This window comes from Orcinus orca, chromosome 4 (genome assembly GCF_937001465.1).
Source record: "Orcinus orca chromosome 4, mOrcOrc1.1, whole genome shotgun sequence".
Lineage (NCBI taxonomy): Eukaryota > Metazoa > Chordata > Mammalia > Artiodactyla > Delphinidae > Orcinus > Orcinus orca.
In genome coordinates, this window is record NC_064562.1 from 141,460,011 (window position 1) to 141,583,680 (window position 123,670).

General features: G+C 43.7%; 1 protein-coding gene and 1 pseudogene across 8 annotated transcripts; one reads left to right on the forward strand and one right to left on the reverse strand.

The window, feature by feature from the left end:
- Positions 1–44,601: 44,601 nt before the first annotated feature.
- LOC101280459 (hsc70-interacting protein-like) lies at positions 44,602–47,271 on the reverse strand (annotated as a pseudogene).
- A 5,611-nt stretch (positions 47,272–52,882) lies between these two features.
- JADE1 (jade family PHD finger 1) lies at positions 52,883–121,020 on the forward strand. 8 transcript variants are annotated; one of them, XM_033419422.2, is made up of 12 exons: positions 52,883–53,575; positions 62,467–62,552; positions 81,011–81,088; positions 90,839–90,924; positions 93,983–94,140; positions 96,101–96,288; positions 98,843–99,054; positions 102,019–102,186; positions 103,447–103,563; positions 107,540–108,061; positions 113,548–113,665; positions 117,124–121,020. In XM_033419422.2, the coding sequence occupies exons 3-12, from the start codon at positions 81,037–81,039 to the stop codon at positions 118,029–118,031; spliced, it is 2,529 nt and encodes an 842-aa protein (XP_033275313.1). In that variant the 5' UTR covers positions 52,883–53,575; positions 62,467–62,552; positions 81,011–81,036; the 3' UTR covers positions 118,032–121,020. The 8 variants fall into 8 exon arrangements, with proteins under 8 accessions (XP_033275313.1, XP_033275309.1, XP_033275312.1 ...); XM_033419418.2 differs by lacking the exons at positions 52,883–53,575; positions 62,467–62,552 and adding an exon at positions 63,313–63,500; XM_033419421.2 differs by lacking the exons at positions 52,883–53,575; positions 62,467–62,552 and adding an exon at positions 63,657–63,772.
- The last annotated feature ends 2,650 nt before the right edge of the window (positions 121,021–123,670 follow it).

Here is a 123,670-nt window from a genome sequence, read left to right on the forward strand (position 1 = left end):
TATTATTTCTAGTTTTTAATGTTTTTAGAGCTAATTCTTTTGAGCTACCAGTGATGTTGGGTCTCCTGCTCTAGATGATGCTAATGTTAAGAGTCACATAACCCTGAGTCCTGCAACACTTGGAAGACTACCTGGGTGGGCACTTTGTCAGTGTCTGTAGCTTCATGAAAAGCCTGTGATATTTTACTCTCTTGTTCTATCATCTTCACGTTATATTAATGAATGCCACCCAACAATGAAAGAGTAACATTTTCTGAACTAGAGAAAGGAAAAATAAGGTAAGATTCTAATATTGCTAGCCATTTCTTTTGGCTACATATCAACACCTGCCACATATGCCGTAGCATTCCCCATTTCATATAAATGCAGCCTGAGAAAGTGCTCGTTTTTGTCCCACGCCTACGCTGCAAAAAGATAAAAGTCAAAATTTTAGTTTAAAGTTCATTTTTTTAAGTTTATGTAACCAACTTGTAAGAGTTAGTATCATAACTAGAGATAATTCAAGTAAAAATGTCTAGTTACAGTATACTGGAAAAAAGAATAGCAGACAGATCAATGTAGAATGCAGCCTCAGTGACAAATGACTCTGAGCAGAAGTGTCAGGCAGTTCACAAAGCATAAAGCAAGCTGTAAACGGCACAGGCAGAGGGCAGTCTTAATATGCATGTTGTTGTTTGAAAGGCCTGCAGGGCATCAATCATTTCCGTTACAACACCGATACATAATATAGAAAACCTCTGTGATAACACCTAACAGAAAAGAAAACTGACATGTGTGTATAAACAGAAAGATTTCAAAGACACCCCAAAATCTACTAGTTGGGTGGTATGGTATTAGGTCTAAAAGGAAAGATCATAGGCCACAGATATCATCTATTCATTCATTCATTTAGCAAAGATCTATCGAGTATCTACTAAGTACCAGGCACTAGTATGTCCTGGGACCACAAAGATAAAGAAAGTATGGTCCCTGCACTATAAATCTCAGTTTTTATTAAAACAAATGCCATCTACATATACTCAACAGATACACGTTCACATGTGCACCAAAAGATAGCATGAGAATTTCATAACAGCTCAATTTGTAATTCCCCAAGCTGGAAATAACCCAAATGCCCATCCACAAGAGAATGGGTAAACTACGGGGTATTCATACAACGAAAAACTACTCAGCAAAGATAATAACAGCACCTGCAACAATACGGATGAATTTACAAAGAATGTTGAGCAAAAGAAGGTAGATACAAAAAAAGCTATGCTGCATGATTCCATTTATATAAACTTTAAAACAGACAAAAAATAAAATGTGGCGAAAGAGCACAGAATAGGTCTTACAGTGGGGTTACAGCAGTTGAACCTGGTGGTGAACAAGGGGGCTACTGGGTAATGTTTCGTTTTCTGATCTGGGGGGTGGGTGCAGAGGTGCAATCACTTTGTGAAAATATTTTGATCCATACACTTACATGCATATCCACACTTTTTTATTAAAACGTACAGTGAAAAATATATGCCAGATGTTTTAAAGGCTATATCTTAATATATGTCAATTGTTGGTAGGGTTTTGATTCTAGAATCTATTCTTGGCATCTCTATGACTTGCCTCAGTTTTCCCATGCTGGGCCTCTGTTCAAAAGAGAATGAGCATTTGGAGGTATATTACTGGAGATGTCATTAAAGACCTTTAAAAAATTACTGCTTTTCTTCCAGTTTTGAAAAAAATTAACCACATTTTGGTTCACTCATAGTTTAACAGCTACTCTAAAATGTTTAGAATTCTGCTGAAAATTTACCCTAAAAGCAATTTAGTGTACAAAAACTTGGCTAATATTTCTTTAAATAAAGTTCAGATCTTAAATAGTTATTTGATATCTTCCTTCTGCATATTAAAAACCTATGAAGAGGGCTTTGTCAGGATTTTAGATTCTGAAAGAGATCTGTTTTGGGCATAAGAAAGTCACACCCTGCCAACCACTGGCTAGCAGCTTTTCCTTATATGGGCAGAGGCCCTAGATGAACCCAAAATTTGTCATCGAACAAGGTTAACTTCTCATCTGGTGCTGGGGAGAGCACCGTAATTCATATCTTCCCAGGGCTAGGACCTTGAGTTGACAAGTTTTGTCCACTTTAACTAGTAAAGCTCAAAATTTCCACAGGGCCTGTTCACCTAAGTCCATGAGTGTGTTCTCGGAATGAAATGTACTTTCCTGGGCATTCTGGAGGTATAAGAACTCCTTCCATTTCATCCAAGTGGCCCAACTTGGGGACTCACACAGGGTTTAATTTATAAATGGTATTTCGTAAACCACAGAATTCAAGAGCTAGTAAAGGTTGTGTTACAAAACAGCGAAAAAGCAGGAAATAGTCCTTCAAAAATAGTTGAATTACGACAAAATAACAATGCTGAAATAAGCCTAACCTGAATCATGGCTGCACCTGTCCTTTAGGTGCTACAACATTGTTTGCTTTAAAATAGGATGAACAATTCTCAGCTGTAAATCACAAGGAACAGGTTGACTGACAGCAGCATCATATCCCCCTGCAAGTGTCCCAAAGATCCATTAAAAATATGGTTAATTATGGAAATTTTCAAACATACACAAAAGTAGACAGAAGAGCATAGCGAACCCCCATGTATTAATTACACAGTTTCAACAAAAATTAACAGTTTATCAATCCTGTTTCATCTATCCCCTCCCGACATACTTTTCTTCTTTCCCTCCTTTCTTTCTTTCCTTCCTTTTGTTGAAAAGTTTTAAATAAAGTCTCAGATATCATGTCATTTCCCTTGTAAATACTTTAATAAACAACTCTAGCAAAACGTAAAAAAAAAATAGCTACCATACCATTATCATACCTAACAAAATTATGAATAATTTCTTAATATCTAATGCTCAGGCCATCTTCAGATTTCCCCAGCTGTCTTAAAGATGTATTTCCCAGTTGGTTTGTTTGAATTAGGATCCCAAAATTGTCCACACAATGTGTTTGTTTGTTATGGTTCTTAAGTCTCTTTTATTCTACAAGGGCCTCCCCCCTTCCCATTTCCCTCACCTTTTTCTTCTTATGCATCAATATTTTATAGAAGCTGGCTCATTTTTTCTGTAGGATGTCCCCCATTCTGTTTTTGGCTGTTTCCTCTGGTTGTTTAACTTGTTCTTCTACCCCCTATAATTGGTAGTTAAGCCTAGAGGTTAACCTGATTAGATTCAGGTTCAATTTTTCTTCCTTTTTCTCTTTAGCAAGACACCCATTTTAAATCCTAATCTGCTCAATCTGCTATGGTTTATTTAATATACTCTTGGGCTCTGTATAATTTCCTTCTACATCTTACTTTGTTTTTAACTCCGATTTTATATGGTACTTTATTCTGTTAGTGGTCACTCAGCCACCTATCGGCAAAGCTGAGGATAGAACCTAAATCTTAGCAGTCCTCAGCCTGGACCCTTTCCATCACAGAATGCCCCTGGAAAGAGAAAAGCTCCCTTTCCCCATTTCTCACATCTGCGATAATCTTTCGAAACTAGAACCCTGCAGCAGTCCTGGAAGAAGTACAGTGCCACTCTTCCCAGGCAGGGTCTCACAAAACCCACAATAAAAACAATGCTTATGTTATTGTTTCAGCTGAAAATTTTCTTTACCATTCAGCAATTTCTTTTACAGTATTAAATAAAACTGAATGCTGGGCCAGAGGAAAGCAAATTTCTAGTAATTAACTACCATTCTTTTCTTTTTCCTCCTGTAAAATTTTCCAGATCAGCTTGTCTTTTCATTGTGACTGTCTTAATTATTGTAGCGCTCTCCCTAGTATTAAATTTTTTTTTTCAAAGCTGGCAAAATGTTGATAATTGCTGAAGTCAGAAAATAAGTAGTGGCGTTCACTATAACAATCTCTCTTTTAAAATAAAATAAAATAAGACTGGAGGGCCTCCCTGGTGGCACAGTGTTTAAGAATCCTCCTGCCAATGCAGGGGACACGGGTTTGATCCCTGGTCCGGGAAGATCCCACATACTGTGGAGCAACTAAGCCCGTGTGCGACAACTACTGAGCCTGTGCTCTAGAGCCCGCGAACCACAACTACTGAAGCCCACGTGCCTAGAGCCCATGCTCTGCAACAAAAGAAGCCACCACAATGAGAAGCCCGCATGCAGCAACGAAGACGCAATGCAGCCAAAAGTAAATAAATTTAAAAAAAAAAATAAGGAGACTGGAAAATTATTATTTTTTTCTCTTCTCATCATGCCTAAATTACGTGTCCAAAAGAGAGCAAAACTTTAAGCCAGGTTATTTGTCACATTGACTCAAAGGTTTTGGAAGTTGTCTTTTGACTTGATCACTAAAACAAGCTTGGGATTTTTCTGGTATAGAAAGGCCACTGCATTTGGTGCTATTTATTTCAACTGAAGTCAGTTATTGTGATTTTAGCCTTGCCTCTGTGGAAGACTATCTGTTATCAAAAGCTGCACTTTATGTTCAAAGACACCCAGTAATGGATATGAAGTCAGTGTTGTTCTAGATCGGGGGATTACTGCGTTGCTGCAGGGCCGAGGGAAGGAGATTACAAGACACCTGTCTGGGCCCTACATGGTTCTGCTGAAGTGAAGCCATAAAACTCATCAGGTGCAGTTTTTCAAATGAAAAGAAGGATGGCATTTTGCATGCAATTATGAACCTTTAAAGGCAAATAAATGAGCATTAGAGAAACATTATAACTTTTTTACTGAAACTAAAGATCCTTAAGACCACTGTAAGAAACTCTCCAACACCAGAGGGTTGGAAGAGATAAAAAGCAAGGAAATTTGTTTATATTTCAATAAACAACAGATATTTTAAGAATTAACTAAATTTTTCACTATATCTACAATTTCTGCAATATATGTTTTATTATTTCATTTGTTGCATTTAAAAAAAACACTTTAAATGAAAGGGACTCTGCAGGAGAGGAATCAAGAGAAATGGAAATATTTATTGTGTCCTGTCCTGCCTCAAAGGAGGAACTATAACAGGAAGGAAAAGTGGTTACAGCTGCAGAAAGAGGTCCTCTAGCCAAATCCCAAGGTGCTTTGGGAAGAGCAAAAGATATTAGCCTGGGATGAAAAAAGCAATGGAGAAGTGGGTAGGAAGCTTTAACCAGCCTGAGATCTGTTTCCTCAATAGGTGATGGATTTAGCTGGTGGTCCTCAATCTGGCTGCACATTAGAACCACCTGGGGACTTTTTTCCCCACATACCTGTGCTATGTGGGTATAACTAGGTTGAGCTGGGGCCTGGCATTTTAAATGCTCCCAGGTGTTTCTTGTGTGCTATCAGGGTTTAGAACCACTGAGTTAAGGTCTTTCTCACTTAGTATGTTTATTTTTGCAAGTTCAGCATCTGAAGATGTTTCTTCCTAGTTTATTATGTGCAATTACTATATCCTGCTGTTACATGAGTAATGATCCCTTAGTTCTGTGGGTCACGGTCTAGCAAGACTTCAAGTATAAGAAACTAAGAAAAAATATTAGCACACTCAAATGTTTAAAAGAAAAGATAAAGTGTACTTTTGAAAAATAGGTAAATACAATTAGAACTACTATACCCCATTTTAAGATAATATCTAAAATAAGCTTTAAAGAAATAAATACCCAGAACCAAACTAATCCCTAATTGTAACCAACTGATGTTTATCTCAGCTTGGTTATTTATAATCAGGCTTTAAAATGCTTCTTCCACTCTCTGAATCCTTATCTTAGAGATGGACCACCTTATATTGAACACTAGTGTAGTCTTGAATGACTGCTTTCATCCAAAAGAAGTTTCTACTTTTTGCAAAGAAAACTGAAATACTTGTCCTTTTCCCCATAGTTTTTATTTATTTATTTTAAATTTTATTTATTTATTTAATTTTTGGCTGTGTTGGGTCTTTGTTGCTGCACACGGGCTTTCTATTTGCCGTGAACAGGGGCTACTCTTCTTTGCGGTGCACGACTTCTCATTGTCATGGCTTCTCTTGTTGCAGAGCATGGGCTCTAGGCACACAGGCTTCAGTAGTTATGATACACAGCTCAGTAGTGGCTTGCGAGCTCTAGAGTACAGGCTCAGTAGTTGTGGCACACAGGCTTAGTTGCTCTGCGGCATGTGGGATCTTCCTGGACCAGGGCTCGAACCCGTGTTCCCTGCACTAGCAGGCGGATTCTTAACCATTGCGCCACCAGTGAAGTCCTCCCATACCTTTTTAATTTCCTTTTTAATGTCTTCTGAGAGTTAAAAACGTACTGCATTTTTTCCACCTTAACAGCCATAATACAAATTTATTTCTGATATATCTGCCATATAAAAGATTGCATTTATTTGCTATGAAACATACCATTTTAAAACAATGTTTAGTAAAAGAAATGGTAGAGTTTAAAAATTACCATTTTGCAACCATTATAGAAATAATTGATTCAGTCCAGAATCGTTAACGGATGCTAAAACCGTTGAATTCAACTTTGGCAGGGCATTTACTTAGTCTCAAAAGTACTTCCCCACAAATTACAATAACAAAAGGAAAAATGGTAACCTTGTAGTGAAGAAACATGGTGGACACTACCTTAACCAAGAGAATGCAGTAGAATGGACAAACTGATGTCACGTGTTGCCTAATGTGATGCATTGAGTAGGACACAACATCACTGTGTAGTATTCCTGCCAAAGATGTGTTGCCTAAAACTAATCATAAAAACGAATCAGACGAACTCCAATTGAGAGACTTACTATAATTGGCCTATACTCTTCAAAATTGTTCATGTCATGAAAGGCTGAACTGTCCCAGATTAAAAGTGACTACAGAACACAATATTTGAACTAAATGCATATCCTAGATTAGATTCTGGATAGAAAAGATAATTATTCTTTTCTATAAATGACAATAAGGAGACAGCTGGAGAAATTTTTATATGCATTCTATAGAACTGCATCAATGCTAAATTTTCTGAATATGATCATTGTACTGTAGCTATGAAATACAGAGTCATTGTTTTTATGAAATACATGCTAAAAATAGGGGTAGAGAATCATGATGTCTGGAGTATACTCTCTAATCTTTAATAGCTCATCCAAAGTAATAATAAAATTATAATAATTATATATACATATTTTAAGGGGGAGGGGAGAAAGACAATGTGGCAAACTTAACAATTGATGAACCCAGATGACAGATATACAGAAGCTCATTGAACCATATCTGTAAGTTTTTCATTTTTTTCAAAACAAAACATTTGGAAAACCCATATTAACAGAATACTCTATAACCTTGTAAAGAGACACAGGGCTTCCCTGGTGGCACAGTGGTTGGGAGTCCACCTGCCAATGCAGGGGACATGGGTTCGAAGGGTTCGAGCCCTGGACTCGGGGGATCCCATATGCTGCGGAGCAGCTAAGCCCGTGCACCCCAACTGCTGAGCCTGCGCTCTAGAGCCGGTGGGCCACAACTACTGAGCCCACGTGCCACAACTACTAAGGCCCGTGCGCCCAGAGCCCGTGCTCTGCAATGAGAGAAGCCACTGCAATGAGAAAAGCCACTTCAATGAGGGGCCCGCGCACCGTGATGAAGAGTGGCCCCCGCTCGCCACAGCTAGAGAGAGCCCGCATGCAGCAGCAAAGACCCAACGCTGCCAAAAATAAATAAATTAAATTTAAAAAAAAAGAGACAGACACAGCTTTGCAAAGTCTCTGGTATATTTTCTTTTTTTCTTCACCTTTTCCTTTTACCCGCTTTTGACTGCTTTAACGAATGCTTAATGGTTTGTGAAAAGGCAGTAAAGCTCTAGGTAAGTGTCTTCCTTAAAGGAAATCATTTGAAAATTGACAAATCCTTTTATAGTCCAATAACCATCTCCTAATTTATTGGTTTAATAAATTCAGGTGTTTTGGTAGTTAGGTTATTCTGTGCTTTTTATTGTAATAAAATATACATAAAATTTATCATTTTACCCATTTTTAAGAATATTCACATTGTTGTACAACCATCATCATTATCCATCTCCAGGACTCTTTCATCATCCCAAACTGATACACACATTAAACAATAGCTACTATTCACACATTTACATACCTTTATATATTCTGGATATTAATCCCTTATCAAATAGTGATTTGTAAATGTTTTTTCCCATTCTGTGGGTTCCCCTTTTATACTGTTTGATGCACAAAAGTTTTTAATTTTGATGAAGTCCAATTTATCTATCTTTCCTTTTGTTACCTGTGTGTTTGGTGTTATATCCAAGAAATCATTTCTATTCTGCTTCTTAAAGTGGTGAATAGCATAGATTTTTTTCTTTGCATTTTAGAACAGGAATGATCATCATAGTCGTTTTAATTTCTGGAATGTGAAACCCATACATTTCTGCCTCGGCAGAGTGTAACTTCAAAATGAAGTTACATTTCCTTTTTGTAACAAAATTATCACGGATCCGTTTGCTGAAATGTAGTCCTTTTAAGTCTTCCCACTGTTCTTTCTGGAAATTTCTCAGGGTATTCCCTCATCTACCCTAGAACAGTTGCTCAGTTTTGTTTTGTTTGTTCCTGTTCAAGACACTTTCTTTTGCCTGTGCTGCTAGTGACCCTTGTGAGATGTCCATTTTGCTCGGCACGGTTGTCCTCCAAGTGTATCCGCCACTGAGGTCTCCAACTTGCCCTCTGATCCAGAGAAACGAGGAACGTTTGCCTTCCCCTTTTCTTGATCCAGGTACCTTGAGCTTCTTGGCACAGATGCCTGTTTTGACTTCCCTGCCCCCAGGTGGGCACGGCATGTGGTCCTGCAGGTGGCAGAAAGGTAATGTGGTGGCCACGTGCTGAGTCTCAGGGTGGGAACCTGGAGTAGCGTTATGGGAAAAATTATTCAGACACCTACTAAAACAATAAGGAAGAGTTTAATCGGGATGGTTGCAATGGGTGTCAGGACTACGGCGAAAGGGGAGAGATATCAGGCTCAACTCTGGATACAGCAAGGACAGATTTATAGCCAAGTAGCAGAATGAGAGGGGTCGATGGATGGAAAATCACTAAAAGATAGGAAAATTACCATCAAAGTTAGGGAGATTTTGTTGAACTGACTTAAGAGCATTCTTACCGAAGGCAGGGTGATCAGCTGTTAAGGGTGGAGGTTGAGGAATCTGATCAGATATCAAGAGTGGGAGATTCTCTCTAAACTGACGTAGCAGGATTTTCCCTACAAGTGAGCTATGCAGGCCCAGGAAGGATGGGGACCAAGGCCAAGGCGAAGTCAAAAAGAGGGCTCAGAGGAGCCTGTCTAAAGTTTGGTCAAAGAGAGTTTTTGTCAGTCCCTCTTCTCATTCAAGGAAAGAAGACACATTCTTTCGTCCCTTAGACAATATAAGTCTATTGCTTATCAGTCCCTTTTTGTTCATTAAGGACTAACTGAACCATCTGTTGAGACTTGGTAGTAGGGCAGCCAGTTGAGAAGATTTCTAGATGTTGGGCTTGAAACATCCTAAGATGGTGGAATGAGGACAGAAGTGGTAATGATGAATTTCCTTGTTTGTAGTTTGAATGTCTCTGATAGACGTCCGTGTCCCAGTTGTGATTATTTCCTGAGGCAGAGCATGGAAGATGCAGGTTTTCCAGTGAAACTCCTGAGTGGCCCACACAGCAGCAGCTTCAGGCACAAAGGTTGCCCAATGTCCAGCTTGAGCTTGCAGGGCTTCTTTAGGCACAAGACAACCCAGAATCCTGGTAAGGATTAGGGCAGTCAGGTTCTAGTTCTTGGTGGCGCTAAGGCAGGAGAGTGGGAGAGAAGTTGGAAACATGAATTTGGAGAGTTGTAGCCAGATATTTGAGGAAACTAGAAAATTTTGTAAGGACTGACAAAACGTGGTGCAATACAGCAGGATCCAATTTAACTTACACATAGAGAGCAAAACCTCAGACAATGAATAGGATCAGAATCTGATAACCCACAGAGTGGGCTATAGTTTTCCTACAGTTTGTGAAGCATAACTATTTCCTATAGTTTATGAAACATGAAATTTCTCTGTATAGTCACCCTCCTTTTTGATTCTTGTTTACAAACTAAATCTGGTCTCATTAGATTTGGCCTGGTTATTTACATAAGTTTAGCAACAATGTAACTGACAACATAGGCTTTTTTAAAGTCTACTTTGCTGGAACTTTTTTTTTTTTTTTGCAGTACGCGGGCCTCTCACTGCTGTGGCCTCTCCCATTGCAGAGCACTGGCTCCAGACGCGCAGGCTCAGCGGCCATGGCTCACGGGCCCAGCCGCTCCACGGCATGTGGGATCTTCCCGGACCGGGGCACGAACCTGCATCCCCTGCATTGGCAGGCAGACTCTCAACCACTGTGCCACCAGGGAAGCCCTACTGGAACTTTGAATAAGGAATCTCAGAAGACTTTGAAAAAGCCTGTTGAAACTAGGAAGCCTAGCCAAAAACACACCGCCATATTTTACCTGCAATACCTATAGATTTGGGTGATTTCCTCTCTTCTTGAGGTCCCCAAAATATCCTAGGTTCCTGGGCCTGCAGGAAGTGACCTTCTTTACTGACCTGTAAGACCAGGAATCCTGTAAATTAGATACCAGGCTGTTTTTTTCAAGAAGGCTTTGTAAGCATTGGCTCCGTAAAGACAATCTTAGTTTTTTAAAACTATCTGGTTTTATCTGGTATCTGATATCTGATTCTAGGCATGTCATTCTTAAATATGACATTCTAGTCAAAGCTTGATTATATAACTAATTTTTCCAATTATGTTCTGTTACAAAAAGAACAGATTCTTATTGAATTTATGCAAATAATAATTTTGCCATGGATATACTCAATAAGAATTTCTTAATACTGGAGGAATCAGGCAGGTAGAAAAATATAAGTGTTCAATTTCTGTTTATAAACATATAATTACTAAATTGTTGTGGGTTATACATAGCTGAGGAGAAAAGGGAAGGGGGTACATTTTATCAGAACATAGAACATTAAAGCAGAGTTCCAAATAAAAAGCCATAATTATCCTTAATCAGATCATTCAATCCCATGTAATTAATTTTTCTTCTGCTTGATCTTGGGTTAACAGTTTTATGAACCTGTCAGCTTCTCAACTAGAGTTCTGGAAATTGTTACTCACTTCAGTGGTTTGGTCTCCGAGTTATTTAAGCAATGCCACCAAAAGCCTGTATCCCAGGGTACCTGTCGTATTCTTTTTTTTTTTTTCGGTACGCGGGCCTCTCACTGTTGTGGCCTCTCCTGTTGCGGAGCACAGGCTCCGGACGTGCAGGTCTAGCGGCCATGGCTCACAGGCCCAGCTGCTCCGCGGCATGTGGGATCTTCCCGGACCGGGGCACGAACCCGTGTCCCCTGCATCGGCAGGCGGACTCTCAACCACTGCACCACCAGGGAAGCCCCCTGTCATATTCTTTTCCATGAGTCTCTGAGTCCATATCTTTTTGTTGAAAATGAAGCACTCTGGCCCGAAGTTGATTGCAAACACTTTCAAGAAAGTGTCAGAGTAAAACAATAACTACTTGTGGATGACAAAAGACTTAAAATGACCATGGTTAAAGATCTGATGTGAGTTCATATGACTGGGGGAATTTGGTTATTTCTGTGGCATAAAAAATTAAATAATAATAACTGAAATTATGACATTATACTGGACATATCATGGACAGCAAGTGTACTGACAAATTTCTATAAACTTCACACAATTTCTAAAATATTTATATTAATGGTATTTACCCATACAAATATAATCTAGAGAAGGTTAATCACTTCTTACTTGACAATGATTTTCATGCCATTCAACATACAAAGAAATCTAATTTTTTTTGTTTTCTTGGCCACGCAGTGCAGCATGCAGTATCTTCCCTGACCAGGGCTCAAACCTGCACCCGCTGCAGTGGAAGCGCTGAGTCTTAACCACTGGACCACCAGGGAAGACCCTAACTATTTTCTAAATATTTCTCTTTTTACAAGGTAAAAGAACAAAACCTTTGAGGTTTTCCAGAAGCTCTCTGGGAAATCTCAAAGTCAGTTCAATATCAAGATTTCATCTAGAAATTGATTTGGGGAAGGCAAAATTGTCAAAAATGTCAAAAGGTTTGAATACTTGATTAAATAAGATCATAAGTTACTGTGAAACAATACTGAGCTACCTATTTAACCAAAGTGACAAAAGAATTCAAAAGTAACTATAGGAGGTAACATGATTGTAAAAACAACTTTACCTCTTTTAAAAAGTGAGAAGACTTGGCCCCCTTAAATAACCAGGGATGTGATAAAGGTTAGCATAAAGCACAGGAAATTATTCTGATAAGACACAGAATCTTGTTTTCCTAAGCATATTAAGCAAAAGGTAAATAAAAACATTTTACAATCTCTTAGTAAGAGCAGATCAATAATCAAAGAAAATCTTATCATTTTTAACAGAGAGAAAACCAAATTCTAGTTTTGTATCAGTATACTTTTGATATCAAAGTTCATTAAAAAAAAAACGTATGGCGCTTCCCTGGTGGTGCAGTGGTTGAGAGTCCGCCTGCCGATGCAGGGGACGCAGGTTCGTGCCCCGGTCCGGGAAGATCTCACATGCCGCGGAGCGGCTGGGCCCGTGAGCCATGGCCACTGAGCCTGCGCGTCCGGAGCCTGTGCTCCGCAACGGGAGAGGCCACAACAGTGAGAGGCCCGCGTACCGAAAAAAAAAAACAAAAAAACTTATGAATAAACACATCCAATCTAAGCCAGCTTGGACCATACGAGATAAGATTTCTTTTCCAAGATTCCTTTTCTTTTTTTTTTTTTGCAGGCAGGAAAACCTTTTATTTTAAACCACAAATAGTCAGCAGGTGGCCACAACTATCTTTTTCTGCAACTTTCTACAGCATTTTATATTCAATTAGTTCTTGTCCTGTACTTTTCCTTTTCTCATATTGGAAAAACCAGTCATCTAATTTAGGACAAAATTACTCTTTTTTCTCTTAACAAGACTAGATCCTACATTTCTTGTGCTCTTTTCAGGTAAAGTTGTTTCTCTTCACCTTTATTATTTGTAATAGTTTTATTTACATATACTTATTATCATTCTTAGCCATTAGTAACCGTTTTTTAACAGAGAAAATTAGGAAGTAGACAATTATGATTGTCTGTCACATACCACCATTCTGTAGACTAGCAAATTTTATGCATATGCAATCTGTATTAGGGCTCTCTAGAGAAACAGAACCAATAGGATATATATGGACATATATAAGAGATTTGTTATAGGAATTGGCTCACACAATTATGGAGGCCAAGAAGTCCCACAGTCTGCTGTCTGCAAGCTGGAGAACCCAGGAAAGGTACTGGTGAAGTCAGTCCAAGTCTGAAGGCCTGAGAATCAAGGGCCTGATGTTGTTAAGTCCCAGTCTGTGTCCCAAAGTACAAGAACCAGGAGCTCTGATGTCCAAGGGCAGGAGAAGATGGATGTTTCAGCTCAAGTAAAGAGAGAGAATTCATTTTTCCTCCACCTTTTTGTTCTCTTCAGGTCCTTGTTGGATTGGAAGATGCCCACCAGCATTAGTTAGGGTCATCTTTGCTCAGTCTACTGATTCAATGGCTAATCTCTTCCAGAGACACCCTCACAGACGCACCAAGATATGTTTTACCAGCTATCTGGATAACCCTTAGCCCAGTCAAGTAGACACATAAAATTAACCATCACTCCATCTCACAATTTTTATAGGTGTGTGCTTCCTCATAGTACAACTTTTTGAGGTGGCAAAAAGAATTGTTTATTAACAAAATCCAAATACATTTAGCTTCTCTGTACCATATAAAATAAGAAGCTAAAAGTATGTAAACTTAAACTTATGCTTAGTAATGAATGTTTCAGTAGTTTGTCTGACTTAGAAATGATTTAGATATTTAACACACATCTGTTACTTAACTTAGCATAACTCAAAGGTTACAAGTTACCAAAAAGACTTTGGAAACTGTTTTCAGGCAGACATATTATTAAACAAAGTTAATCATTATCTCAAGTTATTTCCCTGTTAACTATTTTTATAACATATGCATGTTAGACAAGTATCACAGAAGCAAAACCCGTAAAGGTTAAATACATGGATTTTTTGTCTTACTGCTGTGCTTGACGCGTATGAAGTAATGGATAATGGATATCAAAAAAATTTACTTATACTAGATCTTTACTTGTCCATTTGTTCTTATAATTTTTATAGTATTAAACATCTAGTAGGTATAATATTACCTTATTTGACTAGTAAACTCAAGTAAAATAAAAAGTATACTTAATGCTGAAACTGTGAAGACATAGTCATTTTTATTGAACTGATGATACCAGACGAGTCAAAGATTTACTCAAGTCACGTGAACTTCAAAAACATTTGGGTTAGTTTCTATATTTCTGAGAGTTTTAAGAATAGTTTGTTTATATAAGGTCTTATCTCTAAACCAATTTGAGAGCTACTTTATGAGATTTTGTAAGTTAATTTGGTAATACATCTGGAGGTAGAAAAATATCACAGATAAATGACATATATACATACATAAACATACACAAATATACAGACACCTGTGGAGACCAAATAACTTCCATTCTAAAATTTTAGCTATGAATCTGATAAACACAATAATGTAAACTCACTGGTTTACATGAAATAGTTGCTCCACTTTATATTTTTATCTGAATTGTGTTTCTGGCAAATGGGACAAGTTGAGATTACTTACTCGATAGAGAGCTAAAGGATATTACCATTATTTGTTGAGGAAATATTAGGATTTTCTTTTGCCATGATGTGTAATAGGAGGTAACATGATTGTGAAAAAAACTTACGGAGGCTGTGGAAAGAATTTTAGGTGAGAGACTGAGGGGATATTCAATCAGTTGTCTAAATGTTTCCAAGGCTCATCTGAGTGGATGAAATATCCAGTCTGTTTACAATAATAGGCTTTTTCTTTCCATTTCAGCCTCAGGCAGTTGCTTCCCAGGTTCCTGAGTCCCTTGAGAGCCCCTCATAGGGGCAAGGGGCTTAAAGTTCTAGTGACTGTAGGGAGTTGAGGGCCTAGACAGGAAAGAGAAGGTCCAACAAGCGTGGACAGAGGGATGGAGGAGGCAGGTACTTTTTTTTTTTTTGGATTTTTTTTTTTAATATCTTTATTGGAGTATAATTGCTTTACAATGGTATGTTAGTTTCTGCTTTATAACAAAGTGAATCAGTTATACATATACATATGTTCCCATATCTCTTCCCTCTTGTGTCTCCCTCCCTCCCACCCTCCCTATCCCACCCCTCTAGGTGGTCACAAAGCACCAAGCTGATCTCCCTGTGCTATGCGGCTGCTTCCCACTAGCTATCAATTTTACGTTTGGTAGTGTATATATGTCCATGCCACTCTCTCACTTCGTCCCAGCTTACCCTTCCCCCTCCCCACATCCTCAAGTCCATTCTCTAGTAGGTCTGTGTCTTTATTCCCGTCTTACACCTAAGTTCTTCATGACCTTTTTTTTTTCTTAGATTCCATATATATGTGTTAGCATACGGTATTTGTTTTTCTCTTTCTGACTTACTTCACTCTGTATGACAGACTCTAGGTCCATCCACCTCACTACAAATAACTGCATTTCGTTTCTTTTTATGGCTGAGTAATATTCCATTGTATATATGTGCCACATCTTCTTTATCCATTCATCTGTCGATGGATACTTAGGTCGCTTCCATGTCCTGGCTATTGTAAATAGAGCTGCAATGAACATTTTGGTACATGACTCTTTTTGAACTATGGTTTCCTCAGGGTATATGCCCAGTACTGGGATTGCTGGGTCATATGGTAGTTCTATTTGTAGTTTTTGAAGGAACCTCCATACTGTTCTCCATAGCGGCTGTATCAATTTACATTCCCACCAGCAGTGCAAGAGGGTTCCCTTTTCTCCACACCCTCTCCAGCATTTATTGTTTGTAGATTTTTTGATGATGGCCATTCTGACTGGTATGAGATGATATCTCATTGTAGTTTTGATTTGCATTTCTCTAATGATTAGTGATGTTGAGCATCTTTTCATGTGTTTGTTGGCAATCTGTATATCTTCTTTGGAGAAATGTCTATTTAGGTCTTCTGCCCATTTTTGGATTGCGTTTTTTGTTTTTTTGATATTGAGCTGCATGAGCTGCTTGTAAATTTTGGAGATTAATCCTTTGTCAGTTGCTTCATTTGCAAATATTTTCTCCCATTCTGAGAGTTGTCTTTTCATCTTGTTTATGGTTTCCTTTGCTGTGCAAAAGCTTTGAAGTTTCATTAGGTCCCATTTGTCTATTTTTGTTTTTATTTCCATTTCTCTAGGAGGTTGGTCAAAAAGGATCTTGCTGTGCTTTATGTCATAGAGTGTTCTGCCTATGTTTTCCTCTAAGAGTTTGGTAGTGTCTGGCCTTACATTGAGGTCTTTAATCCATTTTGAGTTTAGTTTTGTGTATGGTGTTAGGGAATGTTCTAATTTCATACTTTTACATGTCCCTGTCCAGTTTTCCCAGCACCACCTATTGAAGAGGCTGTCTTTTCTCCACTGTATCTTCTTGGAGGAGGCAGGTACTTGAACGTGGACGCATCAGAAGATTCAAGGAATGAAGGGAAAAGTGAAGGTGGTAAAAGGAAGAGAAGTGATGGAAAGACAGAGGTCTTAGATGAGCCAGTTCACAGAGATCCTTAGTTCCAAATTATCCTTTGTAAAATCATGCCAACAGGAAAAGAAGTGGACTTTTAGTAGAGTAATGGTGGAGCACGTAGTTAGCAAGAGTTTGAGAAGGGGGTTTCAGTCAACTGAGAAGTTCTTATGGGAGAAGTAGGATCAAATAGAGAGAATAAAGGGGCTTCACAAGGATCCAGGAAAGAAATTTCCAGCCCAGGGGTCAGGGAATACATCTCCATGTGAAACAAAGAGCCAGGAAGAACTTCCAGCCCAGTGGTCTGATGATGAATCTGATCCTATCTAAGTTGTAGCCCCATGACTATTAAAGAAAAAGTTATTCCAACGCTTGTTAAAACAGTAAGGAAGAGTTTATTCAGGACTCTTTTGATAGGTATCAAGACTATGGCAATAGGGGAGAGAGATTGGGCTTAACTCTAAATGCAGCAAGGATGAGTGGAGATTTGTAGCCAAGGAGCAGTGGGGCAGGGGTAGGGGTCCATGGGTAGAAAATTACTGATAAGAGACATCAAGCGTAGGGGGATTCTTGCTGAATTGACTTAACAGGATTCTTGCTAAAGGCAGGCCAAGGTGATCAGTTAGCAAAGGTGGGAGATTCTCTCTAAAATGACTTAGCAGAATTCTTGCTACAAGTGAGCTGTGCAGCAAGGCTAGGGGCCATAGTTGAGGCCAAGTCCAGAAGAGGTTCAGAGGAGTCTAAAGTTTGGTCAAGGAGAGAGTCTTTGTTAGTCCCTGTGAGAATCTTCTGTTGCCAGTGAGTATCCCGGTGCCAGAGAGAGTGTGACATTAAATAGCAAATAGAAAACACTGTGAGGGACTTCCCTGGTGGTGCAGTGGTTAAGAATTCGCCTGCAAATGCAGGGGACATGGGTTCAATCCCTGGTCCGGGAAGATCCCACATGCTGCGGAGCAACTAAGCCTGTGTGCCACAGCTGCTGAGCCTGGATGCCACAACTACTGAAGCCCATGAGCCCAGAGCCCATGTTCTGCAACAAGAGAAGCCACCGCAATGAGAAGCCCGCGCACAACAACGAAGAGTGGCCTCTGCTCGCCACAACTAGAGAAAGCCCGCGTGCAGTAATGAAGACCCTACGCAGCCAAAAAAAAATCACAGGACTAGTGTGGTCTGTTTGCCTAAAGAATTAAAACAAAAACAAAAACCAAAATGTACTGTGAGAGGTAGAGAAAGAGACAATGGAAGAAAGGGAAAGCTTTATATGTTAGAACCTTTAATGGCATTTTTTTCTTGCTTTTTGAACAAGGGGCTCCACATTTTCATTTTGCACTGGGTGTACAGGTTGTGTAGTGAGCCCCGTATATAGCCCAGGTCACATGAATACGCACTCATCCATTTCCTTGGGATTCTATTTCCTCAGGCACAAACATTATGTCTGCCACAATCTGGTTTCCTGATCTCCTTATAAACAAATGCTTGGACAAGGCCAACCGCATATCTCCCAAGAAAGAACTTATTTTTAGGCATGAGGCAGTTGAAATTCAGATTATGGGGGAAAATACTTTCTATCTCTGAAGAGGCATTATCTGTCTCTGATAATGAACTCATTTAAATGGTTAAGAGGAACGTTATCATCAGGCTTTACGTTTGTGTAACTTACTGGTTCAGGGTTTCCCTTGAGGGATGATGCTATGGTCTGAACGTGTTCCCCTCCCAAATTCATATGTGAAAATCCTAACCCAAATGTAATGGTATTGGTAGGTGGAGTTTGAGGGAGGTGCTTAAATCATGAGAGTGGAGCCCTCACGAATGGGATTAGTGCCCTTATAAAAGAGGCTCCAGAGAGATCCTTAACCTCTTCCACCACTTGAGGACACTGCAAGAAGGCACCAGCTGTGAGCAAGGACATGACCAGGACATGACAAATTGCAGGTTTCCAACTTCAAACACTTGAAGATCCAGCCTCCACCAGTTCCCTGATAGCAAAAGCTTTTGCTGCTATAATTATTATACTAAGATTCTTTGATTTTATCTTCACCAGGCTTTATATATGTACCTTATGCCACACTTTTCTGCCTTCTGAACTTGCCCTTCAACAGTTTTCTTCACTTTCTCACTTGTAAGAAAGGACAAACTTGACAGGAAAGGTGAGAATGGGGAAATTATTATTGAAAATAAAATTATTTATTGATCTCTTCATTCTGTCTACATTTTAACTATTTATAAAAATACATTATATCTTAGTCTCTGATTAGTAAAACTGGGTAAAAAATGGTTTGAAATTCTAATGTTTTCATTCTGAAAAACTACTGCTTTATGAAAACTTCATCTGCACCAGAAGACAGCAGAAGGAATGATTATTCATACTGCAGTCTAATCTTCCCCTTTTCGGGATATTTTACAGAGAACTGCTCCTTGCCACCAATTCATATCCCAACCTTTCCTTTCTTTCTTCTCTACCAAACACTTTCCCATTTTTGCAGGTCTTATTATCTGTTAATATAAACATTTGAAATTTAGAGTTTTTATGCTCGAGAATGACATTTTGTCTGACATTTCATTTAGTTTTTAAGACTTCAAAACCTTAATCTCAGAATGGCAAACAGTTTCTTCTAGAGGGCTAACACCAACAGGTGAGAGCAGCTCTCTGAGTGGCACATCTGAGTTTAGCAAAACAAAATCATGGTAGACTAGTGCTGTCTACCCTGAGCGTGAAATGGGGAGTGATGGCGTGGGTGCCACATATTTTCTAACCTTCTTTAGCCCAAAGGGAGGGTAATATGACCTTTTTCAAACACCATGGTGGAAACATCCTGTGGTAGGAATCAATAAATGAAGACCATTTGGATTGAGAAGGCCTTTCAGTGCCTCTAAAATCTCACTATGCCTCCTCAGCTTCTAACTATGTATCCTCATGATTTCGCCTCCTTCTGGTTGGTCACCTTTTGATGATTCTCCTGTTATTATGTATAACCCATGATGGAATGGGTAGTAGAACATCTTATATAAAATGTAATACAAATCTGTCAAATGTGACATTTTTTTGAAATTGGAGTATAGTTGCTTTACAATATTGTGTTAGTTTATGCTGTACAGAAAAGTGAATCAGCTATATATATATATATATATATATATATATATATATATATATATATATCCCCTCTTTTTTGGATTTCCTTCTCATTTAGGTAAATGTGACATTTCAATTGAGTCAATTTGATACATTTAATTAACCCAAGTGCCTCTTCAGGGTTTTGTATTTCTCTAGAATTTTGTACGGAGGAGAAAGAATAAACAGTGATCAAGACCAGAGGGTCGACTTAACACATGTGTTTGAGCATCCTAGACTACTTATCCTGCTCAAGCTGGTGGTGGGTGACATGGTTAAAGTGGAAGGCAGCAGGGCAAGTCAGAAGACCACAATAACCGTAACTTTGATGAAGCAACCGATAGAGGATGGGCTTAACAGTTTGGGCAAATGAAGCTTGTATTTTGTCTTGCTCTACCTATCTCTGATTACCGATAATGAGCTTCATTATATATAAAATGAAGTTACATATCAATCTTCTCAAATGTCTTGGCTTATCCTTTAGTTGTTAGTTTAATCTATCATGATAGTGATGTTTATTTGACATGAGTTTTCCTAAAATGTGGCATGAATTCTTTTGATTTGGAGAGTGCTTACCAGTCTTCAGGTGGTACAGCTGTAATACAGAGACTGAGTTCTTCAGCAGATTTCTGCTGAGTTTAAGAGGAATGGAGGAAGAAGAGGTCTAGTTTTGCTTAAAGAGACCCCAGGAGTAAAAACCTAAGTTAGATACTCTGCAAGCTGCTTTTGAATTAAAGTTCAGTTTCAAGAATTAAACTGGGTCAGATTAACTCTAGAGGACCTCAGGGTTTCTGGGATACCTCAGAATCCCAGAAAGCTACTCATCTTCAGAAGACTCAAATCAGGATAAGCCTGGAAGTTGACCAACCAAATACTATGGAGAATCCTGACTGTAGAAATCAACTCTAAAATAGCTTTTCACTCTTGAGGAGAACTCAGTCTCCTCCAGGACTAGCACGGGAGCAAGCCAAGAAGTTATTAGATATCCAATTTTGTGTTTTGTTAAGTTAACGGGCATAGGAAATCCTTTTGGTCATGTTGTCATGGCTCTTCGTTTTATATTCTTTGAGTAGGGAAGACTCCAGAAGGAAACTCCTCATAACAAATCACAGTGGCTTCCATGATGGCAGTGATTCTTGAGAAATGTCATGTTGCTTGACATGCAGGCTTTTTTAACTGTGCATCAGAATTTTGTGTAAAACAGTGCTGTGAGAATCCTTCCTGCAAAGATGTCTATAAATATTTTCACATTCTTGTAAATAATTACTGTGGTAACAAAAAAAAAAAGACCAACTAGAAAGTACAAGTTCAATGTCCTAAGTTCCTGTGCCCCATCCAAATTTGCTTTACAAAGTCTGTTTGGAAATACCAGGGATATGAACTTAATGGCCTGGGTGGATTCTTGCATTGTAAGTTTACAAAGCAGTATGTTGAGAAAGCTTAGGGCTTGGAATCACCCAATGTACTTTATACATTTATTTAGAGAAGAGTAGTTTCGTTTTAATTATTTATGCTAATGGCTCTCAGTATACTAGTAAATGTCCTTGGGTGCATATATTATAAAAGTAATGAAGTCTTTGTAATGTGAGCTTTCTCTGCAGCTCTAAGCTGCCCTGTCTTTGCTAAAGAACCAGGGCAAAAGTGTGTCTGTGTTTTTGTATAAAAGTGTGTGTAAATTACCAGGCTTGAGATTTAGCAAGGTGCTATTGAACTTGATCAAGGATTTCTAAGAACTATTCCTAGGTATACTCACTACCCTCACCCCATCACCCTCCCTCACAATCATAACATTAGCAACTTGACCAGAAAACATCACCATGAGGGAAATAAGCAGCCCGTCAGAATATTGCTGTTACTATGTTTCAGTGTTTTTCTTGTTGTTCTTCCTTTGTTGGTACTATCTTCTGGTATTGCAATAAAACACATAGCAAGAAAGAATATAAATCTACTATATTTCCCTCTGGCCTAAGTTATATATGCTGTGGTTTGTGGATAAGTCTCATTATGTCAAGGAAACTTCTTTCTTCTTCGGCTTCTTTCTTCTGCTCCTCTCACCCCAGCTTCTCTGCCTGGGATTAGCCTTTTATTTTTTCTTCACCTCTAGGGACTTCTACACACCAAAAGTGTGGGAGTGTCTACAGAGCACTCAGCATGCATATGTCACCCATTTAGCTAACAATGTGAAGGGCTAAGACCACCAAAATTACAGGTTCTGTTTTATACTTTTTTAGTAGCCGCCATAGTGTCTAGTTAGGGGTTCAACAAACCTTGATGATGATTATTATCCATGCTCACATTAGAGTCAATGCAGCAAACCCCTGGCACGCTTTGATTTAACATTTCCAGCTTTGCTATATGCAGGTGACCTAAAAGGTGCTGGTGTATTGTTGTCTGCAATCAGAAATCCTATCTCATAAGTGTTTTGTGAGAGTTAAATGAGATGATGCCTTTAAAGTACTTTGCAGGAAAGAATCAGCCAACCTCGAAAGCTGGTGGGTGAGATTCACTTAGCTAGTGAACAAACCTAGATGTGTCTTAATTACTGAATGTTGGAGATCTGGAGACGCAAGAAGTCTGTAGATGTAGCCTTTAAAATTTTACTATAAAAATATTGTTCCGGGCTTCCCTGGTGGCGCAGTGGTTGAGAGTCCGCCTGCCGATGCAGGGGACATGGGTTCGTGCTCCGGTCCGGGAAGACCCCACATGCCGCGGAGCAGCTAGGCCCGTGAGCCATGGCCCCTGAGCCTGCGCGTCCGGAGCCTGTGCTCCACAACGGGAGAGGCCACAACAGTGAGAGGCCCGCGTACCGAAAAAAAAAAAAAGTATTGTTCCATTTAGCCTCACCATCAGTCCATAGGCTCCCAGAGACTGATTATTAAGAAAGCTGTATGTAAGTGCCTCATACTCAGATGAGATTCCAAGCAAATCATTGTCATTCAGAGAGGAAAACAGTTCTAGTAATATCAAAAGTATCCTACAAATTAGACATGGCTTCTGTGTGAGTCAAAGAGACTGATCAATTTTGCTTAAAGTTCTGTCTTCAGAAAAAGAGCCTCCTGCACATTGGATTTGTAATAAATGGGTCACCAGTGAATTAGAAGCAATGGCAGAAATCAGATAACCTGGCCATGGGCAAGGGGTTGACTCTCGAGAGGCAAATGTAGTACATGATCCATGAGGCAATAAAGCCAAACCAGACATGAGGGGAACACGGACTGATCAGGCAACCTGCTACACGTGGATGGGCACAAAATGGGGAGCAATTTCTAAAACTAATGGCAATGCCACCTGCCCATCAAGGATGGAATGCTAGCTCATGGATGCAGCAGAAAGGACAATGCAAAATGCTTTAATTAACACCTCTGGGCTTCCATGGTGGCCCAGTGGTTAAGAATCCGCTTGCCAACGCAGGGGTCATGGGTTCGAGCCCTGGTCCAGGATGATCCCACATGCCGCGGAGCAACTAAGCCATGTACTTAGCCACAAGTACTGAGCCTGCACTCTAGAACCCACGAGCCACAACTACTGAGCCCACATGCTACAACTACTGAAGCCCGTGCGCCTAGAGCCCGTGCTCTGCAACAAGAGAAGCCACCGCAACAAAGCGTAGCCTCCACTCGCCACAACTAGAGAAAGCCCTCACACAGCAACAAAGACCCAACACAGCCAAAACTAAATTAATTAATTAATTTTTTAAAAAAACAGCTCTATTCACAAAGTTTTCTCTCTCTCTCTCTTTTTTTTTTTCACAAAGTTTTCTCTTTAAATGAAAGGGGACTGTTGCAGTTATGTACTGCCATGTAACAAACTACTCCAAAATTATTGGCTTAAACTACACCATTTTATTTATTTGCTTACAACTTATATTTAAATCCATTAGTTCGTGATGAGATTCCCCCCCTTCTTGCCCCAAAATACAGACTCCCAATCTTATTGATCACCTTTGGAAGAAGCTGGGAACCAATTAGCTAATTTAAAATCCGATTGATAGAATTAACTTACCTTGTCCTTCCCATATGATCTGCGTTTCACTATAACTAAATATTTGATAGAGGAAGTGTTTTTTCTACAAAAATTTTCCAGCTAATAAACAAAGAAGCAAGAAGGAAAATATATCATCATTTGTAGCCCCAACTTAACTACTGATTGTGGGCAATGACCATCAGTGTCTGATAATGTCGTAAGAAGAGACAATCGGACATTATGTGTCTCCTGATACATGCGTGCAACACCATCCACGAAGCCATCTTGCCAACAAAACCACATACATAAACAAACAAAGTCCTGAATCTGCTCAAGACTTTAGATCTAACTAAAATTTCACAGGAAACCTAAAAGAGAGTGGAACATATTTTCTTAAAAAACATTATGAGAATGCAATCAGCAAAGTCTAGACTGTGGGAAACTTAGTAGGTAAAACAAGTTTCTTCATTTAAAAAACAAATTACAGGGCTTCCCTGGTGGCGCAGTGGTTGAGAGTCCGCCTGCCGATGCACGGGACACGGGTTCGTGCCCCGGTCCGGGAAGATCCCACATGCCGCGGAGTGGCTGGGCCCGTGAGCCATGGCCGTTGAGCCTGCGCAACGGGAGAGGCCGCAACAGTGAGAGGCCCACATACCGCAAAACAAACAAACAAACAAAAAAACAAATTACAAGATAAAGCAGAGGGAGAAGGAAGGGAAACGGGGGCAGGGGGGGAGGAGAGAGAGAATTAAAATACTTATCAAAGAATTGCAATGTATGGACCTTATCTGGGTACTGACCCAAACAAATAAATTGCAAAAAAAGAAAAAAATATATAAGACAAGTGAAGATAATCAGGGAAGTGTGAACACTGACTGGATATTTGATAATATTAAGGGATTATTTTTAATGTTTTTAGGTGTGATAATAGTACTGTAATTATATATATATATATATATATATATATATATATATATTAGAAAGAGTCCTTATCTTTCAGAGATACATAGTAACATATGTGCAGGTAAATTGATGTACTTTCTAGGATTTCTTCAAAATAATCAGAGGTGGAACAAAATTGGCAATTTATACCTTATGAAGCTAGGCAATAGATACAATGGGAAATTTATACTATTCACTCTATTTATATGTGTTTGAGAAATCCCACTGTATGTTTTTTAATTAATGGAAACCACTAAAAGAAATGAAACATCATAGCTTCCAAACCAGTATAGAGGGTGAGGGGAGGACACAGAGGACCAGGGGGGAGAAAAAAAACAGGAAATATTATCCATCTAATAGAGGTAGGAAAGAAGCAAGGACCAAAGCAGTTGCCCAAACAGTAGTCTCCCAGTAAATGAAGGCTCTTTACTAAGCCTTACACAGCCATGCTTAGACTCCACAAATCTTGCCTCTGTAGTGAAAGTACATTTTGAGCTAGGACACTGGGTTCTAATCCTGACCCTCCCTGCAGTAAGCCATGAAGCTCTCCAGGCTAAATTGTGCATGAATGCTCAGGCTATAAGAACCCAGACATCATTTGGCCATTGGCAGCTTTGTGACGGCTGGGGCTAGAGGTTCAGTTTGCGCCACAAAGCAGGCAAAGCCACTGGGTCGCCTGAGGAAGTAACCTGAGCCCTTAGCTCTAACCTGGTGAGCTAACTTTCAACCTGCCCCCTGCTGCCGTGGCTATTCAGGCAGAGCCTAAAGCTGTGTGACCTAACAGCCAACCCCTAAGACACTATTCCAAGAGCGTCATCTCTTACAGACTTTTGAAATATGATTTGGCAAGTTTCTAGTAAGAGCGATTTGCAGCCTATTTGAAAGAAAATAAATGTCAAAAGAGGGGGAAATGGGGTTGGAGGCGTGAATACCACAAAGACTGCTGCTGGTGAATACCACAGAGATAGTCTATATATCTTAGAGACTGTATTTTCAGAGGGCATGGGAATCTTGAAAAAGAAGAAAACCTTTCTTCACTCTCTCAAATGTTGTTGCGAATTTAAGCTCTTCTTTGCAGGTTCATCCTTTCAGGTGCTTTCTATTTATTTCCCCACATGTTCTCTGATTTTTTTTTTTCCTTTTGATTTCACTTTAGAGTAGAATGGTACTTATTGCCATCTCCTAATCACTGCATTTATTCCCAGATTTCTCCCTGGATGTGTGGCTTCCTTATGGCATTTCTCGTCTCCATTCCTGTTCCCATTACCTCTTTGTCAAAACTTGCTCTTAAAAAAACCCCAAAATTCTCCTTTTCTTTTTCCTCTGAATCTCTGTACCTTATTCTCTCTGAAACTCTATGGCTTATTCTGTTCTCGCTCTTGTCCCCTCTAGTGCATAAGGCATCCATGAAAGCATTAAGTAGCAAAAAGCTCTCAGAGTAAGGTCAGGATGTGTTGTGATGTGGAAAAGCTTCTGTAGTAACTGTGCTTTATTGGTTGAGGTTGTTGTCCTTTTTATCCTCCTGGGGCATTCACTAGGTATAATGTCTGGATTCTTTGTTCATTTTGCTCATAAACTCTCGTGGGGCTCTAAAAGTCAGATTGCCTTTTCCTTCCTAACTCGCTTCTCAATTTGAATATCACCGTAAGAGGCATCTGGTTGTGGATGAGAAGAAAAGATTCAGAGAAAGAAAGAGGATGAGAAGAAAAGTGACCTAAGTTACCTACCAAAACTGACCTTGAACTTTGATAAAGTCATAGCTAACTTTTTCTGTAGGAAATTAGGTATACCAGCACAGGTACTGAATAATATATTTTGATGATGATGGGGATCTAGAGCTGTTCTAAAAAGGGAAAACTGTATGAAAGAAAGTAAAGAAAAAGAAATTGTTAAAAAAAAAAAAAAGTCAAACAAGTCCCAGATAGTAGACCCACAAATTACTTATTTGGGCAGAACTAATAAACTTACTACATCAACACTGTTCTAAGTAGTTTATGTATATTTGCTTATGCTCTTCTTCACAAACTTATGGGGTAGGTACCATTATTAGCCCAACTCTGCATATGAGAAAACTGAGGCACAGAGAGGTTAAATGTCTTATCTATGGTTATACAACTAGTAAGTGGTAGCTCTGGAATTTGACCCCAAGCAGCCTGGCTACATTGTCCATATAATAAACTGCAATTGCATTTTGATTTTTTTAATAGAATTTGTACTTGCCTTCATTAATAAAGATTTAAATGAAGTTTATTTCTCCAATATTTCAGTAGAAAATGAGTCTCAAGATATGGGCAACCTAAAAATTTTGTGTGGACCTGATCAGATTCCAAATCTTTGTTCATATCCATGAGTACAGTTAAGTTATAATAAGAGTGTTTAAAAATAAGGCACAAAATTTTCAACAGTAGCATTAAGGGATGTAGGACAATTGTTAAATGATAGTTTTCAGAGAAAAATATTTTATGTGAAAAATTCTAAGTAGAACCATAACAGAACATAACTCAAAATTTCAAAAAAAAAAAAAAAAGCAAGGAGAGAATCTGTTAAGGTTAAACTCAAAGCTCAGAATGTATATACTGGATGAAAATAAGTGATTTTAAAACTCAATATGCAAAATTTAATTTAGGGGAATTTTTTTTTTTTAATTTAGGGGAATTTTAACACAGAAATATACAGCTGTGACATGGATGTGCTATTTATATATATATCATAGGTAAATTGTCAAGATGATGTAAATCTACCAATGCTAGTGGTAGCAAGGATAAAACTCAGATATATAAGCCAAGTTAGGAATTATCTATCACTCAGAGAAAGAATTACCTGCAAAATATAAGATTTTGACTATGAGCTAGAAAAAGGCTTTTGAGTCTTACTGTTAGCTCTTGCCCCGTGAGGCTACAGAAATCTGTCTCTCTTGTGTTTTTTACAGTGAATTATCTGTAACCTTTTAATGGTTGGCAATGAACTTGCTGGGATAGCTGAGTGATTATCAATTCTTTTTTTTTTAAATTTATTTATTTTTGGCTCTATTTGGGTCTTCATTGCTGCGCACGGGCTTTCTGTAGTCGCAGCGAGCAGGGGCTACTCTCCTTGCGGTGTGCGGGCTTCTAATTGCGGTGGCCTCTCTTGTTGTGGAGCACGGGCTCTAGGTGCGTGGGCTCAGTAGTTGTGGCTCGCAGGCTCTAGAGCACAGGCTCAGTAGTTGTGGCGCATAGGCTTAGTTGCTCCGCGACATGTGGGATCTTCCCAGACCAGGGCCCGAACCTGTGTCCCCTGCATTGGCAGGCGGATTCTTAACCACTGCGCCACCAGGGGAATCCGATTATCAATTCTTATATTACACAGATCAATACTCCATCATTAAACTTAGGACATAGATTTCAGCTGACTGGGCGGAGGAAGAAACTGACCAAGTTGCTTTCCCAACATCCTGGTGGCAGGTGGCATAGGAGAGTAAACTGAGATTGTAGCTCATAGTTAAATATCATTTAGACTCGAAATTCAGAAGATCGCCAGGACATTGAGGGTGACTTAGACCCACCTCTTCCGTACCTGGTTCCTGGTTCTGCTCTATTCACATCGGTGGGTGTTCTGTGTGGCTTACAGGCCTTGATAACAGACTTGGATCTTCTACCATGGTCTCTTCCTTTCTTTTCTTACTAATATAAGGTTGAATTAGTGGCACCGTGGGACAAAATTCTTTTGATGTATGTGTACAAGCGGGTATGTCTGCATGCCTGCTATTCCTATTCCATATTATAAATATTCAGAAAATTTTCTTTTCTGACCCAACAACTTTAAAAAATTTTAAATAGGTAATTTACATAATTCAATTTTAAATTATATAAAAGTGTATACAGTAAGAAATCTTTCTCCCCTCTCTGTTCTCATTCCAACCAACTCATTCCCATTCCTGCAGACAACCAATGCTATTAGATTTTTTGTACCCTTCCAGAGATATTTTATGTATATAAATTGTATAGATACACTCTTTTTCTTTCCTTTTTCACACAAATGGCAGTCTATTTTATACACTTTTTAGCTTACTTTTTTCAGGCAACAATAAATCTTGATATCTTCTAACATTTTCTCTGGCCTGGCTATCTCTCCTTTCTTTTCCCACTCTCCCATTTGTCTCCCCTAGTATGCATTTACTCTGCACTTTTGTATGCTAGAGACACATTGGTCCATTCACTAATTAGTTGACTTCTTATTTTGCTAAATCTTGTTCGTTTATGCACTTGATATTGTCCATTTAAATGTAACTCCCCAAATGATATAATATGCACACTTATGTCCTTTTTTGGTACATAGTACAAAGAATAATTATGAGTTTAATGAATATCTTTTTCTGACTTTGACTTCTGATATTTTTGCCACCCACGTAGTGTTTTGAAACCAATTCTACTTTTACTGCTATTCAGTTAAATGCTAGCTTGTTAATAGACAGCATGGATTGGCCAGGTTTTGATAGAAGAGATATAGGACCATTCCTTCATTATGTCAGTATGACAGGAAAACAGATACGAAATAATTATAAACCTGTCAATTCTTTCAAATTGTATCTATAAACTGTACAACCTTAATCAAACTATTAAAATTTTTCAAAGAACTTGATAACCATACCTAAAATTTATATGGAAATGGCATATGAATAGCTAACTAAACTTTTAAAAACAAGAGTTTTTTAACTTTTAAAAACAAGAGTTTAGTTTAATATTAAATTAAACTACAAAGACTTAGTAATAAAAACAGGGTAGTATTGGCAAAAGAACAAATTAATGAATGGAACAGAATAGAATAGACAGAGATACACCAATGTGTATATGATAATTATTGCTAATTTTGAGTTACCATAAAACAGTGAAGAGAAGATAATTTAGTAGATGGTTTTGGGAAAATTTACTCATTATATAAGAAAAAAATATAACTGGATACCTGCCTAAAGCCACACCTGGATTAAAAACCTAAACATGAAAGTTGAAATTATAAAATTAATAAAAGAAGATATAGAAAACTATTTGTGACCTAGAGGGAGGAAAGAACTTCTTTTTCATTTTTTCATTCTGAAAAATTTCATATATGTCAAAAGTAGAGAGAATAGAACAAAGAGTTTCCATATAGCCATCACTCAGATTTTAAAAGTAGTAAGATTTTGTCATGTTTGCTTCTTCTATCCATTATTTCATTAATTTTTTTTTACTTTGTCAAAATATCTTAAAGCAAATCCAAGATTTCATATAATTTCATCCTACATAGTATACAGTATACTCTTAAAAATATGGACACATTTTCTATATGTATCCACAATGCCATGGTTGCACCTGTAAAAGATAACTATATATATATATATATATATATATATATTTTTTTTTTTTTTTTTTTGCCATGCTGCGAGGCTTGTCTGATCTTAGTTCCCTGACCAGGGATTGAACCCAGGCCCCGACAGTGAAAGTGCCAAGTCCTAACCACTGGACCTCCAGGGAATTCCCAAGATAACAATAATTAAATAAGGGCTTTTTAAACAATCAAAATTATTCACATTAAGTACATTAGAATAGTTTCCTGGGGTGGGGGAGGAAAGGAAAAATGGGAATGGAGTATGGAGACAAAAGAGAATAAATAAGTAGAATAAGTGCAAAAACTTGCCTATACTAGTGATGATAATATATCATGGGCTGAGGATTATAGCTAACTCTCTTCTATGCCCAGGCAGGGGCAGGGGTGGGAGGTAAAGAGCTGAGACAGTTTATATCCTTGGATGAGCCTAAAATAACAAGCACTTTCATCACAGGATTTGAGAAACTAGACACAAATATCTGAACAAATATCTCTCCCACTCCCTGAATCTCAATATTAGAGACTGACTATAAAAGGTTCTTTCGTAGACTGAAAAGGGGTCATGAAGTGCTCAAAAAACAAAACAAACCAAAACACCATATTGAGGGGGAATGTCAAAGGGTCACAGGAGCCAACGAAAGAGCTCCCAGTAGCCAAAGTTGGAACACTTCAAGTAACTAAATAATAAGGTACAGTACCTTGGATTATAGCCTGACATATAAATATCCATGAGTTCATACTAATATAAATAAATTATTGAATAAATTAATAAAAGGGAAAGAAGAGAAAAATGTCTCGTGCTCTCGTGCAGAAGAATTCCCGATAATTTATGTACATGTTCCACCCACAATAAGGGGGTACATAATGCTGCATTCCTTAAGTGTGGGCTTCACATAATGACTTCCTTCCCAAGAGGGCAGTATGGGAAAGGGAGAAAGGAGAAAAGAGTAACTTTACAGTGGAGGAACCTGATAGACGCTATCTCAGCCAGGTGATCAAAGGCAACATCAAGAGCCATAAATCATGTTGATAGTATGTACTCTGGATATGATGTGATGAAAACATCACTATACCCCAATGAACTTCTCCCCAACACCCCATAACCCCAGGCTAATCATGAGAAAAACATCAGACAAATTCCAGTAGAAGAACATCCTGCAATATACCTGACCAGTACTCCCTTTCATCACAAAGAAAGTCTGAGAAGCTCTTACGGCCAAGAGGTGGCTAAGGAGACATGACAAATAATATAATGTGGTATCCTGGAACCAAAAAAAGGCCATTAGGTAAAAACTAAGGATATCTAAATAAAATGGGCTTCAGATATTAATAATGTATTAATATTGGTTCATTAATTGTAACATGTACCATACTAACGTAAGATGTCAATAACTGGGGAAACTTGGGGGTTGGGTGGAGTGGGGATGTAATATTCAAACCCTCTGTCTCCATTCTTCTGTAAATCTAAAACGGTTCTTTAAAAAGTGGTCATGAAGTCAGTGGTTAATGGAATACATGGTAAAATTTTCCTTTTCTCCATTCCAGCTGGGAAAGATGTGTCTGTTTGTTTTATTATTCTTATTTTTTGTTTTTGCTAAACAGAGAAGAGATCTTTGCTCAGAGACATAGGAAGTGTTTTTCTTCTCCCACTTTTGGGGTTATGAGTGAGCTTGCCAATGTTGAAGGCAGATGCCTTAGAACACTTGAGTAGATAATATAACTATATAATTAGTTGGATCTTGGAGAGATTCCCAAGACAGCTGAGAAATGGCCAGTAGTGTACACTGATGGCTTCTTAACGTTAGAACAGGGGACTCATTCCTTTGCAATCCTTGAAGTTCAACCACATGCAGTTAGAATGATAGTTTCAACCAATCTGAAGTAACATAAGTGATTCTAGTCATAGGATCTCTGAGCAGAGTGTTCAGACAGGATTACCTGTTGGGGCTTTCATCTCCTACTCCTAGCATGGTGGCTGGCACTCAGTAGGTACTTAGCAAATGTTCATGAAATACATGGTAATGTGCTCCAAGCGTTCAGTGCAGTATTACAATATTTTACATATGGTTCTAATAAAGTAAAGAGCTGTATAGCCTGGCTGGCAAAATGTTATAATTATCGCCTGAAAAACATTTATTAAATATCTTCTAATTCATGGAATTTATCTTTTATTAGTTCATCTACTATCAGTTTCAAATCTCTGAATAGCAGAACTGTGTCTTTTATTATGGGAAATGTTGTACCATATGTCACTTGAAAGGGATTTTTCCCTAAATATTTATTAATGTGCTAGCTTGAACTCAAAACTGGCCTATCAGGAATGGTTAATGTTTTCCTCATGAGGACTCTTGACGCAGTTGAATGTTATAATTTTTGTGTGTATTTTTATTAGCTCAGAACCTTGCCAGTTCACTCATGCTAATCTGCAATTCCTGTAATTATCACACACACAAAAAAGTTAATGGGGCAAATTAACCCCATTTCTCAATGCAGGCTTAATAGGAAAAAGTTATTTTGAAAGCTCAGTGGTTTATAAGCACTGCTTTACAAAACACACTGTAACACGCTTCTACTTCGAGATACAGCCTTAAGTAGTTAACCAAGTTCACTGATATTAAGTGGGTATATTTCCATGCTTTATTTTTCCCTATTGACTTCATTACTTAAGATATATCTGACTAGATGCTGGCAAAGGACCTCCTGGAAGCATGCAGCCATGGTGGAGGGGAGTGGAGGGAACTCCCTATTTGGGGAGGAGAGTGGATCATTGGAGATAAGTGTGATCGAACAGCTAGCTCTTATGGAATATCGTTGAGAGAGTACTAATTGGTTTTAATCAGGGATTATGCAGTGAATCTGTGGATTGAAAGTGACTAATAACTGCTTAATATAATCTAAGACTCAGAAAGATCCATGATAAAATAACTACAAAGAAGTAGAATCAAAACACATTCCTGGATGTTTTAATCATTGAAGTTGGAACAAAAGGGATAACCATGAAATCTTATTTCTAAAATAAATCCTTCCAGGAGTCAGTGAGTGGAGACCAAAGCAGACTTTTAGAAGAACTAACTTCAAAAGACATTCTCTATATTATAAGGGTCCAATTGTTAAAATAAAATGATCAAGACCTCCCGGAGATTCTAGGTCATGACTAAACCATCACCATCGACTGGGACATTTCTAGAGACCTAGCACTCTTCCACCCTCCGCTCCACTCACGGCCCAGGCTGGGCACTGAAGTTCTCCATCATTCGGTTGGACAGTGCTACAGGACAGGCCTCCAAACACAGAGCTTCCTGGGCACTGCAGTACACTGGAAAGGCTCTAGTAAGAGCGGGTAAGTGCAGCCTGAGTGTCTGGTGAGATCAAACCTGAAGAGAGAGGGAGATAAGGAGAGAGTTGAGTCATTAGTCAATTCTTTTAACTAACTCTCTGAAGTTGGCTGGCTTCACACTAGACCTGGTGATTAATGGTAGAGAGATAGCTCTTACAATTCAACTTCTGTAAGTAGGAAGAAATTTAAAGCTTCCCTTGAGCATTCGCTTCCTCTTTAACTGCTTCAAAACAAATCTCAGTGTCTCTAGGCTAATGCCACTTCTCATTTTGCACATAGCCCTTGATGGGGAAGAGGGAGCAGGCCAGCCGTCCCCTACTAGACAGTGACCCATGGTTCTCTGCCTTTTCACAGCAATCTCCCAAAGGGAGAAACAGAGTCATGACATCAAGGGACAAAATGGCAGCCCTGAGAGGTCATTCCACTGTCAGAAAGCACACACAAGCTATTATTCTGAAGAGGGGAAAACTACTTACAGTTTTCCAAGTGGATAGTCTGGAGTTTGCTATAGAAGTCCTTTTTTTTTTTTTTTTTTTTTTTGCGGTACGCGGGCCTCTCACTGTTGTGGCCTCTCCTGCTGCGTAGCACAGGCTCCAGACGTGCAGGCTCAGCGGCCATGGTTCACAGGCCCAGCCGCTCCGCGGCATGTGGGATCGGGGCACGAACCCGTGTTCCCTGCATCGGCAGGCGGACTCCCAACCACCGCGCCACCAGGGAAGCCCCTAGAAGTGCTTTTTAGTTCAATGATCCCTTGCAGAAAAGTATGTAGATAAAAGTTAAGAAGATTCAATATGGAGAATAATTTTTTTCTGGCTTTGAAAATTTTTCTAACACATAAGCACGACTCTTAGTTGCAGAGACTCAGTTACTCAGTTATCAAAGATGATATGGATAAGGTGACCAGACCCACCATCTACCCAGCTGCACAGAAATCTAGGATTCATGCTGTTTCCTCTCTTCTCATACCCAATGTGTTAGTTTCATTAATTCTCCTTTCAAAATATTTTAATTCATCCAATTTTCTCCATTCTCATGACAACATTTTAGTTTAAATCAGTCATATCTCCCCTGAACTATTACAATAACCTCTTTAATAGAACGCACTCTTGCTTCTCTATAATCTATCTCATGGCAGCCAGAGAGATCTTTTTTAAACATTTGTGAGATCATACTATTCATGAAATCATGTCATCTTCAATGGCTTCCTTCCAGGGCTGTAGATGATCTAGCCCTTCCCTACCTTCCAACTTCATTTCCTATTACGTTCTGTCCTAATACCACTGGCCTGTTTGGGGTTCCTTGACTAAGACAACCTCTTATCTGCCTCAGAGACTTTGCCTTCATTTCCTCTGGCTGTAATGCTGACCTCCTCCTTACTGGTTCTTTCCTGTATTCTAGGTCTTAGCATAAATGTCACCTCCACAGATAAGATCTCCCCAACCTGTCCCCTTCCCTTGTTATTCTCCCTTTATTAATATCCTCTGCTTATTTTGTTCACAGCACTTATAATCTGAAATTGTCCTATTTATTTATTAATGTATATACTTACTCTTTTTTTTTAAACTTTTTAAAAAATAATTTTATTTATTTATTTTTGGCTGCATTGGGTCTTCGTTGCTGCGTGTGGGCTTTCTCTAGTTGCTTAAAGGGTGGGCTGCTCTTCATTGCGGTGCAGGGGCTTCTCATTGCGGTGGCTTCTCTTGTTGCGGAGCACGGGCTCTAGGCATGAGGGCTTCAGTAGTTGTGGCACACAGGCTCAGTAGTTGTGGCTCATGGGCTCTAGAGCACAGGCTCAGTAGTTGTGGCGCTCGGGCTTAGTTGCTCCGCGGTATGTGGGATCTTCCCAGACCAGGGCACGAACCCGTGTCCCCTGCATTGGCAGGTGGCTTCTTAACCACTGTGCCACCAGGGAAGTCCATCTGTAACTTTTAATTCATGGAAAATTTCAAGCATTGTATATACTTACTCTTGATCTCTTGTCTCCCACAATAGAATCTAAGCTTTTCCAGGGTAGGAACCATGCTTGTCTTTGTGACATCACTGTATCTACAATACTTAGAACAGTGCCTAGAACATAGTAAATATTCAGTGGATATTTGTGAAATGAATGAAGAAAGAAAGGTCATCTAGAGCAGGGGTCGGCAAAATTTTTCTGTAAAGGGCCAGAGAGTAAATATTTTAGCATTTGTCATTTACGGTCTGTGTTGCCTATTCTTCTTCACGTAAAGACCATTCTTCACTCTTACAAAAGCAGACCACAAGCTGGATGTGGCCCAAGGGCTATGGTTGCCAAGCCCTGATCTAGATCAAAAGAGAAATTTACCCATGACCCTAGTTACCTCTAATGTCTAACTTTTGTATACTTGTCTGAGTTCTAGGGTGTAGTAGATAAACTGGAGTGGTTATGTCAGCTGTTACCTCCTTGTCCAAGACCCCTTCTTAGTGAACCTGTTCCACCCACAGTTCCTGGAGAGGAATAGCTTTATATGCTACCTGATTTCCTCTACACCTCCTACTGCCTACTCATGGCTGATTGTAACTAGAGCTGAACTCTACCCTAATCAGATGATGATGTCTCTATGGAATTTGGAATTGGGCCACTAAAATTGAACCAATTAGATGCCAATGGGCTCTTGACATAAAATAGTAGGGTAGATCCGTGACAAACCAAAGCCAAATGTAAGCTCATATTTTCAGGGAATAGAGATACCACAATAAAAAGGAGGTCAGACTACTAAAGACACTGAAGGAGATATACAGGTAGAAGCACAGACCTGAAGCCCCAGGGTCCTGAGAAGAAAGGAGTAGCCTTGGGTCCTGAACATCCAGTTCCATGTCCCATGTGGTCTAGGTGTGCTTTGCTTTTGTCCTTGGATATCTGTGAAGTGGTCTGTTGTTATCTCTCCTTAACTGACCTAATTTAAGAGAGCTTCTATTCCTGACAATGAGGCTGGGTGTTTCAAGTTACTATCAAAGCTATCGATCAATACACACATATTTAACAGATGTCTGCTGTGTTTAGGATATCTGATAGACATCATGAGAGCAAACACATATGTACAAGAAATTGTTATAGCCTTCAGGGTAAATCTAGTTGAGGGATGAGACAGAGATATATGAAATAATAATTAACAGCGTAAGGCCGTGTACAGTTAAACACCTCATGACAGGATTCTATCTACGTGTCTAAGACTTTTTAAAAATCAATTTTAATGGTATTTAAAGCAAAATGAAAGCTGATGAAATAATACTGTTTCAAAAGAATTACACAACAGTGCATTCTGACAAATAAAATTGCTTTTTATCAAGAATTGTACTTTTGTCTAAGTATCTAAGGCACATTTTAGCAGAATTTCGAAACTGCTAACCCTTAGTCAAATCTATCCAGATTAACTGAGAATAAACCATTCCTGTGCTCTTTCTGAAAGAGATAACAACTATCCCCAGACTATCTAAAAAGTGTTTGGTCTTAACAACAGAGGTTAGATAAAGTCCTGGGTGTGTTCAAAGCGAACTCTTGGGTATTTTATCAATACAGGCATCGGGTTACCAATTGCTTTAAAAATGCCCTCGCTGATAATTGTCTCTATGCTGACAGAATATTCACTCAGAAAAACAGCCTCTAGAGACCTGTGTCTGATATGAGTGCATATAGGAATTATTTTTTCCTGAACCAAGATTTGTAGAAGTACCATCTTCTAGGCATGCTACCTACAAGATCTACTCAGTCCGAAGTGGAAATAAACTCTATAAAGGCAACAAGTTTATCAGGATTTTATTTTCTTCACGTCTTTATTGGAGTAGAATTGCTTTACAATGGTGTGTCAGTTTCTGCTTTATAACAAAGTGAATCTGTTATACATATACATATGTTCCCATATCTCTTCCCTCTTGCGTCTCCCTCCCTCCCTCCCTCCCTACCCCACCCCTCTAGGTGGTCACAAAGCCCCGAGCTGATCTCCCTGTGCTATGCAGCTGCTTCCCACCAGCTATCTATTTTACAGTTGGTAGTATACATAAGTCCATGCCACTCTCTCACTTCGTCTCACCTTACCCTTCCCCCTCCCCATATCCTCAAGTCCATTCTCTAGTAGGTCTATCAGGATTTTTTTTAAGTAAGTTTTTATCAAAGCCTTGTTTTAAAAGGAAATAAAGATGGGAAATGGGGAGTAATAAAATAAGTTTTCTGTCATATCAATGCATAGAAATTCAGCATAGGTACCATAATCTACTACTTAGACCCCAACCGTTTGTCTTCATCCATGGAGTATACACACTTGATACAAAACAGGGTATGAGTCAGTAATTGATTTGTGTTCATGTGCCAATGCTGATAGTACTATACCAGTTAACTAACCAGTGGTTGTCCAACTTGAGTGTGGATCAGAATCACTTGGGGGCTTGTTGAAACAGATTTACTGGGCCCCACTCTCAGAGTTTCTGATTTAGGAGGTGGGCCTGAGGATCTGCATTTCTAACAAGTTCCTAGCTGATACTGATGCTGCTGGTCTGGCGGACCACACTGAGAACCAATGAACTGACAAGAATCACATAGGCTTTGGCCCTATCACTAGCCTGGACTTCCCTGCTGGACATACCTAGAGAGTCCACTAGAACTGTATGAAGAAACAGTCTGAGGTGGTTTCCGTACGAATTCTATTGCTCAAAAGTCATACAGTGGTTTGGCGGATTCTGTCGTAATTCTGATTAATTTTTAATTCCCTCATTTTCATATAAGGCCCAATGCCAGCTGATAGTGGTGACTTAGGTCAAGAGGCACACGTAGCAGGCTCCAATGAGATTCACCAGCAAGGAACCACAACAGAAAATCTTCTCACCAAAGACACTCACACTGATGGCTCCAGTGACAGTGCTGGGCCAGTCCAGTTTTGGTGTTTAGAAAGGACTGTCCAGAGAAATGGAGTACTGACACATGCTGCAACATGGATGAACCTTGAAAACATTATGCCAAGAGAAAGAGACCAGTCCTCAAAGGCCACATAGTGTCATTCTATTCACATGAAAGTCCAGAACAGGGAAGTCTACAGAGACAGAAAGTAGATTAGTAGTTTTAGGGCTGATGGGGAAAGGGACAAGTGTGGGTGTGGGGAAGATTAGCTCAAGGGTACAAGGTGTCTTTTTGAGGTGATACAAATGTTCTAAAATTGTGGTGATGGCTGTACACACCTGTGCATATACTAAAACCCATTGAATTGTACGCTTTAAGTGGGTGGATGGTATGGTATGTGATTTATATCTCAATGAAGCTGTTAAGAAAAAAAAAGGACTGTCCGCTGAGAGTTTGTTCATCCTCATACCATGCTCACCGTCCTCCTACTGTCCAGAAAGCTTTCCTTCGTACTTGTGCGTGCACAGACTGTCTCAAAAAAATGGCAAGGCGCTAATATTAGTGGCCATTTCTAAAAGGAAAGAAGGGATTCCCAAAATATAATTAAGTCTTTGTTACCTATTATTTTTATCCAAAGTGGAAGAAAAAAGGTTATGAAAAAGAACAAAAGAGGACTTGCCTGACGGTCCAGTGGTTAAGACACCACTCTTCCATCGCAGGGGGCACGGGTTCGATCCCTAGTCAGAGAACTAAGATCCCGCATGCCGGATGGTACAGCCAAAAAAAAGAAAAAAGGAAAAGCACAAAATGTACAAGACTGACAGAACAGTTTTCTGGTTTCTTTGGAAGGTGGTTTGTAAAATTAAAGTTAAGTGTTCCAAGTGTGAGAATTAGGAGGAAACCACTGAGGCCTCCACTCCAGGAAACACAGTTTGAAGGGGACCATGAGACTTGGGCTCCAGAAAGCATCTTTATACATCCCACAGTATAGAGACGGTATTAAGAAATGAAATAACATTTCCTCTCAAGGGCTATATGAAGAAGCTTGCGTGTGAAGGAAAATGCCCTGAAAAGTCCAGGCCTTGGACACACATACACATACACACACACACACACACACACACACACACACAAAGCAAATGGTTCAGAAAATGAAACTCATCCCAGAAGCAAATTACCTAGAGTTAATTCATTAATATGTTTGCAAAACATTTTCTGAGCACATATAATAGCCCCCAACACTGTAGTCAGACATTGCCCTGCGCTCAAATGATACAAAGAAAAGAGAGGCTGTCCCAGTCCTCAAGGAGCTTATTGTCTAAGGGGAAACTCAATAAACCAGTGGTCCCAGTACTTTCTGGTGACCACTTTGATAAATCCTGCTTTGGAAGCACAGAGAGGGACACGTAAATTACACTGCGGGCTGAGAGAGCTTCCTGTCGAAAACGACCCTTGATCTGAGTTTTAAAGGAAAAGTAGAAGTTAGCTAGCTAGAGGATGAAGGGATAGGATGTGACAGTGTGGACTTAAGAGCAGATTAGGAAGCTCAGCTTTGGAAGGCACTGTTGGCAGTGGCTTGTCTCCTTCATGGTCCCAGAACATGCAGAACACGTCTACCATGGTTCTAGCTTTCCCTGGGTAACCTTGACCCTTGGGGGTCTGGTGACATCGCTTCCTCCTTTCATTCCTCCACGCCCAGAACTTGCCATTGGTGGTGGCTTGCTCACTTCTGCTTGCCTCACCATCCTGATTGACTTAGCTCTTCCATCACCTGTGTAACCAATTCACTGTAATAAATGTCTTCTGCTCCAAACACCAAAAAAAAAAAAAAAAAGGTGGGAAGGGATGTAAACAACAGGCAGTATCATTTCTGATAGGAAACTGCAATTACCTGTGAATGGCTGGGGTGAACAGATGTGTGAGAGGAGAGGAGTGGGAAGCAGCCACACAGCACAGGGAGATCGGCTCGGAGCTTTGTGACCACCTAGAGGGGTGGGATAGGGAGGGTGGGATTCAGTGAATCACTTCGTTATAAAGCAGAAACTAACACACCATTGTAAAGCAATTATACTCCAATAAAGATGTTAAAAAAAAAACCCAAGAGAAGTAGGGTGTTAGGTGCTAAACTGAGAGCAACAGGGAGCCATTGATGGATTATGTAGGAGTCTGGTTAGCATTTAGTAAGATCACCTTGGTAGCAATGCAGAGAATGGGTTTATTGGTGTTGGCCATGCTCAGCTTAGCAGTAGAAAGACTATTTAGGAAACCGTTTCAATAACCTAGCGAAAGATGATACTGGCACGGACTAGGCAGCAGTTCTCAAACATTTTGTTCTCAGGAGCCCTTTATACTCTTGAAAATTAGTAAAGGCTCCAAGATAGCTGACTTAGTTCTCCACAGCACATGCAGACACAACAAGGTGATAGAAAAGAGATTACCTGCTGATGAATATTTCTGTTTAAGAGCCAGGATAACTTCTCAAGAATCTGTCAGCTGACTCTCTTCCAGTACTTAGACTAGTCACTGAAAAGAGGGGGCAGGGTAAGCATCATGCCTGGTTTAAACCAATCATGATTCTGTCTCTGGGGCCAGGGTTGGGGCTGGATCCAGCCTCCTCTGAAGCTTACAGAGGCACCTACTAGCAAGGAAGGCAGTGGAAAGGGTAAGTGCCATTAGGGCGGCAACTATTGGTGGCAGTCATAGGATTCATCAATGTAGAAGTTGTCAGTTAAAAGTCCCATGTCTACTGATGATTAACCAGAGAGGTAATGAAGTGAGATGAGCTGAGACCTGAGGACTGGACGGTAAGGAACACTGACACTTAAAGGGATGAGCAAAGGAAAAGGAAGCTCTGAAAGAAACTCTGGGGCAGCAGGGACAGTGGTTAGAAGGGTGCGGCTCCAAGTCAGACTGCTGGAGTTGAGCGTTACGAACGCTATTAGCTGTCTGGTCTTGAGAAAATCACTTAGATGTTTTAAACCTAAGTTTCCTCATCTATAAGATGATGGAAATAATTATGCTATTTCATTAAGTGCTATTAGAGGGAGTTAAATACAGTAATTGTGTAGTTGGCACAGAACCTTAATAAATGAGCGCTATTGTCTTATTAGTGTTAGTATTAATGAGGATCTGCTTCAGAGATGGAAAGATAATCAGATGTAACAGAAGCCAGGAGAGAAGAGAAGTTTTTAAATATCTCCAGCGGTAAATACTGAAAAGAAGTCGTTTAAGGTAAGAACTGTCAAGAGATACTTAGGGGGTGTCCTCTTCACATTTTTAGCATCTACTATTGGCTTATATTAAACTAGCAGTCAACCAAATAAGATGTTTTTAGACAAACTCCAGCCAAACTAGGGCTCCTTCTTTCTGTACCTGTGTAGCTGACCGCAAGATTTAGTTTATCCACTACATTGTATCTAACCCTTGGTTTTAATCCAGTGTTCTAGCCTGACAAGACTAATTTGAATCTTTGATCTATTTGCTTACGTCAGATGGCATTTCCAATGTCAATGTCATCTGCATATTTGCTGTGTATATCTTGAATATTTTTATCTATTTTAACAGTTAAGTGGTAAGAATATTTAAAAGGGAAGTTACTTTTCTCTAAGCTTCATTCAGTTTCCTCATCAGTAAAATGAGTATATTTATTTCACATAGGGTTGTGATAAATAAGTAAATCCCTGAACGTGCCTAGTACTGTGTGTAGCGCAAAGAAGATCTTCCTGCGTTCTTCCTGGTTCCCTCCTTTCTTCTTCCCTGTATCACTTTTTCCTTTTTCTCTCCTTTCTTTTAAAATTTCTTTAAAACTTTGTTTTAACATACTGCCTTGCTTACAAAGAGAAACTACGTGTAGAATAGGACAATGTTTTGAGATCCAATTGGCTAGAATAAACTGAATTTCATGCTTTGAATTGGTGACAGCTCCCTTAAGTAAATATAAAGGCATAAATATATTTCTGTCTCCTTTTCTCATGATCCCCTAATCCCTACTTACACACTCCACCTCCCATCACCTCCTCCCACATCCCCTCTAGCCCCTCCAAGCAGATCATAGTCACTCCACTGCTAATAGAAATATATTTACTGAGTATCTACAATGTGAACAGCCTCAGGTTAGGACTGAAGTCAAGATACTAGAAGCCGAAAACAATCTTTCTGCCTTTTAGGACCTAATGAACTCTGAGTATCTGGGTTTAATCCCCTTAGAGTCTCTCCATTCTCCTGTAAATCAACCACCTCATGGTAACACCGGGGGGGAAAGGAAGAGAGAAGACCCCCTTGTGGACTTTTGCCCTCTCTCCCAGGTAATATGTACATTTTATACGCGTATTCTTTCATGCTTCCAACAGATATTTCTGAAACTTCTATTATGTGCCAGGCATGATTATAAATACTAAGGATATGTGGAGAACAAGGCAGGCAATGTCCCTGTTCTCATGGGATTTACAGTCTAGAGGGGGGAGACAGACAATAAACACAAAGAAAAATGCTTGAACAGGACAGTATTGGACATAAATGTGATATAGAACATTTGAACAAGTGACATGCTCCAGAGTGGCTCATTTAGGTTGGGTGGGCAGGAAAAGTCCCTCTAAGCAGGTGACATTTCAGCTGAGACCTGAATCACAAGAACCAGTTACACTAAGATCTAAAGAACATTCCAGACAGAAGAAACACTAGTACAAAGCCCCTGAGGTAGGGATAAAATCGCTGTGTTCACAGGGCTGAAAGGAGGCCAGCGTGGCTGGATTACAGCACCCAATGGGGAGAGTGGCATGAGATAAAGTGGGAGAGCCACAGGCCAGGTCCCCGGGCAAGGCCTTGCAAACCTGGAGGCCTGTTAGAATGTCCTGGGGAGCTTTAAAAACTATGTGGACCCTCCTCCAGAGATTCTGATTCACTTGATCTGAGGTGGAGCCCAAGCAACAAAAGTTCCCAGGGGATTCCTCTGTGCAGCCAGGGTTGAGAATCAGTGATGTCTGTGTTTCACAAGCTGTGGTAGGGAGTTTGTATTTTCTCCTAAGTGGAATGGGAAGTCACTGAAGGGTATTAAGCAGAGGAGAGATGGGATTTGAGTAATTTATTTAAAAGATCCCTCTAGCTTCTATCTGGAGAATGGATTTAGTGGATCAAGAGAGGAAGCAGGTGATTGTTGTCTTTTTGTGGACATATGCTTTCATTTCTCCTGGGTAAATACCTCGGAATGGAATTGCTGGAAATAACCCAAATGTCAATCAAAAGTTGAATGGATAAACAAACTGTGATATGTTCATACAAATAAAATACTACTCAGCAATAAAAACAATGACTGATACATGCAATAACATAGATGAATCTCAAAACCATTATGTTGAACAAAATCAGGCAGACACAAAAGCATGTATACTATACTAACCCTCTTATGAGGAATAACAATCAGAAATGGTTGCCTCTAGGGGGTAGAGACTGACTGGAAGGGGGTTAGTAGGGAATTTATTAGGGTAATGGAAGTGTACTTCATCTTGATTACATGAGTATACACGTTTATCAAAACTCATTTGAACTGTACACTTAGAATCTGTACATTTCATCGTATGTGGTTTTTACCTCAATTCAAAAAATGAAAAAGGACTACTACACACGTACTACAATGATTTTTAAAAAATTCCAAGTGCTGGAGAGGATGCAGAACAACTGGAACTCTCAGATGTTACTGGCGGGAGTGCAAGATCGAAAATAGTTCGGCAGTTTCTCATAAAATTAAACAGGCACTTACCATAGGATTCAGCAATCTCACATCTAGCTATTTACCCAAGAGAAAGAAAATATGTCCCACAAAGACCTGTACGTGAATGAGTATGTAGAAAAGCAACAGGGGTTACAGTTAGGAGGATCTTTGCAGTGTCCTGGTGAAAGATGATGGCATAGTCTAGGCTAAGGAGTTGGAGATGAAAGATTGGAGATGGTGTGGAGATAGGATATGGAGGTGAAGAGAAGTCAACAAATTCAGGATATACTCTGGAGGTAGAAGCTGAGGGAACCCCATTGTTGATCGTGTGAGAAGAAGAGAGGAATCAAGAATGACTTTTAGGTTTTTCCTATAAGCATCTGGATGGGTGATGCTGTCATTTACGGAGCTGCAGAAGCCTGGGATGAGTAGGCTAGGGGAGAGGAAAATCAGGAGCTCTTTTTTAACCATGTTAAGTCTGAGATGTTTATTAGACTTCTTGGGTATTTCAGCAGCGGATTTCTGGAAAAGATGCTTCCATCTTTTATTGTTAAAATATAAACTTTCAATCTAGTCCAGTGGAGGATGCTGTGATGATAGGTGGCAGTAGAATGTAGTTCCTTGATAGAGTCAGGAACAGGCTTATGAGAAGCAGAATTAGATATACTTCAAAGTTTCTGTATGATTGTGGACCCAACAGAGAGAGAGAATAAAAAAAAATGTTGAGGATGAGATGAAACAATAAATAGTTGAATCCAAGCAATGGTGTAGTCACCTGACTGGAGGTTTCTAAGAACTAATGAGGCTTGAGAATTAGCTAATGATATGATTTGGATTTAGGGATGTTAGTTATCTGCTGCTACATAACAAACTACCCCAAAATTTATATTAATAACAATATAAATGTTTATTATCTTACACAGTTTCTGTGGATCGGGAATTGGGGAACAGCTTAGTGGGTTTTGTTTTTCAGCAGGAAGGGCTTAATTGTTGTTGTTTTAATATTTTTCAGGTTTAAAAAGTGTTTATAAAGCTTTTAATTCCCAGTAGGAAAATGTTATCTGAATGATTGTTCTAATAGCAAACCACTGTAAATTGTTTCAGCTGCATTTGGGACAGAGGGAGAGAGATTATTTTCAAAGCACCGTAGCTTTCTTCATGAGAAGGTCAGAGGTACACTGGTTTGTATGATTGCGACATCCACTAGGTGATCTTTCCTTCATGGGCTTGATTTGTCAGAAGAGCCTTAGGCTTCACCTCCCAATTTGGCTGAAGATTTACTGATGAGATTCACAACCTTTGGGTTGCTCTGATTTTTCAACATATTTGCCAAGTTCTGGGGCACATCCTGGAAGGCCGTCATAACTTCTGGATCCTGCGTGGCCGCAAGAACCTCTGGATCACTAATCATTTCATTGAGCCCAAGCATTCCTGCCATTCCAGGCATACCCCCTCCCATTCCAGGCGTTCCTCCAGGGAAGTTACCAGGTGTCGGCCCAGGAAAGCCACGGAAAAACAGCCACACTGAGTTCCTGATGTCTCCTGACTTATTCCCCACTCTGGGCTCTCTTATGTTCTTCCCGAGCCTTCTTCAGCCTTTCTCTTTTTCCTTTGATCTCTCGCTCTTCGTGTTTTCCCTCATACTTTCTCTGATGTCCAGCAATTTTCTGGGCCCTTGGTTGAACTTCTTTCAGCATTGCACTAGCATCTTCATCATAATCCAGTTTACAGGCAAGGGCAAGATCACGGACTGCTTCTACACAATGGCCCAGAGGTATGTGCGCTTTCCCGGCCCACTTGTAAGGCTGAGCTGAATCAGGATTTATTTCAATATCTCTGTCACAGTCTCAGATGACAGCATTTGGCTTCTGTAATTTGATGAAGACACTGGCTCTCTTGGCATATGGAATGGCCAAGCAAGCATTCAGCCTGATGGTATCTGTGAACTAGTCAACGGCTTTCTGTAGTTCACCATCATTTAGGGCCTCAATGGCAGCCACATTTTTATCCTTTGCCTCATACATCATCCCCTCAGTTATCTCAACATTTGCATCTCCCATTTCTTGAGGGGGCAACCGTGTCTGGTTCAATCGCACCTTCAATTTCTAGATCACTTTCCTCACTTGATGTTTCATCTGTCTTTATGTTTTCCTCTGATTTCTCACTATCTGGTTTTTCTTTCTTGGTATGTGCTGATTTAGTTTTATGAGTAGCAGGTGGTATTTTTCCTCCAATGACCTCCACCCGCTCCCTCAGGAAGTGCATTTCTTCAGTGTTCAGGACACTGGCATCCTGCTTACACATCTTCATGAAGGTTCAAAGCTCGCTCACTTTGGGAAGGTCCATGGGCCGGCAAGGCTGAGGCTGAGGTCGGATTCCAGCCCAGGGCGCTAGCTCAGCGTGACTGTGTAGAAGGGTGAGGCTGCTTAGTTTTGAGTCCAGGTCCCTCTTAAAGTCCCAGTCAATATGTTGGCCAGGGCTACAGTTTTTGAAGGCTTGACTGGGGCTAGAGAATCCATTTCCCAGATGGGTGATTCATACACATGGCAAGTTAATGCTGGCTGTTGGTAGGAGGACTCAGTTCCTTACCACGTAGACGGCTCCCTGGGCTGCATGAGTAGCTGGCTTCCTCCACACAAAAAAAATCCAAGAGTGTGCAAGGTAGAAGAAGCAATGTCTTTTATGTCCTAGCTTCAGAAGTCACTCTCCATCATTTCCACAATATCCTATTGATTACAGGTTAGCCTCATTCAGAGTAGAAGTGTCTACACAGGGAAGTGACTGACAGGAGGAGAGCATCGTCAGAGGCCCTTTTGGAGGCTGGTGTCAGCTCCCTTTTTAAGTTTTGTAGTTTATGATATATTAGTAGTATAAAGGGACTCATCTTCGTAGTGGTGTATGGAAAAATTCCCCTAGATACTCGTGACTCCAGACCTCATATGCAATTCAACCAGCTTTAGAAATATCATCAAAACAACTTGAGAAGATAAACCTTTTTTAAAGCAATAAGCATTTTTTAAAACATTGAGAAGGCTTACAATTAAATATAGTAGTGTTCTAAAAATCACACACATGGTATTAGTATTTTTGTGTAAAGGAATCTGTATATTTAGTGTTTTAAGTTTTTATAATGTTTAGGAGAATACGACCTATTGGAATGACACATTGTGTGTGTAATGCTTATTTAAAATGTGTAACTAAGTAATTGATTTACATTTGTGATTTTAAGTGGACATCTTTCAAATGTAAATACACTATTAGACATTTTATAAACTTAAAATTAACATATTTATAAGATTAATTTATTAGATATATGTGAATTACTTAAGTACTTGGAAAGTGTTTTTTGGTTTTGGTTTGTGTTTTGGTCAGACAACTGAAGAACTTAAAAAAAAATAAATGGAATATATTAAATTTATAAATGTAGTTAAAATAGTTAAAGTAGGTTAATTAACTGTGACCAAACATTCATCAAAAGTCCCCTTAGAGGGACTTCCCTGCTGGTCCAGTGGTTAAGACTCTGTGCTCTCCATGCAGGGGGCCCTGGTTCGATCCCGCACGTCTCATCGAAGATCCTGCACGCGGCAATGAAGACCCGGTACAGCCAAGTCAAATACAAAAATAAATATATATATTTTAAAAAGCCCCTTTACAAGGGGTTGTTTAAATTTAGCTATATCTATAAAATTTTATAAATTTATAAGCTTACAGGAAAATCTCCTTGGGTTTTGATTTTGTAAAGTCAAGCATTAATTTTTCAAAACCAAAGTCACTTTTGAATACTTTTCCTTGAATGCACAAAAGTTAACCTTAAGTAAATAGATTCACTTTACTTGGATGGCAGTGGGGGAAGGGGGAGAAGAGAGATTTTGGCTGATGGGCCAAGTCTTGCCTGACTAGGCTTGGGCCTGACTCCTGTTCCTGCCTGATGGCTGAGCTGGTCCACCAGTATAAGCTCTTCCCTGCCAGGGCCAGAAGGGGTGAGGCAGAGGGCAGGGAGCCAGGCCTCCGCCTGGATTGTCTGTTCCCCCCTCCCACCTCCTTGATCTCACTGTGCTCTGTGCACGTAATAAGTGCGTCACTAGCCTTAATACCAATCCACAGCATGACTCTCGCTCTCTCCAAAGAAGCTGAGCACATGGTACAATGGTCTTTATTAACTTGCCCTTTGATTGTCCAAGGGACTTCTAACGGACCTGCAGGACTAATTGTGGCTGTATTGAGCAGAGAGTACAATAAAGAACATCAGAGGGTCCTGGACGTAAAAGCTGCAAATTCACCACATTGTAGTGATATGACTTACAGATATAAAACAAAAAAACAGCCAAATATTGATTAGTATGGGGTAGCAGTCTCACATTTAGCTTTGGGTTGTAATATTGAAGTTTTTAATTTACTATAACTGAACTATGCCTGAACACCCTACCCAGCTGGGTTGTGGGCAGGAATGCTCTTAAATTTCCTATTAACTGGGGCTTCCCTGGCGGCGCAGTGGTTGAGAGTCTGCCTGCCAATGCAGGGGACACAGGTTCGCGCCCCGGTCCGGGAAGATCCCACAGGCCGCGGAGTGGCTGGGCCCGTGAGCCATTGCCGCTGAGCCTGCGCGTCCGGAGCCTGCGCTCCGCAACGGGAGAGGCCACAACAGTGAGAGGCCCGTGTACCGCAAAAAAAAAAAAAAAAAAAAATTTCCTATTAACTGTATTTTTGTGTCTTCCATGAAAGTTCAACTCCCAGTTCCTGCTTTTTGCCTGGGATGGCGTCTAGGTGCCTGTGGAGAGCCTCAGCAGTCCTGAGCGCCAGAACAGGGGCTGCTCTTTGTCACAGGATGCCCTGCTCTTCGAAATGGCACCTGTCTAGTGCCTGACCATGCTGCCCTTCCCATGGGTTTTAGCATAGTTTCCAATTGCTGCTGTAACACGTTATCACAGACTTGGTGGCTTAAAAGAACGCTTTATTCTTTCATAGTTCTGGAAGGTGTAAGTCCACTATCAAGGTATCATCACCTCCTGCTGGTTTCCAGGAAATACTTCCTTGACTCTTCCTAGCTTCTGGTGGCTCCTGGCAGTCCTTGGCATTCCCTGGATTGTAGCTGCATCATTCTCATTTCTACCTCCATCTTCACATGGCCATCTTCCCTCTGTATGTCTCTCTGTGTCTTCATGTGGCCTTCTCATTAGGATGAGAAGTCAGTCATTGGGTTTAGGGCCCACGCTAATCCAGCAAGATCTCATCTAAACTAATGACATCTGCAAAGACCCCATTTCCTAATAAGAAAGGTCACATTCTGAGGGTCCAGGTGGACATGAATTTGGGGAGATACTAGTCAACACAGTATACCATTCAACACGCAAAGGTACTGGGGCTGCAAGTTCAGGCCATGTTTAGAGCCAGGTGCTTGAGGACGTGGAGTGTTGTGTTGAGGATGCTGAGGTTTGCTCTCTACCAAAAGAGGAGGCATCAAGTGCTCTATGCAGGAGAGTATCATGGTCAGAGTTTCATGAAGGATTGCTTTGGTCACAGTGTGTAAAATAAATTGGAGCAGGGAGGGCTAAGGAGGAAAGAAAACCAGTTTTACCATTGGATAATCAAGTGATATGTAATACAATCTTGAGTCAGGATAGATGGTATAGGAAGAAGAGGAAGGGACAAGTGGGAGACGTATCATAAATTCAGAGTTAACCAGACTTGGCAATTAATATGTGGTGGGTGGGAGGAAGCAGTGAAGAAAGGGAAGTGTGTAGGGGGCTGAACAATATGGGTGGTCCCTGAACATCGTTGAGTGGTTGCCAAATGAGAGATAGTATTACCCATAGGGCTGGGGTTAAAGAGAAAGGCAAGGCTTGAGGATCCCACAGTGGTGGACCCCAGTGACATTATGAGTGGTTAGGGAGTTGGAAGTAGGCTCTTTCAGTTGGGATTACTTCCATGAAAAGTATTCTACGTTTGTGCAAGAGGATTCCATGGCATAGGCCTCACCTGCTTTTGCTTTTGTTTTTTTTAAAAACTTTTTTTAAACAAACCCAATTTTTCTTTTATTTATTTATTTACTTTTGGCTGCATTGGGTCTTTGTTGCTGTGCGCGGGCTTTCTCTAGTTGTGGCGAGCGGGGGCTACTCTTCGTTGTGGTGCGTGGGCTTCTCATTGCGGTGGCTTGTCTTGTTGTGGAGCACGGGCTCTAGGAGCGCGGGCTTCAGTAGCTGTGGCTCACTGGCTCTAGAGCGCAGGTTCAGTAGCTGTGGTGCACGGGCTTACTTCCTCCGCGGCATGTGGGATCTTCACAGACCAGGGCTCGAACCCGTGTCCCCTGCATTGGCAGGCGGATTCTTAACCACTGCACCACCAGGGAAGTCCTGCTTTTGTTTTTTTTAATATTCTTTACCTACATCAGGTTCTTTGTCTGGATAATGTATCTTTAATGTTAATAGATATTGCCAGGTTACTTTCCTAAAAGGCTGTAACAATTCACTTTTTTACTGGCCTTGTATGAGAGTTCCCTTTCCTCCTTATTCCCACGATTAGTAGGTATTTCACTCTTTAATTTTTGCTATTTGAAAATATGACTTCTTTAAATGGCTGCAAAACATTCCGCCATATCAACATACCGTAAAATACTTAAACATTTTCCTATTTTTGGACATTAGATTGTTTCCCATTTTTTGCTGTAATGAAATTAATAACCCAGAAATGGGCATTTTTATACATAAATCTTTGTCCATCCAATGATACTTACAATGAAACTTATAATTTGAAAGAGGATGACATAGGTATAGTTTCCTCAGGCTCTTGCTTTGTTGTTTTTCTTCCTGTGTGCCTTTCTTTCTTTTCACTGATAATATTTTAGGTGGACTGAGAGAGTTATAAGAAAAGGAAAGGGTTAAAACAAATAGATTTTTAATTTTCTTTGAATTCTATTAGTATATGCTATTCCTTATTCACTAGCAAAGTCATCTGGAATTGTATTAAGCTACTATTAATTCCCTAATTTTACTATATGCATAGATGAAGTTTCTCATTTTATGGAGGGAAGAACAAATGCATTCTAGTATCCTAGCACTTGTCTGTAACCTACAAAAGCAGCTTAACTTTTTATTTTCTTAGACATCGAACTTCTGAAAAGCATCAAACTTTTCTTGCCATGATGATGAAAACAAAAGATGAGATTTAAATCTCGATACCGTGAATGGTACATATTATAATATATGACTGGAAAATAAACAGCCTTTTCTATATTCTTCTCCCTTAAATTTTAGCTATTAGAGTCAGAATGCTTCGATTGCAGAATTCTCACTTGAGCAAGGTTTTTATATAACATTATTCATATTCTTGGCCTTGGATGCCAATTAAGTCTCTAAAGTCTAAAATTGCTTTGTTTGCTTTTTAAAGAAATCTGCCCACCTTACAGACCTACAAGTTAACTAACCAGCCTGCTTTCTTTTCCCCCCAGAGGACTTTGCTGTGTTGGTTTTCTGCCAGCTCTTCCTTTCAAACTGAAATAGTTCAGTTTCTCTGTTTCTAGAACATAGAATTCATTACTCCTGGATTTTTGCCAACAATGTCCCTCTCATGTTTTTAAAACTAAGATGAATGTTACAGAGTGACCTAGTGGGCTCGACCCATGATTAGAAGTCAGTCAGTGATATATTAGATGTCTGCACGGATGCTCTGTTCTGGGTAGTGGGGCTGCGAGGGGAATGGGCCTCTGGGAGGGTGGGGAGGGCATTCAGGGCGAAGCCTCGGGACTGGAGGGGAGAAATATGTGTGAGAGATTAGGTAAGATTTGGCTGATGTGAGGCAAGACTCAGATTCTTCCCCCGCCCTCAGGGCCCTGGTGAGTCTCTACCATAGAAAGGGCATAGTCATTAATTCCTTTCGGCCATTTAGATGGAAAACAGAAAGCCAGGTGACAGAGAATATTTATAAAGGGCTCTAAGAAGAACCACTCCATTTTTTTTTTTTTTTTTTTAATTTTTCAGTTCTCCTTTTCTCTTCCTACCTCTGCAACCCTCCTTAGCCTCTTGTTTCTACTCGTAGTGAAAAGGTGGGCCTTCCTGCCACAGAGCGGAAGTCTTAGGAATGTATACATCTGCACCACCTTAGGCCAGGTGAATTTTTCATTCATGTGGCTCTGCTGAATAACATAGGGAGATTTCTTTACCTTTTAGGTTACTTTCTAAGAATATGTTAGTGTTTAAATTCTTTTCCAGTTGGCTATGTATTTTAAAATTAAGCTTTTCATGTTTAGATAATTATAGATTCACATACAGTTATAAGAAATAATGCTGGGACATCCTGTGTGCCCTTTATCCAGTATCCCAAATAGTCACATTTTGTAAAACTATAGTTCAATATTATTGTAGGATACATTCATGTATAATATCATTGGCATCGATACAATCAAGATATATAACATTTCCATCACCAAGGATCCCTCGTGTTGCCCTTTTACAGTCACATACACTTCAGTGCTTCCCTGACCCCCTCCTTATCCCTTGGTAATCACTAATCTATTCTCCATTTCTATAATTTTGTCATTTCAAGAATGTTAGGTAAATTGAATCGTACAGTATATAACCTTTCGGTATCAGCTTTCTAAACTCAGCATAAATTCTTGGAGATTTGTGTATGTATCAATAGTTTTTTTTAACTGCTGAGTAATATTTCATGGTATGGATGTAGTGCAGTTTGTTTACTGTTCACTCATTGAAAGACATCTGGGTTGTTTCCAGTTCTTGGCTACTATGAGTAAAGCCGCTATGAACATTTGTATACAGGCTTTCATGTGAACATAAGTTTTCATTTCTCTAGGCTAAATGCCCAAGAGTGCAATTGCTGGGCCTTGTGGTAGTTGCATGTTTAGTCTTATAAGAAACTGCCAAACAGTTTTCCAGAGTGGCTGGACCATTTTACATTCCCACAAGCAATGTATGAGCAATCCAGTTTCTCCACATCCTTGCCAGCATTTGGTGTTGCCACTATTTTTTTTTTTTTTTAGCTATTCTGATAGTAGTGTAGTGATATCTCATTGTGGTTTAAATCTGCATTATTTTCCTGATGGCTAATGATGTTGAACATTTTTTCATGTCCTTATTTGCCATCTGTATTTCCTCTTTGGGAAATGTGTTCATGGTTTTTGCCCATTTTCTAACTGAATTGTTTGATTTTTAAAAATTGTTGAGTTTTGAGTGTTCTCCATATAGTCTAGATACTAGTTCTTTGTTGAATATGTGGTTTGCAAATATTTTCTCCCAGTCTGTAGACTGATTTTTCATCCTCTTAACAGAGTATTTTGGAGAAAAAAATTTTAATTTTGAGAGACCCAATCTACTAAGTTTTCCTTTTATGGATTCTGCTGTTGGTGTCAAGTGTAAGAACTCTTTGTCTACCCCTAGATCCTGAAGATTTCTCCTATATATTTTTCTCAAGGCTTTATAATTTTACATTTAAGTCCATGCCACATATATATATATATATATATTGATTTTTTTGTGGTACGCGGGCCTCTCACTGTTGTGGCCTCTCCCGTTGCAGAGCACAGGCTCCGGACGTGCAGGCTCAGCGGCCATGGCTCACGGGCCCAGCCGCTCTGCGGCATGTGGGATCTTGCCGGACCGGGGCACGAACCCGTATCCCCGGCATCAGCAGGCGGACTCTCAACCACTGCGCCACCAGGGAAGCCCTCATGCCACATATTTTAAAGTAAGTTTTTAGTTCTCTGCTGTCTGAAATAAGCCTTAGCATGTGGAATCCTTTTTGCCCTCATTTTCTTTCTCAAGCATCTACTGAGTGCCAACTGACTCAAGTCACTGATACAATTCCTGACTGGGTGCATGATCCTGACTTTGTAATGAGTTAGCTGAGTGATGTCCTTAAAAGCATGAACTATGCAGGTAGACTGTTTGGGTTCAAATCCTGGTGCTGCCTCTCAAAAACTTTATGATCTTTGGCAAGTTACTTAATCGCTCTGAACATCAGTTTTTCACGTCGTTCAGATCTGGGTAAAAATAATAATACCTACTTCTCAGGTTTGCTGCGAGAAGGAAATGACATATTAGGTATAAAATGCTTAGTGCAGTGCCTGGCACGTGCACAGAAAACATTCAATAATTGTTAGTTGCTCCCCTTCCTGCTCCCTGTGCAGATTCTCTAGGCACCCTCCCCAACTCAGTCTTCCCCACAGCCTCCACTTCTTTCTTTCTACCTCTCCTGGTCTTAATCATTATACTTCTTTTATGAAACCTGTTTAACCTATTTTAGCATTTAATAGAATTTCCTATCTCCAAATTATTGTGGTATTTATATTTGTGGTCAGGTTACCTATATTGTTTCATGTACGTATTATATATCTTTCCAAATATGTATCTCTTTGAGGGCATGTTCCTAGCCCTCCATAGAGTCTAGCTCTATGCTGGGTAACTGTCAAACACTCAGCAAGTCCCCAATACAATGGTAGTGGTGAATCTAAATCACAACGTGTTTGGGACTTCCCTGGTGGTCCAGTGGTTAAGACTCCATGCTCCCAAGGCAGGGGACATGGGTTTGATCCCTGGTCTTGGGGACCAAGATCCCACATGCTAGTGCAATGCAGCCAAAAAAATAAATAAATGACAACGTGTTTCATTGAAAGCAATTTGGCAAAATTATTCCAAAGTCTTAAAATCTTTGACCTAGTAATTTACTTTTTCAAAATCTATCCTAAGAATGGTCAAATAGTTAAACAAAAATTTATGCATAGGAATATTTCTTACAGCCTTATTTGTAAAAGTATGGCTTAGAGAAAAACATAAATGTGTAACAATAAAGAATCAGGAATCATGCAAATTCCATTTATATGGTGGATTATTACACTGTCAATAAAATTGCATTTTCCTAACCATGGATTATAGAACTATAAGGATATTCACTAAAGCACTCTATATTAGTAAAAGCATAGAAATAACCTAAACCCCCAACTATAGGGATAAGTTAAATAAAATATTGTCAGAAAACAGAAATACAGTATGATCCCATTTGTCTAAAACATGTATGTCTATTTAGATACACATAAGTATACAAAAGACAGGAAAAATATACTCCAAAATTTTAGTGGTAATTGTCTTTGAGTAATAGCCTTTTGGTAATTTTAATTTTGGCTTCTCTAAAATATAGTATTTAATACTTTTAGCATAAGAAAATAAGAATAAAAGTTATCTGTTTTTTAAATGGTGTTTTGGAGACTATTTAATTACACAAATATATTGATCATTCATCCATTGCATTAAAAACATTTATTAACTGCCTACCAACAGTTAGACCTAGTACTAGAAACATAACAGAGAGAACAATTGACAAAGTCCTTGAATCACAGTCTAGTGAGGGGTACAAAAAATTACAACAGTGAGGGAATATATTGATAATACTGAGTGTCATAGAAGCCTAGAAAAAGGTGGGGTTAGGAAGTTAGGATAAGCCTGTTTGGTAGAACTTGAGTGCATTAGAGCCAAAAGAAGGGATGTAGATAGGGAAGAATGATCCAAGTTTACGGTTATGCGTTTTCAAAGGTTCTGAATGGATACTGCTGAAGAAATGTGAAAAGCCATGGAGCAGGGGGAGGGTTTGGAAGGGGAACTAGCAAAAGTAAGTAGCTGTGTTGATCACACATTCTATCCTTAAGAGTAAACACAGAAAAAATGGCAATTAATGGTGTTAAATGGGAATGCTAAGATCATATTTTCGCTTTAAAAGATCACACTGACCATTGAGTAGGGAATGAATTCGAGGAGGACGGGATTGGAGGGGGAGAGACAAGTTAGATGGTGGTTTAAGTCACTGAGAAGATGGTAGTGGCTGTAGGGATGGAGAGATGAAGCCTGATGTAGATGTGACCTGGTGATAGATTGGATTGGTGGTGGTGGTGATGATGGTGGAGGAGATGTCAAAGGAAAAGCAAGAGTCAAGGATGATGTTTTGACTCCTGGGTTTGCAAATTGTGGATGGTGGTACCACTGACTGAGATATGGAACACATGAGGAAGCACAAAGTGGGAGGGAAAATGAGTTCACTTTGGCTATACCGAGTTTGGACTGCCTGTGGGTAGTCCAATGGGGTGTTCAGAAAGTTATTGGAGATACAAGTATAGATGTATGTTTTGGGGGGCAGTCATGAGAGTAGATGAGAACACCAAGAGATACATGTAGAATGAGAAGAGAATAGGGCTTAGGACAGAACCCTAAGGAAAACCAACATTTAAGAGACTGAAAGTGAAAAAGCAAATTGACTCAAAGCTCGTCTGGGACAGAAATTTTTGTGTGATGTAATTTACAACTCCTTCTGGGAAGCAATTAGCATTCCTGATAAAGTGCGTGAACAGTTTTCTGACAGACTTTAATAAGACTGAGAACTCCTTCTGGGAAGCTAGGGTTACCCATCGAGCTGATTGACTAGCCTAATAATCTTTAACCAGATGTTCTTTTTTTTTGTATCCATTTCTAAACATGGCTGGTGAACCATTCCTTTTTTCTTATAAAATGTCTCAACCAAAATTACTCCTGCAGTTGAATTTTCTAAAAAACCTCTCATTTACTCAGAAACAATTTGTCTGAGGCATTGCTGTAACAAAAGAGAAAGAGGAGCTTGCAAGAGAATTAGAAGAGGCCAGGGAGATAGGAGAGAGACCAGAAGAGTGTTGATGTTATGTGAAAGAAGGCTTTCACCAGGTGAAAGTATTTCAAGAAACAGGGCATGAACAGACAACAGTGTTAAATGTGAGTGAAAGGTCAAGTAAAACAAGGATGAGAAATTGCCCCTGAGTTTAGCAGTAAGAATGTCAATGGTGATCTTGGCAAGGGCAGTTTCTCTGGGGTGATTGGGGGGCATAAGTCAGATTTCAGTAGGCTTGAGTGAGTACAGACCATTCTTTCAAAAAGTGTGACTACAAAGGGGAAGGCAGGGGAAGGGAGATTTGAGGCTGTTTCATTTTAGAGGGAGGCAGAAGTATATTAAATATGTTTAGGAAGGAGTCAGTAGCCAGAGAAGTAGAAGGTACCTGAAAGAGAAGGGCTAATCTTGAGTCAGAGACCAGAAAAAGGTGAAGCCAGTCTGCGGAGACTGAGCCCAGGTGAAGGGAAGGTCACATGCCTCCCATTGTGATAGAAAAGGGGGAGGGTGAGCCTGCAGGGAAGACCTTTGGCAAGTTTGGTGGTAGAAGGTCAGAGGCATTCCTCTCCAGTAGCTTCTGTTACATCTGTGATGTAGAAGGTTAGGAGCTCTGCTGAAAATGCCTAGGTAAGTGGCAGGATGGCAGACTGAGGACAGGGAGAGAGTTCTGAGCAAGATCCCAATAAGAGGGCTTCCCTGGTGGCGCAGTGGTTGGGAGTCTGCCTGCCGATGCAGGGGACACGGGTTCGTGCCCGGTCCGGGAGGATCCCACATGCCGTGGAGCGGCTGGGCCCGTGAGCCATGGCCACTGAGCCTGCGCGTCTGGAGCCTGTGATCCGCAACAGGAGAGGCCACAACAGTGAGAGGCCTGTGTACCGCAAAAAAAAAAAAAAGATCCCAATAAGAATGGGAGATTGAACTGTCTGGGGAAATAGTGAGTGATTTCAGGACGTGGTGGAGGATAATGAAAACTTCGTGGAAACAACCAGCACAGGTCTGTGATTTTTTTCCTATGGTGCTTTGAAGTCCTGATTTAGGCATGAGGACAAGTAAACTGGACTGTCGTTAACGAAACCACTGAACCTTTGCAGCTCCCTCTGGCCATCCTTTAAATATGACTCCTTAGTTTGGAGCCTAGACTCTGTTTTCTTCTTACTTTATAGACACTTCCAGTTGATCTCATCCACTCCCATGGCCTCAGTTAACCTCTCTATGCTGATGAATCCTTAACCAATGTTTGCAACCCAGCCTTCCTCTAGAGCAGCAGACTCTCAACCCCATCTGCCTTGCGGGCATCTTCAGTTGTCTCCTGAAGCTGAACTCATCATATTTCCACTCTCGCATTTCCTTTCCTCAGCAATTTCCTTCCTTTCCTTTGCTCCGGGAGCCAGGGGTTTGTCGTTTTCACCACGCAAGCCTCTCAGCGCTTAGTGAATGTCTGGTGGAATTTCAAATGAAGAAGCCACTCAGTTCTCTAAGCCAGAGACCTGGAAGTCATCTTTTAACCCAACTTCTTCACCTCTAACATCACAATCCATCACACGACACAAGTCGTGTCCACAACTAAACGTGCCTCATGGCAGGAAAAAGAAAAAAGTAAATTATCAAACAATTTTAACGAAGAAACTTAAGTGTTGGCTTTAACTCCTTTTCTTTGCTTCCTTAAAATTGGAACTAAACCAGTGTGTGTGGGGTGCCTCCCTCCCTGCTTTCTCTCCCCCTCTGCACTCTGCAGCCTTAGAGAAAGTGGGAGCGAGTTTTTCATTTGCTAATGATTTGGGCTCAGGTTATAATGGACCATTAAGGTGTTTTGTGGAAGAAAAGAGGAAAATGGAGCTTTCCGGTGAGGGATAAAAAGACTGTGGAGGGGCACCCCGCGACTCGAGGGAGGAGGGGCCTGGGATCTGACCCAGACTTTTCCGAGAAGGGGGGCCGAGAAGGACCCTGCGAGGGGCCCGAGTTCTCCTAACCGTGGCCGGCTCTTTGTCCGCCCCCGCTTTGCGTGCAGGGACAGGGCTTGGACAGCTCAACCTGTTCACTGCCCAACAGGACCTTCCTTGGGTTGCCCAGACGTTGTTCCCTCCCGGGACGCCACAGGGACCCCGTAAGCCCCAGCAACATCCCTTGGGCACCTAGATGGCTGGGGGAAGCTCTCACAGCCCTGCCCGGAGCAGGCGCTGAACGGGGCGCGCTAGAGACCTCCGGAGGACTGGGACAGCGTTAAGCATGCCTCCATCACAGGCTGCTTCGCGTACTTGTCTCCCTTCCGTGCGTGAGCAGTGGCTGTCCTCCACGCCTCCGTCTCTCACCTGGTAACTGCAGAAAGCCTCCTGCCTCGTGTCACCTTCACCATCCGTTCCTCACACAGGAGCCAGAGGTTTTGTTTAAAAACAAAACCCCAAACAACACCCCACTAGACCCCCATCCTCACCCCAACCCGAATCTGGCTAACACCTGTAATCTTTCAGGTGTATATGCTTCCCCCGCACCCTGTAGTTAATTGTCATCACCTGTTTATGTTTTTAACTACTCTACGGGCAGAGAATAGACCTATTTGCCTCTTTACTTGCAACCTTGTCTCCCGTGCTTCGAATGTGGTGGATGGAAGCAAGATCTTACTCAGGTGGTTCTGAAACTTGAGCGTGAATCCGAATTACCTGGAGGGCTCGTTAAAACACACATTGCTGGATCCCCCTTTCCAATTCAGTAGGTCTGGGGTGGGGACGGAAATAATGGATCTCTGACAGTTCTCAGGACCAGTTGCTGCTGCTGGTTGGAGATCACATTGAGTTACCACCGCTCTGCATCTAGTTAGAGAAGACTGGAGGAGTAGATTGGAGTGACTTTTCAGATAAGAAAGGTGGGTGGGAAACAAGCTTTGGAAGTCTTGGAGGTATGGCTAAAATAGAGATATTTGAATTCAATATTAAATTTGGCAAAACTTCCCAATAGTTGACAAGTTTGAGGGAGTAACTATGAGAATACATGGTTGAAGTGGCCTGTAAATGAAGTTATGATATGCGGGCTGGCAAAGACCTGGAAAAAAGTTACTTTAAAAAGTAAAATACTGAAATGATAAAGATGACAGAAGTGAAAAGGAAGATTGTAAAATGAAATATATACCATCATTCCAATTTTATTAAAAATGCCTCGGAAAAAACCTGAAAAGATATGGCAATGTTTATAATAGTTATCCCGATGGGTGAGTTTTATCACCTTTCTTCGCCTTTCTAAATTTCAAAAATTCTCTCCATCATCTTGTTTTCCCTTCATGACTGAGAAAAGCTTCTCCTGTTTTGAACCTCCTCAGTCTTGGGCATTTCCATCTGGCTGAATTAAAGTATTTCCTCTTCTGTCCCTCTGTCAGACTTATTTCTCTTTGACATCTTAAACTGTGCCAGAAGTATGAAAATCAACAAAATTAAAATAATCAAATCAAAGACAAGCAAAAGAAAACAAAGAAAAGGAAGAAAGAACCTCAAGAAGAGAAATAATTTAGTCAGTCCTGACACCAGCAAGAAAGTATCTTGGTCATTGGCCTTCCGATCATTCTATATATTGGAAGGTTGTAAGCACCCGCCTGGAGGTTGTAACCACCTGCCTGCCAGGCTGTTCATGACTGGTGACCTCATCGACTGGTCAGTCAGGGAGCTCTATTCCTAATCTCTTACCCATCACCTCCTGTTTCTTCTCATGGGGTCAGGCATGTGCTGAGGATCGTTCCCAACTTTACTCTTCCTGTACAGAGTTCTACCTACTTATCCCTCTTTGAATTAGATCCCCTCCCAGCCAAATAATATCACTCAAAAACGTTATTCTTTTCTGTAATTTATTTATTAAAATTATTAAAATAAAAAACTGCTTGACAACTTAAGCTCTCTTAATAACAAGGTTTATTTGGGGCATAAATTCAAAGTTCCAAACAGTTAAAGTACATATAAACTTTTAGAACACAACCTGTTTTATCCATGAGAGCACTTGTGCAATAAATATTGTGTATACATTATTTGTCGTAACATATACCAGTTGGCAATGGTATTTGCCAGGAAGAATTTCTTGTGCATTTCTTTAAAGGAATGAGATACACAGGACTTTGGCATATGTATCTACTTCGTTTCAAAGATGAACAATTCGGACTTTTGTGTCTAGGCCTTGTAATTCTTTACGTACAGAGTAGAAACAAATGAAATAACTAAGTAAACATTTAGAGGCTTAATCATGTATGGTTTCAAAATCAGGAATATGAATATACAAATTTTTTCTATAAAAATCTATAATTATGGAAGAAAATAATTAAACTGTATGCCTACAGCAAAATGAAAGGGATGTATAAAATTTTAATTATCACCATGCACACTGATCAGACCAGGAAAGACTAGAATCTTGATATTTCAACTACACTGACTACTCTGTACCTATTTTCTTGAATGTCCTTTTATCTCTGATAATAAAGTGTGAATTAACAGGACCATTCTAGAGACCAGGAAATGGTGATCGTGAATGATTTGGTAAATTAAGACAATAAGTGACAGAGTAGAACCAGAAACTCATTTTCCTAATTACTAGCTTAGTACTTCTTAATCTAGACTGTATTAAATGTGCTGCCACAAGGCAAACCATGTCATTGCCGGTCCCATTTTAGAAATAGGTTGTATACAAGTTTCCTTTGTGGTCAGGCAAAAGACACCAATTTAAAAAATGTCAATGGCTGATCATTAACGACAAAATGTTTTTACACGTTGTTTATTGATTCAAGTTGTCCTCCATTTCTACAAATAATCATTACCTTCTAAGTTTGGTAAGAACAATCAGAAAATTACTGAGAAAAGGGATGTTGGATATCATCTTGTCTATCATCTCAGTGGGGAAACTAAGATCCAAAGAAATTTTTCAGAGTTATAGTGTGAGTTGATGGGAGTCTCCAGACTTTTAGTCCAGGGCTATTTATGGCACATGGCACTACCTCAGCAGATCAGTATTCTGAAACAGTGTGGCGTAACTGAGAGGATGTTTCTGGGACCATCAGTCTTGATCAACGTTATCAGTGTTGGGAGTTTGTGCGCCATTTTACCTCTTTATTTTTCTCATCCATTTATTCAGTACACTTTCATTTTGTTGCCTGATGTTTTGGGAGTGGGGATAGTCAGAAAAAAATAAGTTAAAAGCTAAGTGGCAAATGTGATTTAATTTATTTTTACTTTTATTTTTTTTGCAGGGGAATGAGTGAAGTAAGGTTGGCTGGAATGTAGAAAAGTTGCAATTTTCAATGGAGAGAAGGCCAAGAAAGAGAGATGGGAGGGATGGCCCTCCTACTGCCAGGGCCTCTGCTGGGCACTTTTATGGAGTTATCTCATTCCCCTTAACACCCCTTTAGGTATAGGGCCTGTTAACCTCATTTTATTACTCATGAAGAAATTGAGGATCAGAGCAGTTTTGTAATTTACCCAACAGTCACACAGCTGATAACCTGTAGTCAGATTCAATGCAGGGTCTATATGGCTGTGAAGTAGAGTATGTGAAAGGTGAACCAATGAAAATAACAGTAATTGCAGTGCAATATTAATAACAGTAATAATGATAGCATAGTGCTTTACATATGTGCTCTTTGAACGGGATTAAGTGAGCCCATGAACAGGACTGATAGGGTGTCTTTGTACTCTTCATTAGTGAAGCAGGCAAGGGAGAAAGAGGACATATACTTAAGATTTCCGTTGGTTTACTTTGCTTTCTGAAAAATATTTGGAAGGCTCAATTAGTTTTGTTTTGCCACGTTTATCAGCTTATTATGTTCTTGATGTGGGTGGATGGGTTGGTGTGTGATTGTGTGAAATCAAACCTGATATATTCAGAACAATTCTCCCAGTGGATAAATATGCCTTTGGGTTTGATATTGAATTTTGTAATTAGCGATCTCTGTTCCTGTTTACTGAATGGGATTTTTAATCTGTATCCAGGTCTTTTCCCTTCTGAAGCTGAATGCCATATATACTCATTTCTTTTGGGGACCCACAAAAGACGTATGTTAAACTCCAATGAAAAAGTAAGTTATACCCCTAAATTAATCTCTGGTAACTAATTTTATATTAGTCTGCAGTTCCAGTTTTAGAATTAAGCCCAATTCTCATATTTGCAAGGCGATTTCCAGTTCTGTGACACTGTGTAACATAAAGGTGGTGTCAATTTATAAATAATTACTGTCTCCTAATGAATTAGTGATCATTTACAACTATCATTTCGATACAAACTTAAAGAGGGGCTCCGGCTCCAAAACTGGATTTTCTGTATTTAAAAATGTCATTCTAATTCAGAACTCCCCAAAACTGTTACTACAAAGAACTATGCCATTCAGCCTAAAAATAAAACCTCTCACCCAAACTACACTCCTTAATAGCCACATTTTAATCTACATAATTTTAAACTAAGTTGAAAGAATCCATTTCTAGTGCAGTGATGTCAGACAAGAGTTGGAACTGGGACAGTGTGAAAGGGATAATTTAAAAGCCCACCCCCCTGCTTGGAGACACCTCAAGAATTTCTAGGCTCACAAGGGAGATGAAGGAAGAGATTTTAAAAGCTGAAGAGTGCTGCTCTTGGCAAGCCCCTGCGGACCCAGGCCGAGCCGGCTGCGGCGAGGGCCGCGAAGAGTTAACAAGGGACCGAGCCCCCCTCGCCTCGGGCTCTCCGCGCGCTCCCCCCGCCCTCCTGTCCCCACCCTCTCGTTTTGGCAAGGGATTAAAGTGCTCCCCCCTGTGGCAGCAGTGACCCAGAAATGAGTTTGATTCACACAGTCCTTCCTCCATAACCAGCCAAACGCCCGTCCGAGAGTGCCTCCCTGCGCGAGCGCCGGGTGTGTGCGCGCGGGCGAGAGCAGGGGCCCGCCCGGCTCCCCGCCCGCCAGTCAGTCCGCCCGCCCGCCGCGGCCCGAACTCATGCGGCGCGGAGCGAGCGGCGAGGAGCCCAGCGCCGCGGCCGAAGCCCTCCGCAGCAGGTACGCGCGCGGGCCGCGGGGGGCGCGCGGGGAGGGTGCGCCGGGCCAGAGTCCGCGCGTGTCCGCGTGTGGCTCTGTGTGCGCGTCCCGTTCCGGCGGCGGCGGCGGCGGCGGCGGCGGCGGCGGCGGCGGCGGCGGCGGCGGCGGCGGCGGCGGCGGCGGCGGCAGGACGAGCAGAGAGGCTCAGCCATATTTGATGGTTTTGTTGCTTTGCTTGGGAGTTCTCGGGAGTAATTTAATGCCGAAGGTCGCTGCCTAGTGGAAATAATATAGTACGTCATTAATATGGCGCCAAAAGATTGGGTTCTCGATATGTAGCGAGGAGGGAGGGCACGCAGCCGCCGAGTGCAGCGTTACTATCCCACCAGTAACTTGGGCATTGCCGGGGCGGGGGCCAGAGGAGGAGGAGGAGGAGAGGAGGATGATTTTTGGATCCTGAGAATTGATCTATGTTGGATCAGTAAGTTTTATTATGATTATTTTTCAATTTTGGGGAACTGAAGACTTAGAGCTTTTTCTTCTTTTGGGTTTGTGAAGAACATGCGGTTTTCAGGCCAATCATCAATTAAAACGCGTTCAGAAGCAGAAGCCCAGTTTAGTTGGCTTTAGTTTATTAGAATTTTTTAAAAAGCCGAAGTGCATTAGGTTGCATGAAAGTGGAAAGCATAGTAGCAACTTGGTAGACAGATGGCAATGGCAGAACACAGGTCCGTGTACATATATGAATCCAGAGTGTGTGTGACCGTGGTGGTGATGGTGGTGGTGCGGGGGGAAGGGACGACGACTGTATTTGTCCAAACATAGGTGTGTGTGTATAGGTACATCTGTGTAGGGTGGCCGCAGCCTTAGCTCTTGTCACCGCGTCACCACATGTCCAAAATATTCATTGCATCAATTCAAGGGCAGTGAGGGAGGGGTGGTGGTGGGGTGGAGGAACAGTTTAGAAATTAGATTCTTCCAAATTGGGTTTCCAATGATAAGACCTTTTACTTACAGCGAGACTGCCTGTGAAGTGTAAAACCCTTTATCGGTGAAATTAGGAAGGAGTTGCACTGGTAGAGCAAACTACCGATTAACCATGAACTTAAAACGGATTGCAACTTGCAACCTTTGGCACCATCTGCAAATTGTGGAGGTGGTATCGCTAGGTCTTCGCTGCCTGAAATGAACGTGCAGTGTGCACCCCGGGACTGCAAGTTGCAAAGCCTTTCAGTGCACGTGTCTTGTGCCTGCGAGTGTGTATTTGTGAGTTGGGGGCTGTTGTTCGATAGCTAGCAGGCTTTCCGGGTTGTTGGAGCTGGCTTGCAAATGCGGGAGAGGGATGGAATGTGGAATGTTGACCGGGGAACCGAATCCTGTCGGAACGGTCCCATTTGCTGGAGAAATTCGATCCCTTCCACCTCCTTCCCGCTCCCCCCGCCCGCCTGCGGGCTGGAGGCGGGGCCGAGGACGCGGCTGCTGCTCAAAGTGGTGGAGCGCGGCGGCGGGAGGCAGGTGCACGGCACCCGCCAGTGGGGGTGCCTCAACTTCCGCGGGCGTTTAAATAGCAGCCTCTCTCCCCTCCCACCGGTAATAGGTGACCTGGCGGCCGAGGGCGGCGGGGGGAAGGGGACGGGGGATACCCGGGAGCGAGCTTCCGCGGCACGTGGGCAGGTGCTGGGTGGCCCTGGGGCCAACTTTTGTGGCCCGCCTTTGGCGTTGGAGAAGAGGTGGCTCCATGTGGAAATGGGGGCGGGGGGCGGCGGCTGAGGCGCTGCTTTCTCGGCCGCGGCTGGAGCGTCACCTAACGGTCCCAGCAGAGCTGCCGGGCCCGGGGTGGGGGGCTTCGGGGGCGGGGACGCCCGGCCCACCGCGCCCGCGCCGCGGGAACCCCGCACAAAGCCCGAGGCGCGGGGGCGGCCACCGCGCTCCCGCCTGGGGAACTGCCCGAAGCCCGTCGCCGTCCCCGCGCTGATTCCGGCGGGCGGCCGCAGGCGTTTGTTTGTTGGTTCCGCGCCGCCTTCCTCGTCGGATGGCTTCCTGTGACAGAGGTGATACACAGTTTCCAGAACTGTCTGGGGGCGGGAGCGGGCGCCGAGCCCTCTCCTAGCTGCTCGCGGCCGCCGCAGCTCCCGCTCCCGTCTCACAACCGTTTCTTGCCGGCGCGCCCGCCCCAGCCCGAAGGTGCCGCCCGGGAGGGACTCGGGGAGGGGGACGGCGCGGCCGTTTCCAGCGGCGCAAGTGGCTTCTACACGCGAGGGAGCGTTTGATTTGCAACTGGGGCCGAGCGGATTGGTGCAGCTGGCGGCGGCGGGGCGGGAGGAGCGGCGGCGGCGGCGGCGGCGGCGGGGGGTGGCCACTTTCAAATGGAGAGGGCGGCGGCGGGGACGCCGCTGCGGAGGGAGCGGGGCTTGGTTGCGCCACGAGAAGGTGTCATCACTGCACCGGGGCTAATTCCGGCGGAGGTGCCGGGAGTTACTTTCCCCTCCTCCCGCGCTGTTGTTTCTGTCGCCTTGGGAGGAGGAGGAGGAGGAGAGAGAGAGAGGGAGGGGGCAGCGTCGCCACGCGAAGCCGCGGCCTTGCGCACACCCCGGCGGGCCGCGGGAGCCGCGCGGTGCGTTCTCCGGTGCGGGGCGGCGGCTCAGTTCTCCCCTCCCCGGGATCCCCCTCCCCCTTCCTGGGGTCCTCAGCTTTCTCTCTGCGCAGCCCACCCGCACTCTCCCCCCTCCCACACGGGTTCCGCATCCACGGGTCCTTCGCCCCGGGTGCTCCCTGCCCTGTCGTACACCCTCACCCCGGCTTCCCCACCCTGGTCTCCCCCTCCCCGGCGCGCGGGGGCGGCCGTAGTCCCGGCACCCGGTGAATGCAGCGTGCAAACAAAAAAGCGGGCGATTTAAACGTGCCTTCGAAACCCGTTAGGAATGCGTCGTCACCCGGAGACCGTTTAAAAGCAGCTTGGGCTGGTTTTCTAGTAACGAGGAGGGAGGCGCCCACCTCGCTTCGGCGGCGGCGAAGGTCTGCCGCCCTCTGTTTACCACAGCCGAGGGGAATTTAAATTTTCTTTTTGTAAAGTGATAGCTGCAGTTGAATGACTTGAGACGGCTACATTTTTAGGAAATTGCGAGAGAATCTGAAGTTTCCATTAATGGCAATGCTTAGGGGCTTCTTTCCCAAAGGTTTTTATTAGGGAACTATTTTTCCTTTTTAGAAAACCCGCTGCGAAAGGCTAGCTCTCTAGTTACCTACGTGGCTCGAGGCTAATATCTTTCGAAGTTAATGAACTAGTTTTAAGATCCAGAGAAATTATTTCCCTGAAAGCTGATTTAGACAGTGATCCACCAATGGTTGGAGATTACTTTAGTAAGTGGTATTTGACCAAATCACAGCTAATCAAGATTTAATCGCTTTTAGGTGGAGGAAGGAAGCGTTCGGTGTAACTGGACCTTACTTCCACAGACAACACTGTTGATACAATAATGTGTGGTAGTAGAGTGGGCAACACACACTGGAGAGCTAACAGGATGTTCTGTGTGTGACACTCTAGCAGATACCTGGAACTGAGAATTCTTAGTGTCCTTTTGTCCCAAAGGTTTCAGTCTCATCTAATGTCACTTTTAACTCAGATGACTTTCGGATTGTTTGGTTATTTTGCTTTCTTCCTTAAGTTTGTGTATTTTTATATGTGTATTTGATGACTTGGCATTTTCAGCTACGTAAGTGTTACACATCTCCTTTCCTCCTTACACCAGCCAGAGATAAAGGCAGTAGAACTTGAACTTGATTCCATCTTAAGGTCATAGGCTGCTTTTCAAGAAGAAAAGTTGAGTGGGTTGTCACAGATTTTTAACTTTTGACAAGGGTAGGTATATGTTCATTTAGAAAGAAAAAGATCACCCCCCCCGCCCAAGTTCCTCCTCCATCACTTGACAGGTTTTCAGCCTATAAATTAGTATTTTAGTTTTATATTTCTTACGGAGGTTGAAAGAGTAGCTATAAAGGGAAAATAGTGAGAAATGATGAGTGTGCTGGAGAGACCAGGGAGAGAAACTTTTTTGGAATTTAAGGAAGTGTTGTATTTTAGAAATGAACAATTGCTTAGCCCAGACACTTTGGGGAGAAGGATTAACTAAAAACAGAAACAAAATTTGGAGGACTTGGTGAGAATACAAGCAGATCTCCATGTGTTTCACCTTCATAAATACTGATTTTGGACTTCAAGGAGCCCTTAGTGGCTTAAAGTATTATTACAGAAGTGGTGTTACGTGTACATTGTTGAAAATTAGAGAAGCAACTATAAAAACACATTCCTACCACCTAGAAATCAGCATTGTATCGTTTTCCAGATAATTGTGTATATGTTTGTATGTATGTTTTAATCGGAATGAGTCATACTGGCTCTACAGTTGTGTAGGGAGTTTTTGCTTTTTGGTGTCCCCCCCCCCCCCCCCGTTAGCAGGCTTGTCTCTTATTGGGAGATATTCAGGTTTCCTCACTCGGCCCTGAAATATAACACAGCAGCTTTGTCTAAAACGCTGTCCAGTCAGAGACCATTTATTACATCTGGTTATTTCCCGTAAGTAGGTTTTAGTCTGTGTAGTAACTTTGACAGAACCTCTGGCATTGAGGAGGCATGCCTTTGGAATCAATCATGACTGGATTTGAAAGAGTTGGAATTAAACTAGCATTTTATTGTAATTTGGAAGTCTTCAATTTGGAGATTATTTGTTTGAAAACTACTTTAAAGACATTTGCGTGATGTTTTTATCCACAGACTTGCTGGAAAAAGAATTATCACCTGTTTGTGTTCCAGTACTGAGGTGGTTAGAACAGCAAACATCAAGATATACCCTGAGAAAACCATAATTCAAAAAGAGTCACGTACCAAAATGTTCATTGCAGCTCTATTTACAATAGCCAGGACACGGAAGCAACCTAAGTGTCCATCGACAGATGAATGGATAAAGATGTGGCACATATATACATTGGAATATTACGCAGCCATAAAAAGAAGCAAAATTGAGCTATTTGTAATGAGGTGGGTAGACCTAGAGTCTGTCATACAGAGTGAAGTAAGTCAGAAAGAGAAAAACAAATACTGTATGCTAACACATATATATGGAATTTAAGAAAAAAAAAGTCATGAAGAACCTAGGGGTAAGACAGGAATAAAGACACAGACCTACTAGAGAATGGACTTGAGGATATGGGGAGGGGGAAGGGTAAGCTGTGACAAAGCGAGAGAGAGGCATGGACATATATACACTACCAAACGTAAAATAGATAGCTAGTGGGAAGCAGCTGCATAGCACAGGGAGATCAGCTTGGTGCTTTGTGACTACCTAGAGGGGTGGGATAGGGAGGGTGGGAGGGAGGGAGACGCAAGAGGGAAGAGATATGGGAACATGTATATGTATAACTGATTCACTTTGTTATAAAGCAGAAACTAACACACCATTGTAAAGCAATTATACTCCAATAAAGATGTTAAAAAAAAAGACATCAGGCACTGACCAAATACAAGTCAGGAGTTGAGGAGGAGACGTAAGAACGTCATGGTTCTGTTTGCTTTCCTTCCTTTCTGTTGGGGAAGCTCTTTCCTCATTTGGTGATGCGGGGCATCTGTTACAGTCTTAATGGTCTGTCAGAATTTGCATTATAAACCCAGTTTTCCCACATGGTTAATAACAGTAAGACATCCTCTGGAGGAAAATATGACATCTTAGCCAATATCTTGCTTTTTATTTGGATTGGAATTAAAAATTGTTCAAACAGTGGGAGTTATACCGGTTAAATTTTTTCCTCCCCTCCTTGTGCAAGCCTGTGATAGCTAGAACTGTCACCATGTTTAACGATACCTTAAAAAAAGAATTTATTTTTTTCAAATGAAGGCTGGCTTTGCTTGGAATTGTTAGTTTCTTAGGTGGTGTCAGAAGCCTGGTAGGAACCTTAATTGGGAAAGTTTTAGTTCCTGAGACAGTAAGTTGTTTCCTTGAACGTTTTAGTGTTCAGTCTATTTTGTCTCTTTTCAAGACCTGGCAGCACTTTATTTGGTTATGAATTAAAATTTGGACAGTTAATATGTTTATTATTTGTAGTATATAATATTTCAAAAAGTTGAGACTTAATTGAAACAGAGTCTTGCCATTTGCCTGGTGTACTTATACGACAGTATTGTTCTGTGATTGTGAGGGGTATATATTTTGATGTTTTCACGGTTGGTGGGCTCTGATGGAATAAGTTAACTCTGCATTCCTAACAAATGGAAGAGTGGCCTTGGAGGGCCTTTTTACCTTTGAGTTGGAAGTGGCATCTTGTCTTTAAGTTTAGCTAGGGTTAACTGTCATGGAGCAGAGAGAAAATCTAGTCTAAGAGGATATTATTGATCCTGACTCCGGCCATGTTATTGTGGCCTGGCCTTATCTAGCCTAGACCTTGAATGATTATTAAGGATGTCTTCCTCACCTGAAAGCAACAAAAATAGATTGCCAGAAATGGAATGGAAAGCCTGGTCTCTGGGGAAGAGACTGGGTATTTCCACTTTTGAGTCCTTTATTAACTCTAGAGCAGTGGTGTATTATGTGTGCCTAACAAATGTTCAAGTACCAAGCTTTTGATGAATATTCTAAAACACGTCAGATATTAACTTTTTGCTTTTGGTTCTTCAGGTAGAGTTAAGACATAATAAGGTGACTGAGGACAGTTGAAGTAAGTTCATTTTTAAAACTTCAGGTTCTTTTGGGCTTATTTGCTGAAGGAATTAATCCACAGTTTTCTCTTGGTTTGAAAGCTCTTCCAATTGGCAGTAATATATACTTTTTAATATTGAGCATTTAATGTTTGCACAGGAGGTTTTAATTTGAAAATTCATGACAGCTGCTAAGACAGTTTCTAAGCAGTTAAGTGAAGGTTTCATGGCTGAGGGTCCAAACTGAAGAATAAAAGAGCATTTTTTTTTTTCTTTTACTCCTTACTCCAGGGTAAGTAAGCAGCAAGCATTGGCAAGGTTAACAAGTTGCTGGAGTTTGAGCTACCTGGTTCGCATTTGTTTAGCACAAAGTACACATAACATGGTTTAAGGTTTTTCTTAATGACTCATGGTCATTTTTATAAGCATCAGTTATTTCAGTGTTGAAATAAAATGATGCACTTAAAGATGTGTAGGCTGAGTTCTGGTGGCTTGTAACTTTTTTAAGGTCAAGGACACTTGAGTTCCAAAACCTGTGGAATCTCTCCCACAGAAAAAGTGAGTTGCACCGAAATTTGCATGTCATTTCAGGGTTTGGATGAATACCTTTAAGTGCGTCCTGGGATTTCAGTTTAGCATTTAAATTCTGGTGACTTCTTTTTTTGATTTCTCTCTGATCCTTTTACATCCCTGTTAACCATGTATTGTAGTTAAAATGCCTGTCTAGAACAGTCATTTTTCTGCTTATTGGTCACTGGCTTGAAAATCAGATAAGCATGTTAGAAGTTTTTATAACTTAGTGTACACTGGCCCCAAGTAGGAGCCTCAGGGGTTTTCCTTTGAGAAAAATTCATGGGTTTCTTGGCCTTTATTTAAGTTGTTTAGAGCACCACCACCACCACCCCGCCCCTCCCTCTCACCCCCTTACTGCCAGTCTATTGATTTATAGCAGGAATCAGTAAACTTTTTTAGTAAAGGGCCAGATAGCAAATATTTTAGGCTCTGTGGGCCTGACGTCTCTATTACAGCTGTTCAATTCTGCCATTGTTGCGAAAGCAATCGGTGGACAAGAGGTAAATGAATGAACGTGGTGTCTCCCAATAAAACTTTATTTACAGACAGTGAAGTTTGAATTTGGTATAATTTTCAGGTGTTCTGAAATGTTCTTTTGATGCCCTCTCCCCAAACCATTTAAATATGTAAAAAACATTCTTAGCTCAGGGGCTGGACAAAAACAGGCTATGGACCCCTGATTTATAGTCATGCAGCCTTACTATACTATATGTACTTATAGTATATACCTGTAGTATAGTATAGTGATAACAGCATCACCTAGTCACCAGATTGTCTCTGCTGGGGCTGAATTCCCTTTCTGATAGGAATCTGAAATAGCAAGTTGAAATCAGAAGTTTGTTTGATAAATATGAAGGGAGTTGGCTAGTCTGAGGGCTGTGGCTCTTAACTCTTTTATTCCTAGATCCCCTTTGAGGATAGGATGTGTAATACAGGACCCTGTGTACCTAGGAAAGCACAGCTAGGGAGTCACACCCTCCAAGGGGACCAGGCCAAGAAGGGTATACATTTATAACCTGGGGATATACATTATGACCTGGGAATATATCCAGAGGGAGATACATCCAGAGGAAGATAACCTCTCTCCGAGTAGGGTGTATGTGTCACCGATCAGAAGTTAATGCCAGCTGCTCAGAGGACTCCTACCCCTGTGATAGTGTCCAGGGAACTACTGGCACACTCTCTTTCCAGCTCTACCTTTTGTAGGCTCCACCAGGCAAAATGGCATTTGCAACCATATTCACATCAGCTTCCAGGAAACCGTGTTTTCAAGTTCCAAGTTAACAGACTGTTACTTAGTACATTTTAGTTGTCGGCTCCCTGGTAACATGTAGTCCATGGCCTTAATCTTTGAGATGACCTCTTTCTAAATCGCAGGAGGTGTCCAGGAGCGGGAAGCCTGTGGTTCAGGCGCTGGGAGGAGGGTGGATGGCACAGGAGGGCCACCCATCTCGGGAACTGGTCTTTGGTTCAGCCACTGGCTTCACCCTAGACCTACCTACCTGTGTGTCCCCGCTCACGCTGCTTAACCTCGCCAGCGTTTATTTATGTACTTGTCTTTTTAAAGTCGGGCCAGGTAAATGATCTCTAAAATGTTTTCTAGTGCCGCAATTATGATTTTATGGGTTTCTTTGGGGAGGGTTTCCTGTAGACACAATCCATGAAAAGGGTGAGACTCTTCAGCTTTCGCCTCAGAGAATAATACTTTCCAGACCTTGTTGGTAGGCTCTGAGACTGTCTTATGTTTCCATGACCATAACAACGAAACTTGTACAATTGTGATGAAATGTTTGTTTTCCTACGTAATTCAGATGATGTGTAAATGCAGTTTTAAGTGTGCCGTCTTGGTCTCCTAATGTACAACACTGGGAGTCTGAGTTTTTTTTTAAAACAGTACTTTAAAAATTTTTGGTGACTTAACATTGTTAGTGGTAACTGATAGTTTCTGACAACCGGCTATAATCAGGGAACAAAGTTCCTCAAAACAGCTGCATTTCAATCTGTGCACAGTGTAATTGTCATTAACTGGTTGAGTCTGGTTTCTGCAGAAGCTGCTTTGTATATCCTGTATAAGAACATCTGGTTTGAGCATTTAAAAATCTTTTAAAATTACGCTTTATCACTTGGCATTTATTGGCTTATTCTTCCAAGGGTAGAATAAGGGGTTGTAGACTCCTTTCCATCCTTATCCTTACCTTGGTTCATTCAGAATTATCTCCTGCTAGCTAAGTTACACTTAGTTTTTTCTAAAGTGTTATTCTTCAGTGAAGTTTTAGAGTCTGATCTGAAGATGTGCTTGTGTGTGTGTTATAAATTAGAATTTGGTTCAGAGATCCCAAGAATCTATTCTGAAGAGTTTGGTCTTAGTTTTTTCTGGTAAATTGTCAAAAGAAAAGTGTGAAAAGAGGACCTATAGGGCAAATAGGCTTTGTTTTTCATTTGAATTCTGACTAATAGCAATGTGTTAAGGAGGATTCTGAAGTCATGCCTGGGTTTGCGGTGGGGGTGGGGGAGGGGGGGTGGAGAGTGACCTAATTTATTAACCATGCCTGCCTGCAATGGGTAGAGGAAATGGTGTGTTTGGTAACCATCTCTGGAATGTAGCTTTTTTTTTTTTTTTTTTACTTTTTTTTCCGAAATAGTGCTGCTCTTAAAGTGAATAGGAAGTTGAGTATTTATTCTTAAAGGTAGTTTAAACCCTAGTTTTCCTGTCTGGCTTAGTTTTTCTAATTGCATATGTTTTTAGTGACCTTCTACTGGTGCTGGATATTCTTATGTTTTGAAACCTTTACTTTTGAAGTAAATAGTGAATGAGTGATAGTAGCATTTTACGGCACTATCCTGTTACCTTTTCTATTTCTTCGTCCTGTGCTATTTTATCAGGTATTTTGAAACAAGACAAGCCTTTGATACCCCATCTCGGGAAGGAGGTGGAATGTATATAGTTTATTGATGGTTGCTCATTTTAGGCTGGTGCCTGCCAGGGGCCAAGAAGTTGTGTTCCCAGCGTCTTCTATAATGTGAGGAGCAGGGAAGAAAGGTTTGGGGTTTTAAATCTTTACTATTATAAATAGCGTAGTACAGGATCATGGTAAAAAATTAACAACATGTAAAAGGTCATAAAGGGAGGTAAAAGTTCCCAACCTATTCTGTTTGCAACACTTCAGTCACATTTCTCAGAGATAAACACTATTAACCTTAATGTTCTTCCAGAAATTTTCCCTGAGTATGCAAGTATTTGGTGTATATATTCTCTTCTCTCCTCTTTTATATGTAAATGGACTGATATTTCATTCCCCCCCCCCCCCCCACAGTTTGCTGGTGTTTCTTGATATGTCTTTGGGATCTTCCATATCTGAGCATATAGATCTAACAGGAAGGAATTTGGGGTAGATGGAAATAGGGATAGAAGCTCAGGATTGGAGGCCAACGTGCTTGATTGCTTTTATTGTTCGGGGTGAATTCATTTACTCTCATGTAAAGAGAAGTTAAAAAAGATACAAATACAAGTGATTGGAGTGTTTTGTCATAACTGCTCTTTAGGTACTGACTCTAATTGAGTCATCAATTACAGAGACCTGGGAAGGGTTTAACAGATTGTTCTAGGACTCATAAGCAGAGATTGGATTATTTATAAATTGCCAAATGGGAGCTGCCTAATTCATTCAGAACCACTCTTACTTATAAATTCCTTAAAATCTTGAAAAATTGTTTTATTAACTTTTAAAGTCTGAGTTTAAAAATAATTTATAAAGAATTTATGGTGAGCTAATGTGTTGTAGCACTTGGACTTTATTAGTAACATTCATAGGAGTAAATTTTGCAGTTAAGTTTATCTGGTCAGTTCTTAAAATCTTTTCTTTTGGGAGAGGTGGTTGATTATTGCTAATATAAACTCTTTTCTGCTGAATATTTTCAAGTATGATGTCTTTGCAAAGGCTCTGTAATAGCTTGGGCAGCATTTCTTTTTTATAAATTTATTTTTTGGCTGCGTTGGGTCTTCATTGCTGCGCGCGGGCTTTCTCTAGTTGTGGCGAACGGGGGCTACTCTTCGTTGCGGTGCGTGGGCTTCTCGTGGCGGTGGCTTCTCTTGTTGCGGAGCACGGGCTCTAGGCGCACAGGCTTCAGTAGTTGTGGCTCAAGAGCTCAGTACTTGTGGCTCGTGGGCTCTAGAGCGCAGGCTCAGTAGTTGTGGCGCACGGGCTTAGTTGCCCTGTGGCATGTGGGGTCTTCCTGGACCAGGGCTCGTACCCGTGTCCCCTGCATTGGCAGGTGGCTTCTTCACCACTGCGCCACCGGGGAAGCCCCCTTTAAACACATCTTGATGTACGACATTATAAAGGACACATTTTTAAAAGTTCCGTTTTTCTGGGTTGAAATATTTAGACAAGGTTAAAACTTTAACATTTAATATCTAAGCAGTTTGTCAGTTAAGTCAAATCTGTGACTGTCTTTTTGACCAGATATAACCCTTTGGTTAAAGTGAGAAATCTGGGTTTGAGTTACAGTCACACTAGTATTTTTACGCTCTGAGCATATGAATTAGATAGTGTTGTCAATTTGAAAACTTACTATCTAGGCGATTAATGTTTGCTTTAAAAACTGAGGTAAGAAACCAGCTGGATTTCCTTCACATTCATTTAGGGATAGGAGATTACTGTGAAGTATAGGTCATTATTATATTTGGGTATTTTGTTGCCTTTGGTACTGTATACTTCATAGAAGACAAAAAGAAAGAAGACATATTAAGGAAATGTAAATCATTTTTTATAGGGGAGGTAATAGTCTATGACCAATAACTTAGCAATAAAATTATCAGTTGCATAGTGTTTAGAAATAATATTTGAATTGTGTGAACTTAGCAAACAGAACTAGCTCATTATAAAATACCTTTATCTTTATGTAAGACTACTTGGTGTCTGAAAATACATTCTTTAAAGTACATTTTTATATTATACATTTTCTAAATACATTTTAAAATGTAGTACATTTAAGTATTAGATCATTAACTTTGACAGAGAATGGAAGGGCACCTATAAATTTGAAAATAAAGTAGTGGAACTTACTCCAGTGAAAGGTCATTTAGATATTAAAGTGAAGCATTTTAAATTCCATAAAGCTGAGTGAACATAGGATACAGTTTATGTATAGGAACTCATTCATTCATCCTATAGGTTATTTTAACACATAGCTAATCCAATACATTGCATTAGGTAATACATAGAGAAGTAGTATGTAGAGGTCTTTAATTGAACTTTAATTGAATTGAAGTTCTAGAACTTCTTGAGAGTGAAATAAATAAGAATGAAAACAGAGTGGACAAAACTGATACTTTGAAGGAAAAAAACAGCCTTTCTGCATATAAACCATAAGATAATTAAAACCACTAGGGTGTAGTCCTTATTGTAGCTGTAGAGTTTATGGCCTGATAAATGGTCCCTGTTCCACCACAGAGAGTCATTCTAGTGACTGGACAGTTTGTTTTCCTCACAGCTGTCTTCTTCCCGGGAGTAGCGTTGAACAGACATCCTCAGATTCTTAATCATCTTACTCCTTTGTAAAAGCTCTTCTCTCTTTGTCCTCCAGGCCACTTCCCGTTCTTTCTTAGCTGGAGTCGCATGCCAGTCCTGCCTCCCTGGTGCCACACCCAGGTCACTGAACTTGCTCCCTTACAAATTCCTGAACCACTTGGGGATGGGTTCCTTCAGCTGACGGCTGCTCTTAACTTAGGGCCTGCTGACTTCCCCCCCGAATTTTAGTCTGAGGAAACTTACATTTGAAGGTTTTGAGGTACCTTGCCGTCTCACATACATAGCCCATGTCCCACTATGATCCATGCATCCTGTAACCTTTATAGTAGGTATCACACTGAGGCTACTTATCTACTTGCTTACTGTGTCTCCCTGTGGGCCATTCCGTATCTTGTTCACCATATTTCTGGCATCTAACTTGATACAATTGTAATTGAATTAATATATTAGCTAATCCACTACATTTTGACCCCTGCGACAGAAGAGGCTGCAGGAGAGTGATCTGCATGTAGGATGTTACCTGTGCTTCCTGAGGAGATGGTGCTCTGAGCAGCTGCCACTCGTGCCTGGTTGTCTTGGCATGTCCCTCCGTGCTGCCAAAGGATTGTCGCTTCACTGATGCAGCCAGGGTCTTTGGCCAGTGACTTCCTCTTACTTGGTCTTTCCAGGCAATGTTCTGATTATAATCAGGCTTCCTAGGTAATCTTTCGCTTTTTGGGCAAAGTCCCAAATGCCCAATAATTAGTGTTTTGTCTGCCTAGCTGTTATGCTCCTCATGGCAAATGGACACTCCGGGCTCCTATAAATTGCATCACTTTGAGCCAGTTTTGATGAAATCAGACAGGATGTCAGGACAAGCCCTATTGAGGACTGGACCCAGAGGGCTGGGGGTATCTGTTGTAGCTGCCCTTTGAAGTCTTGTTTTGCTCAAGACCTCTCTGTGATGTCTTTATTTCACATTTAATTCGAGAGAATCTCTTTTCTGGAACTTACTATAACCTTTTAGAGACACGTATATAGAACATTTAAGTGATAATGCAAGGCAAGGCAGGAGTTGATTGGCTGTTAAAGAAAATAGTACATTAAAAAGTAGGGTGAAAAAGTTCTAAAAGAAGCAAAAATGTGAAATGAGTGGTATAGAATGTAAATGCTTTTAATTGGAATGGTTGACAGGGTACTTAGTGACTTTGAGCTGTGCCCTGGAGAAGAGGTGGGATTGGGATGGATGGGGGTGGGGGAGGAAAGGGCCAAAGGACCACCATCAGCAGAGACTGAGGATGGAAAGAAGAGGTGTTTTCAAGGATAGAAGCCAGGCAAACTGGTTACAGGGGCTTGTTAGGAGAGATGTTTGGGTAGAGCAGGGAGGGGCCAGGTGGTGGAAAACCTCTGAGTTTCTGGCTGGACCCATTTGCAGTGTGGAACGGAGGGGGAGATTGGCATAGGGAACAGCTCGATGAGGTCACCTCGTAGGATGGTTTAATTTGTTGTAACAATTGGAAGGGGTAAAAAATTGTGGGCATGGAGAACGGAAGGGTGGTGCCTAAAGTACTCTTCGGTATAGGTGGCTGAAGACCTCGTGGGGCAGTAGGGGGGCTGGAAAGGGTCATACGTTATGAAATGACAAGCCTTGGCAATTGAATAGAAAGGTAAGAAGAGATGAATATTAGTAAATAAATGAGCAAATAGCAAGATTCTGAGTGTGAAGTTGCTGCACAGAGGAATATGCTAGGTTATATGTATGTTAAGTATTACAGCGTTTTGCCCAAAATGTGCTGCTTCTTGTTACCTCCCCTTTGCTCTTCAGGACTCTGGCTCAGAATCTTTCCGACTCAGTCAAGCTGTGTTTCTGTAGAGCCTTGTGTTTACCACTGTCGAGCATTAAGCATATTGAATTCCTGTGGACTTGTCTGTCTTCTCTGCTAGACCAGGAACTCCATAAGATCAGGGATAGTCATTTTGCTTCAGCGCCTCCTAATATATTAGGTATTCAAATGTTTGTGGGATGCATTATATATGCAGTTATATTTTCTTGCTGCTTTCTCTGGAGTGTTGCAAGTAGCCCTTTTAATTGATTATTACTGATCCTACTACCACCTAGATAATAATCAGTGATTGCCCTAAATGATGCTAAGGGCCCTCTGCTTTCTCTCACTGGCTTTCTTTGGACAGATGTTTGCAGCATGCAACCGCTGTAGTGTCTGTCTTAAAGATAGTCACGTGTGTGTACTTGGATTTCTTGGTGGAGTAAGTAACCCCAGGTGAGGTACATCAGGCTGATGTCAAGGATTAAGTACGTTAGAGCCCCAGAGGAGGCGATTCTGGCGTGCGCTCACCCCGTTGCTGTACCAGGTTCCCTGGAGAAGTACAGCACAGCATTCTCAACCTTCTTCACTCAAGATCTTTTAGGGCTGGTGAAAACGGAATTTATTAGAACAAAAGTACTATTTTTACTCTTCTTGCGTAATTTTGCATGAGAGTATGTATGTGTGTTTAGGAACATCATTCTATTTTGGTCAATGCTTGCATTCTGCATACAGTGACTGAAGCGCGTGCTTTCTCTGGGAAACTGTGGAAAGCTAGCAGGAAAACATTTTGATTTTCAAAGATTCTCCGTTTTCCAAACTCTTCCCTTTAGGTAAATGTTAGCTGTCCAAGTCAATGAAGCTGTGACCAGCGTTTGTTGCCTCATTTCCAGCTGGGGACCGCTCGTGCGCTTTCTCAGCCTCTTACCTTCTCACAGTTCTTACACCCGCTCCTCAGGTGGGAACTGCATTCTTCTTGCCCTGCTGCTTCACGCTGTTACTTTTAAGGAATTCCTCTTCCGGTAGCACCTTCCTTTTCTTTTCTTCTTGTTGTAAAGCTCTCTTGTAACGTAGGCCCTAGGGAGCTGAGGCTGAAGCTGTTGCTGGGAACGAGTGGTCTTCGCCTTTCCGTCCCCTCCTTGTACGTCCTGACAGGTCCGGAGTGGGAGCAGGGGTGCCTTCCAGGAGGCTGGAGGAGGGTTCAGCTGTCAGCAGTTGGTGTTTTGGCACATGGTGACAGGGCGGGGAAGATAATCTGTTTCAAGAGGGGAGGGGGCCACGGGAGTGTGTTGTCTGCGGAAGTTTTTCCGGGGGTGGGCCTGCCCCAGGCCGAGTTGTAGGTTGCTGGGTGTCAGAGTTAGGGGTGAACGGGGCTCTGCAGCAAAGCCGGGGAGGGGCAGTGAGGGTGGACTTTAGGACTGTGACCCCGCCCATGACCTGAGTGAGGACTCACGTCCCGGGCTTCCTTGTGGAAGTTCTTTTAATGGTTTTGGAAGGATCATTTGGTAAAAACACACAAACTTTAACTGGTGAGTGTCTCAGAAAGAAAATATAAAATAGAGATTAGGAGCCTGCATATTTGAGAGAATCATACAGGTCTGTTTTGTAGGTGGGAGCAGACTGCAAAATGGGGTGCTTTCTGCCTTTTTGACTTCAGCTTTACAGTTCCACTTAGAGTGGACCTTTGGGTTTTTGATTTCCGACTTGTTGTAGAACAGTTTCTGTCTTGTTTCGAGCACGGTGGTTCCACATTGTTTTCCCACACCATTCCTGTGTGCCACACTCTTAGAAGCTCATCGCATTGTAATGCTGTGATTCCCAATGAGGGAGAGGTTGGGGTATACTTTTTTGAGGGGCTGGATGGGTAGGGAATGGATGACCAACCATACTTTTGACTTGGAAAGCCCTCCTCCCTCATTGGGAGTCACTGATCTGGCAGTAAGATCAGGGCCCTAAAGATGTCGAGGTGATCAGTAGTTTTAGTTTGGAAGAGCTTTTCGGATTTGTTTAGAAAGCTGCCCTGTGTGAATATAACCTCGAGTTCACCTGTGTAAGTTCAGTGACTGGCCGTTCAATCTCGGTGCACTGCCCTCTTTCCTAAATGCAGTCTTTCTCTCTTCTGTGGTGCTGGAGGCCTGTTACCACCTGGCAGGCGTTGGCAAGGTGGGCTGGGTGTCTGCACGAACTGCTTTCTTAGTTTGGCTGAGTTAGGTTGGACGAGGCCTGTAAGGAGTCGGGGTGAAGGGTAGTGAAATTGGATTTGCAATTAGGAGTTCCCTGCTCACAATGTGACCTTGGGTAAGTGGCCGCTTAGGCCTGAGTTTCCTAATGAGTAAAGGGGAGGGGTCTGGATCCCAGTGAATCACTGAGGGGTTGGAGGTGACTAGAGGATACCTTTGCATTCCCAGTTGTCCCGCTGGTTTTGTTCCTAGGACTCCAGGTACTCAGCTTTTAGGCTTCTTTTAGCAAAATTTGCCCGAGAAGCATCGTCACGCCCAGCGCAGCGTAAATATTCACACGTCCCGGCACAGCCCCATCCCCACGCACACGCACACGCGTAAAATACGAATCTGTCTGTGGTGAGGAAGCCCTGTGCTCATTGCCGGGGGTTTGTTCCTGCAGAGCCTGCTGCCAGTCCCCTAAAGAGACTCCTGGAGTAGTTGTAGTGATAATGTCACAGGAACGAGAGAGAAGGCCTGGCACCTTGGGGAGACCTGCTGATATGTGACTTCTCCACTCCTCCCCCTCCTTTTTGAACCTGTTCTGTTAATAATTGCACCTCATTATGTATCTTTGGTCTTTTTACTGCTTACGATTCAAATGCTACTTAAAGCCGATTGTTTGCTTTTGTGTGCTGTAAATCCTGGGCTGCCATCTGAAGCACAACTTGATGATTGTGTATTATCATCTTGGGTTAAGTGCTGTCTCATTGCCTTGCAGGCTGCCTGCTGTTTCCCGGGGAGATCATGAAACGAGGTCGCCTTCCCAGCAGCAGTGAGGATTCTGACGACAATGGCAGTAAGTCCTGCTTTGTTGTTCTTGGAACCTACCAGGGTTTGGGTCAGTGTAAAAACATGGTTCTTTAATGTAATGCTTTAAATAGCTGAGGCCCTTCGAATATCAGGGAGGTCAGCGAAGAGCTGAGGCCTGAGAAACACATCTGAGTGTGATACTGCAGGTCTGTAACCAAATCTTTCTGGGTAAGGTTGACTGCAGGCAGGCATTCCTCAGGCTTCCTGTTTGTTTTCCAGAGATGGATAATCCAGTTTCAAGAGTCACTGCTGTGTCTGTTTTTCCTAAACATCATTTACAGCACTTCACAGTTGCTCTTTATGAAAAGGGAACTTAATCGAAGCCAGTTAATTATTAACTAGTCCAACCCCCGATACAAAGGGAGATTGAGGACTGCCTAGTGTGATGTGAAAATATTAAGTACACGAGTCAGCGGTCTTCAGTTGATTTGAACATGCCTGTATTTAATAATACTACTGTATGCATCTCAGCTCTCTGGCATCCTCGTATTTTCACAGTGCAGCTGAGAACCAGAAGTTAGTTGGCTTCCAGGCAGGCAAAATAAATGGCACACAGCATCTGTGTATTGGGAAGCTAACAGACGATCCTGGGAAGAGCTCCCTTCAGATAACAAGGAAATTTTGTACCTAGCACAGTGCCTGAGCTCTGGCCCGTTATCTTATGTTTTATATTACAGATCAAATTTGGGAAATCTTGAAAGAATGCTTGCTCTGCTGAGTGATGGGAAAAGTATTGGGCCTGCTTTCAAGGAACTCTGTCTTTGGCATATATAAGATTGAGCTCCGATGGAAAGTCACCAGGACAGTCGGAGATGCCTTTTTGATGCACTGTGGAAATGTATATATGTAGACACAAACTCAGGAGGGGGAGGGCAAGGGAAACCTACAGAGGAGATAAAAGTTGGGCAGGTCCTGAAGGATGAAATCGTTTCAGGCAAACAGGGTTGTCTTTCCGCGCTCCAAGTTTTCGGCAGATTAAAAGTGGCAAATTAGAAAGCAAAGCTTTGCTGTAGGTGGCCACACTGACAGCCACCGGAAACATTAAAAACAGAAGAACTCAAACACAGCAGTTTGACTGGAGCGTTGGGTGCAGGCATGGAGCAGTGGGAAGGAGAACTGGTGGTGATGGGTGGGTGTTGGGTGTTGGGGGTACCTGCGAAGTAAGCTGAGACCGGAGGACGGTGAAGGGCTGGGAGCTCTTGGGACAGATGGTGGGAGCTAGTGTTTGGCATGAGGGAGGAGTGAGCTGGGTAAGCACTCCAGAGAGAGGGGCGTTCCTTCTGTTTCAGGGAGCGGTATTAAGGGGCTGTACCCCATCTGTGGGAGCGTTCGGGAACCCTGAACTTCTTAGTGCTTATCTATTCACGGCCCTCACTACCTGTTTTCTCTATTTACTTAGGCTTTTTACTCCTTGAGGCAAAAACATGCTTAGGTATTTCTTTTCTGCCCCCTGTGGTGCCTGTCAAAGAGTCCTCTGGAGTTATAAGCACTCAATAAACGCTTGCTGTTAGCTCGTGTACACAATTTGTCCTGCAGCAATTAAAAAAGAAAACAACTTGCTTTTTAAGTTCAGAATTAATCAGAAGAAGGGTTCATGAGTTATGTCCGTGTACTAACAGTGCCTGGTAGAAGGCTCAGAGTCCTGTTTTCCTCTGATTTTGGTTGAGGAGCCGGTCCGTGCTCACGTTGTTGACTCTCAGCACTGCCTCATATCCACTTTGGGAGAGCTGGGTTAGAAGAGGTTCTCCTGGAATGTTCTCTCAGGCTTAGACTCTTCCCCTTTCTGGACTAGAGGATGTGCATTCTTGACGTCTCTGTGTGTGTCTAAATGTCCTCCTGTAATCCAGTGACGTCGGATTAGGGCCAATCGTTTTCATTTAAACACCAATTTAAAGGCTTTATGTCCAAATACAGTCACATTCTGAGGTATTGGGGGGTTAGGCTTCAACATATGAAATTTTGGGGGACACAGTTCAGCCCATAACAGCCCTAGAAGACCAAATGCTTCATCTAAACCTATATTTCCACCCAGAACTCTAGGGGAAGAGAGTACCCAAAGTCCCCACCAAAAGTCTATCCATCAGGTCACCTTCCTGGTAATGGGCCTTTTTCGTCCTCCAGCTAATATGCCTGTGTCTGTGCTGGCCTCCCTGAAGAAGGCAGGGATGGAGGACTAAGGTGAATACCTACAGGGTACAACCTGGGTTTTGTTCTACCCTAGGCTACACGTGGAAATAGAGTGGTGGTGGTAGAGGATGAGGATGCTAGCTGCTAGTGGAAAGGAGGCAGGCTGGCTGTGTCCTGGAGTTGATTCAGTGTGAAGCGAGTGGTGACACTTGATGGCTGTGCCGTCTGTCCAGGCCTAGTGATTTGGTCATTATGGTGGATGATGGTCGTGGTAAACAGCTCTCATTAAGACCCCCAGAATGCCGAGCCGTACGAACACACGTACATTATCTGCACCATGGGACCCACTCTCCACCCTTTCTGAGGGCAGCTGCTACCCAGTGTGGGCTTCTGCCACCAGCCTGCCTGTTGGCACTGGAGCCCATCCTCTTGTGTAGGCACGTGGTGGGTGTGGGTAGCTGCCTTCTGCCCCTGCAGTCAGGTGCACAGAACTGGGCCTGCCCTTAGCTGGGTCTGAGTACTTGGCAGCCCTGCTTGTGAGATGGGCGGTCCATGCAGTGGCCTCTCCCCAGCCTTTCCAGCCTGCGGTCCCGACAGAAGCTTGGCAGCAGCTCCCGGCCCAATGCAGAGCATGTCAACGTGGAGAAGAGGCAGCTGCGGACGTCAGCTTGGGGCCCCAGCACCAGCCATGGTCACGGCTAGGCCCCACTGGCCTCCTGGGCTGGGTGGAGCCCTTTGCTTTGATTTCTGGCCTGGTCCAGGGGAACACCGGTGTGGTATTTACAGTTGGAGATGGACCGGCATTTTCTGTGCCAGTGCAAGCCCTCATCCAGCTGCAGTCATAGTTGTTGAAGCCTTTCTCCGGGTGCCCTGGACTGCCAGCCTTGGCAGTTGGATGAAGTAGCACTGGGGTGTTTGCAGGCTGTGTCTGTAATTGCTGGGCTCCTGGGACTGGGTGGCTCAGCCAGTCTCTGAAGTTATGCATTGTGCCAGGGTGTGGCCCGGGGAAACAAGCACTTTATTTCCTGCTTCCAAGTCCATGGTCCTCTGTGTTAGGGGTCTTGGCAAATGTGGCAGTGGGTCCCCCAGCTATTTTTGGTGTTTCCATCCAGCCTGCAGGGAGGAGGAAGGAGCTGGAGGTTGAATCGGTCATCATTGGCCAATAATTTTATCAATCATGTCTCGGTAATGAAGCCTCTGTAAAAACCCAAAAGGACAGAGGTCAGAGAGCTTCCAGATGGCGAGCGCGTGGTGACTGGGAGAGAACGGTGCGCGCCGAGAGGGCGTGGAAGCTCTGTGCCCTTTCCCCATGCTTTGTCCTACGTATCTCTTCGTTTGGCTGTTGACTCATATCCTTCAATATCCTCTTAGAGTTAAGTTGGTGATGTAGTCAGTAACATGTTTCTCTGAGTTCTGTGAGCCGCTCTAACAAAGTAGTTGAACCCGAGGAGAGGGGCTCATGGGAACCTCTGCCAGTCAGAAGCACAGGTAATAACCTGGGCTTGGCAACTGGCATCTGAAGTGGAAGTTGGTCTCACGGGACTGAGTCTGGAATCTGTTTCTATCTCCGAGTCAGAATTGAGTTGAATTCCTGGACACGCTGCTGGCGTCTGACAGTTGCTCGTTGGTGTGGGGAAGCTTCCACAAGCACGTGTTGGAATTGGGTCTGGGAACCATTTTCACCTGCCTAATGCCCTAAATTTCAGGGCTGTGTTGACCACCCTGTGGGAAGGCCTGGTGTGTGGCGAGGGCTCTGGGGCCAGGCACCTTGTGAGGGCCCTGCCTGGTCTCCCGGTTTTTCACACCTGCGCTGACCCTGAAACACTCCTGTCTTCTCCAGTTATCCAGCCAGCTTCTGCTCCATCACTGGTGATAACGAAGGCACAGAGAATAGCTGAGTAAAATTCAAACCTACTAATTCTGCACTTAGTAATGCAGGTCGATGAGTGGCAAACATGAAGTTTTGTGAGGACTTCTGTTTTTCTGGGCTCTCTCCAGCTTACAGATAGAAAATGAAGAAAGACCAGAATTTTTAGTGGGTGAAACGTACTTTCTGCTTTGGACCCTTTATGTTACATGTTTAATAACTTGCCGTCATGTTTTTGGTCTGGCTGTGCTTGGTTTCCTTCATGGCAAGTCTCTGGAGGCTTCTTGGAGGTTTCTCTTTTGCATAAAAGTTAACTCTGCTTCCACTTCTCTTTCTGTTTGACTGTACCTTTAATTTGCTCCTTTCCCCCCATCAGTTGCATCTTGTGATACCGCAGAGTTGTGTAGGAATTCTTGAAATGTGGAATTTTGGGCTCAAGTACTACAGAACGTGGGCTGTGCCCGTGTCTCCTCCAGGCACATGGAGATGGCTTTACCCCTTTTCAAACCCGACTTGGGGCTTGTCCTTGACATCGATGGGCAGAGCATCATCTTGGGCTTGAGGAGTAACTAGCACAGCATGATCTGGTCTGTGGACTTGGACTCAACAGAAGGGCCGGGTGACCATGAAACATTGTGTCAGTTGGTCAAAGGCCCAAGTACGTTGAAACATTCTTGGGCCAGTTCTCTTAAGGTGCCCATTAAACTTTGTTTCTTTGGAAGGTGGAAGTGAGTTGGACGGTTAGAGCTAAGCCATGCTGGGATGGAAGGGCTGGGCTGTGGGAGACGTGGGGTCAGACCCTGATAGAAACAGCAGTGGTGTGAGAGGCTTGTCTTCTATCATGCAGTTCAAGCAAGTAGAACTACATTACATTTGTTTTCTTCTTTCGGATAGGACTTTGCATAGCACCACTTCACTGGCACAGGGCTGGCCTGACCTTGCTCCCTCCAGCCTGCTCTGCTGTGGTGACACCAGCTGGCCTGCAGGGCTCCACACTTGCCGGGTCCCAAGCACCTTCCTTTGTTAAGCTGGTTTAACACTCCTGAAGACACCAGAGTAGTGTTTAGCATCTCGAGGCGGGGTCTGAGACACAGGAGATTCGCCATTTGGTCAGTGGTGAGGTTCTTTTGTAGTTTGCATTTGTGGTGATGTGAGCAACCACTCAGGCTGCCACTCCTTCTCATTTCTGAACCTTTCATGCACTGCACCACCTGGGAGGCTTAACACACACGAGCTACCGAATGTCGGAGGTGTGTGCAATATGTATTAGATTTGCTCTTGAGGTTTTCTTCCTTATTTTAGATCTAGGGCAAGACAGCATGACTATTTTTAATATTTCAAAGGAGAGTGTTCGAGATAAATGCATAATAGCACCAGAAGGCAGGGTTCATAATGCAGTGCGCGCACGGGAGCCACGCTCGCGATGCCGCGACCTGTGAGCCTTCTATGACTTTTATTATTGCCCCCACATTTCTGTTTTAAGGGAAGGTGGGGATAGTAAAACAAAGCAAGGGTTTATTTTCTGTTAATTCTTCTCAGTGTTTCATGGAGATTAATTGTTGATACTGAAACAGCGTATATGTCAAGAATTTAAAAGTCACGTACGCTTGTCACTAGAGCGGACTTAACTTTAGGTAGTAGTATCTTGTGTGTGGGCAATAAAATAATTTTAGATATTATTGCCAAATTTTTAGAGTTCCTAACTTCTCCTGAAAGCAACGAGAAAATAAAATTTTACTTGCCATATTCTTTTTTTTTTTTTTTGCGGTACGCGGGCCTCTCACCGCTGTGGCCTCTCCCGTTGCAGAGCACAGGCTCCGGGGCTCAGGGGCCATGGCTCACGGGCCCAGCCGCTCCGCGGTACGTGGGATCCTCCCGGACCGGGGCACAAACCCGTATCCCCCGCATCGGCAGGCGGACTCCCAGGGAAGCCCTATTTGCCATATTCTTAATTTAGCTTGTCATTAAATGTTAGCATTCTGAAAACAACAAAATGCAGCACCAACCCAGCATAATCTTAGCACGTGGTTTTTAAGAACTAACAAGTGGCCAGTATTTTACTATAGTGTAAATCAGAATCTCCCAGTCCTTTTGGTGTTTGAAATACTCTAATTTCTGGCTTAAAATTCTTTTTCCTCCAACATACTTTCAAAAAAAAATGTTCTGTGACATAACTTTTTAAAATTAAAATGGGTGCGAATTATTTTTGCTTGGATCGTGTTCTGGGAAGTATCCAGAGGGAACATGGGTGAGGGAGGAGAACTGGCGTAGGAACGTCAAGGCACTTGGCTTGGAGTCTCCTGTGGACTGGCCGTGGATGTCTTTGTAGATGGAGGTGTGCTCCAGTCAGGAGGCAGTGCCCCCGCCATGCTGTCTTTAAAGGCATTAGTGCTTTGTTTCCCATGGCCTCATCTTCCTCGAGATCAAAAGCATGACTTCTCATAGGTGAAACAGAGCCACCTTCGGCTCTTGAGTTACAGTCCCAAACAACGGCACTGTGTTCTGTTCACTTAAAGACGTTTTTTAAAAAATTGAGGATCTGCTGTGTGCACAGCACCGACTTAGGTATACTGTGTGTTGTAAATAGTTATGACACAGTGTTAAAGTGAATTAGAAGGAGGAAATCACCATCAGCAACTGTCTGCTGCTGGACGTGGGAGGATCCAGCTTCTCACTGTTCAGCAGCAAAGTCTAGGTTTTACACAGACCACCCGTGCAGGGTAAAACGGAGCATTTTCTTTTCCTTTACTGTTAATGGATGGTAGAAAATCATCACTTATTCTCTGCACACATTTAAATTTGTACACTTCGATACATTTTGACATGTTTACACCCATGAAATCATAAAACTCATGATAATCCTTCTCTCCCCACTTTCCCCAGTCAACCTCTGATCTACTTTCTGTCCCTATAGATTAGTTTATATTTTCCAGAGTTTTATATAAATGGAATAATACAATACATACTCTTTTTATCTTTTCACGCCACATAATTATTCCTACATTCATCCGTGCTGTGTGTATCAACAGCTCGTTCTTTTTTATTGCTGGGTAGTATTCCATGGTATGGATATGCCGCTGTTTGTTTATTCATTCACTCTGTTAGTGGATGCTTGGGTGGTTCTATAAATAAGCTAAGAACATTCCTTATGTCAGTGATAATTTAAACTTAGCTTTCCCCCCAGTCTTTCCCTTTCTGCAAAGTGAGTTTAATAAGATTAATTTTTCTCTTCCTCTTTTTGCATTAGGCAAATTAAAAGGAAGAGGAACAGACTTTCTGGGTGGACCAGAATTTCTCTTGGGTAATACAATCAGATACCAGATTTGTAGCATTTTTGAATATCTGTTTTTAAAAGCAGGCAACATTTTTCAAGAATATAGAAGCAGCCCTGGAAAAAGTTACTAAATGATTGCAATTACTTGGATGTGTCCTGTGCCAGCAAAGCTGCAAGCTTCCTGGCAACCTTGGAAACCACCCTGGAGGGATCCTGACCCAAAAGGAGGCAAAAGAGGGTCATAAAACTTAAGAATGCATGAATTTGTTGTTGCTGCTTTTAACTCTGAAAGTGTTCGACGTAAGCGCTTGTGTCCCCGGACCCCATGTTAGTTATTGAAGTACAGCAATGGAATGGCTTAAAATTTCTTGTCATTTATAACCCTGTACCTAGTGATTCACAGTAAAGGGGGCATCCCTGTCTTCCCTGCACCTCTTCGCCCTCCCTGAGCCCCGGGGCCGTCCCGTCTACAATTGTCTTGTGCTTTTCCCCGTCTCTTCTTACCGCCTGTGGGCTGGCCAGACGATGGCCTGCAAGACCGGACGGTGGAGGAGAGGCCTGTCTGGAGACATGAGCTGCTTAGCTGCCTTCCTCATCAGGTTTCTAATTTGGCTTCTGTCTTCCTTTTTCCAGTGGTGACCAGATTCAGAGCTTCCTACAAGTCAGGCTCACCCCAGTGTGCCCAGAGTATTTCTTTCAGTGTGGGTGTGAACTTTATTCTTGTTCATCTGGGAGTCTAAAGAGACATACTTAGGATTGTTTTTTAAAGAAGAATTTTCTAGACTGTTACTGAACAGTGTGGTAGGGTCACCGATAGGAAATCTAATTCTGCTGGCGTAGCAGCAGACCGTCAGTCAGTTGACCCAGTAAACAAGCCTCAGGACTGGCCATCAAGGGTTGTGCCCTTCCCTGTCAGAGGGAAGCTTGGCAGTCCCCTTCAGTCCCTGTCATTGCAAATCTGATGATAGGCTTATGGGCAGAACCTACTTCCTAATGCCCCCAGAGTCTTAAGGATGCTTTGATTCTGTGTCCCTTGTCTCTGGAATCTGTAGAGATAAGGGTTTCCTGTTTTGAGTGGCAAGTGATTTTACTGGTAGAATGGCAGTTCCCTCAGTTTTTAGCTTTTATTTGGGGCGGGGAGTTGTTAATTTCTGGGAGATGGTACAGTTTGTTCACCATGGAGGCACGTTACTGGGAAGGTAGACAGGTGGTTAGGAGGGCGGTTTCAGATCTCTGGTGTCAGTACGGCACCCACAGACAGGAGGCGGTGGCAGAGGCAGAGAAGAGGAGCTGGGCTCTGGGCTGTTGGGCCGTGGAGTGGATGCGTCCTGAGTGAAGAGAGTCTAGAATGACTCTCTGATTTCGGACTTCAGGTAGAGATGGTGGTGATATGCGTCAAAGTAGGAATAAGGAGAGCAGGTTTGAGTATAATGTCTAGCCCAGTCGCTGTTGTGCTGGGTTGACTGATCTCAGGAACGCCGTGGGCTTGACTGATGTCTGATCTGAAGGGTGAACACGGACCTGGTGCCGGGGAGGGAGGTTAGTGTGGGAACGCAGGTCTGACAGTCTCCTGGGCCTGCCAGGTAAGACCGTGGGCGTGGATGGGCGCTCCCCGGGGAGGGCACTGGAGCAAGAAGGTGAGAGAGCTCATGCGGGAGGGCAGGGACCCACAGTGGGGACACCAGGAAGGAGAATTGCCGCTGCGGCTGAGGGAGCATCTCAGGCAGGGTGGAGACAGTGCTGCAGAGGGGTCTCAGGCGCGAGAGGAGCTCAGACTCGGTGGCAGTGTTAAGAGACATAGGTGGCCTGGTAGGGCTTCCAGTTTCCGTGGCTTGGCGGGGGAAAGGCCCCACGACAGAGGATAAGAGCATCTTGTCCTCGGAGCTCAGAAGAGAGCTGACAGGCATTCTCTGGGAAAGGGGAGTAGGCAATTTTAAAGGTGATTTGGCCGGAGCACCTAGTCTACGGTGGGTCTGAGTTTCCCTTTTTTAGGGATTGCTAAGTTCTGTTGTGGAGTCAGACCTTTTGGGGCACGGCTTTAGGATTTAGCACAATGATGGTAGTGTTTAAAAGTTACTGGAAATTAAGAGAGAAGCTTCTGAATTTCTATTTACCAATGCAAGGCTTTGAACCTCTGCAGAAGTGCAGGCTCATGGGTGAAGGCTCTGCCCGCACGGTGTTCTTGAAAGGCCTCTCCCCCCGTGAGTTGTGCCTGTGACGCCGCAGCCCTGAACGCAGTGTGTGCGGAGTGGTCTTGTTGGCCTGCTGTGGGAAGGGAGCGTTTCAATGAGCCGTGGGGGTGGAGGAGCTCCAGGCGGGGAGAGGAGAGCTCTGGCAGAGCATCGGGCCGGCTCCTGGGGCGGTGCTGAGGGGCGCCTCGCTGAGTCTGGTTAAAAAAAAGAACCCTGTGAACCCTCAGTGATTGGTGTACTTGTAATTTATTCCTATTCGGATATTTGTTTCTTTAGGCCTGTCAACTACTTGGTCACAGAATTCCAGATCCCAGCACAGGAGAAGTTCATGCTCCAGACATGAAGATCGAAAGCCTTCAGAGGTATTTCTTGAATGCTGGCGTGACTGTGCGTGTCGTACGTGTGTGCGTGAGTACATATGGTTGACACACACACCTGGTTGGTTGATAGTGGTGTCAGTCTGTGCATTCTTGGGCAAGTTACTTAACCTCTCTGTGCCTCAGTTTCCAAATCTGTAAGATGGGGATAATACAGGTGTTCACCTCGTAGGAGTTTTGTGAGAATTAAGTGGGTTAACACCCAGAGGTTAATATGTAGAGGGTAAATCCTGCTCAGTAAATGTTAGCTATTATTATTATTAATTCTTTTCATTTTTTTTTTTTTCCTTCTCTGTTTCACCTTTGCTGGCTCCCAGCAACTTTTCCTATGGCCTGGAGATCAGCATGTTCAGCTGCTGCTGGTCACTGCCAGCCTCAAGTTAGTTTTAGTCGTGAATTTGTGGTTTGTTTGGCAAAACCCAGTGTAATTCTGGGATTCTGTTTAGGGGATTATGCTTAAGGCTTTCTCCCCTTCTTTTGAAATTTGTTTCTCACCTTACATTTCCCTGCTCCCTCACATTTTGTTATTATCTACCTATCTGTCATCTATCCAAAATTGTTTTTGGGTGAGTTTCTTTGTGGCTTTTGTTGGTTAGGGGCCCCTCCCACTCCTGAGATCTGTGTTCTCTGAAAACCTTGGACTGGGCTCTGAGGATCTAAGTGATGGAAGAAAAGGCATTTCAGTTTGTCACAGTGTTTAGGTGAGCAGGTTATGGGGAAGAGAGTTTTCGGTCCAGCCCCTTGGTTTTGCACTGCCTCTTAGTGGGATGACTTCAAAGACAGCCTCATCCCGTAGCGACTGAGCAGAGGCCGCCATCCATGAGGAACTTCTTCGACGGTAGCAGGGAAGCCGGGGGCGCTGTGTTGAGCGTAGGATTCTTTAGTTGTGGAATAACTTCCTCCACGAGGAAGTAGCGTATAATATACTTCAGAATTGTGCGAAACCATCCCAGGGGACACTTAAACATTAGATCAGATGCTCACGAGAAGGTGCCCGTTTTATCACCTTGATTTATTCCAGGCCTTTGTCCTTTTGAATCTGCAGCGCTGCCTTCCTTTCCTCTGGTATCGGGAGTGACTCTGCTGCTCTTTTTTCTCTCTTTAATTCCCTCCACAGCCCCCTCAATACCCTTCTGATGTCCACACCGCACTCCTGTTATTTCAGGGCAGGAATCCAGGGTGCTCCAACAGGGAGCTGATACCTGTGTGAGAGCACCGGTGCCCCAGGCGCAGCTAGAAACCCCTCCCAGAGTCGGCACTGGCAAGTGTGGACGGTGCCAGTCTTGTCCCTGACCTGTGTTTTGTTCCAGCGTTGTTTTTTTTTTTTTTTGGATGGAGTGCTAGGGTGGAGCCCAGCTGGGGACTCAGGAGCTCACGTCCATGTGAGGGCATCTGTTTCAGTCCCTGACCGTCCTCGTCCAAGTCCCTGAGCGCAGGAACGTTGGGCTGCCTTTTCTCATCTTGTTGCTTCAGTCTGATTTTCCTCCTTCTTGGGCAAAATCCCTTACTTATTACTTACCAGACTTAGCTGGAACGTGTTTTTAACTGATGTGCTTCCTGAAGGTGTAGATCTGTGACTTTGTTTGAAAGGACTTTTTGGGGGTCTGCAGGGCACGGCTGACACAGTTAATGCTCCCCGGGGCGCGGGCGGGCATCTGCCGCAGGGCTCGGTGCTGCAGGGGGGCCTGATCTTGTGCTTTTGTGTGTGGGGGTGCACAGCCAGGTTCTTGCTTGTTACTGGGACTTTAGAGATGAGGAGTGGCAAACTGGGGGCAAGTCGGGCCCCAGACGGCCGGCTGGAGACATGGCGCTCTTCCTCAGACACTGCCTCAGACTTCGTTACGGTGACGTTCATTTAAGTGATCACCAGCCCGAAAAGCCACCGGGAAAAACAAATACGGACCTATTAGCAGGCGTATAGTGTGAACTGTGCTTAGCAGCACAAGAAAGAACTCCCTGTCCCAAGAAGAGAGAGTTCAGCATTGTGACTTGTGTAAACAGGGAGTGTAGCTTACAGATGCAGGCACGCTTGGTGCCAAATACAGCTTTGGGCCGGCGCTAATGCCAGGGTCAGAGCTTCCTCGTGCGGCCCTGGGACAGGAGTGGGCTGGGCTCCGGCCGCCTCCCCCTCCCCCCCCCCCCCCGCCAGGAGGAGCGGGCACGCGGGGGCCACCCTTGTGCTGCTCCCCTTCTGGCCCCAGGTGAGGCCCGAGGGGCCCTCTTGGCCGAGGGGTGCTTTTGAGTCTTGTGCGTCTGTTTGTGGCAGGGTGAAGAGAGGGTGGTAGCTTGCTTGCTTTCTTCTTTCTTCCTCTCTTGTCTCCTCCCCTCCCTCCCTCCTCTCCTTTCCCCACAAATGCTGCTTTCCTAGTAGAAGTTATGCCGGGTGAAGGTGTGCAAACACATTCTTTACCAGCCCATTTTCTACCTTGCTTCCATTGGTGTGTCGTTGCTTCTCTCCCAGATGTTTCCATCCTGTACTCTGCCCGGCTCTAGCCAACCAGGACCCGCCCTCCCCGGACACCTTGCTGTTAAGCCCGGGTGCCTGGGCAGGCGGGAGGTGGGGAGAGGCAGTCTGAGTCGAGAAGAGGGGTCCCTGGGGGCTCTGGGTTTTGGCTTGGAGTTGTTACATGGTTAGTGGAGTTTTATTTCTTAAACATTTACAAGAAAGTCACCCTTGAGTGAAATATCTCCCTCCAGGGATTTTTTAGGCGCGTGTTTTCAGCAGCCTGCTTGGTGAATTGGGAGTTCTTAGAAGTTTTTCCGGGGACGGCAGCGAGGTTCCTGTGTTGCAGTAGCTGGTGCGGACGTCGCCATCTCTCGGAGCTGGCGAGGGAGGGAGGGCAGTGTGAGCTGCTGCCACCTCCGACCCTGAGCGAGGCCCAGGGCGTGGCAGGCCGAGGGGTTTCCTGTAATAGGTCAGACTGGTTCTCTGTTGAAACAGTGACCTTGTTACGTGGCAGCTCCATGGTTACCCTGCAGCTGCCAGCGCTCTGAGTAAGAATGCAAATATCCAATGTCAGTGACCCTTTCTTTCCCTTTCCAGGTGTTTAGGACAGACCTGATCACTGCCATGAAGTTGCATGACTCCTACCAGCTGAACCCGGATGAGTACTATGTGCTGGCAGATCCCTGGAGACAGGAGTGGGAGAAAGGGGTCCAGGTGCCGGTGAGCCCTGGGACCATCCCTCAGCCCGTGGCCAGGTAGACGTGCCCCAGGGGAGGGGCGCCGCCTCTCCCCTGACAGTTGCCTTTCTGCCCTGACAGCCGGGTGCCTGAGAGGAGCAGTGGTGTTTGGGTCAGCAGTGAGGCTTCTGGGGAAAGAGAAATGCAGTAGAAACACACCTCAGGTCCGCAGGTAGTGCTTTTAAGGGCCATGGGCCTCCGAACTTAACATTGCAGCCAATTGGGAAGGTGCCTCTCTCTTAGAGAGGAAGGTAAATTCCAAGGCTCCCTGGGAAGTGGCTGGCTGCGGGGGAGGGACATTTGGATGTTTGCACAGCTGCTTCCCCTCTCCCTCTGGAGGGCCGCTGTGCTGGAGAGAGGTGCCTGTCATCGGTTGGGTCCTGCCGTGGTCCCTCCACCTCTGGGGGAGGACAGGTGTGAGCAGTCCTGCCAGGTTCGGGTCCCGTGGGCGGGGAGCTTAGCGGAGGAGTGTGTTGAGGAGTACTCCTCGGACGGGCTTTCTCTGGATTTACTTCTAACCACTTTTCTCCTTAAGGGTCTTGAGGGTCGGCTCTTCGCTGACCGGCTTCAGCGTGAAGCTGGGCCGGTTTGGTTTTCTTGTTTCCTCTCCGGCCGGCTCCACTGGCCTTGAGGCTCCTCGCGGGGCGAGGGAGCTGAGTGCCCTCTGTGCTCAGCTGGCAGCCGGCTTCGCCGCCGCTGCGTGGTCAGTCACCTGCCTGCTTTGCGAAATGACCTCTTTCACCGTTGCCAAGTGTGGACTGAACTTACCCCTTGACCCTCACCCACGTCCTGTCCCTCAGGCGCCGGCGGTGGTTGAGTCTGGTTATTGTGTCTGGGATCTCTGTGACAAATGTCCCCATAAAGATGCAGGCTGAAACGACCGCTCCGATGCCTCCACAGGTCAGGCTGCAGCCTGTGGAGTGGACGGAGGGTTTCACTGGGCTCTGTGGGAGAAACACGGTTTGGTTGCCTCAGGGTTGCCTCTGAGGCACAGCTCCGACTAGCTGTGCAGCACTGACGATCCCAGTCCAGGGGTTACGAGCCCAGCACAAGACGAGTAAACGCTAACACGGCTCATGGAAGTGTCAGCTAAAACCCTGCCCTTAGCTGAGTGGGACGAGTAACTCCCTTAACCGTGCCTGTCTCCGTGTCCTGTAGGTAAAGCCACCCTGGTAATCACAGGGTGACGGAAACACCTCGACGGCCTCTTTGGACAGCTGGGTGTTAATGCGAGCTGCCAGCACGCTGCGACGTGCAGGTGGAGGGCCGGTGGCCGTGGGGTGCTCCCCAGGCGCCTCCCTCCCCGTCGGCAGTGGTTCGCCCTCTTCCTGCGCTTTCTTTTGCGGGCGCCGGCAGTTCTCCAGGCGTTCCCGGGGCGGGGGCGAGGGTGCAAGTGCAGGAGCGGAGGGGACTTGTGCTCCTCCCTGGGTCCCCAGCTGTGCCGGGAGCATCCCGCCCGTGGCTGGGACTCTGGTTCTCAGACTGCTTAGCGATGGACAAGGCCTGAGTTCTAGAACCAGAGGTGACGGGTTTCTCCCTTTGGCTTCCCGGCCTTCTGCTGTGTGTGCCCTGCCATGCGGCTGCTCTGGCCGCCTCCGTGTCCCTGAGAACCCAGGGCTTGGTGGCCTCCAGCAGGGGCGGGCAGGCCTGGTTAGTGGAAAGTGATGTAATCTTTAACCCTTGACACTGCTGTCACAGCTGGGGGCTGGGCACGGCAGCGTCCTGGGAGGCCACGTGGGAGAGGCTGATTTTGAAGACTTCTGCAGCGTTTTCACTTGCATCTCTTTCTATTTTAGGGGTTTTAACGACTCCTGCTTTGTTTTATCAGCGGTGGCGTTAGGGTTTTAACTCTCTGAACCCGGCAGTGACCTAAGGTTTGGGGGTTGGAGGTGGAAGCTCGCTTGGGGGCCTCCTGGCAGACTTCGTTTCTTGTGGCAGGAAGGGTGACCTGGCTGCCTTGTTTTTTCTTGTTAACCAGGGTCGTGTCTGAAGAGAAGTCCCTCATGTTCATCAGGCCCAAGAAATACATCGTCTCGTCGGGCTCCGAGCCTCCAGAGCTGGGCTACGTTGACATCCGGACGCTGGCCGACAGCGTGTGTCGTTACGATCTCAACGACATGGACGCTGCGTGGCTGGAACTGACCAACGAGGAGTTCAAGGAGATGGGTGAGAGGCGGGGGCTCTGCTGCTTGGCCGCGGACGATGAGCGGCGAGTGCGTGAGGCCCGCGGTTCAGGGGCGAGGCTCCTCACCGCTGGCGACGCCAGCTCCGTCTCGGCCTCAGTCCGGTCTCGGGATCACGGGCTCTTTGTTGGAGATGCGCGTGTCCTGCTGCGGCAGGTGTGCTGAGAGGGACTCAGTCTGTGTGCGTCTCGTGGACAGAGAGGTGGGATCGAGGAGGGGTGTCTTCCACGGGCAGGAAAGCGGGGGCTCCCAGTTCCTGCCCTGCACCCCGCAACCCTGCCGGTTACCTCAAGAGAACTGAGGCCCAGAGAAACGCAGCGCTTCCCCGAGATCGCACAAGGGTCTGGTCCACAGTTTCCTGCTCCGGTGTTCTGTTTCTTCCCCCTCCGGCGGTGCTATTCGGATTCCGCCTTCTTCAGCCGTGGCCTGCAGTTTCTCACAGGAGACGCCACTCCAGCCAAGCTCACCATTTTCCAAACACATCCCTCGTGTTCTCACCTCAGTGATTCCCCTTGGGTCCTTTTCCAAACCTGAGTGCTTTCTCCTCTCAGCCGTCGATCTGTCCTGGCTTTCCTTTGGTGAAGCCCTACCTTAGCTGGGTGCCCTGCCCATTGCGATCTTTTCTACAAGTCAACCATTCTTGTGTATGTACGGCTCAGAGGACCTCGTTTGCTTGCATCTCCTTGTGTCACGACCAGGAGGACACTTGGATCTCGGCTCACACACCACTTCAGGTTGCTAAGGGTTGCCTGAAGTGTGGTGATGGCAAGTCAGGGAGACCCAGTCTGGGCTTCCTGTGAGAGACGTGAGGATTCATTAGCATGTGCTGTATGTAGGTCAAGGTCGGGAAGTGGTGGCACAGGCTGTCTGTGTGCAGTCTAGCACATGGTGAATATCTACGGAGTGTTTCATGGTGGATTTCAAAGCCCTGAAGGGCCAAGACTTCGTTTCGTGTGGAAGCCTGAGCCTAGCACGGGGCCTGGCGTGTGACAGGTGCTGCCATGCGTGCTGCTCCCCAGCCTTTGAATGGGAACGATGGTGTGGACTGAGCTGGGAAAGCTGTTACTCCGATATTTTGATAAAGTAGATCTCCTTCCTTTTGGTCCTTGGTTTTAGGTATTAGTGGCCAGGATGTTAGCAGGCTAGGAGGTAGGAGTCTGTTCGGAAGTTTTCAGTGCTCTCTTGGAACTGAATACTATGTTTTAGCTTCATAGACTATAAAATTCTACTTTGTAAAGACAACTGTAACGCACTGGACTGACTGGGTGTCCTGTGTTAAGGCAGAGGGACAGACGGCCAGGGACCGGGGGCTTCGGTGGGTGGTCTAGGTGGTGAGTGCTGGGCTTACTCATCTTACTGCAAGGCGGTGCTGAACACTTGGGCAGGATAAGCGATGCAGTTGTATAACATGTATCGAACGCATGCGTAAAGGCGTTCGTCTTAGCTTTTATTGGTCTTTTTCATGGTAAAAATGAATTATAGGGCATAGGGCTGTATTTTCAAAGCCAGTGGTGTTTTCGGAACTGGTAGGAGGAATTGAGATGAAACCTCCTGGCCACGCAGAAACGACCTCGTCATGAAGTAAGGTTTGAGATTGTAGGTGGCTTTTTTGACTGTGTGTTTATAGGGCTTATCACAGTGTCAGCGCTAATGTGTGCTCCAAGTTTTCTAAAACTTGGAAGTCTTAATTAAATCTATGATAATGCATATAAGTTGTTGTTGGCCCTAATGACACTTCTGTTGTTTCTTGCCAGTTACATGTGTTTGAATATTTTTTACAAGCTGTTTTTTTCTTTCCTGCATGAGTATTTTCATTGTAGGAAGTTTGGGATACATCCGCAGATGGAAGAAAATAAAAGTCTCATCCCCACCACTAGCCGTAACCACACCATGATAACCGAAGTTTGTTTTTGGCCGTTCTTGCATAAGAATGCATTTTCTTTGATTCACCAGGAGCTGTTTGTCTCCTTTGCTTGAGACGTCCCTTGTGTTTCCGTCTTTCATGTGTCTGACTAACTATGCATCTCAGCTTAGTAAATTCAGAGGGTGAGGAGGGATAAACCAGGTAAAAAACATTTGAGCGTTCACAGTGAAATCTGTTCTCGGCACCATTTTAAGTAGCAAGAATGGAATGTGTTTTTGGAAAAAAATGCCCAAACCATAATAGGTGGTCATGGTTTTGAAGTCACTTACACGCTAGTTGGTATATATAATATTGTAATGAAACGACAGTCTAACGATATATGCATTTAATAGCCTGGAACCATTTTGGGAATGATCTTTTTACAGCAAGCACTCCATCTTCAGTGCCTGACCGTAAGGAACAAACTGTTGGGTGCAAGTCTCTTTCTGCCTCTGAATTTCAAGACCCTTCCTTGGAAGGGTCTGAGGGACATCCAATAGAAAATATTTGGGGGGCACTCAGGATAGATTTGTTTATAATATTATTTATTCATTGTGCATTTTTATTAGTATGAATAGTAGTATATTTATTAATACGGGTTTATTAAAATGGTTTTGTGGCATTTTCCCTCCAGGAATGCCTGAGTTAGATGAATACACCATGGAAAGGGTCCTGGAGGAATTTGAACAGCGATGCTACGATAATATGAATCATGCTATAGAGACTGAAGAAGGCCTGGGGATTGAATACGACGAAGACGTGGTCTGTGACGTCTGCCAGTCGCCCGACGGTGAGGACGGCAATGAGATGGTGTTCTGTGACAAGTGCAACATCTGTGTGCACCAGGTATGTGGGCAGCGGGGCCCGGAAGGAGGCCCCCTGGGGTGGTTCCTCCAGACAGGGTCCATGAGTCAAAGACGTGGGCCCATCTTTTTTGTTGCTGACGGGTGCTTAGCGTTTGAAGTATTTCTTGTTACTTTTACAACCAGGAGAATAGGATCCTCTGTGGACCTCATTCTTTCTTCGCATTAGTGCCTTTATTCCCATCCACAGAAGTCAGGTTTACTGAGACTGTATGAGCCCCTCTGCCCTGCTCCAACACCTGGCTTTATAGCTATTGAGAACACTGGAGGGCAGGGGGCGGGGGGACTCTTGAAAAGGCGGTTGGTTTGCTGTGTTAGTTGCCCTTGCACGAGCTGGATGGCTTAAAAGAACAGAAGTTTGTTGTCTTGCTATCTGGAAACTGGACGTCTGAAATCAGGGTGTCAGCAGGGCCACGCTCCCTCTGAAACCAGGACGGAGAACCTTCCTCGCCTCTCCTGGCGGTTTGCTGGCGGTCGTGGGCGTCCCTTGGCTTGCAGCCGCACGACGCTGGTCTCTGGCTTTGCCGTCACTTTGTGTCCTCCCCACGCATCTGTGTCTTCACACGTCGCCGTCTTCTTGTAAGGCCGCCAGTCACGCTGGATGAAGGGCCCACCCTACTCCAGTGTGACCTCATCTTAACTGACTACATCTCCTGTGGCCCTGTTTCCAAACGAAATAGGTCACATTCTGAGGTACCTGCGGTGTTAGGACTTGCTTTAACATATACTTTTCGGACACTAGTCAACACATAACATTTGCTAACATGTTAGTAGATAAACGGAGCCCTTGAACAAGCGGAAAGGGTCCCCTTTTCTTGAAAGTTATTTCCTGTCCTCCGTGATGTCGAGAGGATTTGGCGGTTGCTTCAGTAAGGTTGGGCACTGGGTGATTTTAAAAGCTTGGGAGAATCTTAGTCTGGACGCTTACCTCTTTCGTTTATTTTTTTCATGCAGTAATGAAGTCATTTGTATTTCTGTGGGGACATGTGTTCACATACACTCTTTAGGTAATAGGCTCTCCAGAGGTACTTTCTTTGAATTCACCTGTTGATGCTGAGATTTAAAACCAACTTAAAGGGACAGTGGCTTGGGTGACCTCTTGGCAAGAAGAATCCAGTTTGCTTTGTGAAGTTCCTGACTGTTGTTTTCTTTAGAATGTGTCTGCTTCCTGGGTTTCCCTTCTGCCTGAGGACTTTACCAGCGGTGGCCTTGTCCCGTCTCATCCTGATGGGGAGACCACAAGTCTCTTGCTTATGAAGTCATGTTATAGCCCATCTGCAGCTCTGGGTTTTCAAGTTATCTAGGCGCTTTCCTCGGGATAATGGAGAATTCTTAGAGAGATTTTGTTGTTTCAAGACCATGAGCGTTGTGGCTGCCATTGTTGCTTTTACGTTGTTGGTGCCATTTACTTGGATGATGTTTCAGTTCTTTTCCTGCTATTTTACTTCCCCCTTCACCCCCCCACGAGACAAATCTTGTTTGAAAAAAAGGGTTCTGCTTGAAAACTGCTCAAACCCTCTGCTTATAAATGAGTTAACTGAAGTCAGGGTGGGCTGTTCAGCGTCCCACTGCGGGTTAGTGGCAGAGCTGGAGCTGGAACTCGGGGAGCTCTGGACGACACCCACCCCCACACCCCCGCCCCGAGCCTGGTCTGCTGTTCTTTCAGCCACACCACGTTGCCTATTAGCATTTCCTGTGGTTCCTTTTGCTTTTGAGATGTTCTTCATGACTTGTCTTTCAGGCGTCCTTTATTTAATCTTCTGTTTTACTTAGACTTGCTTTTCCAGTAAAAAAAAAAAAAAAAAATTACCTCTTCAAATGAGACTTTGTCTCGAGTGCCTGATACAGACCTTTCTGATATTTGAAACTTTAATCGTGTCAGTTAGCTCTATTAAAAAAAATTTTTTTTTTTTTCCCTTCAGTAAGTCTGTGTTGACAGTGGCTCATTCATGGCACCGACACAGTGCTCCTAAGCTCCAATCTTAGTGTCACTTAACTTCCTTGAACTATCATCCTGTGGTTTTCTTTTTGCGTCCTGGATATTCAGATTGCATAGTGGCTGTGTTTTTCCTGTCTGGAGAATTGGAACTATGTTACTGTCTCTCCACTTCCTGACTTGTAGTTCATTTAAGGATAAAGTCCTGAACAGTTTGGTGTTTTTAAAAGGCTCTGAATGTGCTCCTGGTACCATCATGGTGTTGTCTCTTCACTTCTTTAACGTTTGCCTTTTCTTTCTTTGAACCGTCCCAGTGACTTCAAGTTGCCTTGATTCCTGCAGTTTTTGCTGTCTTGTGTAATTTACCATCTTATGCAAAGCAGGCTTTGTTTTAACTATCCGCCAAAGAGACCAAATTCTCTTTGTCTAGAGTGTCTCGTTTTTCTGCGCCTGTTGTGCTCACTTGTGTGTGGGAGGCGGGCGGGGTGTCGGCGCCTGGTCAGTAGGGCTTGCTCAGCCCAGGGAGCGAGGCTGGTCCTCAGTTCCCTCTCCTTTTCACTGGTGTGTCGTGTGGTAGCTCTGGGAGGCTCTCAACTGCTTTGTGTTTTTTCCCTCCCTTTATAGCCCACCTCCATCAGTAAATCAGAGAGGGATGCCTTCCGCCATCTAGCCCTGGAGAGAGTTTTGAGGATTTACTGCCCAAGTATTTAGAAACTTGATATAGATGGGTATCTGTAGCAACCCAGCAGCTCTTTTACAAACCTTTCTGTCCTCAAGTAGTTTTCAGGACCACCCTCTGGTCGGTAAGTACGTCGTACCTCGTACCCACCTCCCGACTGCTGCTGTGAGGCTGCCCGGCACTCTTCCTGAAAGGAGTGCCTCTATGTTGGGGGTGCTTCTGTTAAAATCTTTCTAGGCGTTTTAAAATTTGTAGACACACAGGGTAAAAATAACTCTTTTTTTTTTTTTCTCTTTCTCTCTTTTCCTTGGGGATGTGCTGTGGCTTTACAGGCCTGTTACGGAATTCTCAAGGTCCCAGAGGGCAGTTGGCTGTGCCGGACGTGTGCCCTGGGGGTTCAGCCCAAGTGTTTGTTGTGTCCCAAGAAAGGTGGAGCGATGAAGCCTACCCGCAGTGGGACCAAGTGGGTCCACGTCAGCTGTGCGCTGTGGATCCCCGAGGTGGGTGCCCGTGTTGGTGGTTCGCCTTGGGAGCCCGTGGCTGTTCGTCCTCACAGGGAGCCATTCATCACTGGGCCACTTTGTAGCCGAGGAGTAAAAAGACACCTTTGAATTGCTACCCATTTTTCCACCTTAAATTGAATCTCGAGCATGCTGTCCTGTGGTCAGTGGTGTGGAAATTGGTGGAAATGTTAACTGGAGGCAGCCGTGAGTTGGATTCTGGGTGGAGGTGTTCAGACTTGCCTTCTGATGCCACTGCAGCTGACCCTCCGCTGCTGTCACGCTCCCAGAAGCGGACCCGCGGCGTTCCTTCGTCCGCGCTGCGGCCTGGGTGTGGCTCTGTCCTTTCCCTGGGATGGGCCGTAAGCTCCTGGGCCTGGTGAGCCATGCATACAGCACCGTCATGGTTAAAGAACCACTGCCCTAGGTCACATTTTTGTGATTTTTTATTAAAATTCTTACTTGGCCTCAACCTTTTTAATTTCAGGTCTGGTCTAATTTATTTCAAGTCCCAGACCTTGACTGATTTAATTTGCTTGGCTCACTCTGAGACTATCATTTGTGATTCAGATTTCAGCATTTTTTTGGCATATGATTTTGGTGCATTTTCCTCCCGAGGAAAAGTATCTGGGAGTGATTTGGATTGAGGCTTCACGACTCGGGTCTTGGTAGCATGGGAATCGCACGGTTTGGTATTAACAGGGATGCAGTTCAGTGATCCAGGCTGAGAGGAGAGGGAGGGGACCTTACTTATCTTGGTAGTTTTCCGCTTTGTATGTAGTGATAGTTTCTGACTGAAGAGAATGGCTTTCTTTAGTGAGAGAGAGATTAAAAGTGGTCAATGTTTACTTCTGCTCCATCGTTCACAACTGATTGCAATATGTTTGAGACGGATTTCCAGTCCTGACCGCTTCTTAGCAGACCAGAGGTGTAGTAGATGGGTTACCTTGTCTTTGCTGTCCCTCGGGCGAGCAGTGAGCATTGGGGTGTCTGAGTGTTTTTACAAACAGGGCGTTTGTGTCAGATGACCCCTCCCGAGGAGGGCTTAGAGTTGGCCCAGAGCTGGCCCCTAGCTGGCCCCTGTGCTGTCCTGATGCTTTAAAGTGGGGTTTTACCTGCGCTCGGAGGGTGAGTGCCCCTCGGCACCCTCTGGTAGGAGGGCCGTGGGGGAGGAATGGATCTCTGAGTTGCTGCTGTCTGTGTCCGGCCCCTGTCTTGACGACCCCTGCCACCCTGTCTTGTTATTTCTTGGGCCTCCAGGTGAGCATTGGCAGCCCCGAGAAGATGGAGCCCATCACGAAGGTGTCTCACATCCCCAGCAGTCGGTGGGCGCTGGTGTGCAGCCTCTGCAATGAGAAGTTTGGGGCCTCCATACAGGTAACCAGCCTAGTCAGGATGGCATTATCACCCTTCCTTGTGTTCCAGGGAGCGGGACGGGGAAGGGCTCTGTGAGCTGACCGTCACAGGGCTTGGAGATGGGGCTAGAATCCAGGAAGCAGGATGAGGTTCTCACAGCCCTTCTGAGGTTGCTGAGGGACGTCTCCAGCCCAGTATACACACCTTCTGTTGGTGGAGAGTGTCCAGTGTGACCGGAACCCCAGCTGTAACCATCACAGGGCAACTCAGAAGTCCGCCTGAGCTGCAGGGCAGTTCCAGTTTGTATCTGGTTTCTCCCTCCCTGCCCAAAGCCTGGCATTGCAGCTCTTTCCACAGGCCGACAGTTCTGGGGAAGAACTGGAGTCTCGGCACTGGAGGCTTAGTCACCCTCCCGCCTGCCGAGCGGCAGCCCTGCCTCTGTGGCTGCCCCCGACGCCGCTGGTTTCAGAGGTGTGCGCGTGGGGTGTCTCGGTGCGGTGCGCACTGTTGGAAATCAGCTTGGCGCACCAACCCTTTTGCATTTGGCAAAATGGGGACTCCTTGGAGCACCGACCGGGTGGGTGGAGGGACACCCATGAGGTGCTACACCAGGGGTTCTGCCCAGTCTGAATATCTGATTTTTTTTATGGTACAGTGTGGGGGAGGGTGGGGCTGGGGGAGGGGAGCTCGTAGGTAAGAAGCCGGCCTGCGTTTTCTGTGTCCACGTACAGGCAGGTGTAGACAGCCATGAGGCAGATAACAGGATCACGGAGAGACTATTGATGGCGTGCTGTTTCTTGGTGTTGTCTAAAGCGCTGCCTGATAAGTTCCTCTCCGGGCCTCACGTTTTTGGCGTCTAGACAGGCGTGACCTCGGAGGCCTGAGGTGCTGTCCCACCGCGGTCTCCAGATGCTGTCTGCGGCTGCTGTTGGCCCTTTGCCTCTGTGGGGGCCGCCAGCTCAGGGACGCCGGCCCCTCCTTGGTCCCCACGTCACAGTCCGTGGGCAGAGGTGCCGGTTTGGGGCGGCTGCCCTCTTGATGCAGGACACGCAACGGCTTGGCGCACACACACACACACACACACAGAGACAGAGACACACATAGACACACACAGACACACACACACAGACACACACACTCTCTCTCTCTCTCTCTCTCTCACTCTCACTCTCTCACTCTCTCACTCTCTCTCACTCCACAAGCTCGGTCAAACTGCCGGTCGGGGCTTTTAAAGAAATGACCTCATTTGGCAAACTCAACTTGTATTTTGGCTGGTAAATATCCCTCTGTGTAAGGTATCCACTGACTGGTGTTTCTTTTTACAAGTTTTCATTTTACACGCCAAGCTGTTGTGCTTTTTCTTCCTTATCACTTCCACTGGTGTTCAAGAATCCAAAACGTAACAGAATATTCAGAGGGTGAGGCATGAGACAGCTGGTGGGATTTGGCTGTGGACCTTGAAAATAGTGCAGATTTTTGTATGTGAATGGAATCTGCTTAAAATTAAAACATGACAAAAGCCTCTGGCCTGAGCGTTGTGTTAGGAGGGAGTGAAGGAGAAATGTTTTAAAAGCCACAAAATAAAAGAAGACACAGAGGTGTGTGTGTGTGTGTGTGCGTGTGCGTGCGTGTGTGTGTGTGTGTGTGTGTGTGTGTGTGTGTGTGCAGACGGCCCGTGCGAACACTTGCAGGGAACAGGCTGGGGCAAACCAAGGAAAATGGACATCGTTTTCTTCCAAGTTACCCGGTGTTCTTCTGAGGATAGAAATTACGCCCTTTACTGAGTAGGTCCTTCACTGATGTTTCCAGGAGGCGGTCGATTGGGATCTCTGTGTCTCTTTTGAAGAGAGACGATAAAATGACTTTTTTGTTGCCGTTGACCTCTTTTTCCCAGAACATGAATTTGAAGGAGGAGAGGCCAAGGAAGTTTTTGATGATTTTTCATATCTTCACAGAATAGACTGATTTTATTAAAGAATTCCTGTCTGAAATGTCTGCAGCTGGAAAGGCTCTGGCTTACGTTTCTGTAACATCTGTTTGCTGAGTCAACCTGAATAGGAAAACCCAGAGGAAGGCCATTTGGCGTCTTTACAAAGCCCCGTATAAATGTTCTGCCGTGGCGAGTTCCTCTTTTCAGGTCGGGGCGCTGAGTTGAAGTGTCGTTTAAGCCAAACACTGGTAGTGTCTCCGTCATCTGTTCCCACTTTACTTCCCACTTGGCTGCCTGCTAGGAGGGAGGAGCACTTTGTCTTGTACTGATAGTGACCAGGTGTGTGTGTGTGTGTGTGTGTGTGTGTACTGATAGTGACCAGGTGTGTGTGTGTGTACTGATAGTGACTAGGTGTGTGTGTGTGTGTACTGATAGTGACCAGGTATGTGTGTACTGATAGTGACCAGGTGTGTGTGTGTGTGTGTGTGTGTGCTGATGGTGACCAGGTGTGTGTGTGTGTGTGTACTGATAGTGACCAGGTGTGTGTGTGTGTGTGTGCGCGCGTACTGAGTGACCAGGTGTGTGTGTACTGATAGTGACCAGGTGTGTGTGTGTGTGTACTGATAGTGACCAGGTTGTGTGTGTATGTATGTGTGTGTGTGTTCTGCCACTAAAGCTGATTTCACACATTCCTTGGAATTGAGGTTATTATTATAGATAAAATTACAGATTTATGTTAGTTCATGCGCTTTAAGTGTTTTCAGTGGGGGAATTGATTTTCTGTGAAGGGAGCTAGATTTTCTGTACTTCTGGGTGAAAGCGACTTTTTAATAAGAAATCACGACTGGCAGTGAGTCACCTCTTAAAGGCCGCAATGATTAGGGGAAGAAGCCCCGCCCACGCCGCTGCGATCTGTGGTGGTGCTGTGCAGGGCTCTACTGAATGAGTTTAATTAATTAAGCTTCTCAGCTGGCCTGGGGCCACTCAGTTCTGCTCCTGTCTGCAGCCCTGGCGTGCCCGGATCCCTTGGCCTCACACAGTACAGTGTTGCTTTTTAAGGGACTGGCTTCAGTCACCACAGGGAGCCTCCTTCCAGGAATTCGCCCAGCAAGATCAGATGGGGAGAAGTCACTTTTCTCCTGCTAGGCCTCTGGCCTGCCGTCTGGATCGGAGGCACTACGGGGTTCCCCTGGTGGGGCGGTGAGAGGGAGGGGGGAGGTGTTTGGTGAGGCCGGGGCAGAGCTGGGTGACGCCTGGCCTCTACGTTGACCTCCCTTCCACCCACAAGCAGCAGGTCCCTCACGGTTGCGCTGCCAGGCGAAGCGCACACAGATCTCAGAGCTTGTCCCCCACTGGCCTGGAAGCCTCTGCGCCTGGCGAAAGCTTCCTCGGGTGCGGAGACCAGTCCCGTCCTTCCTGTCCTGGATTGTCCTGGTCTCCTCTTCCTTTCCAGTCTTTGGGAGTTTTTAATTCACCCTCCTCAGTCTTGAGCAACCCTCGCTGCTAGAGGAGGAGTGAGCCATTTATTTTCCCACTGGTGTTGGGACTCGTCCTGGCTGTGGCTTAGGAAGGAGGATCCACGTGCCTTTCAAAACTCTGGTTGGTGGTCATTCTTCCTGAGGAGATTCTCGCCACTCAGGCTTTTTATATAAACATTAAAAAAACCCAGACCTATGAGAAGAGACAAATGAATGCCTCAGGATATACTCTGCATGTTGGGCACACGTTCTTCGGAGTATAATCGGAGCGCCAGGGCCCCCTTTGTCTACACGTGCCATCTGTGTGATCGTGTCTGCTTTAAGAGGTGGTTATTGGATGCAGTTGCTTTTCTAGGAGAGTTATGGTTCGGTTTATGAAAAGAGAGTTCCCTTAAATCCCAAGCTGTAGCTTGTTTAAAACACGACTGGATCTGCCAGGGTGAATCCGCATAAAGCTCCTCTGTCCCGGCACGAGCTCCAAGTGCAGCTCTTCCTGTGCGTGTGTAGGGAGGGGGTGCCTGGCACCCGGGGCTTCAGTCACTGTCACTCCCTAATCTCTCTCCTCTTGCTGTCTGCGTGTTCTTGCCAGTGCTCTGTGAAGAACTGCCGCACAGCCTTCCACGTGACCTGTGCTTTCGACCGGGGCCTGGAGATGAAGACCATCTTGGCCGAGAACGACGAAGTCAAGTTCAAGTCCTACTGCCCGAAGCACAGCTCACATCGCAAGCCCGACGAGAGCCTCGGTGAGGGGGCCGCTCGGGAGAACGGGGCCCCTGAGTGCCCCCCCCGGGATCCGCTGGAGCCCTTTGGCAGCCTTGAGCAGAATCAGGAGGAGGCCCACCGGGTGAGTGTCCGGAAGCAAAAGCTGCAGCAGCTGGAGGATGAGTTCTACACCTTCGTCAACCTGCTGGATGTTGCCAGGGCCCTGCGGCTGCCCGAGGAGGTCGTGGATTTCCTGTACCAGTACTGGAAGTTGAAGAGGAAGGTCAACTTCAACAAGCCCCTGATCACCCCAAAGAAGGACGAAGAGGACAATCTCGCGAAGCGGGAGCAGGATGTCTTGTTCAGGAGGCTGCAGCTGTTCACGCACCTGCGGCAGGACCTGGAGAGGGTAATGGTCGACACTGACACCTTGTGGTGACGTAGAGAAGAAGATTGCAAAGAGGCGACCGCTTGCCCAGAGCAAGGAGTGGTAGCCAGTGCATTTCCTCTCAGACCCTTGTACATACTTCAGCATGAGGTTGTGTTGGTTGAATCTATTTATGGGCTGGTAAACTCACTGTGCACACACACAAGACGGCCACAGAGCCCGGGGAGCCTCTCTGATTTAAACACTTCCTTGTTAGTTCTTACTGTTCTTCTGGAAGATCAAATGGGGTGTGTCTTCCCCTCCCCGCCCCCCTTCATTCTAGAGCTAGAGGGAACTGAGCCCCCCAGGAGGATGCCCAAGGGGTGGGCTCAGAACTGTTTACAAACTGAGTTAGAAAACCAGAGTGGATTTAATTAACGGTGAGGGGGTGGGGCGGGCCGAGGTAGGGCAGTCTCTCGTTGAACCTGGGGAAACACTTTCTAGGTGCTGGTCACGGGCTCATTGAGGAGAGGGAAGCACTGCCTCTCTGACCCAGCTCCGCCTCTTGCCTGACGGCGGGGGCCTTCCCAGTACAGTCGCCGAGCAGAGCAGGCTGTGGGTGCTGATGTGTGGGCATGAGCTGCCATGCACATGCATATCTGTTCCCCAGGTACTCCGGCAGTGAGGTGCTAAGTCATCACTCAGGCTGTGTACATGTTGTATGTGCATGTGTGTCTGTGTCCGTGTGTGTCTGTGTGCTGTGTCTAGAGTGGGCGTGGGGCAGGACTCCTGGTGCACAGGGGCCTCCGATCTGACCCGGGGAGCCCCCCGTCCCGCGCGGCGCGCTTCGAACGCCCTCACCACTGGATTGGCCCACGTGGTGGCCCGTGGCTGCCTGGAGCCTCGGCTGGTGGCACCTTCCTGCAGCCGTTGGCTGGTTGGCGTCTCACCCATTCTCCAGTACCTCTGGAGTCCCAGTCTGGACCTCCCTTCCGGCTACAGGCATAACTCTAGGAGCGGGCTGGCTTTCCCCCAGGGCCGCCGCCTCCCTGCAGGTAGTCTCTGACTGAAGCTTGCTAGTCGGCGATGTGTCTTAGAGCGCTTTCTCGCGTCAGCGCCCCCGACTGCCCCGACCGCCGACAGTGATTCAATTCATTAGTGCACAGATGGAACTGAGGCTTCGGGCCCAACGCAGCCCGTGCTGAAAGGCACCTAAGTGGCCTGAAACGGTTAACGCGTCTCCCCCAAGCGCCTGACTTATTAATGGGGCCTGTGGTTCACCTGCCTGGGAGAGAATCTGACTCAGAGGTGATTTGCAGCGGGAGTGTAGGCAAAGAATAGGGACAGGGGAGAAGTATGGAACCGCAAGACCGAGCTCTCACAGAGACCTGCACTGCCCTGGTAGAGAAGGCGTAGCAGTGAGAGTGTTTGTAAGTGTTCCTTAGAAGAGACCCTTTGAGCACCTGACAGTGCGGCTGCTTGTGACGCCCCTTCCAGGCACCAGGTTAAGATTCCGGATTCAGGCGGGTTCAGGCGGAGGCCAGGCGGGAAGAGGGTGTGTGAGGCTCTTGTGCTCCTGTGCCCCCCCACCCCCACCCCGGTGGTGAGTGTAAAGAAGACCTCGCCTCTCAACCACATGTACGTGTGGCCTTTTTGTTAGAGATGAGAAAGGGATTCAGAAGGGAGAAGCTCGAATCCTGGTGAGAAGCCTTATCCCAACCTGACAACTGCTGTACTTGGGGCGCATGAGCTTTGGAGTCAGATAGTCCTCAGGAGGGAGGACGGAAAGTCTCATGTTCGGACTGTGTTTGTCTCACAATCACCACAAAATAAAAGTGTAGAAAATGCTTGTGGTGTACTAACTCTTTTCTGTACTTAAGTTACTCAGATTAACACACACTTACGATTAAATTCTAAACATTTTTTTTTTTTTTTGGAGTCATCACTGTTGCGTTTTAAGTAGAATGATGCCAATGATGTATGAGAAACAGGGAATAAATCAGGATTTTTGTGTGTGTGGTATTACTTATATTTATTAAAGAGTCTAAGAGATTTGAGGGCATTTAGCGTCAGTCTGAAACGGGCTTATTAAAATGAAAAATGTGTTTTCCAGAATGTTCCACGAGGCCTGCGATGGTGGAGGCTTTAAAAAGTGGAAATCTTGGCCGCTGTGCCCCAGGGTGCACAGTTATTTGTGATTATAAACAAGAAGTGTATTAGGCCAAAGACTCATCAGGGCAGGGGTGACAGTAAGAATAAATCATAAGTCTGTTTTTCAAGTAACTTAAAGTCCAGCCCAGTTCACACAACAGCATTTCGTAGCAGGTTAATATGTGGGACTGTGATCAAGGCGTGTGGTCACTTCAGAACTGACAAGTGAGTACCCTTCATTAGAGAGGCAGCCAACTCTCTGAGTGATAACGGTAGTGGCTCTTTCCTGCAGATATACACTGTGGGGCATTTTGCACACCCGGGTTCCAGTTCTGGATCAGAAAGTTAGATGACAGGAATGGACTCAGGTGGGTTTGGGAACCTGAAGACACGATTGCCGATATATGGCGGGTGCCATGCCAAGTTCCCAGGGCTGCCACTTCACTCTGGTGGGATTCCTTTCCCCCAAACATTGTCTTCTAAAGGATGCAATAAACATGAGTTCAGCAAATGAGTACTTGCTCAGATTAAAAAAAAACATGCTACCTCTGCACTCCTGCCTGGGGCATCGAAAGGGGTCAGGTCCCGGGGGACCATTTTACTCAACATTTGGTGGAATGGTCACCTCTTGACAGTCTGACAGAGGCTACAGTTGTCCCCGAACAAGAGGCATGTTAAGCTTTAGTGTTGCAAGCAGTGTTTGGGATTCAGGAAAACTTGAGGTCGTTACCGAGTTCCTGAGGGCAGTGGTTCTCAGCACGTGGTCCTCAACCAGCAGCAACGTGACCTGCAGGTTTTTGGATCCCACCTCTGACTCCAGAAACGGTGGGGTTGGAGGCCAGCATTCTGTGTTTTAGGGCCCCTACATGTTTGTTTGGGAACCACTGCTTTTGGGGAAAGCCTGACTCTTGGGTGTAACGTGGTATGAGGGTGGCAGCCGAGGGCTGGTGGTTTTGCCTACCACCTCGCTGGCAATTGGGAGAAGATGAAGCGGGGGGTCGGGGGTGGGCGGGAGGTTAGGTCTAGCAGTCTAGCAGTGTACAGGAAGGGCCAAGCAGGGTGTGTGTTGAGGACAGAGCCTCAGTTCAGCTCTACATACAGGGGCTGCTTACGGAAGTTGCCCTTCAGGGTGTTCTGTGCATGAGAGAGGTAAGGTTTAGGGCAGTCACTATACTAATGTGGTCAGCCGGCCTGGTTTATTCAGGGGCTGATTTGCTCCAATTGAAAACCCCGACCTTTGCTTCTTGGGGTCACAGCTAGATGTCTCGTATCAGAAATCATGGGGAATGGAAATGGAGAATTTCCCACTTAACAGCCAGGGTGGAAATCTTTCCTGGGGGAAGTGAAGACACCAAAATTAAATTTGAGTAATAATACGAAGTTCAGGTTCTCTGGCTCTGCTCTTTCCATTGACAATTTTAAGTAAAAAACGATGTATCTCTTTTGTACCTCTGACTTGAATAGGAGAGTAACCTTGTCCACTCCTAGGATGTCAGAGAGTTTGTTTCCATTTCCTATTTCTAAAGTTGGATTCCCTGTCTTAATGTAAAAACCGTTCTGTATGTTTTCCAGTTGTTTTGAGCCTGTGATAAGGATCTAGGTTCGGCCTCTTCCTCTTTTTGAGCTTCTACTCTTAATCTCCCCTGGGTGGAGCAATATTTATCAAACAGGGTCGCCTAATTAGCTACCTCCATCCCCAAACTGTTCAGAATTCTCATAAAGGACACCTACTTCCTGGCCTGAGGGTGTGTGGCTGTCAGAGAAAGAATGTGCTTTAACCAGGGTGAATGACACTGAAATAAGATTTACTTTGAGACAGGAAGAGTGATTTTATTCTCAGTTCTTTTAAGATAATTTTTATTTTTATCAAGAAGTGTTAGGAAGATCCTAAACAAATAGTGAATAGGTTAGGATCAAGAGAAGCCTGACTTGGTGGTCCTGCTTTAGGCCAGGAAATTATACCACTTACAACGTGAGCAATGCAAATGTGAAAGCCAGCTGACCTGTCCCTCTTAATGCCTTGTGTCCTCTTGGAAAGGAGGCTGCCTTGAACACAGCTGGGGAAGAACAGCTGGAATTGTTAGGGTTCTTTAGGGGTGGCGTATCTATACATAAGCCAAAATGCAGGGCTGTGTGTGTCGCTTGTTGCCACTCTCGCTGCCAAAAGGTTAGTGACCTTGGGGGAAGGTGGCAGGAGAAGGGATAGCCCAAGCGTTAGGAGAGTGCAGTCATGCCTTTGGTGTAGGAGCTGATGGGGATACGCAGTCCCTGTTTTCAGTCTTGCCACTGAGCTTACTGGGGTGGTCTTGTCCACATCTTCCTGAAGAAAGGTTTATTAATTGTGTTATCTGCTGTGTTGCATTTGACGTTTGTGTTTTCAGGCCCATGCCATCTAATCAGGTCTTACCAGTAGGTTTTAGGACTGAGAGATGTAAGGGGGGTTTATTGATTAAGTCATTAAAATTTGATTCTGTATTGGCTGATCACAGGTGGCTTTGAAAATGGGGAACAAATTTAAGTGTTGATTGGTTACTACTGGTGAATGAGCATCTGCATGCAGTTCCCCAGTGGTCGCACATCAGATGCAAAGCGGAGCTCCTAGTGCTGGGGTCTTCTCGGTTACTGACCGATGAATCGAGAAGAGGGCAGTTTCAGTTTTTCAGGTGGTGATACAGAAAGCTGGCCTTGAGAGGCTGAGCTAGCAAGTCAATGGCAAAGCAAGAAGGATGTTCCCTAGGTGTTCACACGCTGTAGGAACACAGCGGCCTGTAAGTTCCAAGGTAATTCAGAGAGTTCAGTGTCAACAAAAGAAGTTTACTTGGATTCCTGGTGACTACTTGGCCTTCTAGTGAGCCCTGTGTGGGGACATTGTTTGTGAGGGGCTTCTCCCTCTGATGGCCCTTGACCCTAATGCTATCTAGTTCCATCTTCAGAAGATGCTTAATAAAGTGCAGCAGAGGTGGCTTCTGAACTGCTCTGAAGCCTCTGACGATAGAATTCATGGGAAGAGGATACTGAAGGGGTGATAAGCAGAGTCCTTTGGCAAGAGCTGGCATGTTTGGACTTGGACACCGATGGGCGTCTGTCTCTTCGCCAGGAGGAGCCTGTGGCCAGGTGTGGTGCAGGGGCAGGACCTCCTCTGACAGCCTCTTTTGTGCTGCTACCCACCTTGAGGGGTATACGCAGAATACTTGTTAGCACCCCCAAAGGGAGGCTTAGAGATTAGCTAAAATGTTTAAAGTACATTTGGATATCAAAAGTCACTCAAGGACCTAGTAGGACAAATTTTTCTCAGGTAAAGAGGAAAAAAACAAAAAAACACCAAAGTCCTGTTATAATGTATTGCTTACTTAGAATCTTTATTCTCTACGTTCTAGGTTCGGAACCTCACTTACATGGTGACCCGCAGGGAAAAGATTAAACGATCTGTGTGCAAAGTCCAGGAACAGATATTCAATCTTTACACTAAGCTTTTGGAGCAAGAAAGAGTTTCAGGTATGCATTAAGCCCCGGTAGGTCAAACAATAGGGCAGGGGTTTGTAAGCCCTCTGTTAAGGGAAAAAAATGCTAGTTTCTTTAATTTTCTTTTATACTGTAGAAGAATCAAAGAAGCAAAGGCTTTTGTTGTTGAAGAAAATCTTTAGGCATTCGAGGCGCCATGGTCTAGAGGAGAGGGCTATGAACTGGGCCTCATGTGTGGGTCAAATCCTATATTGGCTACTTAAAGGCTCAACACAAGCAAGTCTTAAGTTTTCCAAGTCTCCCTCGTTTCCTCACATGTAACGTGAGGATGAGATCTCCAGCTACCTCCTGGGAACAACTGTGAGACTCGAAAGAGTAACTTACATATTGCAAGGCACTTGATAAATGTAAAGTATCCTGGGGATACCTAGAAAGGTTTATAATTATCTAGCCTTTGGATCTACCTGTAACATATGGTAAATATATCTTAAGACTGTGTACTTAAGGCACACATCCATGTTGATGTAACATTCACAGTGGATTATTTTGGTGTAGTTGGAGTTTTGAATACGTTCGAGATTCAGCACAACATATTTATTTAGTGCTGCCTATGTTGCATTGCTCTGGCAAAGAGAAAACGAAAACTAAGACATGGACTTCCCCCACCTCCGGAGAACACTTGAGTGACTTTGAGATCAAGTGCATAGGAGGGCAAGTTGTTTAACCTCTCCGGGACTCTGTTGGTCTGTAAGAGGATTGGTCCAGAATCCTGCCCTCTGAAGTGCTTTTCCGCCCTAGCGTTCCGTGATCAGAAGCCCCAGAAAGCAGGCGTTATAAGGATTTCAGAGGAGGAAGAGTCTGTCGAGTGCGGATCGGGCAGAACCATGACCCACGAGCAGGCGGGTCTTAGGGGACCTCGTGTCTGCTGCCCTTTGAAGTTAGAGCAGCGGTGTCTGCACCGCTTGCCTTTTGTGCAGAGTCCACCGGCTTACTCTCCTGCTTCTGCGGCTTTTCGTCTCTGTAGATTAGGAAACACAGATACAACAAAGAAGTTGTTACAACCTATTATGTTGAAATCCACATTCTGGGTTTACCTAAAACTAACTGGATATGTGTGACTAGAGGCAAACTGGTCAGCCGAACAAAGAAGAGAGAAAAAGCTTGGGGAGTTTTAAATGATATTCTTGAAGTGTGTTGTTACATTGTTTTGATAGCATTAACGTATTAATATCATCATCCTAGGTAATACCCTTCCCAAGAGTAAATATTTCCCAGATATATCAAGTGTTATATCGTCAGCTAGACTTTAGAGCTGTCAAACTTTTAAAATAGATTTTTCTCAGGGTATCACAAGTACAAGCAGTTTGACTCAGATTCTTTAAGGTGAACTTCCGTCTCTTCATTATTCCTACTTGAATGCAGATAAAATAGGGGACCTGTTTTCTCCCTTGCCCGTGGTGTGTCCTTGTGTAAACAGCAGCCCCCCCACCCCCACCCCAAGGCTGTCTGGTGCAGATCACCCGGCCTCCAGCTGCAGAGGCCGAGCTGCTGCCGCCCAGGATCATTAGTGCAGGTTGTGTCTGTGGAGCTTTGCCAGTGGAGGGCTTTCTGTGACTCTTGTTAAAAGTCCTTACGTAATGAGTGATTACCTACGAAAATAAGCTGTAAAGAACGTTTTCATCTGATTTCACTTGAGTCGTTTTTCATGGTTATTGCAGGCAGTTTTTTTTTTTTTCCCCCTTGTATTTCGTGGCTGAGGTTTTTTGGTAAGTGGTGGAGCTTCTTAACAAGGTTAGGAAGTGTTTTGTGTAACAGATGTAATGCAGATCTACGTTCAGAAGTCCTACTGCTGTTCCAGAACAGGAAAAGGGGTCCTCGCCACCCTCTGAGGAATGACCCACACTAGGTATGACGGGTTGGAAGCAGTGGTAATCTTCCTGTGAACTGCCCCAGGGAATGAAGTGGAAACCCCTTGGGATGCCTTTTTTCTCCTTGCAGTTTGAGACTTTCAGTTGTGTCGTTCGTGCCTCACACCGATCTACCTTGTAAGAGAGATGATTCCGAGGGAGGCAGAGATGGCCCTGACTTAATGTGTGTCACTAGGATCCACGGTTTAAACTGTCCCGTGGTTCCGAAGATGGGCAGGGCCCTTCTGCTGGATGAGTGTCCTCGGTGGAGACAATACTTATGAGAGTCAGAGGCCCTTCAGAGACATGGATCCCAAGTCAGGAGAGAATCAGAGCTTGGAAAATAGCCCCTCTTACCTTCCTATTTTCCCACATTAGGTGACTGCATAAAAGAAAGAATACGTGTGGCGTGACGGTTGACCCTGAGTTTGATTATTGAGAAAGCAGCCATTTCTAAACCAGCAGACTGTAAAACACCCTCCCCTACGGTCATGATAAGTTTACGTTTAGAGTTGCTAGCTCTGTTCTGTTTACATGCAGTGTCCGTTTCCGCTCAGCAGTTAAACTCTCACAAGGGCTCCTGCCTGCTACTCTGGGGGGGAACCTTGTTTTCCTGGTGGTTCATAACTCAGGAAACATGAAAACTGCTCTTTGTAGGTGCCCTGGAGGCTCTTGCAGGAACGTGGTCCTTCGGATGAACTCTAGTATGTTACGAATTCACCCTATAGTTTTCAAACTGAGGGTTACAGTTTATTACCGGGTCGTGAGATGAATTTAGCAGGTCATCACTAGCATTAAAACAAATGAAATAGAACAGAAACTGTCACAGTGCCTATCAGGCCATGAGGCTAATATGATTGCAGGAGAAGTGAGCTTTACTGGGTTACATTGTGAAACTTAGTTCTTACTGTGATTCGCCTCAGAAATGTTTGAAAAACACCAATTTAACTTATCCTTGTGTTGGATGGCAATTCAGTTTAATTCCACAAATGGGTTTTACATATGAGAGTAAACAGATGTACGCTGTGTCAAGAATGATTTCAAACACCTTCCTTTATTCATTTCACAATTGACGTGTATTTATCCTCATCATAGCCATGTAGCCCTGTGAGGGTGTAGATAATTTGGAGAAAGAACCTTAAAAGCCCCAGTCCCCCCAGCCCCCCCAGCCTCACCCCCACCCCCCACCCCCACCCCGTCTGTAGGCGTGGCAGGTGGCAGCTCTTGGCAGGCGCTGCTCTGAGACCGGGTGGAAGCAGTGCTTGCTTCACCGCAGACGGATTCCGCAGTGAATCCCATTTGAAAATCAGATCAGTTATTTTGTTTGACGGAAAATGTATTCCTTGAAAAGACATTGTTTCATGAAAAAGTACATGAACTTAAGCTGTTTTAGAAAATAGAGGATACTGAGTATTCAGATTTCACGGCAGGTAATACCTTTACTATAAAAACCGAACTTTTACAAAGTGGGTGGCTGTGTGTTTTACTGTTGGGTGGGAAGGCCCTGCTGAGGGTCTGGAATTTTATTGTTCTGGATTTGCCTCTGCTGTAACTTTCCTTGATGTGTGGTTTTTGTGTTCGTAGGTGCGCCGCCTTCTTCTTCCTCCTCGTCACTGGAAAACATGCTTCTGTTTAACAGCCCTTCTGTGGGCCCCGATGCCCCCAAGATAGAGGACTTGAAGTGGCATTCTGCGTTCTTCAGGAAGCAAATGGGTACTTCCTTGGTTCACTCGATGAAAAAGCCCCATAAGCGAGATCCATTGCAGAACAGTGCTGGGAGTGAAGGCAAAACCCTGCTAAAGCAGCCAGACCTGGGCAGCAGAAGGGAGGGGATGGTGGTCCCAGAGAGCTTTTTGAGTTTTGAAAAGACCTTTGCAGAAGCACGTCTCATATCAGCACAACAGAAAAACGGCGTGGTGATGCCAGACCACGGGAGCAGAAGAGACCATCGTTTTCATTGTGATCTTGGTAAGGGAGACTTGAAGGACAGACCTTTCAAACAGAGTCACAAGCCTCTCAGGTCCACAGACGTGTCCCAGAGGCACGTGGACAACACAAGAGCTGCCACCTCCCCTGGAGTGGGGCAGTCAGCACCCGGCACGAGGAAAGAGATGGTGCCCAAGTGCAACGGCTCCCTAATCAAAGTAAACTATAACCAGACTGCAGTCAAAGTGCCTACAACACCTGCCAGCCCAGTGAAGAACTGGGGAGGATTCCGGATTCCAAAGAAGGGGGAACGGCAGCAGCAGGGAGAGGCCCACGAGGGGGCCTGCCACCAGCACTCAGACTACCCCTATCTGGGCTTAGGCCGAGTTCCAGCCAAGGAGAGGGCAAAGAGCAAGTTGAAATCTGACAACGAGAATGACGGGTACGTCCCTGATGTAGAGATGAGTGACTCAGAGAGCGAGGCATCAGAAAAGAAATGTATACATGCCAGCAGCACCATTAATAGGAGGACAGACATTATCAGGAGAAGCATTTTGGCCTCTTGATGAAGCAGAGATGGCTTGGGAGCACCACGGGCTTGTCACGGGGTAGGCGAGAGTTCAGACACGGGGGACGAGCAGAAACCCGTCACTCCTGAGCTGCACAAACACATTTACTTGCAATTCAGATTGAATCTTTTTTTTTGAGTCATTTATAAATCATTGTTGTGAGAAGTGTGTTATTTGCAACTTGTTGAGGAAACACAAGAGTTAGATTGTAACCGTAAGACACTGCTAAGACTAGAGGCTGAATTAAACACTAAAATAAGAATGGATGAATTAAGTTTCTAAAGAGGGCAAGGCTTTTAAATAAGCCTCATGAGCTTTTACTGCCCTCTGTATTCTTCCCAAAGCACAAACTCTTGGTTACCTGAATATACAGAATCAGATGTGGTTCTTGAGAAATGCTCACGTACCATTTAATAGCCCATAAAACTTATTTTCTAGGACTGTGGTGGATCTTGAAATCCTATTTATACTTTGGCCCACAAGGCTGTTTTTGTTGCATTATAGTATACGGGCAGTAGCTCTGAAGCTTCAGTAACTCTAGGGAATTCACGTGTAAATATAGCAGATGAGGGAAGAGAAAATTTAAAAGTCATTACTGGAAGATCTGAAGGGACAGGGTAGAGCCGCTGGAGCCTGGAGATTTAGGGTAAATGTAAGCAAGGTCCTGCTGCCGGAAGCCCTTGAATGTGTTGTGGATATAGGGCTGGTGGAGGGTGAAGCCATTACAAAGTTCCATCTGTGAGAAAGGGCAGTTGAGGTCCCGTCTTTACCAGTCCTTTTGACCTTTCTCTTCCCTAACCACTGCCTTTTGGGCCAGCTTGGGCTTTCGCTGGCCATTGGCAAAAACTGGCCATCTGGCTTCCAACAATACAATGGCTATTCAAGTTCAAGTGATGATGAACTTCCAGACTCTGGTGACTCATATTTCCCAGAGCCGACCACTAGTGCATATGTTGGGGAATCCGGCCTTCCAACATGAACAGATTCCTTTAAAAAAAAAAAAAAAAAAACAAGAAAAACAAAACAAAAAAAAAGCAAAATAGGTTATATTTAAAAAAAAAATAGAAAGGCAATAAGTTGCGATAACCTCTTACCATTGATTGACCAAGGTTATACAGGAAAGAGATTGAAGTGTAATAGGTTTTCTGGAGTCAGAGTTCTAAGCTCTAGTTCGTAACTTGGACTTTCTAATTGCAAACGGCAATAACTAGTAAGTTATCAGCAATAATAAATTTAGCATTAAATTTGAGTACAATGTTCTGTTTCTGCACTCGCTGCAGTGCATTATGTATTAAGACAGTGGATAGTGTTAAGGTCCTGTTAATTTTTTTTTGGAATTCAATGTAGTTGTGAATCAAACTTAAGGAAAGTTTAAGTAGCAATGAGATTTAGAGTTATGGGCACTTGGAACAAGCCCAACTTCCCCTAAATTATCCTTTAGTTTGTTAATATCAGTATTCAGATTCCTGATTCATTTATACATTTGTTTCCATGTGGCAGGGACATTCTGATACTTAATGAGTAATGCTTTGAGTTCTGTAGTTACCTTTCAAGTCTTCCGGACGATTGTCAACAAGGAAAAAGGCTTATTGAATTCCATCTTGCTATGCAAGTTTTATCAGATGATCAAATAGTAGATCTGATACATCCCCATTGTATGTATGACATTTTCAAACCAAGTCTTAACTTTTCGAATACATTTTAGTAGCTAATTCAGGGGAGGGGAAAGAATGACCCAGGTTTTTAGATTGACTATTTTTGAGCTATGGGGCTCATTTTTCAAAGACTGTTGTCCAGATAAACTGTTGCTACAGATACTAGAAGTTTCTTATGAATCCAAGTTGTACATTAACTCGGCATAATTTAAAAATCTTTTTTTTTTTTTTTTGCATATGAGCAAAAAACCTTTTGCTGGATACAGGAGAAGGTGGACTCGATTTACAGTTATCTTTTGACTACAGCAACAGCTCTGGGTGAGAGTAGAATATATAGAGGGATAATTTGTCAAGCCATAAAAAGAAAATCTAAATTAATTCTAGTAAGTGTATGACCTCTCACCATTATAAGAGGTACCAGATTCATTTGCACTATTAGGAATGCTAGTTTTGTGCAAAAATAATGCCTTACCTGTTTTTTCCCCACATTTAGGTTGAAAAGCTTTCAAACGTTCCAAGTTATGCTGAACCAAAAACAAAACAAAACAAAAAATAAAAATAAAAAAAAAACCCACACAAGAACTAAACACCCAAAAACAAAAAGCCCACACTTTTAATTCCTGCTTTGAAATGCAAATGGTACAGAGCTCAGTTTCTCTGGCACAGTGTAATGATAGCTCTGTGAGTGGGTGAGTTTCATGTCCTGCTGGGAACTCTGTACGTGGCCGCATGAGCAGCAACCAGCCAGCCGAACCTGCCCACCTGCACTCTGAGTACGGAACCATTTGCCTTCTTTTCTCCTTCTCCTCCTTCTTTTTCTTTTTTTTTTTTGTTTTTTAAAGCTTTATCTATCTTTCCTTGTGCATCCTGACCAAGAAATATCTTTGATTATGATCAATGTATTATGTCAAAATGTAGGCTAGTTAAACTTTTGTAAAGTTGCCTGGAATGTCATTTGTTAGGTTATAAACACAAAATCTAAATGAAGGGTTATATGTGTTGTGTACAAATCTTAATTATTTTGAAATGGACAAACTTGTCATTACATTTGTAACCTTGTACAGAGGATTTTTCACTATGTGCCTAGCTTGGTGTCCATTCAGCTAAAGTTGAAAAAAAAGGTGCATGAAGAGTTAAAAATCAGAATTAAACAAAGTATATGTAGAGATGACTATTTTATATTACATGGCCCAATCCTGTATTTATTTCTACCCCCTTTTTGAAAGTATTTATAAAACTAGTTGAGGACAGCTGTATTTTTTTGTTGAACTATTTAGTAGAATTTGTGCCTTTTTGTCTGTATGTGAATAAATGCTGTACATTTTGCAGTACATTTTAGAGTGTCTTGAAATCTGGTTTTGCTAAATATTTAGATGTATATGACTTAGCTGCATATGTATGTGATGTCTCACATGATGGTACATGTCGACAGTCTCACAGCTTAGATCAGGAACGCAAACTGCAGGGAACATGACCAAGACTGTGGAAGAGCACAGATTCACTAGGCTGCTTTCTGGCTCAACTTGGATGGTGAGACACTGATATATGATAATGGTTTGATTTTAGTGTTCCCCACCTGGAGTTCTTTCCAGAATACAGTTTTAGAGCTGAAAACAACCAGTTGAAGCAACTTACACGTTAGGGTTGGCGACACCTGGGTTTAGAGGCTGAAGTACAGTCCACCAGCCGTGTGACCTTTGCCAAGTCACCTAACCTTTATAAGCCTCAATTTTCCCTTCTGTGAAAGGACAGTGACATCCTACTGTCTTCCTGGGGTTGCTGTGCTATTTAAAGCAAGCTCATAGAGCATCTCATAGAAAGCACGTGGTAGGCATTTGGTAAATGTTTGGCTATTATTCTTATGATTAGGAACAAGACACTGACTTCTTCAACATAATGTTGACTGATAAGCCTTCTGAGGCAAAAAAAAATGTTATTTCTGAATGACAGGGAGACCTTATAAGACTCTTAAAAAATAATTTTCAAAGGGCGCAGTTTCATTAAATGCATTCTTTTGATCACAGAATTCTGGAACATTAGGGCAAAGAAGAGGTATCTCTATTCTACAGAGAAGACATGTCCAAGATCATAGCATTAGGCATTGGCGGGACCGGGCCAAGGCCCTAGTTCTAATTTCTAGTTTGGTGTTCTCCCTGCCTGAAGCAGGCTTTACTCAACCCCTACATGCAGGCATTAGCATATAATGAAATGCACCTTTGTGCTGGGAACAGCAAAAACCGGGAGGGTCACATATTCTCACGTAGATTACAACGTACAGGAGTCACAACAGGGTAGCGGTACAGAGACCCTAATTTACAGTTTTTGTAAAAATTTGGCCAGTTTTTTTAAACATGAATTGTTCATACATTTGGCTAAAAGCTTGTTTATTTCTCCTTGTTCCTCCTTAGTGACTATTCACTTCCACATAGCTTGCTCTGAGTAAGACCCCAGAGAGAAATAACTGTGATTCTTCCTACAAGGTCTAAAGTTGAATAACCACGATAGTTCTCTAGGGAAATTAAGTCCCCAGGAGCCAGAGGATAGGGCCTATTGCTGGCAGTTCTGCAACATGTGATGGGAAACGTGGCACCAGGGACTCGTGTATGTGTTTTTAGCCAGATCACTTAGAAAACGGTTTCTACCTTTGAAACATTCGCCGTCTGCAGTAAACTTCGCAATTAACTTCAAGGTTGAAATCTTCAATATGATTTCCCTTCAGTGCTCAGAACTGCCTTAGATGATGTGCTCCAGTCCGGGGCAGAATAGACCTTTGATTGAAAAAGAGGGTAAAAGCAAATCTGTTATCTACTTCCTTGACTTTGACCATTCCCTGTGCTGCTAAGTTTGATGCTGCTGCAATCTAGCTTTTCCTGAGTTCTGGTGGACTGCTTGTTGGGCGTGTCCTCTTTGATGTATGCAGGTGCTTGGGATTTTGGAACTCATCCTTTTCTATGTCCTGCCTTAAGAGAATGCCATCCAAGCCTGGAACCTGTTCTTATTTCTTCAACTCCTGTAGCCAAATGCTGATCTAGATCTATGTATTATACGTAATATCTCTTCAGCAACTTTTGCTTCTCTTAATCCCACTACCGCTTGCCATACAGTGTTCAAGCCTCCTCATTTCTTGCCTGGATTATCACAGCAGCCTCTTACCTGGTTTCCTTGGTTCAAGTCTTGCTGAAATCAATCACTGCTCCCAGTTAGCTGCGGTCTTGCCAGCGCTATCTCCGTAGTGATAACTTCCACAATAAAAACTGGCTTTGTTATTCCACAAGCTCGTCAGAGAACCTCCAGGCTTCTGTACATGATTACAAAAGGCTTATCAAATGGCAAAAGCACTGCTTGGTATTTTATGCGTATTAATTTGTTTAAGCCGCACAGCATGTGAGGAAGGCACTATTATCTATCTGCAGATGAGGAAACAGAGGCACAGCAATTAAGTAATTTGCTCAAGGTCAGTAGGTGGTAGAGCTGGGCGTCAATCCTAGCCAGGCTGCAACTAAGCCCCCTGGGCCCTACTGCCTCTCGGAGTACAAAAAGAGTTCACATAAAGTAGTTCATGTGTTTTTGAGTATACGGAGGAGTATACATGTGAACTTTCAGTTCAATGAATTTCTGTAAAGTAAAGCTAATTACCTTGGTTTAAAATATTATGTTAATGTACTGCTTGAATGACTATGAACATAACCTAATGGATAAAGAGCAATATTGTTGGCTTGTAGTCAGTTAGTCCCTGCCTTCTTCTAGGGAGAATAGAATTAGTTAATTTAGTGTCCTATACATTTATGTAACACACACGCACACACGTATTTACAGATATAAAATATACGCCTATGATAAAAAATAGCACTGCTATCAAGAACTCAAAGAATAAATTTCTCTCCTGACACGTTACCTGGAAAGTTACAGAGAATTATTTAAAATCACATTGTTTCTAGATGATGAATCTGCAGTTAGGACTCATGTCTTAAAACTCTGATG

What these genes read in the sequence shown, in the direction of transcription:
- JADE1 (XM_033419422.2), top strand. Translation starts at nt 81,037, where the DNA reads ATGAAACGAGGTCGCCTTCCCAGCAGCAGTGAGGATTCTGACGACAAT. An exon ending in CGAGGAGTTCAAGGAGATGG is followed by an intron (nt 96,289 to 98,842) that starts GTGAGAGGCGGG and finishes TTTTCCCTCCAG; the next exon opens with GAATGCCTGAGTTAGATGAA. An exon ending in AGTTTGGGGCCTCCATACAG is followed by an intron (nt 103,564 to 107,539) that starts GTAACCAGCCTA and finishes TGTTCTTGCCAG; the next exon opens with TGCTCTGTGAAGAACTGCCG.